The 121,896-nt window shown below is 54.3% G+C and overlaps 3 protein-coding genes and 1 long non-coding RNA gene across 7 annotated transcripts; 1 reads left to right on the forward strand and 3 right to left on the reverse strand.

Annotated features, from left to right (window-relative positions):
- Nucleotides 1-157: 157 nt before the first annotated feature.
- Nucleotides 158-8,873, reverse strand: LOC112929715 (arylacetamide deacetylase-like 3). The gene is made up of 4 exons (XM_026011893.2): nt 8,651-8,873; nt 5,946-6,165; nt 4,568-4,631; nt 158-3,159 (listed from the first exon to the last, which is right to left on the reverse strand). The coding sequence occupies exons 1-4, from the start codon at nt 8,813-8,815 to the stop codon at nt 2,385-2,387; spliced, it is 1,224 nt and encodes a 407-aa protein (XP_025867678.1). The 5' UTR covers nt 8,816-8,873; the 3' UTR covers nt 158-2,384.
- Nucleotides 8,874-28,863: 19,990 nt separating this feature from the next.
- Nucleotides 28,864-57,368, reverse strand: LOC112929697 (arylacetamide deacetylase-like 4). Its single transcript, XM_072745290.1, has 8 exons — nt 57,320-57,368; nt 56,236-56,370; nt 55,648-55,703; nt 54,925-55,056; nt 46,460-46,618; nt 41,373-41,589; nt 38,372-38,435; nt 28,864-30,557 (listed from the first exon to the last, which is right to left on the reverse strand). Exons 1-8 carry the CDS (start codon nt 57,366-57,368, stop codon nt 29,783-29,785), a joined length of 1,587 nt encoding a protein of 528 aa, XP_072601391.1. The 3' UTR covers nt 28,864-29,782.
- Nucleotides 57,369-81,378: 24,010 nt separating this feature from the next.
- Nucleotides 81,379-119,889, forward strand: DHRS3 (dehydrogenase/reductase 3). 4 transcript variants are annotated; one of them, XM_072751160.1, is made up of 6 exons: nt 81,379-81,458; nt 112,464-112,607; nt 113,247-113,366; nt 113,672-113,910; nt 117,113-117,238; nt 119,357-119,889. In XM_072751160.1, exons 2-6 carry the CDS (start codon nt 112,524-112,526, stop codon nt 119,439-119,441), a joined length of 654 nt encoding a protein of 217 aa, XP_072607261.1. In that variant the 5' UTR covers nt 81,379-81,458; nt 112,464-112,523; the 3' UTR covers nt 119,442-119,889. The 4 variants fall into 4 exon arrangements, with proteins under 4 accessions (XP_072607261.1, XP_072607260.1, XP_072607258.1 ...); XM_072751159.1 differs by lacking the exon at nt 81,379-81,458 and adding an exon at nt 82,378-82,470; XM_072751157.1 differs by lacking the exon at nt 81,379-81,458 and adding an exon at nt 84,249-84,443.
- On the reverse strand, nt 84,104-85,610 carry LOC140598015 (uncharacterized). The gene is made up of 2 exons (XR_012000181.1): nt 84,903-85,610; nt 84,104-84,353 (listed from the first exon to the last, which is right to left on the reverse strand). It is a non-coding gene; the product is annotated as an uncharacterized lncRNA (long non-coding RNA).
- Nucleotides 119,890-121,896: the final 2,007 nt, after the last annotated feature.

The raw sequence follows: 121,896 nt of genomic DNA on the forward strand, positions 1-121,896 counted from the left end.
AAAATATGCAGATCACGACCTGCTGAATGAGGAGAAATAAGCTACCGATGTGGGGTTGGCACGTAGCTCCCTCAGCATCCCAGCTCCCACCTTGGGGAAGTGGAAACCCGGGGTCGTTTTGATGGAAGGTGCAGTTTCAATACACTCACACGAACGTAATAGACTCATGAGTTTTATTGCTTACAGATCCCAGAAACAGAGTTGGGGGTGCGATGAGCCAAGGGAAGGGCAGTCCTCTATCTCAGGTCTCAAGCGAGCAGGAGAGAGAGCAGGGTAGAAAGCACCTGCTACTGAGTACGTGGCTGGGGCAGAGATCACTCACTTCTTGAGGGTGTGGCCCTAAGTGGCTATTTTAAAAGGTGCCCTGGGAAAAGTAAAGTGGGAACTTATGGCAGGAATTCTAAACTTGAGGTTTTTATCTACATGTCCAGACTGTGGAGCAGGGTTGTCGTGCCGTAGAATGCCTGGGCAGCAACTCGAAATAGCTGTTTTCTCATCACAGTGAAGTAGAAATTTAAATCCAGAGATACTTCCAGTCCTGAAAATGTAGCCGACTCATCTCCTCTAGGAACGCTCTTCGAGCGGCTCACACGCTCCTCAGCACCCCGCTGAGCTAGCCACCCAACTCCCCAGAAGGTCAGCCCGGTCCCTCCGCCTATGTCCAGAGATGGAATGAAGCAATGAAGACCACACTCCAGGAGAGGAGCCTACCCAGACTCAACCCACAGACCTCTTCTAGAAGGGACCATGCTCCTTAGATCTCAGTGCTGCTCAACAGCTGAGTGGCCACCAGATGAAGCGCCTTCAGCGAGTGGTTCCTATTTCTCCAACAAAGACACCTACTGGCCTGCCATGAATGGATCCAGAAGCCACCAAATGGGATTCCTCTTTGCCCCACGTTTCAGCACAAACATTCAACTGCAAGCAAGTTAAGGGCATGCATAGGGGCCTCTGTGCAGTAAACCTGGGCCTCGGCCTACGAAAACCTGTAGCCAACTAGGAGCAGGGCCTCCAGAAGACCAGGTAGGACCAGCCTGGGAACTTGCACCAGCCCTTTCCTGGGAATATTTATTCCTCAGGGACAAGTGGTCACCTTGCCTCGTACTCCTTGACATCTCCTGCCATTTCCAAGTACTCTGGCTCCGGGTTCACTTAGCTTCTGCGGCAGAGGAAGCTTTGATAACCACCCAGCGGAGTAAGCATTGATGTCTACCGTAGAAGAGCTAAGTGTTGATGTGAGGAAAGTCCTCCCTCCCTCCCTCCTGTTCTGCCCAAGCATGGGTGGAATTGACCCCACCCTCCACTCCAGCTCGGGGCTTAGCCCGGGTCAAACCATTCCATCCCCTCGGTTGTGGCGACTGGACACACCCCTCAGAGAGCCCACAGAGCCATCGAGTTACAATGTGGTTTCTGCTGGGATGACTGGGAATGAGGCAAGTCTATAATGACGGACTTGACTCTGGAGAATGTAAGTGTGCTCAGGGCCATCATAGGCAGAGGCGACGGGGAAGTAAATGCAAAGGAGCGCAGGATGGAGGAAAGAGGAAAAGGCAGCTGGTGGCACTGTTTGAGTTTCTGGATCAAACCCCACCTGATTTATCCCTGGAACTCACAGCTACCAATAGGTTCTTTCTCTGATTTAGGCCAGTTTGAGTTGGTTCCATGTCTTAAAACAGAAATCATTTTTGCTGACACATCTTCAGTCCCTCCGGCTCCTTGGACTCCGAGAGCCCCAGGGCACCCCCGTCAGGCGGCTCTGGGCTGTCTTCATCTGCCCCTAGGTGCCAACCATTATGGGAAACCTATCCTTTCTCTCCTAACTCTTCCTGCCCATTCAGTTAAGATTCCGAGCTCAGAGGCAGAGGAATAGCAGGGGAAATGTCACTGTGTACCCAGGGGAGGAGAGGGACACCTGTTTCTCCACCTCCACCGGCCATCGAGAACACCAGAGCCCCATCCTCGGAGCTGGACTGAAGAAAGCCCTTGGGACTGCACATGACGTCCCTGCTTCATTCCAAAGCCAGCTGTCGCCGTGTGACGCTCCTGCTCCTCGCAGCCTAGACCAACCTGAACGCTCCTGGGGAAGCCCTACTTGATGGTTCACTCTCAGGTGCCCGCTGCAGACCGTCAGCCCCAATTTTCCCAATGGTGATCGTGAACAGAGCGCCACCCTCCCCCCAAACCGGTCTCTCCTACTGCTCTCCCTTCAGGCATCAGAAAGCTGCATTCCACAGTTCTAGAACCTGAAGCAAGAAGGCCATGGCAACCTCGACCCCCTCCCTAGCCCCGCTCAGCATCACCTACGCCACAATAGAGAGCCCTGCCGGGGAACTAGAAGCTGGTGGAATGTGTACTCTCGTAGCTCCAGCAGGAAGGAAAGGTGATCACAACCTCTTTAGGAAATGGACTAGGGAATCCAGAATCCTCGTGGAGCAGGGGAATTGCAAACACCCCATGTCTAAGGTGCTAAGCACCCCATGGAAACCATCCTCCATGTGGTACCAAGTCACCGGGACCCCCAGGTCCTCCAACCGCTTCTTGTACAACAGCGAATCGTCCCGGAGAAGGTCGTACTCACAGCTCACAATGCAAGCCTCGGGGAGCTGAGATATGACCTCATCTTCCGCAATCAGGGGTGAGTTCAATAAATCCAGAGCGAGGCTTGTCTCCAGATAGGCAGCCTCATTGAGGGGCTCTGGGAGCACTGGCCGGTAGGGTCTCTTCTTAAACCTCTCTGGGATATTTTCAGTGCCCAACCATTTTCTATACTTTTCCCAGACTTCGGCAGGCAAGTGGGCGCCTTTCAGGACGGTGCTTTTCCAGGAGGGCTTGATATCCAGGTAATGGTGCCAGCAGTAGAAGGCAAAGTCTCGACTGGCCAGCGGGACGTTCTTGTTCTGCTGATAGGAGGGGAGCTGGAAATGCACAGCCTGGAGTTGGGCATAGATCAGGATCTGAGCACGGATCTTGGGGAGATCCGGGCAGCCCAAAAACTTTTGACAGACTACCGTTGCCACTGCCCCTCCCACGCTGTCACCGCAGACCACGACCCGATCTGGGTCCACCCCGTACACCTTCAGGGACTTCAGGAAGTGGGTGGTGGCGGCGAAGCAGTCTGTTAGCGCCACCGGGAACTTATGCTGGGGCAACTTGCGGTATCTAGAAGAGGAATCGAGAAACAACAGTTTACACCCAGCACCTAGCAGAGCCCAAAATACCCCTGGCTAGTGTCCTGTAGGCCAAATTTCTTCCATTAACTTCTCCTGCGGAAGCCCGAGCAGGTGATGTTAAGGTATGAGGTTCAAGTGAAGTGATAGACGTGAGGACCACAGCGCCTGGCACCTAGGCTCGGTGAGTGGTGGCTGCTGCTCCATCTGCCTCGATGCCCCTTTGGGGCGCAGACGGTGACCACAAGAGCCCTGTCGTTCACCTATTGGCCAACAACTTACCAATCATCAAACACGAACCCATCTTTCTGAACCTACCTGCTGGTGCGTCCTTGGCTCACACTCGTCGCCTCTTACGGTTCTTTTATGAGCAATTCCAGGTCTGCCTGGGTTTCCACTCTCAGTAGCCCTGCCCTGCCCTGCTCGCGGGTTTTATGGGAGGAGCTTGTAAGGTCTAAGCACCACTGGGTGCAGCAGTTGGCGCGTGGGTCTCCCCCAGGCCGGCGAGTCCCCTCCGGACCATTGCTGCCCGGCAGGTGCGCCAGGAGAGTGTGGGAGCTCCATGCTCAGGTTGCTGCCATGCAGGCCCACCACCTGGCACACTAGGCCCTCCCTATTTTTCAAGAGATTCCAGAAATCTGGGTGTCGTGAGAAATGCTACCATCTCAAAAAAAAATATATGTATATATATATATTCTATGGGCTCAACGAACTTTTTCCATTATGATGCCTCCTGTTTTAAGCTACCCTGAGTTCATGCTGGGGCAGCAAGGTTTCAACTCCAAGACCTTGTCTACTTCGGATTCATAAAATAATTTTCTTGCAGAAATTTGCTGGCCCACGACGTCGCGGTTCAGCCCCACCAGAGCTGTAAGGAGTATCGTGGCCACCACCTGGATCAAGACGTCCTCCCCCCTGGAGCAGAGAACTATAACGTGAGTGGTGTCCCCGGGTCCCGCTCCCTCATCCAGGACCAATTCCTGTACTTTTTCACTCTTATTCAGCCAGCTGTGCCACAAGGGAAATGTATTCCTGCCAAGACAATGGTACTTCTTTATGGCCTATGCAGTTAAAGGCAACTGCAGGGAAGATTAACGAGGAGGGACCACCTGTGCCCGTGGGACCGTGTGCCCGGGGCTGGGGGTGGGGAAGGAGCCACAGCACCCCAGGGACAGCCGGTCACGCGTATTCAGTGTGCCTGATGTGGAGGCTCAGGGAAGGGCCATCCCGGTGTCCCCTGCGCCGTGTCCACCAAGGCCTCTTGGAGGCTCCAGACTTCTCCTTGAGGCTGCTCACAGCCCCTCCCCTGCCCTGGAGTCCCCATGTCCCTCCGGGTCCCCACCTGCCCCGGTCCCGCCTCCCACCCAGCACCCAGCTCCAGCCCCCTTCCCCGTACTCACCCCACCGCTAGAACCACGGAGCCACTCTTCTTGCACAGATGAAGGCAGATGGCATAGTGGGTTTCTAGAAAACAGAAGGGCTCTGGCGTCCACCCGGAGGCAGTGGCTTCCCGCCCCGCCGCCACCTCGGGCTGCCCCTTCTCCCCGCCGCCCGTCTGCGGGGGACCCGGGCTCATCCTAATGAGCTTCGCAGACCACCTCCCCGCTTCCTAGGCTTTCTCCTCGGCCCTCCTGTCCCCACAACTGCCCCTTCGCGTCGCTCGCCCCCCAGCGACTGCAGTTCCTTTGGAAGATCCACGAGCTGTTGGGCCAGCGGCACGTGCGGCGCGTCCCCCCCGCCCGAGGCCTCCCTGGAAGGGACACAACGGTAAGAGCAGGGCCGTGCGGGGCTCGACACCACGCGGAAGGCGCAGCCGCGCTGCCTGCCGGGGGATCAGCGACTGTTAGCAAGATCACGTACGGCCCATCGACACGCAGGCCAAACCGAACCCTCGGCTGCGTTCAGTCCTTTACTTCTCCAAGGCTCCTGCAGTGGCCGATGGCATTCGTTTAGAAGGCAGGGCTGGAACCAAATGAAAGTGTCCCCGCCCCGAATTCATGGGGCACCCGTGTAGGGGAGGTGAAGACTGTAAAGTGGTCTCAGTTGTGAGTTTTTCCTCTCATTAGCTTTGCTCACATTTCTGGTTCTCCTGTCTGGACCAGAATATGTCCCGGGCAATACCAGGCATGAAACAAAAGGATGTACTTTTTTGTTTGTGTTTTACTTTAAAAAAAAATCATTTCCAAGTAAATAGAGGTGGTGGTTGTAGACCACTGTGCACGTACTAAATGCCACAGAACTGTACCGTTTAAAGTGGTCAATTTTAGGGGCAGCCCGGGTGGCTCAGTGGTTGAGCACCTGCCCTCGCCCAGGGTGTGACCCTGGGTTCCCGGGATCGAGTCCCACGTCAGGCTCCCTGCATGGAGCCTGCTTCTCCCTCTGCCTGTGTCTCTGCCTCTCTCTCTCTCTGTCTCTCATGAATAAATAAATAAAATCTTTAAAAAATAAATAAAGCGGTCAATTTTATGTCGTGTGAACTTCATGGATATACACAGATACACACGGGTTCACAGATACACAGACATGGGTTATGTGCGTATATATATAATATTCCATACACAGGCCTCCTTACTTCCAGAAAGGGAGCAAGACATTCCGTATCTTTGCCACCGGAATGATCCAGGACCCGCTAACCCTCTGGATGTGCCCTGTCCTAGCCCAGCTCATCGCCGCCGGGAGGGTGACGGGATTGTGGCCTCCTGCTGGAAGGTGGGTGCCCCCCAGCCCTGCTCCGAGGCTGCCCCACGACAGGTGGGCGTCTAAGGGAAGGATTCTTACTCAGGCTCCCCATGACTGCCCCGCCTCCGTGGTAGAAGACGATGCCAGGCCTGGGGGTGCAGGAGGACAACCCCTTGGGCTGGTACAGCTTCACGGGGACTGTCCCGAAGCGGAGATCGGTGACCACGACATCCGGATCCTCCTTGAGTGGCACCAGATCATGCACGAAACGGACAAATTGGGGCATGGAACAGATTCTCAGCTTCTCGAGAATCGTCCCCTGTTGGCGAGAGAAGAGGGAATGAGGCAGGAAGGGTCTCAGGGTGTGACACAGCAGGGGGGGGCTGGCTGGAGGGCAGACAGGACCACAGCCCTGCTCCGCCCCGTGGGCCGGAAGGCACCTGCAGTAGCCCCACCCCACCTCGGCCTACATTGCCCCTCATCCTCTCTCCCCCGGACACCTGACAGCCAGCGTCTCCAACCAGGCTTCTGGCCACCCCACCGGGGTCCCTCTAACCCGGAACGCCCCCCACCGTGACCTGGACATGACCTCGCTTTCCCAGGGACGCCCTCCCGGACTAGCCTGGCCAGCATGGCCATTCCAAGCACTAGTTGCTATTAGGGCCTGATAACTGCATTGTGGTTTTTTTTAAAAGGGGAGGGGTTCTTGTCTTTAAGAGATACCTACTGAAACCTTTTGGATAAAATATGAGACCCAAGATCTGCTTCCTAAGAAATGGGAAGGAGGGAGTGGGGGGGGCGGGGGTCACAGGTGAAACAAGCTTGGCCAGGAGGCGGCAGCCAGTGCCGGGGGTGGGAGCACAGGGCGTCTCTACAGTAGTCTTATCTTCTTTGCGGTAGGTCTGGAAGTCGCATAACAAAAAGTAAAAATAGACGAAGTGCTCCGCCCCGGGCACCCTCGCTCTGCGCCAAGGCCACTTGGGCTTTCAGTGATGCCCATGGACCTCACACACAATGTTTTCGACGCGTAGAACACGTGGGATTACAGAGGAAGGTGATGGTTCTTCAATCGTAGTCCTCGGAACAGGTAGGTAGGCGTGCGGGGGGATGGGGCCTGCGCCTCCTGGTCAGGACACCGAGTAGCAAGAGCTGGTGGCCGTCAGCACTATTACAAGCTCGGAGAAACGAGGCGCGCACAGCTGCTCGCAATATCTGCAGCAGACGCCGCACGCTCTGAAGGTGTCTGTGCTTCCCCTCGCTTAACAGAGCCTCGGCCGCTGCTGTCGCCACGCGGCCGGTGGCCCTCACTCCTCACGGAAGGGGACGCCACGCTTCCTGCAGAGCCGGTGAACGTGGAGAGACTTTTACCTCCCTCCAAGCCTTCGGGCGCCCTTGGGGATTCGGGGAACCTTGGCCTCAGAAGCCCTGCCGCACCCCCTGCCCATGCCCCGCACCTCCTCGCACCTGCCACCTGCAAATCAGCGTGTTCATAGCGGATTTGCTGCTTCTCACTGTCCCCCCACCGACACTGCCCTGACTTAGGCTCTGTCTGGGACTTCCTTTCTCTTGTCCATCCTTGACCCCACAGCGAGGACCGGCAGGCGACACATAGCGGTCACGCGACACATCTTTGTAGCAAAGAACCAAACCAGGGGCGCCGGGGGTAGCGGGGGTCCGCGATGGGCCTCTGCCTTCGGCCCAGAGCGTAACCCCAGAGTCCTGGGATCGAGTCCCACATCAGGCTCCTACACGGAGCCTGCTTCTCCCTCTGCCTGCGTCTCTGCCCCTCTCTCTGTGTCTCTCATGAATAAATAAATAAAATATTTAAATTTTAAAAAATCAACAAATAAATAGCAGTAAGGCTGATACTAATTGAGGGCTTGCTCTGCGCCGGGTATCCTAACCCGCACGTGGGATGGCTTCCCTCCCCAGAGCCACGCTGCCAGTTATTTCCCCCTCTTCTGTTATTTCCCCCTTTTCTGCAGATGGGGAAACCAAGTCACCACATTTGGGAACCCAGACTACGGACTATGAGGGCCAAGGCCAGGAAAACCACGACAGATCGAGTCTCCCGCTTTTCTAGACGCCGACCCCGCGGGTAGGAATCATCCACCTGCGGGTCCCTCTCCTCCTGAGCACTGGCAATCGCTCTTCCTCACCTAACCTTCTGGAGTCCCAGCGTCACCACCGGTCCCCGTGGGCAACGTTGATGTGGATCCCCCGGGATCCGTTTGTATCTGTTGTATTAAATGCACACCCCAGGAACCACGCGCAGCACCCGACCGTGTCCTATGAATGGTTGCCCGTCTCTCCAAGGTGACAAGACGTATAGAGACAGGTCATCTAAGCTCACATTCTGCAGTTTTGCTCATTTGTACTAATTTGCGAATTGGCCGCGTGTCTCTTTGCTGTCCCTGGTTCCAACAGGTAGGAGGTGATGGGGCTCGAACTTCAGAATAACTCACTCCTAACTCGACAGCACGTCGGGGTCTGTGCGCGCTGTGCGGACAGGAAGCAGGGCGAGCAGAGCAAGGGTGGGTTTTTTTCTTTTTTTCCTCTTAACTGAGGAAGTAAATCATCTTTTCCTTTGGTGGCTGTGAGCCCGGCGCAGCTTGAGCAACACCCCCGAGGGCTCGGGAACCTGTTGGCTAATGCGTTACCCAACATGGGCCATGCAGACCCGCGGACAACTCGGGCAATGCGCTGCCGCGAGCGCGGTGTCGGCGCAGCTGGACCCTCCCGGTTCGCGCGTTCCCACCCGGCCCTCAGCCCTCGGGAGGAGGAGGACAGAAGCCACGACTCACCCACGTTATCAACAGCTCCAGGAGGCAATGGAGGACCCGCAGCCTCACGGGGTGGCCGACGGCCGCGGGGACATCGGCGCGGAGGAGGTGGCTGCAGACTACCCAGAGCCCCACCCCCAGGGAGAAGGCGCAGGCCGCCTGCAGGACAAGCAAGAGCAGGGCCATCGCTGCGCCAGCGCCTGCGGCCCGACGGGAGGCCGAGCGAGAGCGGCCACGGCCACGGGCCAGCGCTGGAGCCAGCGACGCTCCCGCACTTATACACCACACCCTGCCCTCCCCACCTGCCCGTCCCCACAGCATTGGCCAGGCCAGGTGAGTCACAGACTCAGGTGAGGACGTAGTTCTAGGACAGGGCCCGTGCGGAGGACACAGAGGCTCATGCAGCTTGACTCAGCTAGAAAGGAGAGCTCCGGAGTCCCAGCGTGCGTCCCGGAGCGCCCTTCCCGGAAACGGCCCTGGGGAGGTCACCCTGCACATCACAAACACCATTCCCTCCCACTGCGCTCTGCGGGCACCCACCACCCCCCTCATTCCTCTCTGGCCACACTTGCTATTCCTTAGTCTGCCAAGGAGGCCCCAGGGCATTTGCACCTGCTATTCTCTGTGCAACATCGTTCCCCGGACGGCCAAGCAAAACCCCTCGCCTACAGGTCTCTGCTCAAATGCCACCTTCTGAGGGAGGCTGGGCCTGGCCACCTTATTTAAAGGTCTAACTCCCCTCCAGCATCCCTCTGCCTGATCCACCCCCCCACCCCGACGTCCTCACTTTGTCTTCCAGGCCTTTATTATCACCCCAAATACCACACGCTTCACTTATTCCTTTATTGCCCGTGGCACGTCGCCTCTGTGAGGACGGGAGTTGTGGGGCCGCCCCTTCCTCAGAGGCCGGGTCAGGGTCAGCTACTTGCTGGGTGCTCAGCAAATGTCTATTGAATGAAGGAACCAATAGACGAGCTTTGTCCTTTTTGCTGTAAAGCAGGAAACACTGAGCTCACCTGCCCTCCCAGGTTGGGTCGGAGATTGATGTCAGCGTCCAGCGCTTCCCTGATGGCCCTGCCTCAGGTGCATGGTCCTAGGTGCCTGCCCCCTGGCCCCCGTGCGCCTCCCCGCGGCACCTCATGGGTAGACGCCGCCGGGGATGTTGCTCAACATCCTGCAACGCGCACATGACCCCACAATGAGGACTCACCTGGCCCAGCAGGTGGGGAGGCCCCAGGAGGAAAGGCCTGCGTTCGTGAGACTTGGATTTGAATCTCGGCTCTGCTCAAGCCCGCAGTTTCGCCGTGAACGAGTTCCTTACCCTCCCTGAGCCTCGGCTCCCAAGACTCTAAGGTTGGGACAATAACCGTCCCTCCCAGTGCGCGTCTCTGTGAACCCAGTGAAATAGAACATTGTTGCATATCTTATTGGTTATTTGGGGTTTTTTTCCTTTATGGACTCATGCGAATTTATTTTGTGCGCTTGTACCCTCTACCTATTTCGCTATTTTTGTTGATCCTCTTGCGCTGATTTCAAAAATATTTGCGATCACAGTACTCGCGTGGTGGCAGATGGGGACTACGCGTATGGGGCGAGCACGGAGTAACGTGTGCGATTGCTGAGTCTCCGTATCGTACACCTGGAACCCATAGAACACCATATGGCAGTTAGAGTTCAGTAAAAAAATAATAATAATAATTAATATTTTTAAGGATATTTTTTTCTATTTGCCTTTCAACTCTGTGAATGCTGTTTTTCTGGGTAGATGTTTATCACTGTTATGCCGTGAAATCCCTCATCCGTTCTCACATTATGCTTAGAAGGATCTTACAGTTTGTGAAACCATATGGCACTGATTTTGAAAAGGAAGAATTTCTTTGTCAAAACATAAATATCTGAGGCGCCTGGGTGGCTCCGTCGGTTGAGCGTCTGCCTTGGGCTCAGGTCATGACCCCAGGGTCCTGGGATCGAGTCCTGCATCGGTTCCAGGCTTGGTGAGAGCCTGCTTGTCCCTCTGCCTCTGCTTGTCCCTCTGCCTCTGCTTGTCCCTCTGCCTCTGCCTGCTGCTCCCCCTACTTGTGCACGGTCTCTCCCTCTCTCTCCCTCTCTCTCTCTCCCTCTCATTCTCTGTCAAATAAATAAATACAATCTTAAAAATAGAACAAACAAAACATAAGTATCTGAACTTCACCCCAGAAATGGAAAACACAGGTGGCCTGATTCCGACGGGAGGGGCTGGAGATCGAGGAACACAACCTGGAAACCGTGCAAAAGCCGGGGCCGAATGAGAGGCTACAGACCTGTCAACCCTGAACCTTCCGTATCTCGGGCACATGTTAGGATAAGTAAGGCGGCTGCTCTAACAAATGGCCCCCGTAAGTCAGATTTTCAGGGGATTAAAGACCTATCTCCCCCTCCCAACAGAGACGTCTGCGGGTCTGGTGGGCAACCAAGCCGCTCGGTGATTACGGGACCCGGCTTCTTTCCACCTGAGGCTCGCGGCCCTAGCACCTGCCCTGACACCCCGAACCTTGCCGGGAGCCCGAGGAGCAGTCTGCTCGTGGAGGAACCCGGGCAGGAGAACTCGAGGGCCAGGCCTGGAAATGCATCCCCTTGGCCAGATGGCCTGACGTGGCCTCACCTGGACCCGTGGGATCCCGGGGAAGGCCAGGCTTTGCCTTCGGAGGACGAAAATGAAGCTGCTGAATTCACAGGCTCTTCCCGGCGGCAGCCTGTGGCCCCCCAGGCGGGAGGAGGCCCAACGCGGCGCCTTGAAACCGCCGGCCGCGTGGCAGGAGCAGGTGCCGAGGGCAGGGGGGGCTGTCAGGAACCCAGAACCTGCCTGTGTCCCAGGAAACCCCTGCCGTCTGGGCGCCGGGGAGCTCGGAAGCCCCAGAGGCACGGCCAGACGTGGAGGCCTCGGGTGGCCAGTGCTCCCCCGCCTGCCGCGTCTGCTCTGCTGCCTCCCGGCTCACGGGACCCCCTCTCCGGGCCACCGGGGCACCTGGGCCCCGCCCCAGGACACACTGCAGAACAGGGAGGAGGGTGCACGTGAAGTGAACACGAGGGTGATCGTGACCCAGAGCCTCAAAGCCCAACCATGGGGCCGAGGGCTCCCTGGGCCAAGGTCAGGCGGCGTGTGACGCATCCTTGCCCTGCCCACGCTCCCGAGTGCTCGGCACAGAACTGCTAGCAGTCTTTTCCTCTGCGTGTTTTGCTGCAATGTTGTTCGGCACAGATGGTACACCTGCTGTGGAAGCCACCTGTCCCCGACTGCCGGGGCTGCTCTAACAAAGGACCCCAGGCCGGGGAGAGGGGGCTTAGCCACCGAGGTTTAGGGCCCCCCGCTTCTGGAGGCTGGAGTCTAGGGCATCTGCAGAGCTGGCTTAGTGGGCTCTGCAAGAAAGAGCTGTTCCAGGGGCTGTTCCATCTACACGCACCCCCCCTCCCGGCCGCGGTAATTCTGCTACAGCTGCCTGCACCGACTCACGTTAGGACAACGTGCAAAGCCCGCACAGGCAAGCACAGCTGGTGACATCGGGGCTCTGTCCTTCTCCCCTCGGATCGGGGCTGCGTGGAGGGCTCCCTATCTGCTAAGCCACCCCATGGGGGCAGGGCCGACTCGTCCTCCTCCCTAGGCCCCCACACTGCTGTGTTCCCCCGTGCAGGCCCTGCAGGAAAGCGGAGGGCACAGGATCCTGCCGGCGGGGTCCCCGCGGGTCAGCTTCCCAGGAGGAAGTGGGGGGCCACCGGCAGGGCCGAGGTGGACGCCCAGCACAGGGGTATTTGCCCCTCCAGCCCCTTGGCTCCTAGTCTGTTGGTGCTGAGCTCGCAGAGGCGGGGGGATCACGTTCTCCTTTCCCACGGCTGCCGTCACAAATGTCGGGCTTTAAAATGACACCAGTCCGTCCTCGCAGAGCTCTGGAGGCAGGAGCAGTAAATTAAGGTGTCGGCAAGGCTGGGTTCCTGTTAGAGACCCACGCCTGCTCCTTGTCCTTTCCCGGCTTCTGGAGGCACCCGCGTTCCTGGGCTTGGGCGCTCCCCGCACACCTGCTGTCGGCCCACCTGCCCCCCGACGCCCACCTCTCCCGTCTCCCTCTTCAGGTGCCCATGACTACCTCACACCCACTTGCACGGTCCAGGGGAATCTCCCCACCTCAAAATCCTTAATGTCACCACGTGCGTAAAGTCCCTTTCGCCACATAAGGTAACGTAGTTGCGGGTTCCGGGGATCGGGATGTGAGCGGCTCTGGGGGGGCTGCTTCAGCCGCGAGGCCTTTGGCTTTGAGAGGTAAGCGCGGGAGGTTTGCCTTCCAGACGCCGCCGCCCACTCCAGGAGCTCTTGCTCTTCCGATTTGGGCCACCAGCGAGCCCCACCGAACTCCCCGCACCTTCCAAGGACGTCGGAGACTCCGCTCCTTCCTCAGGAAGTTCCCTGAGAATGACTTGTCTGATGCTTGCCAGGAGCGGGGAGTGCAGGCAGCAAAAATGGGTGAAGGGGGTCAAAAGGCACAGACTTCCAGTTATTTGTTTTTAAAGATTTTATTTATTCATTCATGAGAGGGGCGGGGCAGAGACACAGGCAGAGGGAGAAGCAGGCTCCCTGCAGGGAGCCCGACGTGGGACTCGATCCCGGGACCCCAGGACCAGGCCCTGGGCTGAAGGCGGCGCTAAACCGCTGAGCCACCCGGGCGCCCCCCAAACTTCCAGTTATAAGAGACATAAGCCTGAGGGCCGTGAGGACCCCATGAGCAGCGCTGCGGGCTGCAGACCGGCCGCCGAGGGAGGACCCTCCAGACCCTCATCACAGGACAGAGAAACGGAACTACGGGCGGCGACGGAGATTAACTAAACTCTTTCTGGTGATCATTTTGCAACGTGTCTGCATACACATTTGGAATCACTACGTCTACACCCAAAACGAATGCACTGCTGTCCGTCCGTCCATTGCATCTCAATAAAAAAAACGAATAATTACCTGCCTCGAGTGTGGCCTATTGTTGGCCCTTGTCGGGGGCGTGCTTGTCTCCTTTGCTTCCTTCCTTCCATCTTCCATGATGCACATGGTACCATGTGCACCTCTGTGCATGTTTGACTTCTTTGAACGTGAAAATCCTCTGTGAAAAGAACCATCAGTGACAAACCACGAGAGACCCCTAACTCCGGGGAACAAACAAAGGGTAGTGGAAGGGGAGGTGGGTAAGGAGATGGGGTGACCCGGTGACGGGCACTGAGGAGGGAACGTGCTGGGATGAGCACTGGGTGTGATACTACAGGTTGGGAAATTGAATTAAATTTTAAAAAATGTAAAATTAAAAAAAGAACCATCGGGAATCTTTAACTTTTTTCCCCAGCTTCCAAGTGAATAAAGGGGGAAGGTATGGAAAAAATGACTAGAACAATCCTCCTTAGTAGAGTTTCTGTCTTCAGAACTTGCTCCGTAAATGGATACCGAGACGTCCGTCTCCTTCCCCACCTTCACACCGCTGCGAAGGGCTCGTAGTCCCCTAGGAAAATCCAGCCGCGCTGGGGAAGGAGGTGAGGGAGAAGGGGCAGGGGAGCGGCGGGGCAGGTGTGCACGTTCTAGGGGGAAAATGAGCTGGAAGTGGTTTCCTGCAAACACATTCCCGGGCTTGAAGAAATAAAGGCAGAAACTCCCTGGAGCCAGACTGAGTCCCTGGCACCGGGTTTTGAAGGACGCTGCTTGGGGAGGAGGCCGACCGGGGGTCTGCAGGGGCAGGCGGGCTGTCTGCACACGGAGGCCGCAAAAGCTGTATCAGGCCACCTGACCCTTCGGGTCGCTTCCTCGATGCAGGCACATCTAAGGGGCGACACTCGGGCGTGATGGTTCAGGGAGCCACGAGGAAGGGCCCCGCCCCAGGAAGCAGATGGCACATGAATTTAAACTCGGGGGCAGCCCGGGTGGCTCAGCGGTTTAGCGCCGCCTTCAGCTCAGGGCGTGATCCTGGAGTCCCGGGATTGAGTCCCACGTCGGGCTCCCTGCATGGAGCCTGCTTCTCCCTCTGCCTGTGTCTCTGCCTCTCTCTCTCTCTCTCTAATGAATAAATAAGGAAAATCTTTAAACTTGGGCCAGACTCCAGCGGTGCCGGCTCATCCTCCACGTGGCACCAATATGGCACCAGATTTGGAAAAACATGTCTCTATGTGTAACTCTCCTTGTTGGCAGCATGGGACAGCGCATTCATTCATTCATTCATTCATTCATAAATGTCTGGGAGTGCGCACGCTCCCGGCAGCTGTCTGGGGAGAGCTTTCCTGAGGAAGCCCCTGGGAAAGGAAGGGACCCCCTTGGATTTCAGGAGCTCCTCCTACCTCAAGGACAGGTAAGCCAGCTTTGAGTTGCTAAAGGCTGAGTCAACTTTCCAAAATCTGAAGGAAGGAATCCTGGCAGCCTCTTCACAGCGGCTTTGTCAATAATCCATATCAAGGTCACGGTGGCTTTAAGGTTAGACGTGACGGCCGACAGGTGGAGCACCTGCGGACCCGCAGGAACCTTCGGGATATCCCACTCCGTCCCCATCACTCACTGCTGGGGGCTGATTGTCAGTAAAACAAGGATTCTTCATCTTTTTCACGCCGCACACCCCTTCTCAGAATAATGTTAGTACTTTGGTAAAAACAGTGTTTTTAAATAACTCTCAAACAGACACAGATTTTCAAAGAAAATTAATTACATTAAGATGATTTTCAATTTCTGATATAGAAATATAAGTGCCTTTTTAAAAAACCATTAAACAGCACGATCTAGTGGCAGATCTAGTAATGCCGCATTTCGAAATAACGACGAACATAAAAGATGTCTTGTAATATTTGCCACAGCTGAAATACATGAAGATATTTGTGATTTCTATCGGTGGTAAAATCTGGTCAAGCACTGTTACTGCGGCCCGTGGCCCTCCCTCATCTCTGCCAGGAAAAAAAGAAAAATTCTAAATTTCAGTGAGAGGTTCATGAAAATAACAGTATGATTTCTCTCCCCCGTCAAGCTCTTGACGCCTTGACTGCCGGCCGCTGAGCCCCTGTTTGAAGTTACGATGATTCCGTAGAAAAAACTTGAACTACAAAATAAACTTGGCGTTTCCCAAAGATGAGAGACCACGTTGGATTCATGTACTCAGAGGAAGGAAGTTTTCCCACGAGGGACGAGGCAGATACAATCCCCTCCCTTCTGTAGCCACAAGCTGCTTAGTGGCTTGACAGGTTTGGATCCTAATAATTGATCCTGGATTTGAAAGGCAATAAAGCAAAGCCATACTGGGAAACACAACTACTGGGGTGTCTGCGCTGTTTCACACTGTAGAGCAGCTGCATAAAGCCGGAGCTCTTCAATGGGCCACTTCTAATATTCTCAAGTCACCCGAAGATCAAGAAATGTGGGAAGCGGGGCCCCTGGGTGGCTCAGTGGGTTCGGTATCTGCCTTCGACTCAGGTCATGATGCCAGGGTCCTGGGACCGAGCCCCAGATCGGGATCCCTCCTTAGTGGGGAGTCTGCTTCTCCGTCTCCCCCTCCCTCCTGCTTGTGATCTTTCTCTTTCATGTCTCTCAAATACATAAATAAAATCTTTTTTAAAAAGAAGCAGAATTAGTATGGGAAGCAGTAGGGAGCATCCCAAGCTCTCATGCAGCACTGGTAACTTGGCACAACTGCTCTGGAAGACTGTTGGGAAGCGTCCACTAATGCTGAACACACGCGTGCTCTCTGATCCAGCACTTCTACTCCAAGGGATGGAGCCAAAAAGAAGTCGAGCGTGTGGGCTAAGAGACATGGACAGAAATGTTGATGGCGGCATTATTCGTGATAGCTAGAAACTGGAAACAATCCAGATGCCCATCAAGAGAGGAAGGGATGATCATTTGTTCCCACAATGGGAAAATGAAGCACAAAAAGGGTGAACAAGCTACAAGGACGTACGACGACGCGGATGAGTCTCACCAATGTTGAGCAACAGGGCCCAGACGTGAACGAGTACGGTCATGATTCCATTTTGTAGAGTTCGAAGGCGGGCTAAATGAACCCGGTCTATGACATGGTGACAGAAAGAGGGCAGGGGAGAGGCTTCTGGGACACCGAAATGCTGCTTTTCGGTCTGGGTAATGGTTACCTGGGTAATGGTAGTTGGTGTGAAAATGCATCGAGCTGTACACTTATAATTCATGCACTTTTCTCTAGATTTATCCTCCTTTGATAACAATGTTTAAAAAGACCAAGTTGAACAAAGCCAGGCAAACGAGGCCGTATATTGTGTGCTTCCATTCACATGAAATAACCACAACGAGCAAGTTCACAGGGACAGAAAGAAAATTAGCAGTTGCCAGGCTCTGGGTGGGGCCCAGGATGGAAATGATGGCTCAATGGACAGGGTCTCCTTTGGAGGTGATGAGAATGCTCTGGAACTCAACAGTAGGGATTGTTACCCAGTGTTGCGATGCCCTGAATGCCACTGAATTGCACGATTTGAAACGGTGACTTTTATGTGTGTTTTACCACGATAAAAAAGACTGATCTGAGAAAACCCTTATTTCCCCCTTTTAGAGATAAGAAAGCCAAAGCCAGTAGCAGATAAATCACTTGCTCAAAGTTGGCCAGTGCGCCGTCGGGTCGGAATTCATCCAGGCCCGTCTGACTTCATTGCCTTTCTCGTGCTCCTGGCTATGCTAGGGTGATGTGACTCAAACTGTCGTGAGCGCATGAATCACCTGGGAATCTGGTTAAAAATGCAGATTCTGATTCAGTAGGTCTGCAGAGGGGCCCCAGGTTGTGCAATCCCAGCAAGGTCCTGGGCGATGGTGGTGCTGCTGGCCCAGGGACCGCAGTTCGAGAAGCAGGGCTCCAACCAGCCGTTAACAGTAACAGCTTCTCCTTTATCTTCTGGACGGTTCTTCACAGAGGCTTCAAGGACGGGTTTCACCTTCCATCACAGGCAACTGGCCGTCTGTGCCCCTCCCCACCGGAGCAGGAGGAAAGCGTCGCCATCACAGACCGAGAGCTTCCATTCTGGGTTCGGTGAGGGTGAGCCCATGCACAGATTCGTTAGGAAACCAGCAGCAACATTCCTAATCTTCTCAGCTCCAGAAGGACGCCCACTAATGCCACAGTGTCGGCGGCTCCGGGAAAGCCACCTTCAATGTGGCACCAGGTCACTGGTACCCCCTTGGTCCTCCAGCCTCTTCTTGAACGTTCGGGGTGTCACCTCGGAGGACGTCACACTCAGAGCTCACAAGACAAGCTCTTGGGGAGCGGTGGATGATGTCACCCTCAGCAACAAGAGGCAAATGTTTTAGGGTAAGGATTTCTCTGCTCACCAGATGGGCTTCGTCCCTCGAGGTCGTGAGCACGCCGTGTCTGGACTGACAAGCCAAGTCAACCAAATCGGTCACCCATTGGTAAACCCAATATGGCCCCACGCTGGCTCTACATGTCCCCTCCCAGAGAATGCAGATAAACTCACAGCTGGCCAGCAAGCTAACGGGGGAGCTACTGCTGCGGCCAGGTTTAGGGGCTCCTGTGTCTCTCCCATGAACGATATATGTTGCTCCCAGTCCCCTGCAGCCGTTGGAGCCCCTCTGCTCTTTTTAAGCACACCAGAGGGAAAGGCAGATGTGACACAGAGAGAGCACGTAGGAATATTGCACAACCCAGGGTAGAGTTTCTACCTTCTGGCACCTTCTCTGTGCGCTAACTTGCCCCTTGCTTCTTGCCGTGTGGATTTAAACCTTGTGACGCGACCAACTTCATTCGGTCTGTGAGCCTTTCTGTTCAGTGACCTTTGGAATTCCTTGCTTGGTGGTATTGGGGGCTACACTGTGCCAAGCTAATTTCCCATAGAACACGTGGCCTACGTTGAACAAAACTGTGGGTTAGGAACTTGCCTATGACCTTTTCTTTCCCTGTTATGCCTGCACCCTGCCCCACAGCCACCTCGGTTCTCTCCAGTAAGATCTGCTCCTTACTCAGGTGACAAATTTTTTTTTCCCTCTACACATGGTCTTATTAACCAAAACTTTACTGTCTCGTGTATCACTCTGTCATCTTACTGCTGTTATTTCCAATCTGAGTTTGCAGAATCCACCTTCAAAGCATGCCCTCCGTAGGAAGTTAAACCTGGAATTGGGTGTACGTTACAAATTAAATAAACCTACAAACTTAGTATGGAGTACGCTGCCACCAAGTGGCACAGCCACACCTCTCCATTCGTGAAGGAGTGAGAAGAGGGAGATGAGAGGGCTCCTAAGGGTGGAGCGCAGAGGCCCTTAGGAAATAGGGTGGTTATGGAGAAAGCAGTTAATGAAAAGCCAAAAGCAAAAATCTAAGGCTTAAACGGAAAAGAAATTTGATCTTCCATAGACAGAAATGGAGATGAGCTCTGCTGACTGTGCCTTGTCTTGGTTACATTCTTGGCGACTATAAACCATACTTCGGGGGGCTCTGGAGCTCGTGTGGGCTCAAGGGAGAGGCTGGGTAGATAGACCTTCTGTCTAGACTTCAACCAGACAGCTCTGCCCTTCTGTGTTATACATCCGGGTGCCATAATCATTTTCATCTGATAAAAAGGTTCTATAATTTACACAAAGGGACTGTCCTATGTTTCAAACTCCCCTCAAAAGTTGTCATTCCATTTATGACATTATTATCATTCTTTTAAAGATTTTATTTTATTTATTCATGAGAGACACAGAGAGAGAGAGAGAGAGAGAGGCAGAGACACCGACAGAGGGAGACGCAGGCTCCATGCAGGGAGCCCGATGTGGGACTCGATCCTGGGTCCCCAGGATCAGGCCCTGGGCTGAAGGGAGCGCCAAGCCGCCAAGCCACCCGGGCTGCCCTATTATTATCATTTTTAAACTATAAATACTAGCTTATCCTACGGACCCAGCTCTATGGTGGGTAGTGTGCTGGGCAGGGAGGAGGGGAGGACAGCATTTGGAGATGGGGGGGGCCTTCTCGGTGAGGGAGGGGACATGGACGGCCCTTGCCAACAACAGGAAAGTGCTAGACTACGTGTTGTCAAGGAAGAAAAGTCCACTCCTGCGACAAAATTTATAAAAGATTGGTAGTTAGGGGACGCCTGGGTGGCTCAGTCAGTTAAGCATCTCCCTTCGGCTCAGGTCATGATCTCGGGGTCCTGGGAGCGAGCCCCACATCGGGCTCCCTGCTCATTGGGGGAGTCTGCTTCTCTCTCTTTCTCTCTCTCTCTCTCTCTCTCTGCTTTCACTTGCTCACTCTTTCTCAAATAAATAAATATCTTTCAAAAAAGAAAAAGGATTTGTAGTCAGGGTCCAATGCAGCCACCAATTGCAAACTGAAACCAACACCACATATTCCATGGCACACAAGTGTCTCTAGTCAAGGGGACACCTCCAGATACTCGGATGTCCAATCCCAAAACTGGAGAAATTACCCCTGACTTGTGATGGCTTCACTCGCAACCACTGTCCAGGACCTGCTAGCAGGGAGTTCTCTCTGCTTCATTCCTCACCATAGGACACTACCTGGCACATGCCAGGTGTTCAGTATACATTGTTGAACCAAGGTCATTGCCCAGGGCCACCGGCACTTTAGAGCAGAACCAGGACGTCAGTCTGCCTCGCACGGATAGTGTGGTCATGTGTTTTCCACGGCGTCATGTCTCATCAAGGATTAGTCCTCAAAGATGTGTGCATGGTATTTTAGGGGACATTATTGGTCCCTTTTCTTATAATCCTTGGAGAATGAGCCCGTCCACACCGTTGCCAGCCACCCCTTTCAGCAGACACAGGGTTATCCATATGCCTCTCTATCTGGCTTATCATCCATCGTCCTGAAAAACATGGACCCAGGGAACTGCCTCCGGCCTGTGAAAGCGCCTCCCATGGAGAAGAGACAAAGCACAGAAGGAAAATCCCTCTGAGTGGGTGTCAGGAGACATGGCTTCCAGTCTTGTCTTTGCCACCAATGGCTCTGAGGACAAAACCCTTGACTCATCCCATCCCAGAGGCCTTGCTGGAAAATGAGGGCCCCTGATTAATCCCTCCTCCTCCTCCTGACACAATCCGGTTCACAGGGCCCGGGCTCCTGCCCTAGTCTGGCTGTCCCGTCGGAGTCCTGTGCTGCTGGCTGACATCGCCTTCCTTCAGCCTCCTGGAGGGGAGATCCCACCTCCTTACTCTTCCTTTTCCTTTTCCTGAGGATTTGGCCTGCTGCATCTCCCCTGCTGCTCCAGGGTATATAGGAGGTCAGTTCAACTCGAGGAGACCTGAGCTCCTTCCTCCCTCCCCAACCCCATTGCCCACCAGCACTTTACCCAGTGCACGCTCTTCCTTACTTACCCAACAGACAGAAGTACAGAGCCTCGAGGTTAATAAGCTCACGAGAATTTTTTTTTTTCAGTTTATTTGAGAGAGAGAGTGTGTGTGCAAGCACGGGGGGAGGGGCAGAGGGAGAGGGAACCTTAGGAAGGCTTCACGCCCAGCATGGAGCCCTGCACAGGGCTCGACCTCACAACCCTGAGATCACGACCTGAGCTGAAATCAGGAGTCGGACGCTCAACCATCTAAGCCACCCAGGTGCCCCGAAGCTCATGAGAACTTAAAAGAAACAATGCTAATTGCTGGTGGAGACGAAGAAAGATCCAAAAGCCAAGATCACGAATGCGGATTCTGTTGAGCGAGTGCAGGTTTTTACGGCCGTCCACAAGTGACCTCTATTGCCGGATATTCCAGAGAGGCTGTGCCACGTTACATCTCTGCGAACAATGGATGAGGGAGCGTCCTTGCCAACATTTAGGACTATCGCTATTTTATATTTTAGCCAATCTGCTGGGAGTACAGTGATATCTTGTGATTTTCTGTGTGTGTCCGATCATTGCATAGTGAGAACAAGATGGCATAAAAGGCGCAGCCACTGGATAGTATATATCACCCTGGCAGGACACGGGAAAATAATTCCATCTTACATATGTCAATATTTCTGCGGTAAACCCGTGAACACTCACGTACGTGGAATGAGCAAGGGCAGTATGTATCCTCATCCCAATTTAAATCCAAATGTGCCAGCCAATGAGTTCAAGTCAGATGGGGCCACCAAACAAGTCATGAAAAAAATTCTCAAATTTCCTAGCTGTCTGGATATTGGAATTCCTGATAAAGAACTTGGGGCCTGTTGATAAATAATTCCGAATGGCCTAATTCCAGGAAGGCACTAGGGGGATTGACTCAGTGGATGGTGACAGGCGAGGCTGTCGTTCTTCACTCTCTCATCCGTCTGACAAACACTTGAGTAGCTCCTCGGCGCCGGCCAGTGAGGCCCTTGCTCTACGAAGCTGGGCGAGGAAGCCCCTTATCCAGGCTTCCAAGTACCCTGCTGCCTCCGGACTGGAAGATGATGCCTTGGTGGGGCTGGGGGACCCCCCTTGGGGCTGGAACAGCCTCAGGGGTGCGGTTTGAGAGTCTACTCTTTTTTTGTTTTCGTGCTGCCATGTACAAAACGGACGACTCTGGGCACTGAGCACATTCCCAACCCCGCCCAAGCAGGCCCCCATGTGAGAGGGCGAAGGAGAGGCCACTTGCCCGGTTTCGGGGTGAACCAATTCGCTTCACCCAGCTGGTCCTGTGCCGACTTGCTGCCTCGTTTCAGTGAGGTTCTTTCTCGGACGAAACTGCCCTTCCGGATGTCCTCTGAGCCGGTTCTCCCCCCTGGAGGACGGATGGACCAAAGCCGCTCATAAGGCTCTGGAAGGTAGGGAGGGTGTGAACGAGAAGGAAGAGGGAGCGACTCCCTCTCACTGGACCGAGCCCCACCCCTCCCCAGCCTGTCCTCCGTGCACGACACCCTCGGCCCAGTTAGTCGTCATCTGCGTGGGCTCTTGACCCACTTCTGAGCCCCCAGAGCCTCACTTGCAAAGCACTTGGGCGTCTTCACTTTTTCTTTCTCCGTTCACTCAACAAATGTTGGTGGAAGCCACTCTTCTCGAGGCCGGGGGGGGGACACGTGATGACTTTCACAGACCCCCCCCCGCCCCCCGTTCCTTCATTTCTACTCTATGGCAAAGCCAAATGGCTGACCCAGGATTTGCCCTTGACTTAGGCCCCTTGAGCACAGGCCTTGCAAGCTGAGACCTCAACTCCCACTTGTCCCTGACGCCGCGTGGTTTTACCTAAACCGACTGCACCTTCATCTCAGCCACTCCCTCAACAAAGGAAGCGATGAAATGTGCCTCAAAGAGTTTCTAGGCGAATTAAACAGATTTATTTGTGGAAATGGCCATAGAACACACTCTGCGAAGACTAGTTACCTTTCCTATGATGTCGTGAGCGTCTGCTTGTGGCTGGTGGGAACTCAGCAGGACACTCCTAAGTGTGACAGAGGTAAGGCTCAAGGGTACAGGGCCACAGCTAAGCCCATAGTAACTTTTGATTTTTGAAGGTGGAAAAGGTGTCCCTGGGTCCTGCTGGCCACTAACGTCCCACAGAAATGAGCCGATTTGCAGCCCCGGTGGCGCAGCGGTTTAGCGCCGCCTGTAGCCCAGGGCGTGATCCTGGAGACCCTGGATCGAGTCCCACATCGGGCTCTCTGTATGGTGCCTGCTCCTCCCTCTGCCTGTGTCTCTGCCTCTCTCTCTCTCTGTCTCTATGAATAAATAAATAAAATCTTTAAAAAAAAAAAAAAAAGAAACGAGCCTACATCATGGCACTTGGGACCCTACCACGCAGGACGTTACTCAACATGGATGCACATCACGCGCCCCCTCAAAGAACACGGAACTTACTTCGCCTCCAGTTTGGTATAAAAAGGCAGTTTAGCATAATGTTCTTCAGCAGGTGTTCCGCAGCTGGAATGCCTGGGTTCAAGTCCTGGCTCTACAGCCAACCAGCTGTTGACTTTGGACAAGTTGCTTAATCTGACCAAAAGGAATGACCCTATGACCAGACTCGGGAAATGAAGTGAGAATAAATGTGCAAAGACTACTGCAGGGGATCAGAAGATGCCACCCCCCAAACGGGCCACTTTGGCACAAGGGTTTCTGTGAGCTGAAGACAATTGAAAAACAGGGAACCCTGGGATCCCTGGGCGGCGCAGCGGTTTGGCGCCTGCCTTTGGCCCAGGGCGCGATCCTGGAGACCCGGGATCGAATCCCACGTCGGGCTCCCGGTGCATGGAGCCTGCTTCTCCCTCTGCCTGTGTCTCTGCCTCTCTCTCTCTCTCTCTCTCTCTGTGTGTGTGTGACTATCATAAATAAATAAAAATAAAAATAAAATTAAAAAAAAAAAAGAAAAACAGGGAACCCAAAATAACTCTCTGCTCTCCCTCATTTGCCTAAACGGAGGATATAAGTGTCCCTTTGTGCAGATCCCTCCCCTCCCCTCCCCTCTCTCACACCAGGAAGGACAGGAGGAGACAACACTAGGCCCTCATCAGCCCAGAGGTGCCACCAGCGGAATCTGCACAACCGATCTCGGATCAAGATAAACATACCCTTAATCCCCTCCACTTATTTCCCCCATCCCTCCGCCCAGCTCCCCTCTGGTAACCAGCAGTTTGTTCTTTATAAGTCACAAGTCTGCTTTTGGTTTGTCTCTCTTTTTTCCCCTTCATTCATTTGTTTTGTTTCTTAAATTCCACATATGAGTAGAATCATGCGGTATTTGTCTTTCTCTGACTTCACTTGGCACTATACTCTAGATCCATCCATGTTGTTGCAAATGGCAAGATTTCATTGCTTTTTATAGCTGAGTAATATCCCACTGGGGACATATACCGCCTCCTCTTTATCCATTTCATCTATCGATGGACACGTGGGCTACTTCCATAAATTGGCTGCTCTACATGATGCTGCTAGACATAGGGGTGCATAGATCCTTTTGAATTAGTGTTTTCATATTCTTTGGGTAAATACCCAGTAGTAGGTATGATTGCTGGATCATATGGTTGTTCTTTTTTTTTTTTTTTTTTTTTTTTTTGAGGAATCTCCATGCTGTTTTCCAGACTGGCTGCACCAGTTTGCACTCCCACCAACAGTGCAAAAGGGCTCCCCTTTCTTCCACATCCTCGCCAACACTTGCTGTTTCTCATGGTTTTTTATTTTAGCCATTCGGACAGGTGCCAGGTGATGTCACATTGTGTTTTTGATTGGCATTTCTCTGATGATGAGTGATGTTGAGCATCTTTTCATCTGAATGTCTTTGTTAGCGAAATGTCTTCTGCTCACTTTTCAGTTGGGTTGTTTGGGGGTTTTTTTGTTTTGTTTTGTTTTTGTTTTCTGTTTTTTGTGGGTTTTTGTTTTTTTTTTTGGTGTTGAATCGTAGAAGTTCTTTACATATTTTGGATATAACCCTTTATTGGATATGTCATTTGCAAAGATCTTCTCCCATCCAGTAGGTTGCCTTTCAGCTTTGTTGATTGTTTCTTTTGCTGTGCAGAAGCTTTTTATTTTGATAAAGTCCCAGTAGTTTTATTTTTTTCCTTTTATTTCCCTTGCCTCACAAGATACATCTAAAAAAATCTTGCTACGGCCAGTGTCAGAGAAATTACTACCTGTACTCTCTTCTCACATTTTCTTTAATTTTTGTGTATAATGAAAGAAAGCGGTCCAGTTTCATTCTTTTGCATGTAGCTGTCAGGTTTTCTGAACACCATTTGTTGAAGAAACTGTCTTTTTCCCATTGGATAGTCTTTCCTAGCTTTGTCAATGATTAATTGTGGGTTTATTTGTGGATTTTCTGTTCTGTTCTATTGATCAATGTATCTATTTTTGTGCCAGGACCATATTGTTTTGACTACTACAGCTTAGTAATGTAACTTAAAGTCCAGAATTGTGATGTCTCCAGCTTTGCTTTCCTTTTTCAAGATTGCTTTGGCTATTCAGGGTCTTTTGCGGTTCCACACAAGTTTCAGGATTGTCTGTTCTAGTTTTGTGAAAAATGCTATTCGTATTTTGTTAGGGATTCCACTGAGTACATAGATTGCTTTGAGAAATATGGACATTTTAACAATGTTTGTTCTTCCAATCCATGAGCATAGAATATCTTTCCATTTGTTCATGTCATCCTCAATTTTTTTCATCAGTATTTTATAGTTTTCAGAGTACAAGTCTTTCACCTTCTTAGTTAAGTTCATTCCTAGGTATTTTATTATTTTGTTACAATTATAGAGAATTTTCTTAGCTTCTCTTTCTGCTGCTTCATTATTAGGGTAAAGAAATGCAAAGGATCTCTGTACGTGGACTTCACATTCTGTGACCTTACTGAATTCATTTGTCAATTCTAGTAGTTTTTTGGTGGAGTCCATAGGGTTTTATATATATAGTAGTATTATTTCATTTGCAAATAGTGAAAGTTTTACTTCTTCCTTACTAGTTTGGATGCCTTTTATTCCTTTTTCTTGTCTGATTGCCATGGCTCAGACTTTCAGGACTATGTTGAACAAAAGTGGCGGGAGTGGACATCCCTGTCTTGTTCCTGATCTTAGGGAAAAACTCAGTTTTTCACCATTGAATATGATGTTTGCTGTGGGCTTTTCATCTATGGACTTTGTTACATTGAAGTACATTCCCTCTAGACCTACTTTGTTGAGGGCTTTTATAATGAATGCATGTTATACTTTGTCAAATGTATACATTTGCATATATTAAATAGTGATATTTATTTATTTATTCTCTTATTGATGTGATGTCTCATGTCAATTGTTTTGTAAATATTGCATCCCAGGAATAACTCTCACTTGATTGTGGTGAATGATTTTTTTTAATATATTGTTGGATTCAGTTTGCTATTATTTTTTTTGAGGATTTTTGCATCTATGTTCATCAGAGATCCTGGCTTGTAGTTTTCTTTTTTTCTTTTTTCTTTCTTTCTTTTTTTTTTTTTTTTTTGGTAGTGTCTTTATCTGGTTTTGGTCTCAGGGAAATGCTGGCTTCATAGAATGAATTTGAAAGTTTTCCTTCTTTTTTTATTTTTTGGAATAGTTTGAGAAGTACAGGTATTAACTCTTTAAATGTTTGGTAGAGGGATCCCTGGGTGGCGCAGCGGTTTGGCGCCTGCCTTTGGCCCGGGGCGCGATCCTGGAGACCCGGGATCGAATCCCACGTCGGGCTCCCGGTGCATGGAGCCTGCTTCTCCCTCTGCCTGTGTCTCTGCTTCTCTCTCTCACTGTGTGCCTATCATAAATAAATAAAATTTAAAAAAAAAAATAAATAAATGTTTGGTAGAAGTCACCTGTGAAGCTGTCTGATCCTGGACTTTTTTTTTGTTGGGAGTTTTTAAATTATGATTTTATTTCATTGCTGGTAACTGATTTGTTCAAATTTTCAATTTCTTCCTGAATCATGTTTCTAGGCATTTATTCATTTCTTCTATATTGTTCATATTGTTGGCATGTAATTTTTCATAGTATTCTCTTATAATCCTTTGTATTTCTGTGTTGTCAGTTGTCATTTCCCCTCTTGTATTTCTTATTTTGTTTGAGTTCTCTCTCTCTCTCTCTCTCTCTCTCTCTCTCTCTCGTTTGATGAGCCTGGGTAAAGGCTTATGAATTTTGTTGATTCAATAAAACTAGCTCCTAGTTGTATTGAGCTGTTCTATTGTTGGTTTGGGTTTTTTTTTTTTTGTCTCTATTTTATTTATCTCTGCTCTAATCTTTATTATTTCCTTCCTTCTACTGATTTTAGGCTTTATTTATTCTTTTTCTAGCTCCTTTAGGTATAAAGTTGTGGTGTGTGAGATTTTTCTTGCTTCTTGAGGTAGCCCTGTATCACTTTAAACTTCCCTCTCAGAACAGCTTTTGCTGTATCCTAAAGGTTTTGGACCATTGTGTTTTCATCTTCATTTGTCTCCATCATTCTTTTTTTAATTAATAAACTTCTGATGAGACCTTTGGTGGTGAACAGACTATGGTGGTCCCCATGATCTCTATCCCCTGGCATTCACACACTTGTGGGATCCCCTTATATGGGCAAGGCCTGAAATTTGCTACTAACAGAATATGGCAACAGTGATAACATATATGTGATTACAAGGACGCCTGTGTGGCTCAGTGGTTGAGCATTTGCCTTAGCTCAAGGTGTGATCCGAAGATCTGGGATCAAGTCCCACATCGGGCTCCCTGTGAGGAGCCTGCTTCTCCCTCTGCCTATGTCTCTGCCTCTCTCTCTCTCTCTCTGTGTCTTTCATGAACAAATAAATAAATCTTTTTAAAATTATGTGATTCCATATTTGTAAGTATTTTAGATTTTAGTGGACATCTTGCTGGAATCTGTCTCGCCCTTAGTCACTCGAAGGAAGCAAGCAAGCAGTCATTTGGGGTATCTTATATGGCAAGAAACTGTGAATGGCTTCTAGAGTCTAAGGGTGATAAATAATAGTGAAAGGGAATATAAAGGAAGGGAGAAGAAATGTTGGGAAATATCAGGAAGGGAGACAGAACATAAAGACTCCTAACTCGGGGAAACGAACTAGGGGTGGTGGAAGGGGGGAGGAGGGCGGGTGTTGGAGGGGAATGGGTGACGGGCACTGAGGTGGACACTTGACGGGATGAGCACTGGGTGTTTTTCTGTATGTTGGTAAATTGAACACCAATAAAAATTAATTTAAAAAAAATAATAAATAAAAAAAAAAAATAGAGTCTAAGGGTGGCCTCTGGCTAGCAAAGAACTGAAGCCCTCAGTCTACAACCTCAAGAAACTGATTTCTGCCGATGACCTGAGTTAGAAGTAGACTTTTTCCCAGTCAAGACTCAGATGAGACTACAGCCCACAGACCAGACTCCTGATCTACAGAAACTATGAGATAATAAATGTGTATTGTTTTAAGCCACTAAGTTCACTGTAATGTTGTTACCCAGTAACAGATAACTAGCATACTCTTCCATCAAAGTTACTCACATATAACACATGGATCATGATGCCTATAGGATGTCCTGAGAAACTCAATCCAAATTCCCTTTGTAGATATTTGCCTTCTTTCCAAGAATCCAAGACACCTGTAAGACCCCCTCCTCCACTGATCATAAAGGAGGTCCTTGGTACCAAGAGAGGCTATGGTTGACAGGAAGGGAAAGCCTCCAGTTCCAGCACTTAGGTGGATCTAGACAGCAGTGAGGCTCTGTGATATAACAGATGTATCTAGCAAACATCGGCCCAATGTAAAAATTAATGTGGAGTGCACAGCACCAAGATTCTCTTCCCTCTCCCTGCAAACGGAGAAAGTGATATGGGCTAAGCAAGGACACGGTTCCTTTTTTTTTAAGATTTTATTTATTTTTAAATAATCTCTATACCCAACGTGGGGCTCAAACCACAATCCTGAGATCAAGAGTCACACGCTCTACTAACCAAGCCGGCCAGGTGCCCCCAGGACAAGGTTCTTTGTAAAAAGTAGGAACCATACATAAGCTCACCAAAGAAAGAGTGTGTAAGAAGATGTCTGCCTTTGAGGATGCAGTTTGTGTATTCCAGAAGGCATCCAGAGGTTCCCAAGACAGCTTTGGCCCTGAGAGCCTGCCTCTTGGTAGCCAGGGACCTGATTTTGGAATTCAGATTAGAGACTTGAGCCCAGACAACATTCACAGCCCCCCAGAGCCCATTCTTTCCCGCACAGCCTCTCCTTTCCCTCTTCCCCCTCTCCTTTTCCAGGCACGTCCCCTGAAACTTGCTTTTAGTCCAGTCGACAGGTTGCTAACTTGAGAGAAGAGTTCTACTGCAACAGCATTTCTCCGGCTGCATTCTGATCTGGAACCAGTCTGTAATTTGGCTGGTGACCTCTGACCCCAAGAACAATTAGGTGCCCCCTCCTCCAACAGGCAGCATGGTCCACCAAGCCATGCTTTCGCATCATGAGTAGATTCACCAGGGACGGTATGACTAGTTGTTGGCATTCATTCTGCACAGACGTTGTGTGCTAGGGCTTTGAGAAATTCTTAAAGACATTTGTTCCTTCCTCTGATATTTATTTCACCTGAATGAGAATGTTAGCGAGTGCTACTAGATTCAGGATTAACCATTGCTGGTGCCAGAAAGAAAGAGCAACATCTTGGATTTTCTTAGATACTAAGCAGGACTGTTCTAAGCTTCCTTATCCTTCCCTTGTGGGCCGAGCATTGATTTAGCATCTCCTTGATCAGCAAAATAGAATCCACCAAAGGACACAATGCCCCAGGGTTACTATATGCTCTTTATATAACTGATGACAGCGTTTACAATTTTCAAGGCGCATGGGAAAAAGAAAAACTTCTGATCAAAAAATATCAGGGACCCATGGAAGCCATCCTCCACGTGATACCACATCACAGAGACCCCTTGGTCCTCCAAGCGCTTCATATAGAGCAAGGTGTCATCACGGAGGACATCGTTCTCACAGCTCACCAGGAAGGCCTCGGGAAGCTGAGCGATGACCTCATCATCCCCTAGCAGAGGAGCATTTGTTATATCAAAAAGATGTTTGTTTTCCAGGTAGGCAGCCTCATTAAAAGGGCCGGGAAATTCAGGCTGGTAACCTGGCTTCCTGAAACTCTCGGGTATGTTGTCAGAGCTGAGCCACTTGCTGTATTTCCTCCAGATGTCCGGGGGGATGAAAGCACCGCTCAGGATGGTGTCCCACCAGTGAGAGTTGACAACCAAGTATTTAAGCATACATATCATCATGATCTTCTGGGAGAGGAAAGGGACGTTCCGGTTCTGCTGGTGGGACGGCAGCTGCAAATTGATGATCTGAGTAATTGGATAAATCAGCACCTGGGCCCTGACCCGGGGAAGATCTGATCTGCCCACCAGGTGCTGGATGACACAGGCCACATTCCCTCCCCCAAGGCTGTCTCCGCAGATCACAACCCGGGAGGGGTCCACCCCGTAGGTTTTGAGGCCCTTCAGGAAGAGAATGGAGGTGTTCAGGCAGTCTTGGAAAATGCAGGGGTAGTGGTGATCCGGAAGCTTGCGGTACCTGAGGAGCAAGCAGGGAACACAAGCACAGCAATGTGGGCAGCTGTCGCTGGGAGCCGTTTTGACTGTGTCCTCGACCCCCCCTTGCAACACTGTCTCTGACTAAATCCTCAGAATGGCCCTGTGAGGTAAGGATTTTTATCCACCCCCCCCCCCTTCTGCAGATGAGGATGTGAAGAGCCTCTCCTTGGTCTTGCAGGCAGGGACTCTCGACCTCTTGACTCACACACTAGGCTCTGCCTGCTGCTGGGAGATGCAGACACTCCACACAAGGACACGCAAGTTGAAGTGGAAACAGAACAACCAATAATGGCAGGAAAGGCAAAGGAGGCTGCTGTTCCTCCTGCTGGCTCTCTGGAGAGAAAGGGCTTGAAGGAACTAAAGCTCAGATGGAAGGGAAGTTTCTTTCAGGAAGAATTTTTTTTTTTTTTAATCAAAAATCTAATGACCAAGGTTTGTTCTTTTCCAAGGACTCAAAGAGCCGCCTTCTCTTTGAGGTTTGGGGGAGGAGGGAGCGGGTTGGGAGGCACCCCGAGGGTGAAAGTGTAGGAAGGCTACGCGGCAGCGAACACACACTGCTCGGGCTCTGAGAGCATCCCGAGGGCTGCCCTAGGCAAGACCCCAAAGTGTGTCTCTTCGTGGGAATTCAAGGGTAAAGAGAATGGACTTCAAAATGAAGGTCTAACATGTAAACTACAGAGAAATATTATTCAGCCACAAGAAGGAAGGAAATCCTGCCATGTGGGGCAACATGGATGGACCTTGGGGACACTACAAGTATTGCAAGGGGGAGTCAAGGACACAGCTAAAACTCACACTAAGTGCAGGAAGTCAAGCAGAGAAAGGCAAATACCGTGTGATCTCACTTATACGGGGAATCTCAAAAGCCAAAACTCAGAATGGTGGCTACCAAGGGTCTGGGGCAGATGGGGGTAGGATAGTCAAGAGTACGCACTTCCAGTTCTAAGTGACCAGGTGTGGGGCTCTAAGGCACAACATGGTGATTACAGTATCAAACTGAGGCAGAGGGCACCTTAAAGTACCTAATCTTATACGTCAATTATATTTCAACAAAGCTGGGGGGATGCACTTACATAAATACAAAAACACAAGCTACAGAGTGCAGGAATCAAGATTGGGATAAGAGAAGGGAATGAATTTAAAAAAAAATAATAAACAGTCTGCCTAGCATTGTACCTTCTAGTTCCGTCCGCATCATTGCAAATGGCAAGATTTCATCTTTCTGACGCTGAGTAACATTCCCTTGTGTATACAGACCACATCGTCTTTATCCATTCACCTGTTGATGGGCATCCGGGCTCTTTCCATAGTTTGGCTCTTGCGGACATTACTGCTGTAAGCATTGGGGTGCAGGTGCCCCTTCGGATCACTACACTTGTATGCTTTGGGTAAATGCTTAGTGGGTCATAGGGTAGCTCTATTTTTAACTTTTGGAGGAAATTTCATAGGCAAGTACCATGATTTCACTCATATGTGGGATTTAAGAATTAAAACAGATGAACATAGGGGAAGGGAAGGAAAAATAAAATAAGAGGAAAACTTAGAGGGAAGCAAACCTAAGAGACTCTTAAGTGTCGGAAACAAACAGGGTCGCCGGAGAGGGGATGGGGTAACCGAGGGACCGGCATGAAGGAGGGCGCTGGATGTCGCGGGCACTGGGTGTACATGCAACTGATGAATCAGCAAATTCTACATGTGAAACTATGAGAGAGAAATAGTTTGGCTAAGCTGCTTGGATTAGACATTTTATGTAAAACATGGTTGTTATTCCAAATTTTTGTTTGAAATTGTCGCTAATTGTCTTTTCTCTTCTTACAACCTATCATTTGAAAGGATCAAACAAGTGTATTCTAACTCTAAGATTAAATTTAGAAGACACTCAAGAGGGAAAAATGAGGGCAGCTGGGAGGTGGGGGGGGTGCTCAGCAGTTTAGCGCTGCCTTCAGCCCAGGGAGTGATCCCGGGTTCTGGGATCGAGTCCCGTGTCCGGCTCCCCGCAGGGAGCCTGCTTCTCCCTCAGCCTGTGTTTCTGCCTGTCTCTCTGTGTCGCTCATGGATAAATAAATAAAATCTTTAAAAAAAAAAGAGGGAAAAATGACACCTTAGACTAGTGGCTTTTAAACTTTGTTAGAAGGCGGCTGGGGGCTCAGTCAGTTAAGCATCTGATGGGCTCAGGTCCGTATCTCAGTGGGGAGTCTGCTTCTCTCCCTCCGCCCCTCCCCACACTTGCACCATTTCTCTGAAATAAATAAATCTTTCTTTTTTAAAAAAACAAACTTTGTTAGAACAGCAATATTATTGTTCTTATTAAAATGATACGAGTAGCCCCACTATAGAAGGTAAGTAGGTAGCAGTGGTTCTGGCTTTGCCCAAGGCTAAGGGACCTGAGGCCTCCCACTCACTCTTCCTCCTCCTTGACCTCCTTGGCCACCTCTAAGACAGTGAAGGGAACCCTAGTGCCCCGAGGAGCCCAGTTTGAAAGCCACTTCCTCCTGTTTGACCTTGATTTTCGTTTCCATTAGAAGTTGCTCCAGGCATCATCTTTAAGGACAGGGTTTGATCAACTGCAATTTTGCAACATTTCTTCAGCGAGCAACATATTGATAAATAAATCGATGTTATCAACGTGGGTTTTCATTTAAACTCAGCAGAACAGGGATCCCTGGGTGGCTCAGCAGTTTAGCGCCACCTTCAGCCCAGGACGTGACCCCGGGGTCCTGGGATCGAGTCCCACGTCGGGCTCCCTGAATGGGGCTTGCTTCTCCCTCTGCCTGTGTCTCTGCCTCTGTGTGTGTGTGTGTGTGTGTGTGTCTCATGAATAAATAAATAAAATCTTTAAAAAAATAAAAAATAAATAACTCAGCAGAACATATACTACTGGGTAGGGTCCTCGCAGTGAAAGGGCCCCAGCCCCCAGCAGCAGCAAGCACAAATTCAGGCTCCATTTTCCCCTTTCTAGAAGTGAATCCACCTCACTGAATGTTGACTGTGCAAATCTGACATAATGAAAGAAATAACAAACCCTACGTGCTTTCCATTAGCAGAATCCTGATTTGCTGGAAAGAGACGGTAACGCCCCGTGCCCTCCTGTATTCTCTCTTGACCACCGAGGGCAGGGGTAAAGGCTTTGCAGGACCAAAAGGGAAAGAGACTGATCCTCTCCAGGAGCTTAGGTAGGGAGTCCCATTATGCGGTGATGAGGAATTACGAGTATTTCAGATCCTGCACATCTTTTCCTGTGTCTCTAAGTCTTTACTCCTGGACATGGTCCACCTGCAGTCCCCCTGGCAGCCTGAAGAACCTTCCCCGCCTTTCTACCTTCACCAGCCACTCTATCAAAATCAGTCTCGCCCACGCCCTAAGTCTTCTTTTTACTCCTTCTTCTTCTCCTTCTTTTTTTTAATTTTAATTTTTTTTTTTTTTTTTGAGAGACAGAGAGAGCATGAGAGATGAGGCAGGGTGCAGGCAGAGGGAGAGGGAGAGAGAATCTTAAGTAGACTCCACTCTGAGTGCTGAGCCCATCTCAGGGCTGAGATCATGACCTGAGCTGAAATCAAGAGTCAGATGCTTAACCAATTGAGCTCCCACCCCCAGGTGCCCCTTGGGTCTTTTCCAGAAAGACAATATCCTAAGCAATTTCCTACAAAGTATTCATGCAGGTGTTTGTTAACACTTTCATGTGTTTGAGTATTTTCATCAGCACAAGGGCCTTCTTGGGTGTAGAGCCTGATGGAAACAATGGGTCCCTGCAGTTAGTTAGTTAGTTGTTTTAATGACACAATAAGCAGAATCATCACCCCAAACAACAGCCAGAACCTTGACCATAACCATCAACCAACCCTGTAATATCCTCACCAGCATCTCATCTCACTGCCTTCCTCATCTGAGGGAACAGTTCCCCTGAATCTGGCACCCATCATCCCTTTTGTTTCCTTTTTACATATGCAGATTCCTTACAAACACTCTTTTGATTTTGTTTTTAACTTGATAAAGTCTCAAAAAGAAAAAAGAAAGAAAAAGAGAAGTCTCAGGCTTTATGTAATTTTTTTGAAAAAATTTTTCACTGAATTTTATATGGCTAAGATGCATTCACGTTCTTTTGTGCCCTCCCAGTTCGTTTATTTAAATAGCTATGTTTTTTGAAAGGCTATGTAATTTTAATAAAAGAGAGGTAAAGAACCATATGATCTTGTCCATAGATGCAGAAAAAGCATTTGACAAAATACAGCATCTTTCTTGATAAAAGCCTTCAAGAAAGTAGGGATAGAGGGAACACACCTCAGCATTCTAAAGGCCATAAACGAAAGACCCACAGCTAATATCATCCTCAATGGGGGAAAAACCGAGAGCCTCTCCACTACAGTCGGGAACAAGACAGGGACGTCCACTGTCACCATTACTATTTAATAGCACTGTAAGTCCTCGCCTCAGCAATCAGACAACAAAAAGAAATAAAAGGCAACCAAATTGGCAAGGAAAACGTCAAACTTTCACTGTTTGCAAACGACATGATACTCTATTTAGAAAACCCGAAAGACTCCACCAAAAAATTGCTAGATCTAACACATGAATTCAGCATAGTTTCAGGATATGAAATCAATGTGCAGAAAGCTGTTGCATTTTAATACATCAATAACAAAGCAGCAGAAAAAGAAATCAAGGAATCGATCCCATTTGCAATTGCACCCGAAACAATACGATACCTAGGAATAAACTTAACTAAAGAGGTGAAAGATCTGTACTCTGAAAACTATAGAAAACTTGTGGAAGAAATGGAAAAGCATTCCGGGCTCACAGATTGGAAGAACAAACATTGTTAAAATGTCTGTACCACCCAAAGCAATTTACATAGTTAATGTAATCCCAATCAAAACGCCAACAGCAGTTTTCACAGAGCTAGAACAAACTATCCTAAAAGTTGTGTGGAACCACAAAAGACCCCGAATAGCCAAAGCAATCTTGAAAAAGAGAAAGGAAAGCCGGGGGCATCACAATTCCAGACTTCGAGCTCTATTACAAAGCTGCAGTCAGCAAGGCAGTAAGGTGCTGGCACAGGGACAGACACACAGATCAATGGGACAGAATAGAGAACCCAGAGATGGACCCACTATATGGCCAACTCATCTTCAACAAAGCAGGAAATAATATCCAGTGGAAAAAAGACGGTCTCTTCAGCAAACGGTGTTGGGGAAACTGAACAGCCGCATGCAGAAGAATGAACCCGGACCCCTTGCTTACAGCACACACAAACATAAATTCAGAAAGACCTGAACGTGAGACAGGAAACCATCAAAATCCTAGAGCAGAACCCAGGCAGCCCCCTCTGCCACCTCGGCCATAGCGACTTCACTAGACACGTCCCCGGAGGCAAGGGAAACAAAAGCAAGAACGAAGTGTTGGGCCTTCATCAAGGCAGAAGCTTCTGCACAGCGGAGGAAACCGTCAACAACACTAAAAGGCAGCAGGAATGGCAGCAGGCATTTGCGGAGGACACATCTGATGAAGGGCTAGTACCCCAAATCTATAAAGAACGTATCAAACTCAATACCCAGAAAACAAACAATCTGGTCCAGAAGTGGGCAGGAGGCAGGGAGCCTGGGGGGCTCCGTCGGGTAAAGCATCTGCCTTCAGCTCAGGTCATGATCCTGGGGTCCTGGATCGAGCCCCACATTAGGCTCCTCGCTCAGCGGGGAGTGTGCTTCTCCCTCCCTCCTCCCCCTACTCGTGCTCTCTGCCTCTTTCTCTCTTTCTGATAAATCAATAAGTCAAAAAAGAAAGAAAAAGAAAGAAAGAAAGAAAGAAAGAAAGAAAGAAAGAAAGAAAGAAGAAAGAAAGAAAAAGAAGAAAGAAAGAAAGAAAGAAAGAAAGAGAAAGAAAGAAAGAAAGAAAGAAAGAAATGAGCAAAAGGCACGAACATACACTTTTCCAAAGAAGACACTCAGAATCCTTATATTCAGCATCACCCATCATCAGGGAAATACAAGTCAACACCACAATGAGCTATCACCTCACACCTGTGAGAATGGCTAAAATTAGCAACACAAGAAACAACAGGTGTTGGTGAGGAGGCGGAGAACAGGGAACCCCTTGCCCTGTTGGTGGGAACACAAACTGAGACCACTTTGAAGGGTCCTCAAGAAATTACGACTAGAACTCCTCGACGACCCAGCAGCTGCACTATTGAGTATTTACCCAAAGGGTGCAGAAATACAGACTCCAAGGGGGCACCTGCACCCCAATGGTTATAGCAGCATTATCAACGATAGCCAAACTACGGAAGAAACCCCAAAAGTCCGTCCACCGATGAATGGCCAAGGAGGATGCGGTGTGCCTATCCAATGGGACGTTACTCAGCCTTAAAGGGGGATGAAATCTTGTCATTTGTGAGGACGTGGGTCGAGCCAGAGAGTGTTAGGCTACGTGGAGTAAACCAGTCAGAGAAAGACAAATACCAGAGGATTTCGCTCGAATGTGGAATTTCAGAAACAAATGAGCAAAGGGGGACAAAATAGAAATAAACCAAGAAACAGACTCTTCACTATAGAGAACAAACTGGTGGTGACCAGAGAGGAGGTGGGGGGGGGGGGTGAAATAGGGGACGGGGATTAAGGAGAGCACTTGTCCCCATGAGCACGGGCTGATGTATGGAAGTGCTGACTCATGTCCTGTACACCGGAAACTCCTATTACACTGTACCTTAACTAACTGGAATTTAAATAAAAACATAAAAAAGGGGATCCCTGGGTGGCTCAGCGGTTTAGCGCTTGCCTTTGGCCCAGGGCGCGATCCTGGAGTCCCGGGATCAAGTCCCGCGTCGGGTTCCCTGCCTGGAGCCTGCTTCTCCCTCCTCCTGTGTCTCTGCCTCTCTCTCTCTATTACAAATAAATAAATAAATAAATAAATAAATAAATAAATAAATAAATAAATAAAATCTTAAAAAAGAGTCTGGTTTTTTCTCTTTGTCTCTCTTTTTTCCCTTTGTTCATTTTTTTGCTTCTTAAATTGCACATATGATTGAAATCCTGGGATTTATGCCCCTCTGACTGGCTTATCTCTCTCAGCACTGCTCTCTAGGTCCATCCGTGTTGTTGCAAATGGCAAGATTTCACTCCTTTTAGAGAGAGGAAGGCAAAGCAGAAGAGACCCTGAACAGTAAAGAACAAACCGAGGGTTGGCGGGAGGCAGGTGCATGGGGAGGCGCTGGGGGGGGGGGGGGGCGGCGCTGGGCATCAAGGAAGGCACGTGCTGCGATGAGCACTGAGTGTGTTGTGTGAGTTATGAATCACTAAAAAAAATAAAACTTAAAAATAAAACTTCATCCCTTTTACGGCTGAGTAATACTCCATTATAGAGACACCAGGTGGTCTTTATCCACTCGTTAATTAAGGGACCCTTGGGCGGCTTTCGCACTTGGAATTGTAAATAATGTTGCCAAAACCCCGAGGGCGCACACATCCTGTCAAATTAGTGTTTTCGTATTCCCTGGGTAAACACCCCGGAGTGCGATTACCGGATCACGGGGTAGCCGTATTTTTAACTTTTTGAGGCCCCTCCGCCTCGTCTTCCGCAGCGTGGGTTCCAGCCACGGTGCAGGAGGTTCTTTTGCCTCCGCCTCCCCGCCAGCGCGTCGCGTCTCCCGCGGTGTACTCCACACCCCGTGGGGGGGGCATGTGGATCGTTTCTGGGTTTTCGCCCTTTTGCACATGCTGTGCCGGGGTCTCCCACGGCCGATGCGCGCTCATTCCTGCCTTGCCCCACGCAGGTGACACCCACCCACTGTCCCCAGCGACTCACCCAATCAACAGCAGCACCGAGTCAGTCTCCACGGCCAGCTGACTGCACAGGTTGTGGTAGGAGTCTGCAAGACAGGCCCGGTCACGGCAGCGGCCACCCCCGTGTCCCCTGCAGTCCCCCACCCCCCGCCCCGGCCCCCAGGGAGAGAGCCCACCAGCCGCATCGTCTGTGGGTGTGACATTGTCCTTCTGTTCCTGCTCTTGCCTCCTCTGCAGCGACACTGGCTGGCTCTGCCTCGGCACAACCAAAGAGCCAGCTCACGTCAGGCGCCTGACACCTGCTCCGGTCCCTGATGTGGGGGCTCCGATGTGCCTCGGGGCTCACCGGCGGCAACGTTTTCTTTTACAGTGGGGCATGGGGAGGGGGTGCGGGGGGACACTGAGGGCCCGGAAGGCTTGGTGATCTGACACCTAGAAACCAAGCCCAGAGGAGGCGGGCGGGCCTGACCGAGCGTATTAATGACGCTACGACGGAGAAATAGGCGATGGTTGGAGGGCGCAGGCCTACGAGCCGAGCGCGCCCCTGAGCTTTTCCGAGGACAAGGCCACTGTCCACAGCACGTTGGCCATCCCAGCACGGGCCACACACAGAACCTGCACAGAATAAGCCCCTAGTTCAGTGGTTGTCAACCGTGGCTGGACACAGAAGTTCCAGGGAGTTTTTACAAGTCCTGACGCCCGGCCTGAGCCCCAAGTCGCTGAACCTGTATCTCTGGGGGCAGCGCGAGTTCCCAAATGACGCCAGGCAACGCCGGCCCCGGGGGAGGTTGTGAACGCGAGCTCCGGCGGAGACGTGACGGGGGTGCGTGCTTCGTGGACACCGCTCGAGGGAGATGAGGGGGACCGAGGGGCCAAAACCCAGTGGGCGTGAGCAGCTGCTCAGGAGGCCTCAGCTCTGCCTGCAGAGTAGCGTCTGCTGGGAGCTTTTTAAAAATGCTGCTGCCTGGACGGACGGTAGCCCGGGCAGCACCTGGGTGTGGGGACCGTGACTCTACAGCCCCCGGGTTTCAAAGCGCCGCCCGGCTGGAGCCCGCAGCTGGCCCTGCCTCCCTGCTGGGTCGCCCTGGGGCATCCTCTCCTTCCCTCCGCCGGGCTTTGGCGCCTGCACCTGCGTCCCCTCCGCCAAGACCTAACAGGGCAGCACCGGGGCGAGGCAGGGTCTTGCCATGGGCGCAAAACCCAGGGCGTCAAGACGCTCAGCCACCAGGATAAATGCAACTTCAAGGAACCCGAGCAAACGCCACCGGCTCCGCGGCGAACCTTACATAGACAAGAGCCTACTTGGCCTTTGTGCAGTTCACCGGCCCTGTTTTGTTCATCGTAGAATTTTCAAAAACAGCGCATAAAACTATTATTCATCCTGAAGACTGCGCTTCGAGACGGTGGCCCGGGTGACCCCCTTGCCTCCCTTGCTCCTGCAGGCCTCGAACGCTGTGTCCAGGGCTCTTCAGAGCTGGCTCCTCCTCACCGGAGGGCAGGGCCTGGGCTCAAATTTTACCTTTTTTTGGAGAGGCTTTCTCTGGAAAAACTGAAGATGCTCCCAAGTCATCCTCCCATCCAAGCACTAACCAGGCCCAACCTGCTTAGCTTCCTAGCTCAGGCGAGATGGGGCACCTTCGGGGCGGTACCGGCATAGACGCCCCCGATTCATTCTCTGCTCCGTCCCCTTGTGCCAGCACTCTGCGGAATCACCCTACTTATTTGTTCTCTTTCATTGCCCAGCGTCCTCAGGGGGAGTAGGCTCCATGAGGCCTTTCGTGTTCTCCACTTGGTCCGCTGCCCCTGGCAGAGGGTCTGACACAAGGCAGATACTCCGGGAATATCGCTGAATGAGCTCTGGCTTTACTTCTAGAAATAACAACGAGCCCCAGCAAGGAAGGCTAACGGTCCTAGCCGACTGATGGGGTGCTCCTGGGGTCTCTGAAAGGGAAGAATGGTCTTGGGGCCAGTAGGGGGGAGATACCCATTGTTTACTTCTGAAAAGGGAGAGCAGCGCAGCAGCCAATGAGGATGTTGCTACGCCCTCCACCAGGCAGCAGTGCGCCCCAGTTTCAGGGACTTTTGGGGCACCTTTGCTCCCCAGCATCCCACCGGGCGCCCATCCCTTCGTGTGTTGGCTCTTGGGCACATCCTTCCACCCATCCACACTCACGCGCTCGGAGAGCCATTCAAAACTTTAAAACCACAGACAAGGCACAGGGGACAAGGCAGAAAGGGGTGCACGAGTCTCCCCGGCACTCTTGGGGCCTCTGGGTTTAGTTGGGGAAGAGATACCGTAGATAAGGAAGCACACAAAGGCCGAGACCAATTCAGAGGGTGACAAGTGCCATGGAGAACATTGAGAAGGATGATGGCAGGGGCGGGACAGGGCAGAGAAGTGTCAGGGACGCTTCCTTAGGCAAGCCGTCACGGGGGGCCACTTGGACAGGGGGACACTTGAGGAGGAACAAGGGCAGGCCCACCGAGAGCCGGGGGGGTGCGGGTGCCGGGAGGAGCTGAAAGGCAGCCAGGCGGGCAGCGGGGAGCACAGGACGGCCAGGAACGGGGATGGAGGGCAGGTGCCCGGCGCCATCGGGGCTCTAGGGCCTGGCTCCGGCCGCACCCCGCCAAGCATCAAGGGGGCCTTGGCACCAAGCAGCCAGCCCGGGCTTGTGCTCCCTAAACGCCTCTGCCAGGTGGGGGGTGGCCTGAGCGGTGGCAGGGGCGGAGGGCTGCTGGGGCTGCCAGGGTCGAGGGCGTGGGCCAGAGGAGCCGGGCCTAGGGTGCGGGGGTGCAGAGCCCGAGAGCAGGGGGGGCCTGGTGGGGCACGGGTACAGGGGGGAGTGGATGCCTGGGAAAGCCCTCCTGACATGCGCGGCCTGCGCCCCCTCTGCGGACGTGACCCCAAAGCCCTTAGTCTGGGCTCCCCCTAGAAACCTGCGACCGCTGACGCCCCTGAGTTACTCCGGAAAGGTTCTCATGGGAAGGGCGGGCAGAGGTGCGGACGGAGCTGACATCCTTACCCAGGCTCCCCAGGAACCCGCCTCCTCCGGGGAAGAAGATGATGCCTCGCCGGGGGCCGGAGGACACGGCCTTGGGCTGGAACAGCCTCACCGGTGTGGTCCCCAAATACAAGTCAGTTACCACAAGTCTAGCATCCCTCTTTACTCTCACACCGCTTTGCAATAACTGGAGAAATCTGAGCTTGGAGCATATTCCCAGCTTCTCCAATATTTCCGCCTGTTGGAGGTAAGAGAAAGAAAGGGAAACATTAGGAGAGGTCAGGACCCATCTGGACCATCGATGACGCCCATCACCTGCAATTGCCAGGATGCGTTTGCAGTCCCTCATGTGCCTCACCCGCGTGGACCCTGGGCTCACCAGGGAGGACAGGCTCTGAGTTGTGTCCCGAGTGAGGGCTTGGTTTCCAGAACTTCCTCCTGAAAGACCTTGATCGAATAACTGGAGGAATTTGCCAAAGAGATCAACCACATTGGGCTGAGCGGTGGGGCACTGAATTGAACAAAGCCAATGGTCCAAGGCAACTGGCTGGCAGCCCTCCTCTTTGTCTCTCCAGCCTCAGATGGCAAAAAAAGGTCATCACCGAGTCAACAGCTGCCATCGCCCACCCGGAGCCTGGGCTGTGACGGATTCTTAGGCCATGTTTGTGTTCAACAGAAGGAAGTAATGGGATCCATTAGGGATGTCTGCTGTTGACTCAGGAGGAGGGAGCAATACACGAGGGCCATTTATTTGCCAGATGTGTGTCGAACAAACTGAGGGTCATTGAGGGAAGAGGGGTGAGGGGATGAGGTAACTGGGTGATGGACATGAAGGAGGGCACGTGATGTAAGGAGCACTGGGTGTCATACAAGACTGATGAATCACTGATGACTCTTCCTCTGAAACCAATAATACATTATATGTTAACTAATTGAATTTAAATAAAAAAATTTTTAAAAGAATTCCATTGTTTTTAAACTGCCATGGTCATTCTGGCTGTAAACAAACAGATGTCTGAACATATCACGAAATATGGTCCCAAGTTATACTGCAAGTACGGAGTGCATTTCAGGCATCTTGGACGGGCTCTTCCACGGATCTCATACTAAGTCTGCATCTTTGCCACAAGGAAAACAACATGAGATAATGAGAGATGAGAAGGACACCCGACAGGGTGAGTCACCTACAGCATCCCATATTGGTCCAAGTGGGTACGAAATGGATTCAGCTTCTCAGCGATCGCTTTTTTTAATAAAAAATTTTAAAAAAAGATTTTAGGGGATCCCTGGGTGGCGCAGCGGTTTGGCGCCTGCCTTTGGCCCAGGGCACGATCCTGGAGAGCCGGGATCGAATCCCACATCAGGCTCCCGGTGCATGGAGCCTGCTTCTCCCTCTGCCTGTGTCTCTGCCTCTCTCTCTCTCTCTGTGACTATCATAAATAAATAAAAAATTAAAAAAAAATTAAAAAAAAAAGATTTTATTTATTTATTCATGAGAGACAGAGGCAGAGGGAGAAGCAGGCTCCATGCAGGGACCCCAATGTGGGACTCGATCCCGGGACTCCAGGATCACACCCTGAGCCAAAGGCAGAAGCTCAACCACGGAGCCACCCAGGCTCCCTCTCAACAACCCTTCTAAGTCATGCAGTTACCAGCTCCATTTTACGGAAGAGGGAAAGTGAGGAACACCAAGGTCAGGTGCCTTGCCCGCCAACCAGTAGGATGCAGAACATGTGTTCTCAACCACTAAACTAGAAAGAGCTTGGATTCTAGAGTCCAGCAGATCTGAACTCAAGTTTTAGTGTCTCGCCAACTAACAGAATGGCGTTGGGCATTACCTTCTCCGAGCTTCGCTTTCCCTCGTTTATAAAATAGAATGGTGTCCCTGGCCCGAGGATGAGGCTTGGGAATTAGATGTGACCACCATGTAGAGCATCTCCCTGGTGAGTCCTGACAAGCGTGAGCCCCACCCCTTCTCTTGCTCACACCCACTAGGTCTTGTCCCAGGTCCCCTTGGGATGCCTCAGTGCGTTCCCTCCATGGGGAGACCCAAGGCTTCGATTTCTTGAAGGACAACTCCAAACAAAACCATTATCTCCCTGCTTGAGCTGGAGAGAGAGCGATGTGGGCCACGAGTTGGAGAGGACCTGCTTGGCCCCCATCTCAGGGCACCAGACCTCTGGACCGAGACTACTCAGACCTTCCCTGGCCAGCTCTGCTCGGGCGCCCAGACTCAAGTGGCCTCCAGCACTCACTGGCCCCACTGTAGTTTCCCCACACTCCCTGAACTCACCCCCGGCTCACGTTGTTTCCTGGAGCCCTTCTTCCTGCCCACCAGGTAGATGGGCGCCAAACTGACTTCCAGCTCCAAGCTCAAGACCACGTTCTCGGGATCCCTGGGTGGCGCAGCGGTTTAGCGCCTGCCTTTGGCCCAGGGCGTGATCCTGGAGACCCGGGATCAAGTCCCACGTCAGGCTCCCTGCGTGGAGCCTGCTTCTCCCTCTGCCTGTGTCTCTGCCTCTCTCTCTCTTTGTGTGTGTGACTATCATAAATAAATAAAAATTTAAAAAAAAAAGACCACGTTCTCGTTGACCAACGCCATCCCTCTCACTCCCTCTGAAGGCTGCTGCCCCCCTACCCCCTGTGAAAGCTCTAAGTTTTCCAAGCCCTCCGTTTCCTTCAGAGTCCCTCAAGGCTTTATCACATGGATATGGTCACCCATGTGTCTCCCTCCACCAAACCGAATGCTTCTTGTCATCACATCTCATTCATCTCCATGCCTCCAGCATCTAGAAGGATAAATGTTTGAGGGGTTCTGAACAAGGCAGCGTGATGACAAGCCTCTCTTAGTATGACCTTCTGAAAGGTCACTAGATATAGCCAGGAAGTCAGATCTGGTTCGGGGTGGCTTTTCCAACAGTGAGTCCATAGTTTCCAGAGCTAGTAATTTAGGACAGCGGGAAGGGAAGAAACATCAATACTTATTATTACTTATAATATTATAACTATATTATTTACATGTAACTATAATTAATATATTTCTTATAAATTGTAAAGTTATAATATATTATTATATTATATAAATATATATATAAAATATATATATAATATATGATATAATATATTATTATATTATAAAATTTGTAATAATGTATCAGTAGTCATATAAATGGGAACATCAGTAAGCTAGGAATACCTGTGGTCCAGACCTTTAGATACAGACTGAAAACTCTTTCACAAAATATTCTAACGGCATTTCCCCCTTTAAAATAAAATCAGTAGTGTCTGTTATATTGTTCTTTAAAGCTTTTAGTAAAGCTGAAATCATTCGTAACAACTCTAAAACTATTACAGAATAATTCCAGGAAATGCTGTGTTTGCCCTCGGGGACTTGACATGCATTCTCCCAATAATCTACTTTCATTGAACCCTTTCTAAGCGCCCAGCCCTGTGCCACACACCTCATATGCATTCCCCTTCAATCCCTTCACCACTCCTATAAAAAGCACCTCTTTGCTATCCTCATTTTTCAGGCGGAAAAAATTGAGGTTTGAAGACATTGGGCCACAAAGCTAACAAGTGGGAAATGTGGTGCTCAAACCAATGGTCATTTGACACCAAAAGCAGGCACCTGACTCTTGATCTTGGGGTCCTGAGTTCAAGTCCCACGTTGGAGGTAGAGATTACTAAAAAATTGAATAAACTTAAAAAAAGTAAAGTGATTTTAAAAAGAAATTAAATAAAAATCTCCCAGGGCGGCTGGGTGGCTCAGTCAGTTCAGCATCTACCTTTGGCTCAGGTCATGGTCTCAGGATCCTGGGATCCAGCCCCACATCAGGCTCCCTGCTCAGTGGGGAGTCTGCTTCTCCCTCTCCCTCTGCCCCTCCACCCTGCTCATGCGCGTGCTCTCTCTCTCTCACTCTCGAATACAAAAAGAAAATCTATTTAAAAAAAGAATTTCCTGGGAACCCTGGGTGGCACAGCGGTTTGGCGCCTGCCTTTGGCCCAGGGCGTGATCCCGGAGACCCGGGATCGAATCCCACGTCGGGCTCCCGGTGCATGGAGCCTGCTTCTCCCTCAGCCTGTGTCTCTGCCTCTCTCTCTCTCTCTCTCTCTCTCTCTCTCTCTCTCTGTGTGTGTGTGACTGTCATAAATAAATAAAAATTAAAAAAAAAAAAGAATTTCCTTCTAAAAAATGAAAATCTCTCATCCTCCCTTAACTTCTGAAAACTTAAAACTGTAACTAAATGCAAATAGAGTCAAGAGGTACAACCTTCCAATTATAAAATAAGTAAGTAATGCTCATGGGGAGCAGAAACAAGAATATCCTATTAACTTTGGGTGGCAACAGGTGCTAACTAGAGTTATCATTCCGATCTCCTAAGGCCTGTAAATGGCGAATCACTATGTTGTACGCCTGAAACTATTATCATCTTGCATGTCAATTAAACTTCAACACAAATAAATAAATAAAAGGAAAATAAAACCAAAACCAAAAAAAAAAAAAAAAAAAGCAGGCACCTCATTTCTGGGCCATAAACATCTTTTTTAGGTATTTCCTCCTCCTCTTTAAATTCCTTATCCCAGGTGGCCCAGGGGGTGAGCGCCGCCTTCAGCCCAGGCCATGACCCCGGGTTCCCGGGATCAAGTCCCACGTCAGGCTCCCTGCATGGAGCCTGCTTCTCCCTCTGCCTGTCTCTCTGCCTCTCTCGCTCTCTGTATCTCTCATGAATAAATAAAATCTTTTAAAAAATGAACAAATTCCTTTCCCTCTCGTATCTGTCTGTCTTCCAGCACCCAGTGAACCCGAACCACCTGGACAGCATTCTCCCAGGCCGGGCAGCAGGGCCCGGGGCGCCGTCCCAAGCTCCTGGAGCTCCTCGAGGGCACCCAGGGCACCCCCGGCAGGTGGAGCAGGCGGCAGCAGGGGCCTGGGCGCTGCAAACCAGCGGGAGGGCCCAGTGGGCGAGCCACCGCTTCGCTCCTCCTCCCCTTACCGAGCCCTGAGCTCAGCCTGGAAGAGGACCCACAGCTCAGGCAGCGGGGACCCTCCCCACCCGCGGCTTCCCCGTGGGACCTGCATGCGGAGCAGCCTCCCGCGCCCTCACTTCTTGCAGCTTCAGCCTCCGGACTCGTCTACGCTTTGCCACGACTTGCGAGCCCCCTCGCGAGCCCTCCGCTCCTCCTGGGTGGCCCCCCTCGCGGCCCAGGACCTGCCGGGTTACTGCGCGGCCCGTCTCCGAGCCCTGGGCGCCGGCGGCTGTGGGCTGCTCTTGAGAAGACGCCCAAGGCTAGGAAGGTCCGGGCCTTTCTGGGTCTCAGGCCAGCCTGTGATCCCACGCGAAAGCAGCCGCTGGCTTGAGACAGGCTGAGCTCTGGCGAAGCGCGTGGCTGGGTAAGTACGATGGACGAGAGTTTTGCTCCCATGGCCTGTCTCTTTGAACCAGCAGCATTTCTGCAATTATAAACTACGCTCGTTCACATGGCTGGGGGCCATCGTATCCACAGTGGGACATCCCAGCAGCACAGAAACACGTTTTACTCCTTTACCAGACCTACTAAGCCCTGATCACCAGGAGGGCCCAGTGGGTGAGCCACCTGCTTCGCTCCTCCGGTGGAGCACACCGATTAGATTCTAATTCTAAAGAATCAGATCACAGCATCTAATTCCTTCACCAACGTGATGTGATGGACACCATGGTTTCCCTTTCACACATGAGGAAACAGAGAGGTTCAGGATCACACAGCCAGAGCTGGGGTGCACACACTGGCGGGCTGGCTGCAGCCTGGGCTCCCTACCCTTCCACACCCACCCCTGGCCTCCCACCAGGTAAGCAGCATGAACTGTTGGGCCCCTATCACCCAAGGTTAGGACATTGGAGTTAAATCCAGTTGCCTGCCTCCTACCAGGTGCCAAACCTTTGCTTCCAAATCTTCTGCGGCTCCAGGAACATACTGGCCTGCCCACACCCCTAGTCCCTGCTCAGAGCCCGGGCAGCGTGGCTGCTCTGACATGCTGGGTGAAGGAAGAAACGGAGGAAGGGGTAGGAGATGAAGGGAAGGGAGGTGGGAGGAGGACAGAACCACAGCACAAAAGTGTAGCAACGGCTGTCTTGGGGGAGTCTGAAGATGAAAGGAGGGGCCAGGTGCAGGGGAAGAGGAAGGGAGCCCAACCCATTACAGAGCCTGAGAGCAAACTCACCAAAATGACCATGTACAGGAACATGCAATGCAGAAATCTGAGCTTGATGGGATGTTGCAAGGTAGAGGGGATGTCTGCGGTGAGGAAGTGCTGACAGACAGCCCAGAGGAAGAGTCCTACCAAGAAGCTGGACAGTAACAGCAGGCACAGGAGGAGCATGTTCCCAGGGCTTGGAGGAGCTGCTGCTCTGAGGAACTTGTGTTAGGAGAACCTGGACTGGTTATGCAAGCTCTCTCCCAGATCCCCACTGTTTTGGGGCCGAGCCCTGATGCAGGGCTCTGACCTGGCTTCTCACACAGAAACCTAAATAGGCTAATGGGAACTGGAAGGACTACTCCGAGCAGCAATGCAGGCACCGGGAAAACCAATCCTGCCCAGCAGGGGGCGTCTCGGGAGTGGGTTTCCCAAAGACTTGGCACAGGTGGGCCTCAAACAGCACCTGGCATGGGGCATCCAAGGGAGAGGCCTCGCGTGCTTGTGCAGGCCTCTGCGGCCTGACCTTTCAATTGTAGAGTAGGACACGTGCGGCCAGCCTTCGTCGCCAGAGTCCAGTTAGGGTGGGCAAAGCATATCTCGTTGCAGTTAGCTACCCCGACCCGCCTTGGTCGCTCCAGTCCAGGCCATGAGGGGAGGCAGCCTAGCCAAGGGTCAAGAGGACTTACCAGATGCCAGCCTGCCTGGGTTTGGATCCTGCCCTTTCAGCTTACTGCTCTGTGGCCTTAGAGAACTTCTATCTGTTCTCTACATCTCATTTTCCTCTTCTAAAAGAAGGAGGTAATTAGCTGAGGGATTGTGAATAGGGCTGGAAGGAGCCCAGGCGCACAGATAGCCTCTCTTTCTCAATCAAATCTTATTTAGCTATAATAAATGTATGCACGCACCTGCATGTGTAAGACCACACAAATTATTAGGCATACAGCTTGGGGAACGTTCACAAAGTGAACGCATCCACATACCAGCGCCCAACCCGGGATATAGGACATCTCTAGCACCTAGACGGTCCCTCCTCCCCATCTCCACCGCTGCCTCCCCATTACTACACGCACCTTAGGTAACCACTGTTGTTCCTCCAACAGCCCAACTCAGTTGGCTGATTTCTGACTTTCATGTCAATGGAATCATCCAGGGAGTATTCCTTGACGTCCGGCTCCTTTCACTCAACACTGTGCCGAGTGTTCCACGTGGTCTGTATAGATCGGTTCATTCATTCTCATTCGTGTATAGCATCCCCTGGTATAAATACACCACAACTTTTTATTTCTTCTGCTGCAGATGGGCGTTTGCGCTTTTGCCAGTTATCAAGTCATGGCCTTTCTGCTCCAAATGCAATTTTTGTCTGCTTTGTAAAAATGGAGCTGGAACTTTCAGTATTTCTCCTCTGCCCATTGGCAATGAGGCGTTGTCGGGGAAAGGTACTGAAGAGACATCTGAGGACAGAAGGCTCTGCTGTCTGCTTCCAGGTGGTCACACGCAGGCTCCTGGAGCACACGTGGCTTTGCCAGTGCCCAGCGTGTGTGAAGAAAACTAACATAAGGGACTATTAACTATAATAGGGTATAGAAGTCACAAGGGATTAGCTAACAAGAAGTAAAGAGAGCTCAAAAGTATATAGGAATTATAGATACAAGAAACAACTATTCCCTCTAGGGCTAAAAGAGCACACTTCCCACACCATAGAGCCAAGGTCTAGAGCTTACTGGAGAGGCTGACATGACTCACCGACTTGGCAAAGAAGTTGCTCTGCTGTTCCAGTGGGACTTGCAGCAGCTATCCCGCCGCCCCCACCTCAAAAATTTGATGACAATCTTCCCCCGTGGGCAGTAGGGAAAGCCGTTCATTCATAGAGTGGTGTCTTGCTGGAGGCACTCTCTGAAATGAGACTAAGTGGTAGCTCTACCAAGCTCTTCCAGGAAAAGGGAGAGCTAATGCAGGAGCTTGGAGCTACAAAAGCCACACATACAGCAGGACTGGAGGACTGGAGAAGCCACTCACGCTACTGGAGCTGAACCTGCAGAAAGCAAGAACAATGGTGTGCCCCGGGGTGTTCTTGAAAGCAACAGTCACTAGCCTGCAATTAGTGGAGGTTAAGACCTGGGTGACAGCAACAGAGGCAGACAGCTCAACAGACAGATCAGAGAAACCCAAAGAGAGCCCTAATGAAAACCACACCATCCCGGGCTGGTTATACACTGCCTAAGTCTACACCCCCTAAGGAGTAATGTCAGGGGCTGTACACCAAGGGAAATAGACTTTCCTGGAATGGTCCATCCAAGTCACTAAACAAACAAGCAGACGCTATGGGCAAAAAGCTCAGGGAGGAGCGGCGGAGGAATCCCTACCCAGCATTGCTGCAATATAACATCTAAACTTTCAACAACAAAAAATGAGACATGCTAAGAAACAGGAAAGCCACAGAAACTACCTTTGAGAGCACTCAGATGTCAGACTTAACAAAGACTGCAAAGCAGCTATTATGGATGTGTTCAAAGAGCTAAAGAATATCATGCTTAACTCTACCTCTGAAACTACTAATACAGTATATGACCATTGAATTTAAATTTAAAAATTTTTGAAAAAGAGTATCATGCTTAAAGAAGTAAAAGAAGGTTATGATGGCAATATTTTACAGAGAGAATACCAACAAAGAGATAGAAATTATATTTCTTGAAGGACCAAACTAAAATTACGGAATTGGAAAGAATAGTAACCAAAATTAAATATTCACCAGAGGAGCTCAACAGTAGACCTGAGCTGGGAGAGGAAGTAATCAGCAAACTTGAAGGTACATTGATAGAGATTAGGTAATCAGAAGAACAGAGAGACAGTGAATAAAAAAAAAAAAAAAATGAACAGAGTCTTTGAGGAAAATGGGGCATACATAACATGGGGGCACCAAAGGAGAGAAGAGAGGAAAAGGAACAGGAAAACAGTCAAAGAAATAATGGCTAAAAACCTTCTAAAGTTGATGGGAAACATCACACACATCCCAGAAGCTCAATAAACTCCAAGTGTGATCACCAGAAAGAGATGATTTCACTGGGAAATTCTATCGAACCCTTACAGAATTAATTCCCATTCTTGATAAACTCCTCTTAAATAGAAGAGGAGAGAACATTTCCCTAATCATTCTGAGTCCAGTATCATCCTGATATCAAAGACAAAGAAAGAAAAGAAAACCACAGGCCAATATGAACCACAGACCATATGAACATGCATACAAAAATCCTCAACAAAATGCTAGCACATCGAATCCAGCAACATATAAAAAGGATGAATTACCAAGTGAGATTTATTTCAGTAAGCAAAGTTGGTTTAACACGTGCAACTTAATATAATATACCATATCAATAGAACACAGGACAAAAACCACATGATTATCTCAATAGGTGCCCAAAAAACACTTAACAAAATCCAAAACCATTTCAAGACAAAACACTCAAAAAAAAAAACCCTCAAGATAGAAAAGAAATTTAAAAATTTAAATTTTTAATGATGACCTGATTAAGAACATCATTGAAAAAGAACATGCCCCCCCCCAAAAAAAAGAAAAAGAAAAAGAACATGCCTAACATTGTACTTAATGGTGTGTATTAGTTTCCATTGCTGCTGTAATAAATTATCATAAATTTAGTGGCTTTTTTTTTTTTTTGAGAGAGAGAGAAAGAGAGAGAGAGAGCATGCAAGAGGAGGAGGGAGAAGGAGAAGGAGAGGGGGTGAGAAAGTACCAAGGAGGCTCCATGCTCAGTGTAGAGCCTGACACAGGGTTTGATCTCATGACTGTAAGATCATGACCTGAGCCCAAATCAAGAGTTGGACGCTTAATGGACTGAGCCACCCAGACGCCCCACAGGTTAAGTGGCTTAACCAATACAAGTGTATTATCATACAGTTCTGGAAGTCAGAAACCCAACATGAATCTCACTGGGCTAATATCAACATGTCAGGAAGGCTGTGTTCCTTCTGGAGGTTCTAGAGCAGCATCTGTTTCCTTGCCTATTCTACCTTCTAGAGACCACCCACATTCCTTGGCCCACAATCCTTTCTTCCATCTTTGAGGCAAAAAAAAAAAAAAAAAAAAACCACTGGGCCAAGTCCATCTCACACCGCCTTCTCTCTGGTTCTCCCTCCTCTGCTCCCCCTTCTACTTTCAAGGACTCCCGTGATTACATTTGGTTTACCCAGATAATCTAGGACGATCTCCCTATTCCACATTGATTAGCAATCTGCAACCTTAATTCCCCTTTGCAGTTGCTAGAATTAGGATATGAATATCTTTGGGGGGCTGCCACGTGATAAAGGCAGACTGCTTTCTCCTTAAGACGAGACACTGGGGGATCCCTGGGTGGCGCGGTGGTTTGGCGCCTGCCTTTGGCCCAGGGCGCGATCCTGGAGACCTGGGATCGAATCCCACATCAGGCTCCCCGTGCATGGAGCCTGCTTCTTCCTCTGCCTGTGTCTCTGCCTCTCTCTCTCTCTCTGTGACTATCATAAAAAAAAAAAAAAAAAAAAAATTTAAAAAAAAAAAAAAAAAGACGAGACACTGGACAAGGAAGTCCACTCTCATAGTGAGTCACTCTCATTTCTATTTAATATTGTACTAGAGGTTCTAGCCAGGGCAATCAGGCAAAAACAAACAGACAAATAATTAGAGAGATGGAGACCGAAACAGAGATAGAGAGATGGACATAGATAGAGGGTTAGATTGATAGATAAGCAGCATCCACACTGATAAAGAAGAAGCAAAATCATTCCTATTAGCAGATGACATTAACTTGTATATATATAAAAAAAAAATCCCAGCATCCACTTTTTCGCATCCACTTAAAGAAACTATGAGAGCTAATAAACGAATTCAGCAAGGTGCCATGGTACAAGATCAATGTATAAAAATAAAATGTATTTCTAGACTCTAGCAATGAACAAACTGAAAATGAAATTAAGAAAAAAATTCCATTCACTATAGCATCAAAGAGAATGAAATATTCAGGAATAAGTTTAACAAAAGATTGTGAAATGTGTCGTCTGAAAACTCCAAGACACTTGAAAGAAATTAGAGAAGACTTAGGTGAATTCAACCCCTGATTTATGACAGGAAGACAATATTGTTGAGACGGCAAACCTGTCAACTTGATCTACAGATTCAACACATTCTCCATCAAAATCCCAAATGTGGTTTTTGGTTGTTGTCATTGTTGTTTTAGAGACAGAGAGACAGAGAGAGCGTGGGGTGGAGGAGAGAGTGAGGAGAGAGAAAATCCCAGGCTGGGCATGGAGCCCAAAGTGGGGCTTGATCTTGTGACCCCAAGATCATGACCTGAGCTGAAATCAAGAGTCAGACACTCAACCAACTGAGCTACCTAGGCGCCCCCCACCAACTGTCTTTTTTTTCCTGCAGAAATTGACAAGCTGATCCTAAACTTCCTATAGGGAAGGGATCCCCACAAGGGGATCCAGGATACCCAAAAAAATCTTGAAAAAAGAAGAACACAGTTTGAAAAAAGGACTCACATTTCCCTATTTCATTTTTTTAAAGAATTATTTTGAAGATCTTAGTCTCTTTATTTTTTTATTTTTTAAAGGTTTTATTTATTCATTCATGAGAGACAGAGAAAGAGAGGCAGAGACACAGGCAGAGGGAGAAGCAGCTCCCTGCGGGGAGCCTGATGTGGGACTCGATCCCCGATCCCAGGATCACGCCCTGAGCAGAAGGCAGATGCTCAACCGCTAAGCCACTCAGGCGTCCCTCCCAATTTTAAAACTTAGTGAAAAGCTATAGTAATCAAGACTGTGCAGTCCTGGCATAATAAGGATAAATATATGGACCAATGGGATAGAATTGAGAGTCCAAAACTAAACCGTCCCATTTATGGTCAATTGATTTTTGGCAAGAATATCAAGATAATTCAATAGGAGAAAAAATAACCATTTTCCCAGAAATGGTGCCAGGTCAACTGGATATCCTCATGCAGAAGAGTGAATTGATATCCTTTCCTTACATCACACACAAATCTACAGTGAGAACTTGAAAATACTAGTGAGGAATGCAAGGAAGACTACCCAATATGTCCTTGGATGGAAGGACTCAATATCATAAAGCTGCCGGTTTCCCCTGGTATAACTGTAACGTGCAATGACATCCCAACAAAAGTGCTGACAGATTTTCTTCCTGACCCCCGAAACTCGCAAAGCTACTTCAGAATCTCAAATGGACAATAAAGAAGCAAACTTATCCAGGAAACTCAGGACGAACAATCGAAGGCCAAGTATTAAAACATATTCCAAAGCCTTAATAATTTGAGTAAATGCCATACGAATGATATGGGACCATTTGGGTAGCCAGATGAAAAAATAAATAAATAAATAAAACTGAGCCCATGTTGTAGGCTGTGCCCCATGATAAACTCCAAATGAAGTAAATACAAACTTTTTAAAATGAAAATTATAAAAGCACCAGAAGAAGACACAGAAGGACTCTTACAACTTTGGAGAGGAAAAGAATTTTCTAACCATTCTTAAAAATACAGAAATCACAAAGGAAAAGATTGATGATCTCACCTACCTAATAGCATTTGTTATATGGAAATAAAAACTCGTATCTTCTGGGTGACTCTCTGGATGGAGGGAGTTGTTTGGCCCATCAGTGTTTCCAATCTTTCCATAATGATGATGTGTTATCTGTGTAATTTAAGAGACAAAATTCTTCAAAAGGTTGAAGCAGAAGCAATGGCAGCTTGGTCTTTAAAACCCATACTGTTCTGTTCCCTATAAATCGACTGTTGAGCCAGAGAGTAGACTGAAAGGCCCCCTCAGCCCCTTCCTCTGGGGGACCCATTCTCTCACTGGCCCACTTATTCAACAAGCACTCACTAAACACCTACTACGCCCCCAAACACTACGTTTTGTAGGAACGAGGTTGGAATTCACGAGAGACAATATGGTGTGTGACGAAGGCCAGCTCCAGCCTTTATCAGACATGTGGCCTAACTTAACTCAGCTCTCTGAGCCTCAGGTCTCTTATCTGTGAAATGGGGACACTGATAATGCTTGGAACTAAATGAATGCTCCGTGTGAAAACCCTTCAAACAGATTTAAGCACTTTGGATCTGACAGAGAGCATCCATATGATCAACAGAAGACATGTAAAAAAAAAAAAAAATGTTCCTCAAGGCATTACTTGTGATAAACCAAAACTGGAAATAAGACCCTAGAGGTTCATCCCGAGTGAAATGGAAGACAGACGGTACATCCACAAAACAGCAGTGAAAATGAACAAAATAGGACGAGAGGTTAACCTCATAAACACCATGTTTGCCCAAAAGATCATGAACAGGGAGGTCCCACGTAGGTAAGGTTCAAGGAGGGAGGACTCGCCTGTGGGCGCCAAGTCAGGACAAAGCCCTGAGGGTGTGTTTTGCGCTGGGCCCCGACCAAGCTCTCCTTCTCCAGCGGGTGCGGGTCCCCCAGGAGTGTCTCGCGGCCGGACACGGTGCGCTCCCCCGGGTCCTGCAGGTGAGGAAGGGCACCGTGCCGATGAGCGAGGCAGGCTGGGTACCAGGCAAGGCCGGTGTGCACGTTGGTACGCTCTGCCCACAAGGTACTCACCAGTTTTGCCCAGGACTTGCTTGCTCTTGTTTCTTCTAGAAATAGGCAACTTTGTCAGTCCTGTGCTTTGATCCTTCCATTTTTGATAGAGACGTGAGTACAGAGTAATATTTCTTTACTTTAAGAAAAACAATAGTAGGGGCACCCAGGTGGCTCGGTTGGGCAAGCGTCTGCCTTTGGCTCAGGTCGTGACCCCGGGGTCCTGGGATCGAGCCCCACGTCGGGCTCCCTGCTCAGCGGGGCGTCTCCCTTCTCCCTCTGTGCAGAGGAGAGGGCAGGGGTTGAGCCTACGGAGAGTAAGGTTTGCTGAGCACCTACTAAGCGCCGGGCACCGTGCCGGGAGCTTCAGGCCTGTCGTCTCGTCGACCCTTCAGTGGAAGCCCGTAGGGTGGTACGTATCCTCTTATCCCCATATGACAGGTGAGCAAGCTGAGCCCGGGCGAGGAGAAGCCTGGACGGGGAAGCACTGAAGCGGGGGTCTCAGGTGAGCACCTCGATCCCGAGCCCACCGTCCTCAGCAATCTCCTCCTCCCTCCCAAGGAGGGTTCCTGGAGGGCGGACAGGACAAGGAGGGCTCAGAGCTTTGGGGTTTTTAACTCCCAGACTCTTCTCTTCCTGTGACCTGAGCCCCGCGTGGCTCCACTGAGACTACGGATTCAGCGTGCCTGGGGGACCCCGGACATCAGGGAGCGGGGAGGACAGTGGGGCGGTGACGCAGCGTCACTTTGAAATTTCCAAAGCCAGGATCCCTGGTGGCTCAGTGGTGGGGCGCCTGCCTTTGGCCCAGGGCATGATTCCGGGGTCCCGGGATCGAGTCCCACATCGGGCTCCCTGCATGGAGCCTGCTTCTCCCTCTGCCTGTGTCTCTGCCTCTCTCTCTCTCTCTCTCTCTTTCTCATGAATGAATAAGTAAAATCTTAAAAATAAATAAATAAATGAAATTTCCAGAGCCAGGGGAAGGAAGGAGACACCGGCCGCTTAGGTGGAGCGTCAGGTGGGGCTGCTGATGGCTGGAGTCCAGGTCTCGAGGCAGCCACGCAGCTAACGAGCAGCTGGCGCTTCCCGCGGGCGGCCACGCACCCGTCCTGCCGAGAGCCGCGGGGTGGACGCCCTGGCCTGGGACAGGCTCCAAGGCCACAGCCAAAGGTGAAGAACTTCCACCGCGGGCAGGAGGCTGAGGGTTCACTTTACGCAGGTTCCCACAGGAACACAATCCTAACATGGGAGGGGGGGTCAGCGTGGGAATCCTGGTTTCAGCTCAGGGCATGATCCCCCAGTCGTGGCACCGGGCCCGAGTCGGGCTCCACGCTCAGCGCGGTCGCTGCCCATCCCCTCCCTGGGCTCCTCCCCGGCTCTCTGCCTCTTTCTCAAACAAAGAAATAAAATCTTTTAAAAAGTGAATAATAGTAACATCCACAACGACAATAATGAACGAGGTCCAACCGTAGTTTCGTGCCCACAGGGAGCGGGCCCGGCGGTCTGAATCTGCTTCGTGCGGGCGAGCACCCCGGGAGCTAGGTCCTCGCGTCGCCCCCTCTGCACAGACGGCAACACCGAGTGGCTGATTGGTCCCTAATCAGCTCGCCCACACTTCGCACACCAGGACGCAAGAGGGCTCAGCCTACCGATGGGTGGACGGACAGATGGACAGATGAATGGACGATCATGTGGGCAGAAGGCACCTTACCCCGGGGACTCCCCGCCCCACAGAAAGACCCTCTCGGAAGCTAGCCCGCTGCCCCTGAGCCCATGGGTAGGCGCCTCTCTGGAAGGGGGCACGTGGGACGTCACGGAACACCGCCGGGTTTTGAACTGAGATCCCAAAACAGACGCTGGCGGCAAAAGCCATACAGGGCGCTCTGGGGGGCAGATCAGAGCTTCCCTGGACGTGGCCACCGAGGTCCCCACGGGGCCGTGAGGACAGGGCATCCTGTTGGGCTGGGGCCTCACCCCGTCTTCCCCAGACACCCGGAGAGTCTCCTGGGGGTGCCCCGGGGCTGCGGGGTGACATTAGGGACGCCATCCTAAGGACGAGAACATGGTACAGTGGGCAGCGGTGTGGGCCGCTGTCTCCTGGAGGGGCCCGGTGTCCCTCCGTCCCCAGGCCCCACGTCCCTCCGTCCCCAGGCCCCGCGTCCCTCCATCCCCAGGCCCCCTCCCGCACTTGGTGCCTCATCGGCTGGGCTGCGTTGGCTGGGCTGTACCCCCTGCATGGTTGCTCTGGGGCCTCAGCCCTGCTGGGAAGCCCTGGCCCCATGGGAATCCTTGTCCCGGATTCCCTCCCCACTCCACCCTACTCCCCCCACCCCCCTGCCCACTCCATCCCACTCCCAGGACTGCAGCCTGAGCCCCCTGGTGTACCAGAGGACCCAGCCCCAACCCAGCCCTGGGAGGCCAACCCCTTGCTGACACTCCCAGAGCCAAGAATTCTAAGAATTCAGGGGGTGGGGCCCTTGAGAAAATGGGGTGTGTGACTTGATATTTGGGCCGAGGCAGCACTTCGGTCCCTGGCCTGGGAGGGCTCACAGCCTGAGGCTGAGGGAGGCTCCCAGCGGCAGAGACCCAGGCACGCTGGCAAGGGCCAGAGCGCTCCCCGACATCTCCCAGCCTTCGGGGTGTGGACTGGGGAAAACCCAAGCAGTGTGCGGCCCAGAACCCTCTGGGGAACAAGCTTCCCCTTGGACGCTGGGAGGGGGCGAGTGGGAATCTGGTTAGACTTCAGATGCAGAGGAGCACCCTCTTCCTTGGGCTGGAGAGGTCTCTAACAACAACAGCCTCTAACGCCGACCTAAGCATTTCCAAACACCCGGGCCAGCAGCAGCCGAATGAATACGGTGCCCATCTTACGGGTCAGAAAACCGAGGAACTTGGCCAGGATCCCACAGCAGGTGAAGTGGCTGAGCAGGGAGCCTGACCCAGAGCCCGTGTTCTGACCGCGTGTGAGATCCCGCCACCCCTCTAATGGGCGTCAAAGATGACACCTTTGGGGTCGTCCCCACTAATTCCCACACTCTGGCCATTGTGAGAGCCCGCCACTCGCAGGGTACAGATGGCATCACAAGGGCTCATTGGCACCGTACAACGCAGCCTCAGTCGCCCCGATGAGCCAGGGTCCTGACTTAGGTGTGACAAATCACACGGGGAGGCGGGCGAGGGGGTCTCTAAAGTCCTTTCGTGTCCCTGCAGGAGGCAGGACTGGTTGGGACCAGAACTGTTTGGTAATAGAGCTTCCAGGGCTCGCTCCCAAGTGAGAGGCCCACGGGGTGCTGGGCCTTCGTCGGGGAGCTTCCCCCCATACCCCTACGTGGCCCTGAACCCAGAAGCTTCCCCGTTTCACAGATGCGGACGCCCAGGCTCGGGAGCTGCAGCCTGCCCTCCGCTAGGGTGGCCTTGGGGGCGAGGGGGGGGAGGAGGCAGGTGTACCAACCTCCTGCGGCTGCTGCCACAAATCACCACCAACTTGCCTTAAAACAGCAGAAATTCCTTCTCTCGCGATTGCAGAGGCCGCCACGGAGGTGTGAGCGGCCCCACGCCGCCTCCGAGGTCTCCCGAGGAGCTTCCCTCTGGCCTCCTCCCGCCTCTGGTGAGCCCGGGTGTCCCCTGGCTTGTGGCTGCCCCTCTGCAGCCCCGACCTCCTCCCCGGGCACCGCTCTTCTCCCCCAAGGACGCTTGTCATGGAATTCGGAGCCCATCTGGGTGATCAAGAATGATCTAGAATCTTAGTTTCATCACATCTGCAAACACCTTTTTTTCCCCAAATTATGACACTCTGGAGATTCCCGTGTGGACATATCTTGCCGGGGGCCACCTTTCATGTCACTACCGTAGGATTTGAACCGGTCTGGCTGTCAGCTGGGGACGTAGAAAACATAAGGAACCCCCGCAGGGCCCCGATGCCAGCCCCCAGGTAGGGGGAGCGCAAGACACACGCAGCCCACTCCCTCCAGGTGACTGGTCCCGTGGGGACAGTGTCGCCTGAGGGCATGGGGGACAGGGACCCCGGGTGGTCTTCTCCCATCCAGTATAGTTTCCCCAGCCCCGCTTACCTGCGTGCTGTACCCCACCTTCTCCTATAGGACATCCCTGCAAGTGCGAAGTTGCTTGTGACCCGTGGGTTCGGTGTCCCCACCACGTGCGAGGTTGGAGGACAGGGTGCAGACCTACTGCAAATCCAGTGTGGAGCCCCTGCGGAGGCTGTGACCCCAGCACCTAGAGCAGGGCCCAGCCCATAGTAGGTGTTCAATAAATATTTATTGGGTGAGTCATTTCCCACCATACAAGTGAGGGATCTGAAACTTGGCAGGGGTCTGGGCACCAGGCCAACGTGGCCGGTGAAGGACTCTTGGTCTTTTATTAACCCATCGGGGGCCTCAAACATGGAGTTCCCATGTGTCCTAGTGATTCTGCTCCCAGGCACACACCCAAGAGAAGTGAAGACATATGTCCACACAAAATCGCATCTGCGAGTGTTCCTAGCATTACGCACCATAACCAAAAAGTGGCCATCAGCTTAAGAAGGGAAAAGAAAATGTGGTCCACCCATATGCTGGAATATTGTTTAGCCATAAAAAGAAATCTCAACAAAGCTGTTCTTAAAAACCCCACATCTAAAAAATAAATAATTTAAATTTTTTTAAATAAAGTTAAATTTTAAAAACCCACGTCTGAAAAATAAATAATTTAATTTTTTTAAATAAGATTAAATTTAAAAACAGCACATCTGTGTGTCGGAAGCCAGGAAGCAGATGGGCTTTTTGAAGCTGGGCTGCCTCGGGGAGGAGGTGTGCTCACAGCTTAGGCGACTGGGAGCTTAGGTAACTCCCTGGCCTGTCCACAACAGAAGCCTTTGTTCCCTTCTCGGAGGCAGGCCTCCCTTTCCAGATCACAGCCCTCTCCCTTTGCCCCAGTCTGAATCTGGGGGCAGGTGAGACCTAAATGTGGCAGGTGGCTGCTCCTGGCAGGCCAGGCTTGGCGGGGGAACCCCCATCTTGGAAGGCGGCCCTTCTTTGTCCTGGTTGAATCAATAGTTGATTCATTGCTCAATTTGTTCAACAAACATTTCCTGCTCATTTCCACCGTGCCAGGCTCTGTGGACAGGAGAGGATTCCCACCCCCTCCTAATCCCCAGGCTGGGGAGGGCCACCAAAGCAAATAAATACGCGTTTCTGGCGCTCCAATGGCCGTCCTCCTTGGGTGCAGAGCAGAAATAAGTGCGAAGTCATAGGAGCCAGACACAGGACTGGCTGCTGCCCTGTGAAATGAAAATACATCCCCCTTGTACTAGAAAAATGATTAAGGATTTCAAAATGGCTATAGTGGAGCATCAAACCAAGTGTGGGGGGCCTTCTAAGTGTGGGGTCCCGTGTGAGAGCATGGGTCACATGCCCACAAAGCCACTCAGCCCCACCCTCGAGAGGCTCCCAATCTCATGTAAGATTTGGACAGGTTATTTCCCCCCTGCCTTCTTTATCTGTCAATCTGTCTGTACCTGCCTCTTATATTGGGTTGTTAGAAACATTAAATGAACTTTTATTTTTTTAAGATTTTTTATTTATTTATGCATGAGACACACACAGAGAGAGAGAGAGAGAGGCAGAGGGAGAAGCAGGCTCCATGCAGGGAGCCCGATGCAGGACTCGATCCCGGGTCTCCAGGGTCATGCCCTGGGCTGAAGTCGGCGCTGAACTGCTGAGCCACCCGGGCTGCCCCTAAATGAACTTTTTTTTTTAAAGGAGCCTCCATACCCAGCGTGGAGCCCAACCCAAGGCTGGAACGCACACCCCTGAGATGAAGACGTGAGCTGAGATCAAGAGTCGGATGCTCAACCGACGGAGCCGCCCAGGCACCCTGAGCATCGGATGAATTATATTCCTAAATCTCCTAGAACAGAAACGAGTGCACAGGAGATCGGCGATCGACAGTAGCCATCGTCCCCCCAGCAGGCTCCCAGAAGGAGAGAAGGGCCCACGTGGGGGGAGCAGTTCTGAGAGCGGCTTCCCTGGAAGTAGCGTTGAGTCCGCTGTCGCCCCGAAGTACAAATGCAGATGCGCGTCCCCCACCAGCATTGGCCCCAGATGTAGGGGACCGTAGTGGTGGGAGGGTCACCTCGGTGGCTGTGCTTCAGGAACTCGCTCCAATTAGTGTCCCTTTCCCCCACCCGCAGGCTCGGTGGCCCAACCGACGGCGCCTGCCCCTGCGTGACCTCAGCGCCTCCGTGCTCCGTTTTCTTCATCTGTAAAAAGAGCTTAATAACAGGATACACACCTCAGTGGGCTGATTCCGAGAATCGTGCGGGCCAAGCCCTTAGCGCCGGCTGGCACGTGGGAAGAGTTTTCTGTTTTAGTTGGAGGAAGCGCCCAGGGTGTCTGGGGTGGCAAGAAGAGACCGTGAAGAATGACCTAGGACCAAGCCGAGAGACTTGGTTTACAAAGTAAGTGACCCGGGGCCCCTGGGTGGCTCAGTCTCACAGCGAGCCCCGCATCGGGCTCCCTGCTCAGTGGGGCTTCTGCTTCTCCCTCTGCCTCTGCCCCTCCTCCCTGCTCGAGCTCTCTCTCTCCTCTCTCTCTCTCTCAAATTAATTGTTTTGTTTAAATCTTAAAGAATAAAAAAAATAAAAAATCCCAACAAAGTACCTAACCTGGGTCTTACCCTGCGCTGGCGCCGTAACAAAATCTCAGAGGCAGGGGCGCTGAAACAACTGAGATTAACTTTCTCACAGTCCTGGTCAAGGTTTGGTTTCTCCCGAAGCCCCTCTCCTTGGCTTACGGGTGGCCGCCCGAGGCCCCAGGCCGGCCACCCCAAGTGTACCACAGCGGCAGTGGCGGACGGATTATCTTGAACTGAAGCTCCTTGGAAAACGATGGGTGGCACAAGGAGCTCAGACCCTCCTCCGTCCCCCCGAGAGCAGGACACCAATCTCCCACGTGAAAAACACCCTCCTTGCACTAAGAGGCAAAAAGACATCCTCCTCACCAGAGTTAGGGACTTTTTTTTTTTTAATTTTTTTTTTTTAAGATTTTATTTATTCATTCATGAGAGACACACACACAGAGAGAGAGGCAGAGACACAGGCAGAGGGAGAAGCAGGCTCCCTGCAGGGAGCCCGACGCGGGACTTGATCCCAGGACCCCGGGGTCATGCCCTGGGCTGAAGGCAGGCGCCAAACTGCTGAGCCACCCAGGGATCCCCCAAGTTAGGGACTTTGAAGACAAGAAAACTGTAGAAACGCTCCGTGCTGGTTTTTTTCCTAGTCTAGGGCCTCAGCCTAAATTTGCTCAGAATTCTGTGCTAACTAAAGCTCCCAAGCACCAGCTTCCTTTTATCCTGTCACTTCCTCACCCAGTTATCGTCCCTTTGTCTAAGAGGTATAAACACGGCCTGCCCCGTCTGGTCTTTGGGTCTCAATTTCATTATCGGGCCTCTGCACGTGTAAGAAAGCTTTGGTTTTCTCTCCTCTTACTGTATCTCCTATCAATTTAATTTTTAAATCAGCTAGTACAACCCAGGGGGGAAGGAGTAAGATCTCGCCCTCCCCTATAACTGGTGCAGTTGGCAGGATCCTTTAACCCGCTGGACACGCTTGCCCTGAACACTGCCTCGGCCCCAGAGATCCTGGGACATGTGACATCCAGCCGACAAAAGGTGAGATTTCCGACCATCTGTCTGTGGGGTCCAGTGGATGGAGAATGGTGAGACTCTTGTTTTCCTCTCCCTGAATTTAGATTAGCAGGATAACATCTAGCAGAACTAGTTGGGGCTTAGCCACTCTTGGTAAAAAAAAAATTGGGTACAGTACTCCTCGGTTACAGCTCCTCGCAGAGACGGCCTCCGTTTTCCTTTGTCTTTGGTGTCGTTTGTCATTAAAAGGAATGGCCGTAGGACAGAAGGCAGGCACAGACCCTGTAAGGCTGCTGCTCGGGCCCACCTCCCCGCCTGGTGAGTGCATGGGGCTCATCAGACCTGCGTCGATTTAGACAAACTTTGCTGTGGGTCCGCTCCGTAAAAACCTGATGACGAGAGATCCCTGGGTGGCGCAGCGGTTTGGCGCCTGCCTTTGGCCCAGGGCGCGATCCTGGAGACCCGGGATCAAGTCCCACGTCGGGCTCCCGGTGCATGGAGCCTGCTTCTCCCTCTGCCTGTGTCTCTGCCTCTCTCTCTCTCTCTGTGACTATCATAAATAAATAAAAATTAAAAAAAAAAAAACCTGATGACGAGGGGCGCCTGGGTGGCTCAGTGGGTTAAACATCCAACTCTTAGTTTTGGCTCAGATCATGCTCTCAGGGTCATGAGCTCGAGCCCCACATCAGGCTCCGTGCTGGATGTGGAACCTGCTTAAGGTTCTCCCTCCCTTTCCCTCTGCCCCTCCCCACCCATCTGTCTGTCTGTCTGTCTCTCTCTCTCCTCCCCTCCCTCTCAAAAAAAAAAAAAAAAAAAAAAAGCAGATGAGGTTTCTCCTTTGGTCTTGTTCTGTGTCCTAAGAGCTTGGCTTTGCGACCAGCGAGAACATCCTCTCTGGTCTCTGCCATCCAGAGGGTACACTTACCCAAGGGCACCTCGGTGGCCAGTCACATAGACCAGGGAGCTGAGACAGACAGTTACGAGCATCAGGGGCATTTTGTCATGAGAGGTCTCAGCCCATCAGGGCCTTTGTCGTCTCACCTTTCGTTGCGTGTTAATGCTAGGAAGTCGCTATCCAGTAGCCCCCGTCTGGTGTCACAGATTAACGCCTCATGTCTTCCTGGGAGATGGGAGACACCTCTAAAATTTTTTTAGACAGCTCTCATGCCAAGCAGTTGCCTTCTTGGTATTCATGGGAAGATCAAATTGAAAGGAAAATACCCAAAAAACTATAACGGGAATCCCTTCATAAAATGAAAGAACAGAAGTCAGAAGAAAAAGCAAAACCCAAATCTGACATAAACCCTCTTCTTACACCTCCCTTTATCCCCAACTTCCCGTGCCTGACCCTCCAAAAGGTCTTTAGGCTTTTGGGTCTCTGGGCCCCTGGTCTCGACCTCCCCTTTTCAAACCCAACTTCAGCTTCTCAACCAGTTTCCTTAAATCCTAAAACCCCCACGTCCCCAGAAGAACCCTCAAAGAACCAGCTGCCAATATGAAGTTCCCTTGCCTTCCCGGCTTTGCAGAGAGCACTTGGGCCGGATCTCCAGGCTCTGGGAATACAGGTTTCTTGTGCACATGCTGAATGTCAGGAAGTCAATCTCGTAAGAGCCCCAAGGAAGGGCAATAAAGCTCGTTTTGCGGTGCCTCGTAATTCCTCATATTTTTCAGGGCTTTGTGATCAAGCTCTGCCAGTTTCAGACATTCCTATGCAATGTCCTTTACAGACCCTCACCGCTAAGAGTTCATGTCCCCTGGACAGCAGAGACCTGTTAGCTCCTCTCTCAGAGTATCTACCAAATTTGGAGAGGAACCAGAACGACCAATGCACAGCCCCACTCACAGAGAGCTTGACCGGCTTCCGGGGGAGTCCTTCCAGCCCATGACTGCAGGATGGTCCCTGGAGAAACACCCCGCGCTGGGGACACATGGCCAGAGCCCTCCTCGCCCTCCCACGACTCCCCGGGAGCCGGCTCTCCCCAAGGCTGATATTTCCGGGTTAATAGGGCCACTCAAGGAGGGCTTTCCTCTCAAAGTTAATTGGTCTCAGGCTGAAATATACCCTCAGAAAAAAGGGGAAACACCCGAAAGCCTCTGTTGAACAGTTTGCACAAACTTTTCAAAAGCACGTTGCATTAAATCTGGAAGCCCCAGAACATAGAGATCTTCTCATTTCTGCTTTATTTTTTTTTTTTTTTCATTTCTGCTTTAATGGGAAATTTCCTCCCTGATATTCAAGACAAATCCACAATCACGTCATGGGTTATACTGGACGACCACTAAGGGTAATGGGGGCAGCTACCCAGTCCTTTGAAAAGAGCTTACTAAAAGCAACAATTCACACTTTGCATCTTGACTCGGAATAACTTGAAGTCCCCTCACAGACCTCCCTGTTTGCCTCCAGACAATTGCAGACATTGCAAAACAAAACAAAATGAAAACAAAAACAAAAAACTGAGGACATTGGAAGAGAAATTGTCCCACACTTAAGAAAAGAGAAAGTCTAAAAAGCAATTCTCCTAAACCCCAGACCCACCCCCAAAAATGAGAGGGCCAGCCAATCTTAAGTCACACAGAGCCCATCATAAAACTTAAATAGAGGAACGGGAACTGGATTTCATAGCTGATATGGGTGTGACTTTCTCTAGCATTGATTCAGAGGATTTGTCTCCACCGGCCACCTCTGATCGATCGTTCCAGGCTCTCATTCTCAGGGCGACCTATCCCACGGCCCAGACCTCAGCCCGGCCCAGTATCCATCTGTTAGCCTCCTCTCCCTCACCTGGCCTTTCTAGCACGCCACTGCTCACCTGCAAACCTTCTTGGTGGAGATCTGTTATGTAAATTTAATGCATCTATAAATCACAGTGAGGAGGGTGTTCTTGTTTCTTATCAGACCAAGTCCCCATTTTCCTACTTTCTTCCTACTTCTGTTCCAAATTCCTCTAAAGAAGGGAAGACTTTAAAAAAAAAAAAAAGAAGGGAAGACTTTTCAAGATGTCCCAATCAGGGCCACCTGGCTAGTTCAATCAGTAGAGCATGGACTCTTGACCTCATGGTTGTCAGTTGAGTGTAGAACTTATTTAAATTAAAAGGTGGGGGGGGACGCCTGGGTGGCTCAGCGGTTAAGCTTCTGCCTTTGGCCCAGGGCGTGATCCTGGGGTCCTGGGATCGAGTCCCACATCGGGCTCTCTTCATGGAGCCTGCTTCTCCCTCTGCCTGTGTCTCTGCCTCTCTGTGTGTGTGTCTTTCATGAATAAATAAATAAAATATTTTTAGAAAAAATTTAAAATTTAAAAGCACCTGGGCGGCTCAGTCAGTTTAGCATCTGCCTTCAGCTCAGGGCATGATCTCAGGGTCCTGGGATCGAGTCCTATATTGGGCTCCCTGCTCAGCGAGGAACCTGCTTCTCCCTCTCCCTCTGCCTCTCCCCTCCACTTGTGTTCTCTCTCTTTCAAATAAATAAATAAAATCTTAAAAAAAAAAAAGAAAAAAGCTCAAAGATGTCCCAATCAGTCTTTGGGTTACACATGCAAGTGAAGCTGGATTGTTATGAAGTGGGGAGTGTATGAACATTTCTTGGAAAAGAAAACATTTTGATTAGTGGCTCTGCACCCTCTTTCCAAAAATACAGGTGCAAGGAATTGAGCCTATAATAGACTCTCCTGCAACAGGGCAGCGTTGTCTCTACTCTCCCGCCCTGGAACACCCCAACCTTGCCAGTGAAGAAAGCAGGCAAATTTGACTTGGAGGGAGACCAAGTTTATGGATTCATGCAGGACCTGGGGGCAATAAGGTCTTTTGTGACACCTTAGTAGCTGCAGTCCCCAACACAGCTGATACATCATTCCTGATGAAGCAGCCTGGTTTACAGAAATAGACCTCTCCAGCTTTTTTTTCAATCCCACTGAACCCTGATTCACAATTTTTCTTTTCTGCGTTTATGTTTAGAGGGAGACAGTTAACCCAGATTCACATACCGCAACATACTGTGAATCTCCCTCAATGCTTTCCCAAGTCCTTAAAGCCGATCTAGACTCTATAACCCTTACTCAAGGTTCCACGCTGGTGCAATATGTTGATGACCTTTTACTCTGTACTCGAACTAAGCAGGGAGCTCTTCTGGATTCCCCCGTCCTCCTGCCGGCACCAGCTGGACGAGGCCATGAAGCCCGTAGATCTAAACTCCAATGAGTGCCAACAACTGTTCTCTGCTTAGGATGTGAAAAGCTCACCCCAAAATGCCTTCAGTCAGTCCTGTCCACCCCTCTCCCCAAAACGAGAAAACAGTTCCAGAAATTTTTAGGGGTCACCAGCTACTGCCACCAGTGGATTCCTAATTTTGCAGTTTTTACCAAACCTTTGCTTGCTGTTCTCTCTGATGTCACCTTAGAGTCTATTTCCTGGATTCCAGAGGCATGAGTCTCCTTTGAAGCCTTCAAATTAGCTCCGTCCACACCCCGTGGCTCTTGGCGTAACTTAATTTTGACAAGCCCTTTCACTTACATTGCCATGACAATAATGGCATTGCTGTGGGCATTCTAGAACAAACTGCAGCCTCTCTGACATGGCCTATTAGCGTATTTCTCATGCCAACTAGACCCTGTGGTATCACATATGTTCCTATGCTATGTGCAGTGGCTGAAGCTGCCACCTTGATTGACAAAGCCAAGGACCCCCCACCACCTGTGTGTTCCCCGTGCGGGCCTTGCTCTCTTGCAAGTTCGTAGGACACAGCGCCTCTCTACACGGCCTCAGACCACTTACGAACAGCCTCATTTCACTAACCCTTCCATCAGCTTCCATCAGGGTAACCTTTACATCCGGCTGCCTTACTCCGTCTCCTGACGCTGGAGAGCCCCACTCTATTCCCCACGACTGCCTCACAACCACAGACACGGTCTCAACGCCACTAGCGGACCTCTCAGACATCCCTCCGGACAATCCAGACGTACTTCTGTTCTGTGATAAACAAAATCTCCAAGGAAGCATAATAATTGGTTGTGCTATAATTTCCCCGCATGAATCACTGGAGGCTCATTCCTTACTCACCTACAGCCCAAGTGGCTGAGCCCCCAGCTCTTACTAGAGCCTGCACGTTGGCAGAAAGGAAAACGGCTATTTACAGACTCCAAGTTGGCTTTGCTGTTGGCGAAATTTGGAAATCCCGGGGATTCACTTCTGCGGGCCCTCCCACTGCTCGCGGGCATCTCGTGGCTGACCTACCACAAGCTATTCGCCCCCTTCTGAAACTGCCATGGTGCCCGCTCAGCCCTACCAGGAAAACGCGCAGAGCTGCTAAGTATGCAGCCCCGAATGGACCTCCTCATCCTTTCTCCACCCAATTTCTGACTCTGCCTTCATCTGTGAGTGATATTATTCATTATGAGGCAAATGCCCCACAATCTGAGAAAGACACTCGGGCCCCAAAGGGCGCCAAACAATTATCTGAGGGATTCCACCCCGGGCCAGAGGACTCCCTGGCCCCTTTCCTTGTAACCCTTTGCCTTGTACTTATCTCCCGCCCAAAAGGACATACATGCAAACAGGGGGTAGTTAAGAAACTAAAAGACAATCGGTTTTGCCCTGGCATCCACAAAATTTCTGGCCAAATTATTTCCCAGTATGCCACTTGCAAATGTCACCAGATTTCTGGAAGAAATCAGTTTACCCTTTTTGACCTACACTGTCCTTTTTGACATATCAAATGGATTTTATAGATTTGCCCTCTGCACTGGGCTGTTCTCATTGTTTGATTGTTGTCTGCAGGTGTAGCGGATAAATGGAATGCTATCCAACTGGATGTCCTGATGCCACCACAATGGTCAAGAATTTAATACCTGGGCAGCCCCGGTGGCTTAACGGTTTAGCGCCGCCTTCAGCTCAGGGCGTGATCCTGGAGACCCAGGATCGAGTCCCACGTCGGGCTCCCTACATGGAGCCTGCTTCTCCCTCTGCCTGTGTTTCTGCCTCTCTCTCTCTCTCTGTCTCTAATAAATAAATAAAATGTTTTTAAAAAAAGAATTTAATACCTGAGATCTTTCCTCGTTTTAGCATTCCTTTTTGGACTGAGTCAGACGAAGGAATATACTTTAGCAGAGATAAATCACTTAATTACAAAAATTGGGGGGTACTCATTAAAATTCCATACCCTAAAAAAAATAAATAAAATAAAATAAAATAAAATAAAATAAAATAAAATAAAATAAAATAAAATAAAATAAAATTCCATACCCTATGCCAGCCTCAGTTATCAGGTCAAATGAAACTTAAAAATCTAGACATCAAAAGGAATTTAGGAAATATCTGTCAAGAAACCAGTCTTAAATGGCCAGAACCATTGTCCTTGGCCCTTATTAAGATCTGGGAATCTTCAAATAGGAGATATGACTTGACTTCTTTTGAAACAATGTTTGATGGTCCAATGCCCATGGGCATCTCTAAACTTTTCATTTGGGGATTAAGTGAACAATCAGATTCTGTAGGTAATCATGTACAAGACTAGCTGGTACGCTTGCAGCATACCAGTAAGAGGCAAAAGAGGCCTGGCTTCCACGACCTGATGAGGCTCGTCACCCCTTCCCCTAGGGACCGGGTGCACATGAAGATCTTTAGAAGAAAACAGACTTTCACCTCCCTAGGAAGGACCCTCTGAGGCACTACTGACCGCTTACACTACCATCAGAATAAAAGAAAAATCCTCCTGGATTCGTGCGAGCTGCACTAACATAGACCTAGATTATTCCCCTCAAGGCAACTGGGAGACAACTCTTACAGGGGACCTGAAAATAAGGATTTCCAGGGCCGAGTCCCAGGCCCCAGAGGCAGATCACATCACCATGGAGACAGTTTTTCCTAAGAGCACGGATCAAGAAACTTCTCCTTCATCTACCCTTCTCATCTTACAGACTCCATGATATTAAAAACAAAAAAAGAAACTTCCTTTTGAATACTTTTTCACATTTTAAGTCACTTAACAGAAGGCTGACTGGGGAGTACTGGTCTCCATCCATCTACCTTCCTCTGTCAGCCTATGAGATCTTTTCCAGCCTGCGTCTTGATCTTACTGACCTTCTCTTTTTCAGCAGGCCAGGCACAAACCAAATACTCCTTTATGCCAGTTTACCAAAGCTGGCCACGTTAACTACGCAGTCCGATTGTCGGCTATGTCAACATTCAGATAATGCAAAGAACCGGACCCGATCTTCGTTGCTGCCCGTGTGAATACCTGGGGTATGGAGCATGGAAGACAGATGGGCCACAGGTATGGAATCCACGACCAGGAGAATGTCACATAGCCTTCTCCCTGAAGAGTTATTTGGGCACCAGAAAACCTCTACAAAAGCTCAAGGTCTAGCCCTTGTCAGAGTAAAAACAATAGCTGAAAATGATTCCCTTTGCTCTGAAGACAGACATGCCACCGGACTTCTCCTGGGAGACAAGCCAGGACTGTACTGCAACCAGACCCCGTGGCTTGATGCTGACAATGGCATCTTCAAACTTAGCAAGGAGATTAAAAATAACTAGCACAGACATTTGCCAAATCGCCAAATGTTTCTGCAGATCAGCCTTGTATGACGTGGGATATCACAACTGCCCCCCTCATTAGATTGCCCAATACCACAGACTATATTTGGGGGGATCAAAAGTCGGGACTTACTTGGCAGGGTGACAACACTAAGCCTTCTTGCTGCCAGAACCAACCATAGGCCTCCTATATCAGCTATTTCTCAACCTGTTCAGTTCTCAGAGACTGACAGGACCACATGACAAATAGAGATAGATTGGTTGTTAACATTATCAGTGGCAAAGGTCATGGAACCTTCCAGACTTTGAAAGCTACAGGTCCTAATCTAACCTTGCCTATAAACCACGCTGGTCTTTTTTAAATTTCATGTGGCAAAGTACATAAAGTATTCCCACCTAAATGGTCAGGATGATGTGGACCTGGATGCCTGGCTCCTTCTCTCACTAAGCACTCCACCCTAAATGCCAGCTGAATTGCAAACTTGGGCTCCTTTGCTCAGAAAATTATGCCACATAAATATGCCCATCAAGGAATCAAGAAAACCCGCTGGGATGTCACGATTTCAAGTTCTATTCTGCATTAAAGGTCTTATTCCCAAATTTTAGAGATTACAGATTAGAAAAGGCAATCCTAAACCTCTCTTTGGCTGATGGAACAAGAGTTCAATACCACCGTGCAAACTTTGACGATACTCTAGTCAGGGGTTAATAGCTTAGCCTCCTATGGTTCTCCAAAATCATCATGCCCTAGATTCACTGGCTGCACAGCAAGGAGAAGCCTGTGCAATAATCAGTGAAAAATGTTGCATCTGTGTAAACCAAACAAGCCAAGTAATAAGTGACTTAAATCTGTTACAAGGAAGAGTGAATATTTTTCACCAGGTAAAGGAAGCGTAGACATTATATTGGGCTGATCTGTTTCCAGAGTGGGGGACTGGTCTAGTGGGAGGCGCAGAAATGTGCTCTGGTTGGTTCTTTCCTGCTGGTTCGTCCTCATTCTGATCTATGTTATTTTCTCTCTTTGTAGATCTCTTTAACACCCATTTAGTAACTCAATTTCTCCCTCCCAGTCACCAGCTCAGCTTTTGGTATGTGAGCTTCCAGGGCAGTTTCAGAGTTGGGAACCGTAAGGCCCCAGGCAGGCCACCCCAAAATGCACCACAACAGCATATTGATTATCTTGAATTGAAGCTCTTTGGAAAACGATCAGTGGCACAAAGACACTCACTCTCTGTCCCCTAGAGAGCAGGACATCAATCTCCCACATGAAAAACACCCTTTCTGTACTAAGAGGCAAAAAGACAATCCTTCTCACTAGAATTAGGGACTTTAAAGCCGAGAAAGCTATAGGAACAAACCATGCTGGGTTGTTCTTTTTTTTTTTTTTTTTTTTTTTCCTAATTTAGGGCCTTGGCCTAAATTTGCTTAGAATTCCTTGCTAATTAAAGCTCCCAAACACCTGTTTTCTTTATCCTGCCAATTCCTCACCAAGTTACCGTCTCTTTGTCTAAAATGTATAAAAACAGCCTGCCTTGGTCATTGGGTCTCAATTTCATTATGGGCCTCTATGCACGTGTAACAAAATTTGATTTTCTCTCCTGTTAATCTGTCTCATATCAGTTTAATTCCTAAAGCAGCTAGAAGAACCCAAGGGTAATAAGGAGATTCCTTCCTCCCCTGCACCACCTTCTCCCTGCAGCCTCACATGGTCTCTCCCCAGGATGCTTATATCCCTGGGGTCTCCTTGTGTGTCCAAATTTTCTCGTTTTATAACACAAGTCAGACTGGATTAGGACCATCTTCACTGCCTCATTTTAAAGGTCCCATCTCCAAATATAATTGTGTTGCATGGTACTGGAATTAGGGCTCCAATATATGAGTTTAGGGGAAACACAGTTCAGCCCATAGCAAACTGTGCTTTTCCAAAATGTCAAGGTCATGAAAGTCAAAGAAAGGTAGAAGAGCAGAGTGTAGGAGCAAAAGAGGCATGACAACTAAGTTCCACGTGTTCCCTTGGTGGGGTTCCCAGGCTAGAAAAAAAATATTTTTTTCTTTTGTTATAAAGGGTTTTAGTGACACAGTTGGCAAAATCTGAATAAGGCCTGTAGATTATTACATGACAGTCTTGTCATGTAATTATGTCTTGTATCAATATCAATTTCTTGATTTTGAAAAAAAAAAAAAGCACCATAGGGGCATGTAGGTGACTCAGTTGGTTAAGCCTCGGCCTTTGGCTCAGGTCATGATCTCAAAGTCCTGGGGGTCAGCCCCGCACTGCTTCTCCCTTTCCCTCTTGCCCCTCCTCCCCACTCATGCTCTCTCTCTCTCTCTCTCTCTCTCTCAAATAAATAAATAAAATATTTCTTAAAAATACTGTAGTTATGTGGTAGAAGTTCTTATTTTTAAAAACTGTACACGAAGTGTTTGGGACTATCAAGTAATTGGGCCTGTGACATAATTTCAGGAAAAAAAAGTACCAAGAGATGGTGGATGGATGGATGGATGGATGGATGGATGGATGGAAGCAACTATAAAACATTAACACATGAGTGAAGAGTACACAGGAATTCTTAGTCCTGTTTTTAACAACTTTAAAGTAAGTCTTTTCAGACCTACAGTTCACAAACTTTCAAACCCTGAGCTGTGAAAACCTAAACAGTGGGTTCCCACGCAGGGGCAGTATGTTGGGGGAAGGACAGGAGAGGAAGGACACCTCTCCAGCATCAGGGGGCCCAGCCGGGTAAATAATACGACCCTCATTTTCAACCTGAGGACGTGGAGGCACAGAGGGCTTAACAACCCAGCCTGGAGTCACTCGAGCTCTGTGAGGGCAGCGCCCACTGCCAGGAGCCGCTCCGGGCAGCGCAGCCTCCCTCACCTGCAGCAGCAGCCTTGGAGAAGGGCCAGTCCCCACAGGGAGGCAGTGGGGACGGGCGGGGGGCGGGGGTCACAGCTGGATTTCCAAACCTGTGGTTTTCCCTGTGTCCCAAACCTCAGGATTAGCCTCAGCCCCTTCCGGTCCTGCAGACGTTCGGCGCACAAGTAGGACGAAATAAAGAGCCAACGTGATCCGAACAAAGTGTTTTCATAAACTCATGGAAAAAGCCCTTATCAGAAAAGGTTTAGGCGGGAGGCGGGCGTGGGGGTTGTGACAGATGCCTGGTCACTTCTGCAGGCTCCTGGCAAGCAGTGATCATTAGCAGATTTTGTTCTGGGAAGGCTCAGTGTCAGCTGCACATTATGGGATTTTATGGGATTTACACACAGAACTTTCCTACAAAGCAAGGTATTATAGGACGGATTAGGCAGTTCCAAGAGGCAAAGGCTCTGGCTCCCCCGTCTTATTTGTTAGCAGATTTTTTTGAAGAGGCCCATGGTCAGGGGCTCTGTGGCCTCACACCAGAACTCCCGTACCCTGCTGGCTCTAAAACGATATACTTGTACAAAAAGATCATCGAGTGGATTTTTCTTAACAGAAGCCCATTATAGACCGTTAGGAATATGTAGAAAGACCTAAAAAGGAGATGAAAACCACACGCGCCTACTATCATCCAGGGACAGCCACTGTTGATGTCTTGATGTGCTCCTATCTTATTTCTGTGTGTGTGTGCACATGTGTGTGTGCGCGTGTGTGTGCACGCCGAGAGAGACAGGGAAAGACACAGGTCCAGAGCCAGGAGAGAGGGAAACAGAATATAAAACCGAGTTAAGGGATCCCTGGGTGGCGCAGCGGTTCGGCACCTGCCTTTGGCCCAGGGTGCGATCCCAGAGACCCGGGATCGAGTCCCACATAGGCCTCCCGGTGCATGGAGCCTGCTTCTCCCTCTGCCTGTGTCTCTGCCTCTCTCTCTCTCTCTCTCTGTGACTATCATAAATAAATAAAAAATTTAAAAAATTAAAAATAAATAAATAAATAAAACCGAGTTAAATTTGAATTCCATACCTGCCACTCATTGGCTCCATGACTTGACCAAGCTGCTTGACCTTCCTTTCCATAGACTTCAACGAGGAATATGGATCCTTCTCCAAAGGAGCCATTTTGATGAAAAGGGATTAAATTCAATGAAAGCGAGGCGTTTAGAATACTGCCCGCCCGGCACACGGTAAATCCCGACCAAATGGTGACTAAATAAATACGAATATGTACTTTCAGCTTTTTCTTTCCAAACATGGGATCATGCTGGTGAGATAAATGTGTATCCTAACACTTTGAGGGTTTTACTCCCCTAACTGCGGGAAAACAGACTTCTCTCCCCAGGGAGATTAAAAATAAAAAAGTATAAAATTCCCAATTATGCCCTGCTCCTTAGGCGAACTGTAACAGGAGTGTGTTGTCAATATTGAGCGTCTGATTTGCGGGGGAGGGTGTCGTTCTTTTCCTTCAAAACTGACCTCCCAGCATAAGCTCAACAAGCACCTGACTGAGGCTTCAGAGTCACAAAGTCCAGGAGATCAGATTTTTCCATGTGTTTTAGCGACACCACCCAAAACTGCACAACTTGGACTAGTTGCTCCCCGTATGTGGGCCTCGGCTTCTTCATTTGTTGAATGGGGACAGAGCCCCAGCAGCCGGTGGCCGTGATGGTTCAGGAAGATAATCCACACGAAGCACAGGACCTGGCGTCTAATAGGTGCTCAGGAAAATGTAAAATAATAATGATTATTATTAATAAGTTTCCTATATTTAAGACACATAATCTTCATATCATGAATATACATGCTTCAATTTGTCTATTTCTCTACTCGTATTTTATTTTATTTTACTTTATTTTTTTCTAAGATTTTATTTGTTTATTCATGAGAGACACAGAGAGAGAGAGGTGGAGACACAGGCAGAGGGAGAAGCAGGCTCTGTGTGGGGAGCCCGATGCGGGACTCGATCCCAGGACCCCGGGGTCACGCCCTGAGCTGAAGGCAGACATTCCACCACTGAGCCACCCAGGCGTCCCCCATCTACTCGTATTTTATAAGTTGGTTAGGGCAACATGCAAAAAGACACTGAAGTAATTGCCCAAACAGGGGCTTTTCGAGGAATAGAACCAGAGCTGGTAGGAGGGAGCCCGGCGTCCCCGCTCACCGAGCGACAGCAGACCGGGGGCCACAAAGGAAACGGGAGTCTGGAATACCTGGGATGCACATGCAGAGCCAAGGGGACCGGGAGACTGGGCTCTCTTGGTCATCATAATAAACAACACTCTCATAATAGATGGCAGCGATGCCACAAATCTTAGGGGAGGCCCATTGTTGAGCGGCAACAAAGGGGAGGCACTGGGATGGCAAGTCAGGCCCCAAGAGGCCTACCTCCTGCTTGAGAACTTACAAGTGGCAATATTTGGGGGTCTCAGGGTCCCCATCTGTTAGAACTAAATGAGATATTGCATTTGAGCATCTACAGATAGCACCCGGGGGGCGGTGAGCATTCAATAAACGTTCACTAGTTGTGGGGCCTTAAATCCACCCTAGACTCTCGCGTCTTACTGCTTTTTTCTTATTTTTTTAACTTCTCAATACATTCAGTGTCCCTGCCGCCTGCCTCCGGGTGGGTCCCACAATCCTAAATCAGGGCGCGGAGTACTGGTGGGAGGGTGGCCCTGGGGTTGGCATGATCCTGGTCATGCCACCTCTTAGAGTGGACGTCAATGTGGGCCAGGCCCTGCGATCCATTTCCAGAGAAAGGGCAAGAAGACAGAGCCTGCTCTTCGGAGGTTCGCACTTCGTGTATTTCTTAGGTCTTGATGGTGGTCGTGGTCATCTAGGGCAGAAACGGGCAAACGACGGTCCACAAGGCAAGCCCGGCCCAAGCCTCTTTGTGTACGGTCTGCAGGTCGAAGGATGGTTCTTAGGTTTCTTGAGTGTTTGGAAAGTAATCAAGGCAAGAATGATATTTCGCGATCTGTGAATTCTATGAAATTCACATTTCCGTGTCCATAAATAAAGTTTGGTTGGCGCACATGCACGGTCATTCGAGAAGGCTCATCTTTAGGGCTTTACGTGTCGTCTGTTCACATACCGTCTGTCGCTACCACAGCAGAGTCCAGTTGTTGCAGCAGAGGCCGTCTCTACTGGAAAGGGCTGCGGCCTCCTGGCCCAGGGTAAGGGTGGGGCACCCCTGTGGCCCCAGCTCCAGGCCCGTCCTAGTGCCAGGGAAGGCTTCTTACACCCTGCCGCTCAGATACACCCCTTACCCCCCCATGGTGACCCTGTCACCCAGGCTCTCCCTCTGCCCACCCCACCCCCGACAGTGAGGTCCTTAAGGACGAGTTGCCAGGACAAAGGAAAAGAACACCCACTGAGCATCTTCTCTCTGCCGGGTACCAAGCCCCCAAAGACGTCCTCTCTGTAGGTGGTCACAGTTCCGTGTTGGGGACGGGAACACAGAGGCTCAGAAAGGCAAACGGCCCGCCCCGCTCACACAGTGACTAAGCAGGCAGGGCTCGGATCCGAGGTCAGGATCATGCCAACCCCAGGGCCACCCTCCCACCAGTACTCCGCGCCCTGATTTAGGATTGTGGGACCCACCCGGAGGCAGGCGGCAGGTGACAGCCACTGGGTGCCCTCCTGGCCTCCACCCAGGATTTCTCGGGTTCACCCCCACCCCAGCCGCCCTGCCAGCCCATCTGTGTTCCTGCCACATCCCCGGCCTCAGCGGTGGCCCGTGTTCCCACCCAGCCCCGGCAGCCAGAGGAAACCCAGTGGCCCCAGCACCCACGTCCACTCACACGGAGCCCAAGGAACCCCCCGGGGAAACCTGCCAGCACCAGCAGACCCCGGCCAGAGAGGAAGGACGGGCAGGTGTCGTTCCGTGGGAACACTCCCCTGGCCAAGGGGGCTGTTTTCCATGCACAAGAGAAGCCCTTCTATCTGCTTTGGGTTTGGGGTTTTGGTTTTATGTACGCACCCAGTCCTCACCAAGGGGAAGGGGCCCACCTGGTAGATGCTCTATGGGGGCGGTGGTTACTGGGTTTCTGAAGTCTCCAGCCTTGGCCGACCAAGTGTCTCCTCCCCACGGGGGGTTTTCCATTGTCCCAAGCCCGTTTCCCCCTCTGTCCCTTTCCGCTGCCCACCCCCCTGCCCACCCCATCTTCTGCGGCTCCTCGGGCGCCAGCCCTGCAGGGTACCGGCCCTCCAGGCCGCCCACCCTGAGCTCCAGGAACCGGCCTCCACTGCACCTCGAGGTTCTCCAAATCCAGCCCCTCCCTCCCCACCGACAGCTTGTCCCGCTCAGGGCAAAGTCGCCCCTGGTCACACGAGGCTGTGCATGTGCCTGTGCGTGTCAGCCCCCAAGTGATCACCGTTAAAATCCTGCTCAACCGCAGGGCCCCTCGGAGGAGGGAAGGCACCTCCCGGGAGGTCCCCGAGCTGGTGTCGCTGCCCAGCCGCCTCTGGCCTGACGCCTGCAGCCTCCCCACGCGGCCTCCCCCCGGCTCTGGTCCCCGCAGCCACCGCCGGTCCCTGCAGGTCCTCAGGACCACGCCCCAGGGGCATCTCACCTCTGCTCCTGTCACACTGGACATGAAACCCCCAGTTTTCCTCGTGGCCCCCAGAACCCAACCTCACGCCTCTCGAGCTTCGATGTGCATGTAAAGCACCTGGGGGTCACATTCTAGAAACTTCAAGAGGCCAGGGCAGGGCTTGGGTGATGCCGACACCACTGGTCCAAGGCCACACTGAGCCGCAGACCCCAGGGGAGCTAGCCCCACCCCTTCCCCCCCTCCTCCCCACCCGCCCCTTCTGGCTCCTCCTGCACACCCAGCACCATCCTGCCTGGGGACTCCCAGTTCCTCCCCTGTGCTCCCTCACCCGGATTTCTGTGGTCTCGCTTCCCCCTCCATTCAGGTCTCTGCCCCACGGTCGCCTCAGAGGGGCCTTCCCGGGCCACCCCCTCAGGCAGCTGTTCAACCACCGCCATCACTCAGCCCCTGCCCGCCCTCATCCCTCGGTCCCCCTCCCTGCCCGTCCCCTTCCTGGTGCTCTTCGCCTCCCGACCAGGCGGTGATGCCCGCCCCGTGACGGCAGGGACCTTGCTGTCCTCGCTGCTGTCTCTCCAACATCTAGAACGGGGCTTGGCACATAGTAACCGCTCAATAAACAGCTGGTGGATGGATGAATGAATGAATGAATGAATGAATGAATGAATATCATTTGCAATCTTCCCCCTCTGCTCCTAAGGCTTGGCATTAGTGACTCAGTTTGGGATGGGGGAGAGCGGGCCCCACGTCATGGCAAAGCGCGCACCTTCACAAGGATGGATTCCGACACGGTGACAGCAGAGCATCCAGCCCCTGGGGGCCCAGGGCCACCGCGGGGGTCGCCCTGAGAAGCTCCCTGACACTGTGACTGTCAGATGTGGGACGGGTCACAGCACAGTGTGAGTGTGCTGGGAGCGAGGACACTGGGGGCAAGCGAGGGGACCCCGGGCCAGCACTGGGGGAGGCGAGGACACCGGGGACCCAGGGAACAGCCAGGAGGAGTTTCCTGGGGGGAAAACAAAACAAAACAAAAAAACAAAAAAGAACAGGAGCTAAAGGAAAGATCACAAGACAATAGGAGTTTCCTTGGCCCGCGGGGAAGGGTCCCAGGGCACGTGCGGCGGGGGGTGCGGATGGGCAGCCGGGGAAGTGTCCCGCCTGGAGAGCTGCTCCAGAAGTCCTGCTCCAGGGAGAGCGGGATCCCCGCAAACCCTGAGCCCCGTAGCCTGCGGGGGGGCCCCCCTGACTCCTTAGCAGGGACGGAGGGGCCTGATAGGCAGGGGCCACCCGGCCACAGACACGAGAGTGCTCGCTGCGCCCCTGGCCCCAGATCTTGTAGTGTCGCATCCTGATCCACTCTTTGCAGGCCTCGGGTCAGGGGCAGCCAGGTGGGGGACCCCCCGTGGCAGGGGATCGGGAGAGCAAACCAGAGTGAACACCCCCGAGGGAGGCCGGAGCCTGTCCTCCCCAAGTGCAGGGAGCGGGAGGGCTTGCCCAGGGGCGGCCAGCAAGGGAACCTTCCAGCAGGCGCCACAGACAGGCAGCCCGGGCGGTTCTCAGACGCTGGGTGCCCAGCAACCCCCTGCCCGGCCTCTATGCACCCCCGTCCTGTATGCAGCCCAGAATCTGTATTTTCACAAGCGCCCCAGGTGATCCTACGCGTTCTCCGCGGGGCGGCCCCGGATAAAGGAGACAGACCAGGGCTCGGGTCCCATCTCCATCTCAGCCGGGTGGTCTTGGGTGACTTTCTTAACTTCATAAATAAAAGGCAAGGTTTGATGCCCGTTTATCTTTCCAGTCTCAGCCACATGCCATGAACGTTCGTGGGCTTGGCACTGGGGCCGAAATAGTAGGTAAAGAATAGGGGACCCAGAGGGGGACGGAGACAGTTACAGGCCGGTGGCCTATCCAAGGCCTGCTAGTCTCAGGGGAGGCTCTCCTGGGGGCCCCCCTAACCCTGGTGCCCCCCCACCTCCCTCCGGCTCCGGGCTGGAAGGCAGCTCCAGAACTGCCCTGCTGGGTCCTCGCACCTCCCAGGCCCGCCCCGCGCCAGGAGAGCTGAGTCATGGAAAAAGTTAGTTCTCCAGGCTACAGCTCACCCCCACTCCATCAAACCCACAAAGGCTCCTTTCACGGTTTTTTTTTTTTTGGTTGGGGGAAGGGGGTGCGGCTGGCTGTGGGGCCCTCTCCCTGCACTGGGATGTGAAATTTCAAACTTGGGCCTGGAGTTAAGTCCCCCACCCCTTGCCCCCAAGGAAGCTTAGGGCGGAGAGGTAGGGAGAGCAAAAGACTAGACGGGAGGCAGGAGGGGCATCCTGTCCCATGAGGTTCCCACTAAAGCCAAGCCACTGGGACCCTCTGGACACCCTGCAGCGCAGCGCCCCCTCAACCTCGTCTTTTTGGGACTTGTCTGTGGGGGGTCCGCCCAGGAGGCGGCAAACAGCACCCCTCTGGGCAGCTGATGAAGCAGCCTGAAGCCCACAGGGATGGCAGGCCCACAAAACCCACATCCTGAAGGTAAACCGAGTAGGAAAAAGGTGTCTGCTTCCCAGCCAGAGCCATCCCCACCCCTTTCAGGGCTGCCTGACTTATTCCTTTTTATTCTGCTTTCCCCCCAAAGCTGCTGGCTGGGAGAGGGAGGGGCCCTCCCTTGTGGCCTCCCGTGAGTCACCTGGATATGCTGTGCCTCTGTTTCCTTCTGCGTTAAATGGGTGTGATGGCACCCACCTCTGCAGGCAGTGTCATTTCCTTTATTTATTCTTAAAAGATTTTAATTTATTCATTAGACAGAGAAAGGGAGAGAGAGAGCGCACAAGCAGGATGAGTGACAGGGGGAGGGAGAGGAACGGGGAGTCCGACGTGGGTCAAAACCCCAGAACCCGGATCAGGACCTGAGCTGAAGGCAGACGCGCAACCACCCACCAGGCCTGCCAGGTGCCCCTCTTTTATTTTTATTTTTTTAAGATTTTATTTATTTATTTGAGAGAGAGAGAGAACATAAGCACGAGGGAAGGGATAGAGGCAGAGGGAGAGGCAGCCTCCCCCCCCAGCAGGGAGCCCGACTGGGGACTCGATCCCAGAACCCCGAGATCATAACCTGAGCCAAAGGCAGACACTTACCCGACTGAGCCCCCCAGGCGCCCCCTAGGCGCCCCCCAGGCACCCCTAGCCGTCTCATTTCTTAAATCAGAATAATGTGTAACGCTACCCTGAAGGTTGAAGAGTGCACGCCCTCCCGCCTGCCCGCTGCCTGCCCTGCAACCCAAAGACACACGCAGGGGACACGTAAGCAGGACCCACGGGTCCCCCAGCGGCTCTGGCGTCGGCACGGGGCGGGTAGCAGGTTGGGCACCAGGGGACACAGGCAGACGTGCCACTGTGCTTACGAGGGGCTTCATGCAAGTGCCGAGGTGGGGCTAGATGACCTTCTCGGCCTGGGAGGCTTGGGGTGTTGCCCCCACACGGGAGAAAGGTCTGGAAGGGAAAGGAGAGCTGGTGAGCGAGCAGGACAGGCAAGGCAGCGGGGGCAGCCTGGAGGCGCAGTGTCCCGGGCAGGCCACTAGGCGGCTCCGAGGATAACAGATGACAGATGACAACAGGCTGCGGGCGTTCCCGCTCCAGGCTCCCCGGCTCCGGAGCAGGCCCGCGGACACCAGGCGCGGCTGGGACCCAGGGGCCGGGCCCTCTCAGGTTGGGGCTCTTCTCCATTTTTAGAGGCCTCCAAGGTGGGAGGGGACAGGCACCTTGACGGAGTCCTGCCTTTAGCCAGGGCCTGGGGGTGAGGATGGCATCGGCCTGCCCTCTGGTCCGCGTCTGGGGGGCTGAATGGAGACAGGAGGGAGCCCCCGTCCCACCTCTCTCCTGCGAGCAAGCGGGGTGCGGTGGGAGGGGAAATCGGGTCCGTCTTTGAATCCCTCCTTCCTGTCGCTTCTGGCTGGGGCGCCAGGGAAATGGAGACAGGAATGCCCCACTGCAAGGTCAGTGGGAGGCTTGGTCAGAACCTAAGCCCTCCACGAAGGAGGCCCGTCCTCCAACCCCACCCTGCCGGTGGCTCTCCAGATGCTGCGCCTCCCAACTCACCCGGAAGGGAGCCTCACCTGCAGAGCTCCTCCCCAGAGCTAGAGGCTTCGTGGCCGAGGTAATCCCCAGCCCCCTCTCACCCCCAAGTCAGCTTCTCTGAAAGCCACGCTCTCCCCGATCCTCAGCAGAACTACCAGGTGGGGCCCCGAAGTGCCTGGTCCCCGCGCCCCAGGCCCACCCAGCCCTGCTGAATCAGACCGCCTGGGGGTGAGGCCCGAGCAAGCCTGGCGTGGGGGGGCGGGGGTGGGGGGACCTGCTGCCCCAGATCACAGAGGAGTTCCCTGCCCACCCTCCTCCTCCCTCCTCCTCCAGGCCTGGGACGGTCGGGGGCAGTGGGAGGCAAGTCCCATCAGCACTTTAAACCGAGGCTGCTTTTTTGTGACTCACCTCCCAGACTTCCTGCAACAGGCATCTCTAAATAGCAGGGTCCCACCCTCTGGCACAGCAGACGTTCTCCCCGGGGGGGCGGGGAGGGCGGGAGGTGGCAAGGTGGGTGCCAGGCTAGGGCAGCCCAAGGGGGACCCAAGGACAGAAGACGCGTGGCCTGTGCAGCTCAGGGGGCGCCCCGGTAGGACATCCTGTTTACAGGCTTTTGTTATTAAAGGAATTGCTGTCAATCAAGGTAATTCTAACCCTAGATGAGCAATAAATATGCTCCCAGCTAATCTTATGGGGATTTTATTGGCACCTTGGGGGCAGAGGTTCCTTTACCCTGCTCACCCCCGCCTCTCCATGCAAAACCCTGCTCCCCAGCTGATCCCCCACCTCCCCCTCCGGCCCTCCCCAGCCAGGAGACTAAGAAGTGAAGACAGAAGGCGGCCGGGCACAGGGCGAGGGCGGCTTCCCGGGGCTACCCGGAGGCAGGGGGTGACCAGAGAGCCTGACATAACCCCGGGTCGACCTGGCGGGATCAAGGCGGGCCTGCCCCCTGCCCCCCGGCCCCCGGCCCCCCGGCCCCCGAGGAACGGCTCCGGGAGTCGGTCCCAGCGTGCTCCAGGGGCCCGGCCGGCAAGTCCCGGCGCGCGGAGACAGGGCAGCGGCCCCGGCCGAGCGCCAGCCGCGGCGCCCCGAGTGCGCGCCCGGGAGCGCGCGTCGCGCACTGCGCAGGGGGAGGGGAGGCCGCGGCCGCCGCTCGCGGGCGCGGTAGTGAAGCCTCCCAACAACTTTAACTGTCAATCAGACTTAATGGGGTATTAAAAACTGGGGGGGGCGGGCGGGGGGTGGAAAGGGCAGCCCTCCCGCTCCGCGCCGCTGCGGCCCGGGGCGCGAATGGATAAGGCGGCGCTGCCGAGGGCGCCCGAGCCACACGCGCGGCGCACCCGGGCCCTCTCCAAGTTGGAAAGGACAAAAAGAAGGAGATAAATGTAACGAGGCCGGGAAAGGGCGCCGGAGCGAGCGGCCGGCCCCGGGGCTCCGCCGGGAGCGCGAGGCCGAGAGCCGGAGGCGCCGCGAGCGCGCGCGGGGGCGAGGCGCGCGCGGAGGGAAACTGACACCCGGACCCCCCGCTCCTCGCGCGCTGCGGGCCCGGGTCGCGGTCGGGCAATTTGCAGAATAGCGATGGGTCGGGAGACCTCCGCGGGCTGAACCCGGGGGCTCCGCGCACGCCCCCCGCCCCCCAGCACCAGCACCTCCAGCACCTCCAGCACCTCCAGCACCTCCAGCACCTCCACCACTTTTTCTCTATTTTTTTTTTTTTTTTTTTTCTGGAGAAGGGGTGGGGGGGGGGCGCGCTACAATTTGGAACCTTTTTTTTTCTTTTCTTTTTTTTTTTCCAATCTTGCACTTTGAAACCTCGGGACTGTAGCAGGGTGCGCGCGTGCGGTTGGTGCCTCCCCCCCCCCGCCCCCCACCCCCACCCCACCCCACCCCCACCCCCACCCCCGCCGCTGCCTAAACTCCTCTGCGAGCCTGTAAACATTTACCTGCGAATTCCCCAGCCCCGGCGGCTGCTGGGGCAAGAGGCTTCTTGTTAGAACTTTCCACCTCCGGCTTCCCCTCCAGCCCTCTCTGGCTGTCCCGACCTCCGCAGACGCTGTTGCTCCTCCCGAGCAGAATTTATCTCTTTTTTTTTTCTGTTTTGTTTTGTTTTGTTTTTCTTCTTCTTTTTTTTTTTTTCTTTTCTTTTTTTCTTTTTTTAACCCTCACCCTGTGTTTTGCATTTGGGGAGGGGAGGAAGAGGTGGTTTCCAAGAGTGGCCAAGGTGGGACGCCTCTCCGACCCTTGATTTGGGTTATTTATTATTATTGTTTGCGGTGTTTTCTTTTTTTTTTTTCTTTTTCTTTTTTTTTTTTTTTTTTTGATTGCTGTGTGGCTCGGTCCGGGGAGTTCCGCCGCGCCCCCCCCGTGCGCCCCCACCCCCACCCCTCCCCGCCCCCCCGGCCCGGCTCCGCGGCGCGGAGGATGGTGTGGAAATGGCTGGGCGCGTTGGTGGGGTTCCCTCTGCAGATCATCTACCTGGTGGCCAAAGCCGCCGTGGGGCTGGTGCTGCCCGCCAAGCTGCGGGACCTGTCACGGGAGAACGTGCTCATCACCGGCGGCGGGAGAGGCATCGGGCGCCAGCTCGCCCGCGAGTTCGCAGAACGCGGCGCCAGGAAGGTACGGGCCCCGCGCGGCGTGGGGAGGGCGCGCAGGCCGGGGGCGCGCAGGCCGGGGACGCCCCCCTGCAGCCGCGCCGGGACCCGCGCCCCCGAGCTGGGCACTGTCACCTTGCAGAGGTCCCGGGCTCCCAACTGTCTTCCTAGGGCAGGTCCGGAGCTGCCCCGCTCCTGCGCCTCGGCGCCCCTCCGCCCACCCCCATGCACACCCCGAAACCGAGGGCGCCCTCCCATTACCCCGCACTCCGCCCTGCCTCCCTCCCTCCCCAAGGAAGGTGCTGCGCGTTCCCCGGCGCCCTCCCCTCGGTGCCACCACCCCGGGGAGTGCAGGGTGTGTGCGCTCCTGGGTAGAGCCGGGAGCCGCCTGCTTGCTGGCTCCGGATTTTCCTTGGCAACCCGCTTCCCAGCCCCAACCCGGGCGGCTGCAGCTCCGCAGGCAGCGAGCCGGGGGGATACTTGCTTCGGGTCTGGAAGGGGGGAGAGGTCTCGCTCGCCTGTGCCTGTGCCTGTGCAGCCGGGCCTGACAAGCACTCCCACGCCCAGGTGTTTGGAAAATCTAGAAAGAGGGGGACAGTAGCTGACACAGAGTCCTTGTTCTCACCTTCAACCCTGCCCCCTCCCCTCCCCCAGATGCAGCCCCAGAGGGGTTCCCTCCCCATTAAGTGGGGAGGTGGCACAGCGCGGGGAGGGCCCCTCGCCCAAGGGCTGCCCTTCGCTTTGGGGCGGGTGCAGCATCTCTTCCTCTGGTTTTCCCAGACCTGGTGCCTGCGAGTGGGGAGGGTGAGCCGGCTGTCACCCAACTCTGACCCAAGCCAGGCTGACTCACCCAGTGACTAGAGCAAAGGAGAGAGAGGGAGAGAGAGAGAGAGGGGTTGGAGGCTGGCAGGCGGGACTGTCTCCAGCCGGCCCTGCGAGGAGGAAGAGCGAAAACAGGGAATTAGTTTGAAACTTCAACTGTGGAAGAACGAGGGGGTTGGGGGGGTGAAGGGGCCAGCAGAGCCAGCTGATCTGACACGGAGCCACATACCTAGGGGATTAAGTAAATATGTACTGTAGAAAACCAAACCTGCATGTAATTCCAGGTTGCTTTTGTTTTGTTAAATACTGCCCCGAGATTTACAATTCCTCCGGGGTGGCTCAGGCTGGGACTGAACTTTGGAGTCCGAACTATCAGCCGGAGCCGATGGCTCATTAACTCTTCCCCTGCCGGGGGCGTGGGGGAGGGGCGGCTGCGGCCGGGCAGGCGGCCGTTGGCTGTCCCCGGCTCCCGCTTCTCCTTGGGTGGTTTGGACAGCTGCTTGACCTTGCAGTTGGAAGGGTAGTTCGGAAGTGTTTTTAACCCTTGGACACACCGAAAAAGGAGAAGTGAGAGTTGTTTCATTTTCCTGGGGTGAGGCCCGCCGGAGGGTTCCCCAGAGCCCCGGGTTGGGGGGAGCCGGATGGCACGCGGAGGTGTCCTTGGGGGGGTATGTGGGGTGTGGGACGCTCAGTGTGATTGTCATTCCTTAGCTGTCTGCATCCCGCAGAAACTTTCTTCGGACTCTTCCAGCTGGCCCAAGTCCTGGTCTCTTTTACTGCTTTTGTAACTGGCTGCAGTAGGCTTACGAAGAACTCTTTTAGTCAATCTGGAAAAACTTGACTGACTATAAACAATCCTAAATTAAAGAAGTATATGGCATTGGCGGCGGCGGCGGCGGCGGGGGCGGTGGGGGGGGGGTGTTGGTGACTCGTAAAACAGTGCAGAGTGGCACCCTGCAAGTTCCTGCACCGGGGGACCGACCGTGTCCCACCTTACTAGGAATGGGCATCCTCTTCCAGGGAATAAACTCAGGGCCGGTTAGCAGTATGTCTTAGATTGGTATCCGGCCACCGGGAGCGGGATCCATAGGGGCCTGTGAAACTTGCAGTGCCATTCATGCTGGGGTTAGTCATCAGCCCTCAGGATGAACCCGAGTGCTCCCTCTAACTCGTAACTGTCTGACCAATTACTAAAGCTACTTTTTAATGAGCCCTCCACTTGCTGCCATGGTGGGGAATTTGGAATTTGTCTGAGTCCATCTGGGGCCAGTGAGAAGGCCCCGGGACCATCCCGAGCCAGGAGTGTTTGGGGGCCCACTGGGCTTGGGACAGAGGGCCAGGTGCTGTGGAGTGGGGACTTTCCAGGAGCCCACTGAGTGGGTTGTGGGTTTCGGGGTGGTCCTGGAGCCACTGCAGAGAGCCAGGGAGGGTGGCACCAGCCACAGCCTGATTCACAGATGACTGTCCTTCCTTCACCTCGGCAGAAGGAGAGGCGGCAATGACAGCCCTTCCAACCTGGATTTGGATGGGATTGGATCTGGAGGGGGAAGGTCCCCAAAAGGGAAAGAAAGAAGGAAGACCATAGCCTCTGCCAACAGGTGGCATATCCCAGAGGGAAATTCGTTTACCTTTGGGAAAGAGTGACAACCCGGTTTCCCATAATGATCTTTGGCAATAGGTGCTGGTGGCCGCGGTGGCGATAGTGTGCTTTAGGCTGCAAAGGTGACCCAAAGGAGGGTTTTTCTTAAAGGGACACAAAGGCTCCGGGAGCTAGAAAGCTCCCCACCTGGAGACATCTGTCCCTACCCACAGCTCACGGAGGTTAACAGAGGTAGGGCTGGCCATGGTTAGGGGCTCCAGGCGGAAGGGTCCTGCTCCATTATTCCCACTAGACTCCTTTTTCTTATTTTCTGTGCTCCCTGGAATTCCTCCCATGAAAGCAATCACTGAGCTTGGGCCCATCCCTCTTCCCCTCAAGGCTCCTGGCTAGCTAGTCAGCCTGCACAGCCTCCAAAGTCTTTGACCTTGACAGGGTTATTGGCAGGGGCCCCTGGGAGGAGGAGAAGTGGACTATTTGTTTGGAAGTATTTGCAGTGGCTGTTCCAGCTTTGGCACCAACATGAGGCAAATGGCTAGATTAAAGTCCTGGGCTGTGACTGCAGGCCCGTGGAGGCAGGCAGGGGCAACAGATGGGGGCCCAGTCCAGACATTTTAAGGAAGGGTCCAGCTGGGACTCGGGGGGCCATTCATTTCAGGGGGATAATATGAGAGCTGGCTCAGAGTTGCCTCTGCTTTGCTGTTACTGAGTTTGCATTATGTGGGTCGATAGCCTTGTTCCTAAAGCAGCTGGCGAGGGACTCGCCCTTTCTATAGATCTGTGAATCCTAGTCTCCTGCCCTATCCGTTCAGCAAGTCCCACCTCCTTCCCATTCCTGGCGCTGGGGCAGGCCCAGGCCCGTCTATGCCACGATGACCGTCTGGTTCACCGAACCTGCTTGCGGTGTCCGTCAGGTGTCTGGCACAGCTCCAGGCCTGGAGGGGGGTGGGGGTGCAACAGAGATAAATAAAGACCCAGAAACACGGCTAGGTGCTCAGAGGCAAGGCACCAGTTACAGTGCGTATTCCTCTCCTGGCCGCCCTAGCAAAGTACCACTACCTTGATGACTTACAGCAAAAATGTTCCCTCGGTTACGGAGGCCGCGGGTCTGAAATCCAGCTGTGAGCAGGGCCCCACTCTTTTAAGGACTCTAAGCGAGACTCCTTCCTTGCTTCTAACAGCTCCGTGGCTCCTGGCGTTCCTTGGCTTGTGGTGGCACCTCTCCTGTCTCTGCCTCCCCACGGGGCCTTAACCTCTCTGTCCAGCTCTGTGTCCCCTCCTCTCCTTGTAAGGATACCAGTCAGTGGGTAATGACGCCTCAACTAGTAATGAGCCTTAACTAATTACAATCTCCAAAAACCCTATTTCCAAATGAGGTCACATTCAGGGCTTCTAAAAGGGCAGGAATTGCCGGAGGTAGGGGAACGCCACCCCGGGGCGGGGGAGGGGGGGGGGTGCCCAGGAGAGCTGTTAATCTGTAACAAAGGCTCGCAGAAAGCTTCCTGAAGGAGGCCGCATTTGGGTTCCAAGCAAAAGGGATGTGGAAAGGTCACTCCAGGCGCAAGAAACCACCGGGTCGGAGACTATGTACCCCACTGGAACTGGGAAAGGGAGGCAGGAGGCAAAGAAGGACGATATTATAGAGTGGGCTCGGGAGCTGGGGAGGTGAGCAAGCGGTCGGTGTCTCCGACCCTGAGTCAGGCCAGTACAGAGGAGAACAGGAAAAAGGAGGAAGAGAGGGGATGGGTGCAGGCAGGGATTCTTGTGGGACCCAGAGCCACCTGGATGAAATAGCTTCTTAAACACTGATGTGGGAAAGTCACCAAAAAGGGGGTGCTGCGGAAGACAGCAGTGGCCCATCTCCCCCGCCCTCACCCTGAATGCAGACTTTGCTGGAAATTTCTGAGAAAAGGATCTGGCGCCTGTTTGATGCGGCTTAGAGCAAGAAGGTAGGCCACCTGTCGGACCTGTGACATCCAGAGAAAGCCTTTCAGCTGGTGGCATCAGGTCCCTGGGTTTCCAACAAGGGGCCTTGCACTTTGGACTATTACAAATGGGCAAACACCTCCCTCCTACTGACCCACCCACCTTCCTCGGGGAACAAGATGACGCAACTGGGGCCCAGTCTTGAACCCGTGGCCTGGCTTACCTGGGCTGGGAGGCAGAGACTGGGTTCAAGGCCCAGCTCTGCTACAACCCCAGGAAAGTACCTGCCTTGTCTGGGCGGCAGCTAAGAAGCACACCTGTAAAATGAGAGAGGACACAACGGCCCCCAAGACCCTGGCCTTAGAGTTCTCATCTCGTGGATCCGCCATCCGGGAAAGCAACAGACTGCCGAGCTCCCCGCGTGGGGAGGAAGAGACCTCTTCAGAGCACATTTGTCCTGTTCGCTGCTGATCTCAGCCTTTCTTGCTCCTCATCAGACCCACCGACTGAACAAGCAGCCGCACGGTGCTGGGAAATGTGCCTGCGCTGGGTAGAGGCCCCGGCCGCCGCTCAGCTGTCTCAGCACCTCCAGCTCGCGTCCGCCTTGGGTTTATTTCAACTCTTACAGGAGATGCTAATGTTTTTTGTTTTTTTTTTTTGACCTTTAGCTTTCAGGGGATTGAAATGTGGCCCAAATGCCCCAACTAGTGTATCAAGGAGAACTGCCAGCCTTTATCCTAAAGCCACCAAATTGTGCCTCAGGGCTTTAGAGGACGCCTGCTAGCTCTAGTGATACTGCGCTGAGCCAACGAGCTCGCGTTCAGTGCACCCAGCCCGTGCACCAGTGCTCACGTCGACTCCAGGCTCTCCTGAGCTTCGAGCTCCGCGGAGCCTGTGGCCCTGACCCCTGCACGGAGCCCTCTGCTCGCTCGCTCGCTCCTTATGGTTACTTTCCCTGCTCCGTTTCCATCTTGTTATTCGTCGAGGGCATCACTGAGAAATGACCTCAGCTGTGTTTCCCAGAAGGCAGCCCTCGGCCGTCGTCGTCGTTCCCTACCTAGGAAAGCTATCTGGTTGTCACAGTCACCGCAACTTGTCCCGGAAGGACCTTGTCCCGACCTGCCGCCACCTTCAAAACCCAACAGGGTTCTGGGCATCGGGGCAGGAATGATTCCAGACCCAACCTACTCCCCTTTATCCTCGTGCAAGAGCATGACGGCACCTAGAATGTTAGAAGTGGCTTCCTTGTCGTTGACTTCAGAAGGCACCATCTAAAACTACATCCAGTATATAAGATATTTGCAAGGAAACATTTGAAACACATGATTCAGATGAACCGTGAAGGTCAGGAAAAGTCAAAGCCAAATGAAAAGGAGAACAGGGAGTCTGTTTAGACGCTGGCGTTCTCCGATGCACACGCGTCTACTGTGGGACCCGTGCGGGAGCGATTAGAGCCCCAGAAAAACCAGTCCTCTGGATTCGCAGAAAGAGGGCACCAGATAGCTGACCGGGTTAGCGAGTGAACGGAGGGTGGGAGCTCATTCATTCATTCATGCATGCATGCATGCATTCGCTTGTTCATTCATTCCGCGAATCTCTGCACCTCCCGGGTGCCCTGTACACACCCCTGGAGATGCAGTAATGGGCGAAGCAGACAAAAATCCCCAGCCGCCCAAACAGCTGACAGTTTTGCGGAGGGGACCGACCGATAGTAAACAAGACACATAACACAGAGCACATGAGGTCGTATGAGGTGCTGAGGGGAAACCCAAAGAGGCAAAGCAGACCCAGAGGAGGGAGTAGCCTTCCAGGCAGGGGTGGGTGCCGGGCAGGGGGTGGGGAGCAGGGCCAGGCAGGTGGGGATCAACAATCTCCGTAACTGTCTGTGGCCCGGAGGCTGAGTGAGGCTGGGAGCAGTTGGAGGGTTTTGAGCAGAGAAGTGAAGAGCTCAGGAAGTCTTCGCAGGATCCTGGGGCTGCCAGAAGCCAGGACGAGGGGCGCGCGGTCAGGCGGCGGGAGCTAGCTCTCAGGAGGCCAGGGCTCCCCTCCGCAGCCTCCCCGGCAGACTTGCTCTGCCCTCCTCCGAGCGCGTTCCCAGCCTGGCTGTGCTCTCAGCTTCGCGCGTGGGATTTCGGAGATGCTGGCCGTGTCCCCGACATCTCTGCGCCCGCGTGGAAGTGAAGGGGCCGGCGGCGCATCTAGGCTGGAGCAGCCCCGGTGGAGTGGGCGGGAGTCCTCCGGGACCCAGGCCTCAGATCAGAGTCTGCTGGGGACCTGCTCTCTGCTAGGTCCTGATCTGTCCTCACTGATGCCACCGAGCTCGAGGGTGACAAGGCCCCGGGGTCATTGTGACTGCGTCCGATTGGCTCATCGATTCAGCCAGCGAGGCTTTGGAGTGGCCCCGGAGAAGCACATAAAAGAGGCTCTCTCCTGGTGGCACTTGGGGTCTGGTGTGACGACTGTCTCCAGATTGACAGCGCCCGTGATGTTTTGGAACCATGAGCCAGCTCCAGCAAGGTGACGTTAATGGCAATAAAGATTAATGCCCCCCCCCGCCCCCTCCCAAAATAAAATAAAAGCAAATGTGTTGGTGCCCAGAGTGAAGGAGACACTTTTCTGTTCCACTTTGTCAAAGGACCTTCCGGAGCTTTGTGGTCAGTATTGGTCAACACTTCGAGAGGGTCCTTGAGCAGCTGGAGGGTGTCCAGGAAGCGGGCTCCAGATGACCAGGGCTAGAAGCCATGGCCTAGGTTGGATGGCAGGTCCGCGGTGTTCGGTTGAGGACCTCAGGGGCTGGGGATGGAGTCGGCTGCCTCAAGACGCACGGAGGCAAGGGACCTGGTCCGGGTGGGATGGCGGGCCGCGCGGGGCCGTGGGGAGGCCTCGGGGATGCAGACCCAGGTCCGCCCCAGGAGCGCCCGCCTGCCCTCCGGAGCTTTCTGTAGCCCAGCGGGCTGCTCTCTAAGTGCAAGTGCCATGGGGAGGTTAGGTTCTGGGCGGCCACCTGGGTCCCTTCCACCCCTTAGGGTCTGGGCACCATCGTTGCCAGAGTGACATCAGTGAGGACAGTGACCCGGGCAGGGGGCAGAAGGAGGGGTGGACACCAGCATCCATCAAGCAAGGTCTCAGCACAACCTCCCCAGGGGCCTCCGGGGTTATGTCATTGCTCTGCCAGGGTTTTGCAGGGTGCTGGAGAGAGGAGGGCGCAGGGTGCAGGGCCAGCCCCGTTCCCGTCCTTCATGCCGACCCCCAGTCACACCTCCTCGGGCTCCTAGGGGTCCCCGTGACCGCGTGCCATCTGCCGCCCTGGTGCTGTAGTGACCATAGTGCTGCGATGACAGCCCCCCCCCCGCGTGACTGTGGCACCGTCCCCGGCTCCGTCCGGTGGTCTTGGTGACTGTTGGGTGCTGCTTCACCTCCACGGTCTTGCCCCTGCCCGGAGGCGGGTGGGATCGGCAGCCCGTTTGTAAGCTGGGGGTGATGTGAGAGGCCTGGGAGGTTCGGCCTCAGGCAGACCTGGAACTCAGGACTCGTCGCTAGAAAACTAGGCCCGTGGCGGTTGGGACAGATTGTCTGGGCCTGGCCCTGCGCGTCCCGGCCGGGGTTACGGGGGTCGAGAGACAAGCGGCCAAGTACACAGAGGGCTCCGGGCAGAGGCCGGAGAAGCTGTACCAGGGCCCACAGGATGGAGTAATAGGATGGGCCGGGAGGGGGTTCAGGTCCCCTTGACAAAAACAGTCTTTCAAGCACCCAGTGACCGTGGTTGCATACAGTGAACGGTGAACGGGGGGGGGGGGGGGACACGCTCGCCAGGGGTCAGGGTATCGGGGCTTCGGAGGGTTTGCTGTAAACAACCAACTGCTAAGCAGGAAAACAACACAGTTGTGCTTCACTCATTTGACAACCAGGGTAGCACCTCCAACCAGGCGTGCGGGAACAGGGAGTGCCGGCTGCCTCCAGCTCCCACCCGGCCGGGCCGTCCCGCGCGACCGAGGGCTTCGGTGGTACAGAGAAGGGAGCAATCACTGTTCATTAGGCGAAACCTTAGAAGACTTCTTGAAGGAAGTGGCAGCCGAGGGAGTTGTAGTCAGTCTTAACCTTTTGCTGGTTGCAGGACCCTCTGAGGACCTGAGGAAGGTATAAACCCTGCCCTGAGAAGAATACACGATGCACGTTTTTATACGTGCTGTCCACCCATCTGTGCTGTCCACCTGGGCTCTTACGGGGTCCTTGGGTGTCCCCGATGCCACCAGGTTAAGAAGTTTTGCGCTGGATCTAATAAAAATCCACCCAAGTCCCTCAGGCTTGGCTTCTGGTTCAAGACTAGAGCTCATAGCACAGCAGGGGACCCTCCGGGGTCCTGTGACCCAGAAGCCAGAGCCAAGCCCGGGTGGACAGCACAGATGGGCGGCCGGGTGGCTGGTAGGTAATGCCGACGACAGCCGCCGGGCACGGGCCACTGGGCCCCAGCCTTCCTGGCTCGGCTGGCCATCCCCTGCTTTGGGGAGCTCAACCTCGAATTCCCCTTTCGGAGGCCTCTCGGGGAAGCGGCTGGAAAAGCATTTCGATCGTGAACGATATGATCATTTCGTCCACATTTGAAACCTGCTCCCGGGAGGTGTTTGTGGATAACCGTCTCCCCCGTGCGTGCCGCACTTCTCCACACCTTTGGCCTCTCCGGGCCCCCAGAGACCCCAATGTACCACTTGAGTTTCTAGGATCCGGTTTTCCAGACTAGGTTCCAGAGTACCCGAGGGATTCCAAGAAGGTGGAGCCACTTGGGAGGTGGAGAAAATGGGGTTCGGAGGGGCCTCGCCTCCACTTCCCGAGACCAGCTTCACGTCTGTCTGTCTGCTGTGCTTGAATTCCGTGCAAAATTTTTGGGTGCATTTCGAAAGAATGTCATTACTCTAAAGAAAAAAATACATAAACATAGCTGTTCTAGGAACCACTCCGGCCACAGCCGCCTCCCCAGGCCACCCTCGCTGGCTCTGCCACGGTCATCTCACCGGGTCCCCAATCTTGGCTCTTTACCCCAAGGTGAGGAGGCTCCACACTGCCGGGTCGTCCTCTGAGCCGGTTCCTTTGCCTACGGGAGAGGGTCCCCACCACTCCTACCCCAGGCGCGTGGACCCCCTTCCGCCGCCACCACGGGGGAGTCCGTGAGCTAGAGACCCCAGCGTCTCAGGCAGGATGGGGGCGGCCGCCCGAATTCCGCGTCCAGCCCTGAAGGCACGCGATGCGGCCCCCCAGCCCCAGAGCCACGGCTTCGAGAGGCAGAGGCCGGCCCACCGACCCCAGCCCTCACGCATGAATTTAATCCCAAAAATCCCAGCTCCCAGCAAGCTGCCCTGTGACCTTAGACCAGTAACTTTCTGTCTCTGGGCTCCAGTTCCCCTGTCTGAAAAACGAAGGTGTGAAGATTCAGGGAGATAACATCGTTTGTAGGAAAGGATGGCTCCCTCCAGGCCGGGGTGGGGAGTCAGGGGCCGGGGCAGCTGCGGGGGGACAGTGGACACCCCCTAACCGCCGCTTTCTACCTTTTGCTTATTGAAGCAGGTACGAGGTACGTGCAGGTACGAGGGGTGTGCGGTGGGGGTGGGGGTGCAGAAGGCGAAGGACACGCGGCGGGATTTGTCCTGCTCCCGAGATTCCCCAGGAAGGTGGTGGTCCTACGCGTGCCCCAGAAGCCCGCAGCAGGCTTAGCTCTTGACCCCTTCTAGAAGCAGCGGGAGGGACTCTCACCCCACAGGGAGGGCTCAAAGCCCGGTGCTGGTTCCCCCCCAGGCTGAGGCCTCCACCCCTGTTGAGATGGCTGGTTACGACCCCCCACCCCTCGTGGGCAGGGGCTGGCCCGGCGCAGGCCCTCCCGTGGCTGCCGGGTAGAGGCTCCGGCCCCAGCTGCCCGCTTCCCTCCGTGCGTGTAGCCGGCGTTTTCGTCTCTGCATCCAAGTGGCTCAGTGGGTCGGGGTTGGCGGTGGTGAGGCCGAAGTCACAGGTTACCATGGCAACTCAGCACGCTTTGCGGCCCCTCATTGCCAGGTGTCTCTTCCCAGAGACTGCAGCCCCCCTAGGAGCAGGGGACAAGGCTTCCTACTCGCCAGGTGTCCCGGGCACGGTACCAGGCGCAGGGTGGGCACTTCATAAATGTTTGTTGCCTGAGCAAATGCATGACCCCCCCACCCCCCATCCTAGCTGGTTAGAGCCTGTGTTCACTGAGCACCTGCTGGCCCAGGTGGAGGGAGCACTGTACCTGGAGTCAAGGTGTTCACCGGGCTCCAGCCCAGTGGGCTCCAGCGCTGGTACCGTTACCATCCCCTGCCCACTGGTCAAGGCCCTCAAGGGCTGGTCACACAGCTAGTGGGCGGCCAAGCAGGATTTGAGCCCAGGGGGTCCTCGAACCAGCGAGGTGCGGTGCCTCTGCAGAGCAGAACAGGTCCTGCGGACCACACAGCAGACGGTGCCGCCGCCGCCGGGGGCTCCACATGAGTCAGCGTGGGCAGAGGTAGCCCTCGGATTGCTTCGTTGACTCTCGTGACCGGAAGGCCCGTGGGCAGGTCTGCTGCCGGGCCTGGCTTCGGGCTCCGGGGACTCGGGACTTGGTCTGTCTTGGGCCGGGCCCCCTCCCCGGCCGCCCGGCTGCTCGTGTCTGCCCCCAGCTGCCTCCAGTGCCCCCCAGCTCCCAGCCCGCAGGATAGACCCGGGTCTTCTCAGCAGTTCTCGAAGGGAACTCCAGTGCCCCCGGCTGTGACAGGGTTGAGCCTGAAGCCGTCACTACTGCAGGGTCACAGGCCTGTGTGAGTCGAGGGTGGACCAGCCCCAGCCCCAGCCAGTCACAGTGTTGGAGAGTGGCGAGGTGGCCTCCTGTTACAGGAGCGAGCGTGTCGGGAGCAGGTGTCAGCACTCCGGGTGAAGGTGTGCAGTCATCTCCAGTGGAAACTTCCAGGAGAACCTGTTAGCCAGTCCTCCCGAGTCTAGTCCTGCAGACCTTGTCAGGTCACTTCCAGACACTCCGGGGCTCAAAGGGGGAGCTGAAACCTCCTTGCCCTCAGGGAGTCTGCAGTTCAAAGAGGCAAAATGAGCAGCCAGTCAAGGTAGACTTCCTTTGTGCCCTTTTCTAGAAGATTGAAGGCCACCGTGATAGGAGAGTAAAGGAAGGCCCTTTGCTGGGTCCCTGTTCATAGTGGTGTTTCCCGGGTGTGAGAAGCCAGTTCTCCCTCTTTTCCGGCTACAGGCAGGTGAGCAGGAGGGAGCCCATACTGGGTCCTTCCAGGACCCCAATTCTCTGGGGTCCTTGAGGCGAGGACCCCCAGGACCAGGGACCCTGCAGAGCCCCGCCAGCCAGTGCAGGTGCTGGGAGCCTGGCGGGCAGGTCGTCCCGGGGAGCTGGGGCCAGGTGACCACGAAGGGCAGCGCGAGCTTCCTGCAAACAGGCACCAGACACACCCAGGCCATGACAGGCCACCTTTGGCTCCCGTCCCCGGATGGGGGTCCCGCCTCACCTCGCCGGGCTACTGCCCCGTGAACACGCAGCCGAGTGCAGCCCCGTGGGCGGGGAGGTGCGTCGTCCTGTGCTGGGGGCCACCGCGTGAGCCTTTGTGTTGGGAGGGGTGTGTGGGTGTGAGTGTGGGTGGGGTGTGCCTACACGCGCGCACGTGGGCTCACGCGTATTGAGCCTGCACACCCGCCTTCATTTGTTTTTCTTGCTCAGATTCAGCCAACTAGAGAATCGTAGTTCAGATTTTAAGCTCGAAAACCAACAAACCAAAGTCCATACGTTGGCTCTTCCGCTTACTTTGCTGAGTGACCCTGGGCAAGCTTCTAGACCCGTCCGAGCCTCAGTTTCCTCATCTGTAAAATGAAGACTCAGTGAGATAATGTAAAGAAAGTCCTGAGCACAGGGGCAGTGGCCTGGGGGGCTCAGGGGTTGAGCGTCTGCCTTGGGTTCAGGGCGTGACCCCGGGGTCCCGGGATCGAGCCCCCCGTCGGGCTCCCCAGAGGGAGCCTGCTTCTCCCTCTGCCTGTGTCTCTGCCTCTCTGTGTGTCTCTCATAAATAATTAAATACAATCTTTAAAAAAAGTAAGTCCTGAGCCCGAGGTGAGTACTCCGTACACGCTGGTCACGGTGGTAAGGCCAAGTCATGTTTGACTCTCCACTCCCACCTGTCCTGTACTCTCTTTACAAAAGCATCTCTTTATGGTTTTTAATTTTTTTTAAAGATGTATATATTTGAGGGAGAGAGCACGTGCACGAGCGGGCGAAGGGACAGAGGGAGATGAGAGCCCGGTGCGGTGCTCCATCTCACAGTCTCGTGACCCTGAGATCGGGACCTGAGCCGAAATCAAGAGCCGGACACTTAACCGACTGAACCCCGCAGGCGCCCCTGTGTCGGGTTCGTTTTAGGCAAAGCTGGTAGGTTCGCTGGGGAGGGGCTGCCGTGCCCCCGGGAGCCCACAGACCTTGGGGCAGACATGGAGTGTGATCCCGACTCCTCTGTCCGGCGGCCGCGGCCCAGGCCCTCAGCCTCTCCGTCGGGGGCGTGAAGCAGCGCGCACTGTGCTCTTGGGGTTCTGGAGGTCAGAAGGCCGGCACGGGCCTCCCTGGGCTCAGGCCAGAGGGTCAGGGGCCCTCCTTTGGAGGCTCTCCGGGAGGATCTGTATCCTTGCCCTCTCAGCTCCTAGAGGCACCTGTGTCCCTTGGCTCGTGGCCCCTTCCTGGGTCTTCGAGGCCAGCAGCTCCCACGCTCACATCTTCCTCTTCCTCCAGCTCCTGTAAACCTTGTCTGGTTTTAAGGCCCCTTTTGGGATTATACTGGGCCCATCTGGATCATCCAGGATAGCCTGTCCTTTTTAAAGTGAGTTGATTAGCAAATTTAATTCCATCTGCAACCCTAATCCTCCTTTCCCTCATAAAGTAACACATTCACAAATTCTGGGGATTAGGACCGGGTGTCACCGGGAAGCTTTGTCATCCGCAAAGTGACAGTGCTAATCCCAACCTCCCAGGGCCATTGGGAGGATTCCAGGAGTGGTCCAACCTGCTGAGCAGGGGCTCAGAAAATGCTGGTTGGTCCTGCCCTGAGCACCTGCTGAATCCAGAACTCTGTTCCAGGCACCACCCAGAGTCACCAGGGGTGGAAGATGTCGCAGTTTCCGCACGGCGCAGCTGGCACTGTGACCAGGGCAGTAGGACATCATCAGGGGAGGTGCCCTTGGAGAGCGAACCAGAAACAGGGGACTTTAATGGACCCTGTGCTGGGTGGGCAGCGGCTTCACGTAAGAGACTACTCTGGGTCAACCCGGAAGGCCCTCTAATGGGGGTAGATTTGACAGGAGGGACGGGCAATCCAGGGGACGACCTTGGGTCGTGGGGACCAGGTGCACATCACAAGGAAAAAACACAGGCGCCTGGGTGGCTCCATCTGTTAAGCGTCTGCCTTCGATTCAGGTCATGATCCCAGGGTCCTGGGATCGAGTCCCACATCGGGCTCCGTGCTCAGTGGGGAGTCTGCTTCTCCCCCTGCACCTCCCCGCACCCCTGGCTACTGGCACTCGCTCCCTCTCTCTGTCTCTCTCTCTCTTATACACACTCACGTGGGCACACTCTCTCTCAAATAAATAAATAAAATCTTAAAAAAAAAATAATAAGGTTCTGGGTCCCAGCCTCAGTCTAGCCGGGGAAATGGACCAGTGGCCCCCAGTGACGTGTACCACGTGATGACTGTTCTGACGGGCAAACCGTGGTGGGACCCCAGTGGGCACGGGGTCCGGCTTTCCAGCCAGTCTCTGCAGTGCTTCCTCGACATTTAGTGATTTTCAGGGACAATCCGGTTTGCTCCCCAGAGCAACCCTGCGAGGCAGGATATTCCTGTCCCCATTGTTAAAATGAGAAAGCTCGGGCTCAGAGAGGCCGAGTCCTCGCCTAACGTCACACAGCGCACAGGGTCATGGGACTGGCAGGCAGGCGCTCTGACTTCTGGAGAAGGCCGGCTGGCCATGTCAGCTCGGGGGCCTCAGGTGAGGCGGCATCAAGGAGGGTGAGGCCGAGACACCCCGGGGCAAAGGGGAAGAGCCAGTCTGGAAAATAGGAGACGAGCTTTCCTGGGTAGAACAGGGGTGCGAGGAGGCTGGCCTCGGTGGCCACGTGTGCGGGTGGGACTTGATGGCAGAGCACTGGGAGCCAAGAAGCCTTTCTACGCGGCGCGGGGCGGACTGGGCTCCCGGGAGGTCGGGGGAGGCTGCTTTTCCAACAGAATCCTCCCCTTCCTGGGGGCTGGTGCTCAGGGGAAAGCCCTCCTGGCCCAGCTTCCTGGGCTGGGGCTGAGGCCCACGCGGGCATCCTCTCGCCTGCGCAGGAGGCCTGGCCAGGCCGGTCCCCGCTGCAGGGTCCCACTGCTCCCCGAATGCCCCAGCCGTCGCGGCCCAGATCCCCAGCCCCAGAGCATGACGCCAGCCAGAAGGGTCGGCTCCGTGGCGTTTGACCTTCGTCCAGCAGAGATTAAACCAATTCCTAATTAATCGCCTGTGGGATAGATGGTTACCTTGGCACAGCTTGCAAGTCACTTAAAGCTTGTCCTCAGGAGGCCCGTCCATAAATCATGGTCCGTGAGCCGAAGGTCTTCCTGGGACACGCCAGCTGTGTGTCAGTGGGCGCAGGAGCTCGGGGGCCCCCGAATGTCTGCTTGGGACGGGGTGGGGGATGCCGAAGGAGCTACCCCGGTGAAAAATCTGTCTTTTCTTTCCCAAAATCTGTATTCTCACCTCCACCAGCAGCCCCAGGAGTCCTGCCAGGCTTGGTTTCCCAGCTCAGCCACTCCTGGCTGCACCCTTGACCTCTCCGGGACCTCAGTGCCCCATCTGTAAGGCGGGCCAGCTCCGGCCCAGCCCCTTGCAGACTTGCTTGAACGTACGGGTGGATTTAAGAGGGGCACACAGAAAGGAGCCGAGGACCTTGGAGATTTGGGGTTCGAGAGGTTGCAGAGCTTGAGACCAGCCCCTGAGCTGTAACGCTGGCGACCACTGTATGTGACTGTTTCCCTGTTAAATCTATTCTGCTTCTGTACCGACCACTTTTGTCTCACACGTGCAAAGTGGGGAACTGGGGGTCAGCCGCCCGTTGGGATGTGCCGTCCACTCCGCATCCTGGGATGCATCCATCGGAGCCGTGCTCCCTGCTGTCAGGGAAGGGGGAGGCATGTGCCTTGGCACTGGGTGCCCCTCCGCTCACAGCCCTGCCCGGCTTCCGGGGCGTGGCACCTGGGGGGCACTCTGGGCCCCACGCTCAGGAGGTTCCCGCATTTCTGAACGTCCCGCCGTTGCGGTCTTGAAATGCTCAATGATTCTTTAACCTGGGGCCCCGCGAGGGAGGTGGCCGGTGCTCACGGTAGCCGCACCCCGTGCACGGTCCGGCTCACCCCTCCCGAGGTCCCCTTCGGGACACCGTATCACCCGTTCCGCGGGGGACGCAACATGACAACATGATTCCATTCGTTCATTCACAAGCTCCTCGGGCACCTGATGGCCATGCCCGGTGCTGGGAATTCATCCCGGGAACCTGCGTTCTAGTAGGTGTGTGTCGGGGGAGCAAAGAAATGACGGTTAACGTTTCAGACCGTGACAAAGTGCCGTAGAGACAATAAAACGGGGTGATGTGAGGGAGACAGATTTAAGTGTGAGCTTCAGTGCCAGGGAGGCTGGGCCGGGCGCTGGCATGAAGCTGTGCTTTGCTGCGTCCCTGGGCCCCTTTATAAAGATCCGGGGTTATTTCCAGTCCCTCCCCCAGTCCTCATAGGACTTCAGTTAGTAGGACCCGTGCGGGAGGGCTCCTTAGCCCACGGGGCTGATTCCCCGTAGGTCCCCACGGCCCCAGGCACCCACAGTACACTCAGGAGGCAGGTGTGGTGGGTGGGTGGGTGAGCGGACGCCCTGCCTCGGTGTCTCCGGGCGTCTCCGGGCGCCTTGGAGGCCCGGAGGCCGGGGGCGGGGGGCGGGGGGGCTGCTTGCACTTTTGACCTTTCCACCAGCACGGGGAGGCCGGTTTCGATTCTCCCCGCTTCCCCCAGAGGGAGATGGTGAAGCCCAGAGATGCCAAGTGACTCATCCAAAAGTCACACAGCAAATCAGCTCCAGAGCCCCGCGCTTCCCGCCCCCGAGGGCGGTTCAGACACCTGGCGCTGCCAAGGGCCGCAGCCCGGGGCGGATCTGGGAGCTCCGGGGACAGGGGGTCCCTGCGGCCGAGGGGCGGCCGGTGGGCAGGCCACGCTGGCACTGCTGACCCCCGAGGGCTGGGCCCCCAGCGCCTCTGCTTCCGCGAAGAGGCCCGAGCTTCCCAGAAAGCCGAGCACAAAAGGCAGGCACTTCCCCAATCTGTTGGGCAGGGCGCCCGCAGCTGACCCCCGGCCCCCGGGGAGGCCGCCCTGGGGTCCCCAGCCGAGAGGCCGACCCCAGATGGAGCGGGGAGGAGGGAGGCGGGAGGGAGGCGGGAGGGAGGCGGCGCTCCAGCTGGGCCGCTGCCGGCGGGGGGCGGCGAGGGTTCACGCGGCGGCCAGCAGACTGGCTGCGTGTTGCAATGTCTGGTGGCGTTTGCAGCATCCTGTCCGCGGCAGCTGGGGTAACCTCGGGCCGCCGAGCGTGTGTGGCGCAGGCCCGGCCTCCAGGCCGCTGGCACCTTGCATCTCATCTGCAGCTCCGGGGTCAGCCGCGGGCCAGCGGAGCCCTGACGTCACGCGGCGTTTGTTTACCGGGAGGGAGGAAGCTGGGCGGCGGCTGGGGGGCGCCCCGACTGCCCCCCCACTGCCCCCACCTGCCCCCCACCCAATCCCCGCACCCCAGCCCCACTAGGCCCTCCTCTGCCCCATGTGCACCCCGCCCCATCCCCAACGCAGCCCCCCCACCTCCCCTGCCCCCCGCCGGCCCCCACCTGGCCCCTCTGCACCCCAGCCCCAGCCCCACTGGGCCCTCCTCCACCCCATGTGCACCCCACCCCATCCCCAAAGCGGGGGCCGCCCCACCTTCCCTTCCCTCCCCCGGCCCCCACCTGGCCCCTCTGCACCCCGGCCCCAGCCCCACTGGACCCTCCTCTGCCCCGTGTGCACCCCACCCAGCCCCAACCTCCCCCCACCCCACCCCCTCGGCCCCCTCATCCCCATCCCCATCCCGGCCCCCCCACCCCTCCGCGCTGCTGCGGACACCTCCCAGACGCCCCCCCCACCTCCCCCCTCCACATCTACCGCCCACTGCTCCCCTACCCTCTCCTTTCCTTTTCTATCCGCCAAATGGGCTCCCTGCCCAGTCCCCACCCAGGACTCCAGCCCAGCCCCACCCCGCCCCCTCCCGGGACCCCCGCGGGCCCCCACCCTGCGCCCGCCCCTGGGCCCACTTTCAGAAAGACTTCCTGGAGCCTCCTGCCAGACCCGTTGAGGTTTCGCCCGGGCTCCTCCTGCCACCCCCTCAGCCCGTCATGTGAGCGCGGACCCGCCTCCCTGCGGACGGTGGAGGCTCGGCGGCTGGTGGGGGGGGCGCTTTGTTATTGGAAACTGGCGTGTTTCCCCGCGGCTAGGTGGGTTCTAGGTGGGTTCGGGGCGCTGGACTGGCATCGGGGCACCTCTTCCTGCGAGGCTGTCCTCGCCACCTGGGACCCCACCCTCCCGCGGTCCCTCACTTGCCACCCCCGCCCCCCATGCTTGAGCCAAGTGTTCTGGAAGTAGAAGCACCTGGGGGTGGGAGTCAGGATCTTGCTCTTCTCCATACCTGGACCTGCCAGAGCACACCTTCCCTGGAGGGGGAGGCCCCGGGGCTCGGTGCCTGACATCGTTTCCCCATCTTCTCAGGCCAAACCCTCTTCCTGTGGCAGCCAGTCCTGAACCCCTCCTCTCCCCCCAGCTCCACCCAACTGCCCCAGCCCCCCCCCACCTTCCATCCCTCTCACCTGTCCCCTGCCTGTAGGGCATCTCCTTACTCCGCCCCCCCCACTGCTCTGGTTCCCACCCTCATTCCAACCCCCCCCCCCCATCCAGCAGTCAGGACTTATTCCAAAATCCAAGTCAGAGGCTGTTATTTCACGGGTCACAAGGCTCTGAAGGGCTTCCATTCTCGCTGGGAGTAGAATTCAAAGCCCCCCATCACCCCCCCCAGCTACATTCCCTAATTTCATGTCTCCCACTCAGCTCTGCCCCTTGACCTCCCCCAATACCCTGAGCTCATTCCCCCACCCCCACCCCTGGGCCTTTGCACTGGCTGTTCCCTCTGCCTGGAAGGTTCTTCCCCTGATGTCTGCATCCTTCCCTCTTTCACTTCCCTCAGTCTGCCCAAATGTTACCCCGCCGGAGGGGCTTTCCCTGCCCCCACTTGCATTTAATACCACTCCTACCCCGTGACCGTCCACCTAGCCGGTCCTGCCCCGCCCATGCACCTTTGGCCACCTGCATGTATTACATAGTCGACTTGGTCCTATGTTCGTTGTCCTCGTCCTCCCCATTCCCATGAAAGCGAATGCGGGGAGAGTGGGATGAACTTGTGCCCTGCCGTGTTCCAGGGCTTGCGACCCTGCCCCGCGCGTAGCCGCCACGCAGTAATCTCCCTCGAATGTGTGAGTGAGTGAGGACAGGGAGCGGTGGAGGAGCTTGGCTTTGGGGTTCAGGTTGAAGCATTGCTTCGAGACTTGTGGCAGCGTAGCCCGCGTGGGTGACTCGGCCTGTCTGAGCTTCAGCCCTGCACTGCAGTAGTGGCCGCGTTTCTCAGGATGGTGCTACCGACGGTGTGCACCGTGCTACAGGGTGGCCTGCGACCGCTGGCTCTGCTCTCCCCCTCTCGCCACCTCGAGGTCAGGTGGTGTTCTCTACCAGGAGGTCCAGACGGGGGAACTGAGGCAGAGGTCATGGGGCTTCAGCTAAGCAACTCTGGCCCGGGTTTTCCCACCCCCGCACCCCCCGGCTTTTGCCACATGTGGTCAAAGGGTAGACAGAAGGAGGTGCAGCCCTGGGGGCCAGGCCCATAGGCTCTTAATGTTTGTGAAAAGAAACATCAGCCCTTGAGTTTCTGGCTGGAAGTGGGAAGTTGTTCTGCTCTTCTGCAGAGTCAGCCTTTGAGGTAGTTTCCCCGGGAGGGTTTTCCCAGTGGCTCCCGAACCAAAAGGATTCACAAGAGTCACACCCTGGGATGAGACGGGACGTAGCCCAGTGGTCACACTTGGATTCTGAACAGTTGCGGAGACATGGCTCTTGGCAGATGGAAGTATGAGGTGGAGGGGGGCGGGTGGGGGGTGCCCTCTATCCTCAGGGACGTAGGACCTCCTTCACGGAGGGAGATGTGCGGCCCAGGGACCGGGAGAGATCTGGACAGTAAAAGAGCAGGGGCGTGCACAGGGATGTTTATGGCGTCTTCATGCCTAACTGCCGAGACTTGCACCTCCTGGCCCTCCCGTAGGTGAACGGATAAATCAGCCGAATCCTTCAAACAATGGGCTATTAATTCGGCACCAAGAAGAAACGAGCTGTGAAGCCACGAAAAGACATGGAGGCACCCTGTGTGTTACCCAGTGAAAGGAGCCAGCCTGAAGAGGCTGTGTACGGTGATTCCAACTCCATGACATTCTAGAAAAGGCCGAACCACGGAGTTCTTTAAAGGGTCATTCATTGCGGGGGGGTTGGGAGGAGGGGAGGATGAACAGGTGCAGCACAGGAGACTTTTCGGGCAGTGAAGCTCTGTGTGGTAGTGCAGTGGTGGGTACATGTCGTCATACGTTTGTCCAGACCCACAGAATTTACACCGGGAGTGAGCTCGGGTGTCAGCTGTGGCCTCCGGGTGGTAGGGACGCGTCGGCGCGGCGTCCTCAGCGGTGGCAAGGGCACCTGCCACCCTGCCGGGGGATGTTGGGATGTTGGCAGTGGGAGGCCGTGCAGGAGTGGGTGCGGGGGGGAGCGTGGGAAGTCTCTGTACCTTCTGCTCAATTTTGCTGTGAACCTAGAACTGCTCTAAAAAAACTAAATCTTAAAAAAAAAAAGCTTCCAGGGGTCCCATAGTGCCTATGGATCAAACACGTTCTTGGTCCCAGTGGTCAAGGGCGGTGGTGATTGGACTCTACCTCGACCCGTCCGTGCTGCCGCCCTCTCCCGGGGCCTCCACGCCACCAGCTCCGCGGGACCCCACGCATGCGGCTGCCCCCCTGGAAGAAGTCTCCTCTTTTCTCTGTGTGTCCCTCTTCTGCCCCTTATAAGGACACCTGTCTTTGGATTTTAGGGTCCACCCTAATCCAGGGTGATCTCTTCTCAAGATCCGTAAATTAATCGCATCTGCAAAGACCCTTTTACCAAACAAGATCACATTCGCGGCGATCAGGGGTTGGGACTGGACGTACCTTCTTGGGGGACACAAGTCAAGCTGTTCACCCCCGCAGGGCCGCCGTGAGGACTACACCTAAAGCGCCTAGAGCAGGGCCTGGCACACAGTGAGCGCCCCAGGAGCATTAGCCGGGGCCGCGGTCCGCCCCTCCTCCTCGTCCACGGGAGGACCACGGATGCTCCCGGCACACCCTCTCCCCCCGCCACCTGCCCTGCGCGCCGCGCTGGCCTGTGCTCGGGACAGTGGCTCCTGTCCTCACCTGCCCTCTCACCTCAGCCTCTAAAGGCCCCTGGTCTCCTCTCAGGGGCCTGATGGTCGTCACTGTCACCCACACAGTAAATACTTGGTCGGTGGGACCATGTGCTGCCCTGTGGGAGGTAGACGCTGGCCATCCAGTCCTTGTCGCTGCTGTGTGCTCAGTGACAGCTGTGCGATGAAGACATACGTATGTCCCTTTATGGGGTCACTTTGCTCCCGCAGGGGAAGTGCGGTGGCCAAGGGCACAGGACCGGGCCTCACGGCCAGCAGGCTGGAGTCCCCGCTGAGTACCTTCGGGTGTGTCCGTGCCTCGGTTTTCTCACTTACAGAATGGGCTCAGCCTCCCTCCTAGCGCTGTCAGGGGACTAGGGGAGAGACTGCAGCGGGGGTCCCACAGCAAGCCCGCGGTAGCCAGAACCTTCTCGGCGGCCCCGGCAGGGAATGCAGCCCTGGCGAGCCTGTCCTGCCTGTCACGCGGGCAGCTCGGCGGGGCAGGAGCGGGAAGGGGGAGCCGCCTCCAGCCCAGCTCCCATGCAGGGAGGCCCAGTGCCTTTGCCGGGGCCGGTGGAAAGCTTACAAAGTCCAAAAGGTCTCGGGGCGGCGTCCCATCGCTGTCCTGGGTGTGGGGGCGTTGCCTTTGGGCGAAGCGCCGGTAGGCTGGCTGCGTGCGCGGGACGACAGGCTGGCGCTCCCCGTGGGCGAGAGTAGAGGCAGCCGGTTGGGGTCCATCCCCAGGAAAAAAAGCTTCTGTCCTGGAGAAGAAGGGCTAAGGATCCAGAGCCATAGCATGAAACTTTATTTTTAGCAACAGAATCTTTGTACAAATGGCCCTTCTAGAAGACTAATAAAAGTGGCACCTGGGTGGCTCAGTTGGTTAAGTGCCCAACTCTTGGTTTCCGCTCAGGCCCTGATCTCAGGGTCCGGGGATCCAGCCCCGTGTTGGGCTCCACACTCAGCAGGGAGTCTGCTTCTCTCTCCCCCTCCCCTCTCCGCTGCTAAAATAAATAAATGAATATATATATATATATATATATATTTTTTTTTTTTTTTAATGTGGGTCTGGAGCCCGATGCAAACCTGGAGCCTGATGTGGGGCTTGATCCCAGGACCCTGGGACCACCTCCCAACCTAAGGCAGATGCCTGACCAGCTAAGCCACTCAGATGCCCCAATCTTTTTTTTTTTTTTTTAATGTCACCGCTCCAGGTGGCCAGGACCCTGGCTACCAAGCCTCCCACCCCCAGGGTCCCCAGAGCTCAGCATGAAACCCTCTCCTGGGAAATCTTCCTACAGGGCGCCCTGCACCCCACCCTGAGGTTGGACAGAGTCCCCACCTCCGTGGGCCGGGGGTGTGGACAAAGGAGGGTCTTTCTAGACCGGAGAGGTCCCTAAGATCCTGTGGTTCTGCCCCAGTTAAGGCTGTGTCTGGCAGCAAGGCAGCGAAGGCCAGTTGGGGTCCTCCAGGCGTCTGTCACCCCAGTGACTCCAGTTTTATGGGGGGATAGTGGGATCTTCTGGGAGCAAGGGGGGGACCTATTTCTGTTCTTGGATTAATAGGAATAATAATAGCTCGTCTTTACCTATCCTTCTGCACCTTCCCAGCCACCCTTTGAGATTAATAACGTGAATTGACAGGGAGGCCCCGTGGGTTTTCTCAGTCTGTGTAACGCCTGAGCGGCGCATCGGAGGATGGAGCCCGTCCGGCTGCTGAGCCTGTGTTCTAGGCAACTCTACTCAGAAGGACGGGGATCTCTTTTTGGAAATGGACGGGGCTATGAAGGAGGGGAAAAGTCAAAATTTAACTTGTACCGGAGGGCGCGTGTCTGCACCCCTGCAGGGCACTCGCCCACCCCTTCCTGGCCACACTGAGTTTTTTGTTGCTTGCCCGTTCTCGTCTGGCCACAGGGATGGATCCGTATTGATGTCTTCCCGCTGGAGGTGCTAAGAGCGGAGGAAAGCTCTGCAGCTCTAAATCGCGACCCTCCCAGCCCCTACCCTGCCATGGTTTGGGGTCTCTGGTGGGTATTTTCTTCCTTCTGAGAAGCCAACCCAACCCCACTTCACTCCAAGACGTGGAGCCCATGAGACATGAACTGTTCTGCTAAAGACGTTCCCAGGGACCCGGATCTTTCCGGGGCTGCCAATTACAAACAGATGCTCCTCCCGGGACCCACCCAGAGACCACCCAGCTCACGTCACTGGGGGGGGGACCGTGCTCCGCAGCGGAGCTCCAGCAACGAATGCCAAGTCCAGGCGTTCGTGCAAAGCCCTTCTGGGCAGAGAAAGCAAGACTGGGTGGAGAAGAGTCACTCACTGTTCTCTGGTCAGCAGATTTTTCTAGAGACCTCCCGGAGCCAGTGGCATGTGACAGTGTTAGCTGGCTTTTACTCCGCGCCTGGTGCTAAGGTTGTAGGATGGACAGAGGGGATGGGATTCCCCGGAGGGCCTTGCCAGCTTGTGGGGAGGCGGCGGTCAGCATGGGCGGTGGGCACTGCGCGTCCTCAGTCCCCCTGCACCGCAGCTTGTAAGCGGACGGACCTTGGGCGAGTCCTCTGACCTGCCGGGGCCTCACGGGAGAACGGACAGAGTAACCTTAACCACTTAGGAACTGTGAGGGTGAACGGAAAAGACCCGGAGGTACCGAGCCCGTGGGAGTGCTCACTGGCTGCTGGCTGTCGTGGGCATGGGAGGGAGGGTGGAAGGAGCCACCGGGAGCTGCAGAACGGAGGGGCCCTTCAGGCGGGGTTCTGTAGGACGAGCAGGAGCCCAAGTAGCCTTGGCATCGACAGCAGAGAAAACCGGCCCGTGCCGGGCACCAGGTAGGGTCACAGGGGACTCGGAATGGGGGAGATGGATTCCCTGCCCCCGAGAGGCAGGATGCAGACGGCAGCTGGTGAGGACAGCGTGCGTGATGCAAGCGTGTAAACCCTGACTGTGCGGCCTGGGAGCCTCCGCACTCACTCACACAACCACTGGGAGAGAGATCCAAACGGGCAGCCCCGTTGCGGTGGAGGGGAGCTCCCAGGAGGCAGCGGGGGGGCGCCGGGGGGCGGGAGCCAACCTGGGCCAAAGGCTGACGCTCAACCACGGAGCCCCCAGCGGCCCCTGACGTCCAGCTCTTGATTTCGGCTCAGGTTATGATCCCGGGGTCCTGGGATCAAGTCCTGCATCTGCTCCCTGCTCAGCGGGGCGTCTGCTCCCCCCACCCCACTCTCTCTCACAAACAAATAAATAAATAAAAAACACCTGTTCGGTTTTTAGGGTTGACCTCGTCCTATGTGGACAAGGCTGCAGTCTTCCCACGACGTTAGATCCCTCAGTACTTTCCGGGTGGTGAACGCGCATCATTCTAACAGCTGCAGCTGAGGGGTGTCCAGAGGCCATGCCCGCTGTCCCAGGCCTTCGCCTCAGCAGGGGATGGGTGCTGACCGCGGGGGGGGACCCGCTTCTGGAGCCTCACCCCCCGCAGCACCCCGTGACAGAGGCGGCGGCTTCTCTTCTGCTGGGAAACCTCGGCCCGCATCCCAGCTCAGTTGGCTGCGTGACCGCAGAGAAGTAGCTTAGGCTCCCTGGGCCGCAGTTTCGCCATCTGTACCGTGGGCACAACAGGGCTTCCTCATCAATCCCCAAATTTACTTATTTATTTTTTAAAGATTTTATGTATTTATTCACGAGAGACACAGAGAGAGGGAGAAGCAGGTTCCCTGAAGGGAGTCCGATGTGGGACTCGATCCCGGGTCTCCAGGATCACGCCCTGGGCCAAAGGCGGTGCTAAACCGCTGGGTCACCCGGGCTGGCCCAAACCCCAAATTTAAATGAAGTCCCCGCACTCACCCTCGATCCCACTCGCCATAATGTGTGTCTGACGGTTTTCTCGCCCGTCACTGTCCCCTCGCTGGAACACGGGCTCCCCGGGGCAGGCACCACGTCCGTTTGGTTCTGTGTTGGGTCTCAGCGCCGGGCAGGGTGCCTGGCCCACAGCAGGTGCTCCAGGCAGTCCTGTGGGCAGACAGACAGACGGCTGCGACAGACGGGGAGCGACAGCACGGTGGCTGGGCACCCACGCCGGGAGGACGCGGGGGCCGTCGGGGCAGGTTCTCGTGCAGGACCCCAGCCCACTGCGCCTGGGGGTCGGGGGCTCTCTCTCTCCCTCCTGTCCCCAGAGGACCAGCCCCAGGCCACCCAGTAAGACTCACACGCCTAGGCCTGGGCCTCGTTTTCGTCTGAGACTGACCCCTTGCCCCTTTCCAGGGTCCGAGCTCTGACCTGACTCTTCACCTCACAACTCCGCCCCAGGATGGTTTTGAGGCTCTGGGGAAATCTGGATCTCACCGAATCTTGGTCCAAGCAGACTCTGCATTGCAGGTCCTGGGACCCTAAAGGGCTCAAAGGAGATGGGATGGTCTCAGCCTTAAACCCCCTCCCAGCCCAGCCTACCTGTGGCCTTGAACATTTGTTCACTCAGCAAATGGCACATGCGCTCCTGGGCCCTGGAATATGGAAACAACAAGCCAGACTTGAGGACCCCAGGGGGCTCCCAGCCGGTGGGGTTGGCGTGAAGTGGGCAGAAAGCAAACCTGTCCTAGGGCCCAGGGAGAGGTGGGGGCATGAGTAGAAGGAAGAAAGGAGATGTGGAAGGAAGGAAGGAAGGAAGGAAGGAAGGAAGGAAGGAAGGAAGGAAGGAAAGATTGGGTGGGTGGGTGGATGGAAGAAAGGATGGATGGACAGATGGAAGGAAGGATTGGATGGGTGAGTAGAAGAAAGGAAGGATGGATGGATGGATGAGTGACAGAAGGAAGGATTAGGTGGATGGAAGGGAGGGAAGGAGGGTCGGGTGGGTAGATGGAAGAAAGGATGGATGGATGGATGGATGGATGGATGGATGGATGGATGGACAGAGGGAAGGAAGGATTGGATGGGTGAATGAAAGGATTGGGTAGGTGAATGGAAGGAAGAAAAGGAAGGAATAAAAGGATGGATGGATGGATGGACGGACAGATGGGGTAACAAGGGAGGATGGGAGACACCTGGTGACAATGACCACAAGGCAAGGCTGGGGCTTGGTGGAGCGGAGGGTGCTCACCTCGAGTTGCCTGCCTACGACAGATGTTTGTTTTCTTCTTCCTGAGTGAGTCTCCCTGGCCCTCCGGGAGGAACACGTTCTAAGTCTGTCTTGAGTTCAGCAGACGGGAAGGCGTCCCCCGGGGCCCGTCGAGTCGAGTCTGTCTGCACGTGGTGCGCTTCTGTGGTCACGGAGAGCCACTGGTGGAATCCTTCCTTGTAAAACCCATCCTGCACTTTCAGATTCAGTTGCAGGAAATAAAGTAGTTGGACTTCGGTGGGGTCTCCAAACCCGGGCTTTCCCAGGGATGTTTCAGAGGTCGAGAAAAACACTTTTATTTTCTTTTTAAAAATACTTCAAAAGTTTAAAAAAAGGGATCCCTGGATGGCGCAGCGGTTTGGCGCCTGCCTTTAGCCCAGGGCGCGATCCTGGAGACCCGGGATCGAATCCCACGTCGGGCTCCCGGTGCATGGAGCCTGCTTCTCCCTCTGCCTGTGTCTCTGCCTCTCTCTCTCTCTCTGTGACTATCATAAATAAAAATTAAAAAAAATAAATCTTAAAAAAAAAAAGTTTAAAAAAAAAAAGTAAAGCCATGGGAGACCTGACCAGCTCCTTAGTGGTGGAGACCGCCAGCTACACCCTTTGTGGGCCCTTTCCACTTAAGTAAAAGTCCTGAGATTTTAGGTGCACAGTTGATAAACTGTTCCCACCCCCAACCACTTGCGTGTGTGACTTTTCCCTCTGCCGTGTCACAAAGCAGACTGGAGAGATCCACGGGGCTCTGGGTGCTGGGTTGAGCCACCTCCGTCACCCCCACTTGAAAATGTTGGCCTGCCCAGCACAGCCTTCCCCTTCTCGTTACCAGAGGAAGAACGTATGCAGTTGGACGTGCAGTTTCTTCCTTTCCCTTGTTTCACACCCCGAGACCCATATTGGGTTTTATTTTTCAAGGAGGAATTTCGTCGATAATTTTAGAAAGAAAGAAGAAACAAAAATAGAAACCCACCGGACTAATCCCCAGGAAAACCTCAACTCTTCCTTTTATCTTTTTTTTTTTTTTTAAGATTTTTTTTTCTATTTATTTCTGAGAGAGAGAGAGACAGAGACGGAGACGGAGAGGAGGGGCACAGGGGGAAGGGGAGGGACGAGCCGACTCTGTACTGAGACGGCCGACCCGGATTCGATCTCGCCACCTAAGCCAAAATCAAGAGTTGGATGCTTGGTGGGCTGAGCCACCCAGGCGCGCTCTTCCCTTTATTTTGCCTCCCTCTGTGCTGACGAAGCTGAGGGTCAGCCAGGTTTCTTAGCTGCCCCGTCTTCCTTCGCCCTTTTACCGACGATGGGGCCTCAGTGGCCCATGCCCTGTCGTGTCGGGGGAGGTGGGTGTTCTCGCTTAGGCCAAGGTGAGAATTAGCCAGGCTTGTCCTCGGAGCCGTCTGTGGCCAGCCCTTCATAAATGTGTCCCACCCCGTTAGGAATCCATCTATCCCACCAGGGGCACCTCCTCGTGGGCTGGGTCCCACGTTCGTTCCCTGTGGGGGCAGCGGCGTCTGCTGGCGCCCCTGCTCACGCCCCCTCCCCAGTGCAGCCACAGCTCGGAGGAGCGCTCCACTTCGCCTCGGTGGGCCTCACGGCCGGACCTTCCAGTCCATTCTGGCAGCGGCTGCTCGTAAACCCGGCTCTGGATCTAACGGGAGAGAGGCCAGCTTGTTCTGAGAACGTTCCGGAGAACCGTGCGGAGGGGGTCCTGCTGCGCCTGGCTGGGAGGGCAACTGGAACTGGGCTGGCAGGGGGCGTCCCGTGGAGACGAGTGTGTCGGGAGGACTTGCAGGAAGCACAACCACCGGTCGGTCGTAAATGGGCTCGGGAACCGCTCGTTCACTTCAGAAGCCACATGTCTAGAAAAGCATCTTGTTGAGGTGCTTTGCATACTCTTTGGGTCGAACCAGATTGGGCAAGTTGCTGAATTTCTGATGCCAGTCCCTGCATCACGATGGCTTAACTAATGACCGCCTGTTGGGCGCTGTCCTCCTCTCCTTCCAGATTGTTCTCTGGGGCCGGACTGAGAAATGCCTGAAGGAGACGACGGAGGAGATTCGGCAGATGGGCACCGAGTGCCACTACTTCATCTGTGACGTGGGCAACCGGGAGGAGGTGTACCAGACGGCCAAAGCCGTCCGGGAGAAGGTGAGGGCCCGCCCTGAGCTCCGCTGGGCACAGAATGCCAGCCTCCGGGACCGTTCGCACCGGCCTGGGACAGAGCGTGGCCACCGGCAGAACGGCTGTTTCCGGGGCGTCCCTGGGACTCTCCGCAAGTGGCCCAGGCTGTGTGTGCGTGAGGGGGCGCGGGCACGAGTGTGTTACCTGCGGCAGGGATTGGGGCTGGATTGCACAGCAGGAGGGATCACCTGTCGGCCCCTTGGGAAGCTGAGACCTTGTGTGTCCTAGAGCCTGGGGGCAGATGGCCCATTGCCTTGTCCCGACTCCAATCCTTGTCAGTGACTCCGGCCGCCTGTTTGCACTGCGTGCACCAGTGAGCCGCCAGAGAGCAAAACCCACCCCGTTTTGGTATCTGGCCCATGTGAACGTCAACTGCTTTCGTGTAACGATAAGCTCGTTTGTCATAACCGTGCTCTACGCCGTAAAGTCCTCTGGGCCTCAGATCAGTCCTCTGGGCCGGAGGGCGGGCACCCCCTTTCCCACAAGTCCGGGTTGACGCTCCAGGAGATGATGTGGTTGCCCGGGGGTGCACAGCCAGCGTTGCGGGGGCAGGTCCTCCCACCGGGGCCGGCTGCCCTCACGGCCCCACGGCGCCCTTGCCCACAGGTGGGCGACATCACCATCCTGGTGAACAACGCGGCTGTGGTCCACGGGAAGAGCCTGATGGACAGTGACGACGATGCCCTCCTCAAGTCCCAGCACATCAACACGCTGGGCCAGTTCTGGGTAAGGGCCTGTCCCGGGCCCCGGGAAGCCCCAGGATGACAGTGACCTGTTCCTTCCCTCCTGGGTGCCGTGGGGGCGGGGGGAGAGGCTCAGGGGGATGTCCGAGGACAAGGCGGCCAGCCAGCCCCAGGAGACATCCAGACGTACAGAAATGTGGAGGTCAGCGCCCTCGGCGTCCCCCTCCCGTCCTAGGAGTGCCCGTCACCGGAGGGGTGCATGTGCCCGGGGCAGCCTGTTCGCCCCAGAAGCTTAGAGGGGCTGCCGGAGGCCGCGGTGCCCCACACTGACCTCCCGCCCGCCCCCAGACCACCAAGGCCTTCCTGCCCCGCATGCTGGAGCTGCAGAACGGCCACATCGTGTGTCTCAACTCCGTGCTGGCGCTCTCTGCCATCCCCGGTGCCATCGACTACTGCACGTCCAAAGCCTCGGCCTTCGCCTTCATGGAGAGCCTGACCCTGGGGCTGCTGGACTGCCCAGGAGTCAGCGCCACCACCGTGCTGCCCTTCCACACCAGCACCGAGATGTTCCAGGGCATGAGGGTCAGGTCAGTGAGCCGGGACTCACCGCCCCGCAGCCCAGGCCCACGGCAGATTGGGGCAGGGGCGCCGAGGGTGCACCGGGGGCGCTGAAATGTTCAATATCTCAGAAGCCCTTGATCTCTGGCTTTGTGGTCTCGCGCCCGATCCTCTGTCTGCAGGGCAGGGGGGTACGGAGGGGCTGTAGGGTCCTGCTCCTCGGGTCAGGGGACTTTACAAGCCAGCAGTGCTCCATGCGCGCAGCGGGATAGTCCCCAGCCATCTAAAGAGAATGGAGTGCTAACACCTAAACAGCACGGACGAGTCTCGAAGTATTGCTGAGCCAAAGAAGCCAGACGCAGCAGGGTGCATTCTTCACGGGTGCACCGCCCGCCCGAAGCTCTAGGGCAGGCAGATCCAGGCCACGGTGGGAGGAACCAGAACACTGACCGTCCCTGGAGGGATGGGGACGGAGCTTGGGAGGAGGCACCAGGGAACTTTCTAGGCTTTTCAAAATGTTCTCTCTTCCCGATCTGAGTGGCAGTTACATAGGTAAAAACTGCACTAACGATGGATGCCCTTATGTTGCATCAAATTCGAGCTCAATTTAAAGAGATGCTGAAGCCCAACCACCTCTCCTCAAGGCCAATTAAGTCAAAGGGAATGGGAACCATTGGAGTACAGCTCATGCTTTGGAGCCAGCCACCCGGGGAGCCACCTCACCTGTACCTGTAATGCGCCCTGTGACCCTGGGTCCAGGGGCTCCCACTGTGGCCTCCCTTGCTCATCTGTAAAATGGGATGATGAGCGGGACGCCTGGGTGGCTCATTCGGTTAAGCCTCTCTTGATTTCGGCTCAAGTCATGATGTCATGATGTCAGGGTTGTGAGATGGAGCGTTGGGCTTCACGCTGGGCAGGGAAGAAGGGATGGTGGGAAGGGAGGGAGGAAGGAAGGATGGATGGATGGAAGGAAAGAAGGAAAAAAATGGGTTGATGTGGGTGTCCACACCTAGGGTTCTGGGATAAGGATAAAATGGGACCCGGCATGGAACTCCGTATGTGCATACAGTAAGTGCCCAATAGTTGGTGCTGTGATGATGCGGGGTTGTGAAGGGGCATGAGGTCATAGGTGGAAGGACATGCCGGGCCACCCAACAGCTACTTTCCTTGCTTTCTGCAAGCAGCTGTGATGATAGATTTGCCTTCCAAATTAGACGCACCGGCTTCCTCCAAAAACGAGGACCACGTGGAAGGTCCTGGTGGGAACTGAGTGAGCCAGCTGGTGGAGGGCCCTCCGCAGAGCGTGAGCCACGTGGGGATCACTCGGTCCCCTCAACGGTTATCACCGAGAGTGGGTTGGTGACACCACGGTGTCTCTACACTTGCAAAACCTCGAGCCAGTTCCGCCGCCTCTCTGAGCCGTACTTTGCTCATCGCTAAGAATGGAAATGGTATTTCCCTCGGGGGCTCCCGGGGAGGGTGTCCGGTGCAAGGCCTGCACACAGGTGCTCAGAACCGCCTCCCCGGCCGCCCTCACCCTCGGCGAGCATCTCCGCGGACACACATGTGATCCGTCTTCCTCGCAGATCACACCTTCCGTGCGCCCCGGAAATCCGTATTTCCACCTGACTCACCTGCAAATCCTCATAGATCCTGTATTTAGGGGGGGGTTGGATTAATGACAGCTACTGCCCCCCCCATCACGTCTTTTCATCTGGGCATACAGGAGGTGCCCAGTAAATGCACATTGGATGGAAGATCAGCAGGGGCACTCGGGGCTTCAGCTGGGCTGCAGCACACAGACCCTCCAGGCGTGCCCGTGTCACCTCCTGGCACTCTCCTCTCATCACGTTAAGGGAATGCAAGGCTCCCCCAAGCCGTTTCTCCGCAGGGGTGTGGAGTAGGGCCCAGACAGCCCAGGCCCAAGTCCCAGCTCTGTGCGACCTTGCACAAGGTACTTAGCTTTTCTGTGCCTTGTTTCATCTCTAGGAAGGGATCAGTACCGTACCCCCTGCCCCGCAGGTTAGGTGATCTCCGAGGTGGGAATCAACCAGCCTGCCTGGCAGGTCGGAAGCACTGGGTGACGGTTGGTTACCTGTGGATGAGCCGTGTCTAACCAACTGCCATTTCTTAGGGGGAAAGAGAAGAAGAAAAAAAGCATCAGCTTCCTCGCCTGGGGCTCAGGCTGACCTGGCTTGAGCATCCCCACGTCCCCAAAGCCTCAGCTTCCTTCTCTGTGAATCAGAGCAAATGACTCCTGCTGCATTTAGCAGAGGCCTGGCCCTTAGGGAGCCTCATCCCTGCGTGGGGCTCAGGCCAGGCTCCTCCCAGCAGGCATGAGCGCGCTCCCTGTCGCTTGCCAATCCGATCGTTCGTTTCCCACCCCCATGGAGAGCAGAGAGTGCGCCGCAATGGGTGAAGGGCTCAGGCAGCGAGGCGGGGGGGCTGCGGCGGCTGGGCACAGAAGGGCATGGCCGCAGACCCCTGCCTCCAGACAGGACGAGCAGGACACACTGGGGAGCAGCAGGGTGTTCGGCGTCCATGTGTTCAGCAAGCGTGTAGTGAGCACCCACTGTGTGCCAGACCCTGCACCCAGGGGATAAGACAGGGAGCAAGACTGACTGGACTGTGCCCTTGTAGAACTCACAGTCTGATGGGGGACACAGGCCACCAAGAGGGACCAAGCAGGCCAGCAAGGCCATTCTAGATGTGGTCAGTGGAGTCGAGGGAACTAGGGGACCAGAGGCCACCCCGAGTGGACGGGCCGGGAACCCTCCCTGGGGGGGACAGCTGGTAAGAGGCCCTGAGCCGGCAAAGAGCTCAAGTGGCAAGAACAGAAAGGTTGGCCAGGATTGCAGGAGCAGAGGGACCAGGCCAGGGGGGACAAGGGGTAGGCAGGGCCGGCGAGAGGGCTGGGAGCCCGGGGAGGGTGCGTCTGAGCCCGGCCGCAGCAGGACCTGAGCGACGCTTCAGAGGATCCGTGGGAAGCATCTTGGAGACTGGGTCCCAGGGGGAGGACCACGAGACCTCCGTTCTCAAGGGGAGACTCCCTGGGAAGGAAAGTGCCAGCACTTCTGGGGCAGAGGTGGGGGCGGGCAGACCGTCCCAAAGGGGCCTCCAGCCTCCCAAACGGCAGAAGCCAGAGGGATGCCCGGGTACCTTGGCCACGGAGGGGTCAGCACAAGCGCTTGCTTCTCCGGAAGAAACCCATCTTGCCTCTCCCTGGGTCAGGTTCCCCAACCTCTTCCCGCCGCTGAAGCCGGAGACGGTGGCGCGGAGGACGGTGGAAGCGGTGCAGCTCAATCAAGCCCTGCTCCTCCTCCCGTGGACCATGCACGCCCTCATTATCTTGAAAAGGTACGGGCAGGGGGAGGAAGCTGGGGCCAGGCCTTGTGCTGGGGACGCCAGGTGGGGAGGAGGTGGCGGCGGGAGAAAGGACACGCGTGATCGATTAGTCATGTCTGCCACGGGCGTGAGAACCAGCAGAGGTGCCCCGTGTGCCAGGGGTTTCCTACACCGCGGATGGAGCCGCAGTTCCGAAACCTGTAGGTCTCAGGAGTCCTTTACAATCTTAAAAATTACAGGAACCCAATGCCCCCCCCCCTTTTTTTTTTATGTGAGTTGTATCTATTATTAGCTACCCTTTGAGAAATTAAAAGGGAAACATTTTTACAAGATTTATATATTTGTTCCTACTTAAAACATTTATTCATTTATAAACAGCAGTAACAAATCCATTTCCTTTCCTTGTTAACATAAATATATTTTTATAAAAGGCATTTTCCCCCCCCCCAAAAAAGAAAAAGTAGTAGGAAGAATGGCCTTGTTTTGCATTTTTGCAACGTTCTTTATTGGCTGACTGAACTACAGACAACTGGATGCTTATATCTGCTTGGGATTTTAATCGGTTGTGATGTCACGCGGCCTCCAGAAAACTCAGCTGCGTGGGGTGCGAGAGGAGTGCAGAGGCAGATAGGTCGTAGTGTTATTACGAAGACGGTCTGACCTCTGAAGGGACTGCAGGATCCCCCAGGGGTTCCTGGGCCACACTTTGAGAACCACCGTTCCAGAGACTAGTGCTTGGCCCCGATGACGGTCGGGAAGTTCAGTCTAATGCGGGGGGATAACCGGGATCTCAATGTTTGGGACTCACAGAAACACCCCGGGGGCTGGGCTGGTCGGGTGGGACGTACAGATGGGATGAGGACAGGTGACCCCCGGAGGTGAGCTTCAGAGGAGATCCTCCTCCTTCAGAGTCAGCCCAGCATCACATTTCCTAGGACCTCCTAGGCTTTGAGCAGCACATCCTGCCCATCCCAGTCTCACCCTGAAGGGGCCGTTCCAGGTGCCCACCCAGACCTGGTGCTCAGGGCCCGTGGACTCCGGGCTCCACTGGGCCTCCGGACCTCTCTTGCCCCCACCCCCCACCCCCCGCTCCCTACACCCCTCTGACCTGAAAGGCCTTTTCGGGAAGTGCGGGACCCAAGTGCGGGTTCAGACCCCGAAGCCCAGGAAACCGGCTGCCGCCCCAGCTGTGTGTCTACGGCTGAGGAGCTGCTCCAAGTGCAGGCACCACAAGAGCCTCCCACCATCAGTCCAAACCCAAAGCTCTTTCAGACACACAGAGCGGGGGGGGGGGGGGGGGGGCAGGGGCGGGGCCCCGGGGGCAGTGGGGTCACATCTTTGCCTCCCTTGTGCGTCCCGATTGTTGCTCTGAGACCCTCCGTGGAGAGTGGAGACTGCCATCCTCTGCTCCCCCTCGGGTTGGGCGGCTTCTCAGAAGGGTTTCTGCACATTCTAGAAAAAAGCTGGTCTGTCCAGAACACCTCAGTGCCCTCCGCAGTCAGCCCCCAGCCCCCGTCTCCTCCTCTGTCCCCCACTCTGGTAACACAGGAAGCCGAGGCCACCCCTCCCCCAGCCCCTGCACGGCACCCCCTTCCCGTCCTGCCCCCAGAGCCCGCCAGGGCCCTTCACCTCGATTTAACAAGTGGACTGAGGTCCTCTCTCTGCCAAGCCCTGCGCTAGGGACCGGGGTCGGAGATGATGCGTCGCCCACTGAGGCACGCGTGGGCCTGACAGGGACACAGCCAGGACACCAGCAGGGCCTTTGGGGGAGCTCAGGGGGTGTGGGGGCCGAGGGAGAGCCTTGGGGGTGAGTCCGGAAAGTCTCCCTGGAGGAGGCGGCAGCAGCACCCGACGCCCCAGGCCCACACAGTAAATACCTGTTGAATAAGTGGCACGTGGCTACGTATGGGTCCCCAGTGCTAAGAAGGTGGCGCTGGAAGTTTGTCCCCATCACCCACCTCTACCTCTACCCCTACCCCGGAGGCACCGGTTATCCACTTGTTTGCGGGTCCTTCCTCCACGGAGGGGGGTGGGTGTGGCCCGACGGGTGGGGGCAGCCCACGGAGCCGCGGCTCTGCTGCGTGGCCCGCGTGGCCACAGGGACCGCTGACCCCGTGCCCCGCCCCCCAGCATCCTCCCACAGGCCGCGCTGGAGGAGATCTACAGATTCTCAGGAACCTACACCTGCATGAACACTTTCAAAGGGCGGACATAGAGGCGGGACGCGGACACGCGCTCGAGAGCCCGGGAGCCGAGGGGCCGAGGTCCTGGGCACGTACCCGCCGCGTGTCCCTTGCACAGCCCTGCGGGGGGGACAGGACTGCTGCTGGCCCCAGGAAGAATCCGGGCCCCCCGGGCCGGCCCCAGGACCTCCGCACGGCACTGACGGGCGTGACTCCGGCCCCCACGGGAGGCGGGACACCAGCCAGCAGCCACCTTGACACTTTCACTTGTTTCTAATTCTGTAGCGTTTATTGTTGAGTCGCTTCTCGAGTCTAACCGGCCTTCGCGGCCTTCGCGGCGCGCACAGGCTGCTCCAGGAGGCTCCGCGCCCGCCCAGACGCCCTTTTCCCTCCAAATCCGCCGGCCTCGGCTTGGCGCAAACTGGTTGAAAGGCAGGAGTGAGAAATAAAGAGACGGTTTTGCGAGCGCCTTTGTTGACAGCCCTGACCCCTTGTCCTTGGCAACGGGGAGGGGACTGATCCCCGCCGGTGTGCCGGGGTGGCCGGCGGCGAGAAGAGGGCAGAGACGGCGAGACAAGTGGGGGCCCGGGGGCCCCCCCGCCGGCCGTGGGTCGGGGCCCTGGGCCTCGCCACCCACGATCTTGCTGAGCTCGCCCCTGCCCTGCCGCAGCCTCCAAGCCACCAGCTCGGGCTCGCGGGCCCTGTCCTCCGTGAGCACCCACCGAGTGGCCGGCCGGTGTCGCCGAGGAGCCCGAACTCAGAAGACGCCACCGCGAGGCTGCCACGGGCCCCTGGGCTGCGGGGCCGGGTCGGGGAAGGGGGACCGCTCCCAGCAGCCACCGGGCGTGTCGGCCAGGACGTGACGCCGGGGCTCAGTGACGTCCAACAGAAGGGCCTTAGCATTGCCACCTGTCCTTCAAGGCTGGCGGCAGCTCTGCCCTGTGCCCTTCGCTCTGGGAGCCTGGCCGAGGCGGGGCCTCCACGGGGGACGCACTCCCTGTGGCCATGGAGACGCACCTGGTCCCGCAGCCCGGGCTCTGGAAGCTTCCACCCGGATACCATGCGTGTCACTTCGGCTCGCATCCCACTGGCCGGAGCCGGTCACGCGTCAGGCCTGCTGCGGCTGCCGCCGAGGGGTGGTCAGGAATCGGGGCCACGTGGGGACACGGTCCGCACCAACGTGAGGACAAGTCGAGGTGTGGGCAGAGGACGGAGGGAAGCGGACGGATGGCGCCCGGGCTGTGGTGGCCTCTCGGTGACACGCACCAGGTCCTGAGCAGAGCCCCAGAGCAGCCCTGTCCTCTGGGGAGGGGGTGTTAGGAAGGTGAGAAAACGGGCTCCGAGCAAGGAGACCGTCCCCCCGGTTCGTGGGCTGCCCTGCAGGCCCCTCACCGCAAGTGCCTTGGCACCTTCATTTTGGTGCTGGAGGACGTGTGTCACCAAAGGGTAGCGGGGGGGTGGGGGGTGGCCCGCTGCTAAGTGTGTCCTCCAGGCACCGTGGCCAGCCCGGCGAGGTCGGGCCCGTGCCCACGCATGTCACCGTGCTGTCCGTGGGCTGGCCTGCCCCTCGGCTTCCAGGTGCCTGTCACTGGCTCGCACAGGAGTGGGGTGCAGGCCGGGCACACCCGGGCGGGGGCGGGGGCGGGGGCGGCACAAGTGGTGGTGACACTGGCCGTCCCCGAGCGCAGGCCGACTGCTGTGGTCCCAGCTGGCCGCCGGCCGCCTCGGGGGCTCGGGTTCCTCAGGCTTCCACGGAATCCAGCGTCGGCCTGCAGGGCGGGAGCACGGCGAGGAGCTGGGAGGGACAGGGCCAGCCAGCGGTCCCCAGGCCCACTGAGAACCGAGGCCCTTGGCCGCAGTGGGACGCGCCCGGCTCCCCGAGCCCCAGGGGCAGGGCCTGGTCCTCCCCCAACCCCCGCCCTCCGCTGGGCCACTCGGTCTCTCAGGATCTCTTCCCAGAGGAACCAGAGAAAAGGCCTGGGGCAGATTCCCAGGAGGCCCTTCCGGGTCCCGGCCGTCCCCGGGATGGTCTGGGTGCTTGCAAAGTCCTGGGAGTCAGGGACGGGAGCTGATCCCGCGCCTGACCCCGCCGGGAGTGACACAGTGTGACTGCCGTGGGGCAGGACCAGGACCGCGCTGGAGGCCTGGGCCCCGGGAATGACCCGGAGGCTGCGCCGCGGGCTCCTCCCTGCCTCCAAGGAGAACCAGAGTGGAGGTGGGGGCCCAGGCCGGGAGGCCAGACCCTGCCCACGTGGGGGCTCCGGGGACTGGGTTCTCTGGCCTGGCGAGTGGCCAGGGTTGACTCCTGGGGCCACCCCGGCCCCCCGGGGCCCAATCGCTCTGAGAAGCGGAGTCTCTCCTCGGGCCAAACCGACGGCCTTGAGGGACCAGGGTAACACCCCATTCCCCAGCCAGAGCCCTTGGGGGGCCGACAGCCCAGCCCCCCCGGGTGTCCCAGTCCGATGGGGAACAAAAAAGGAGCCGGGT

This window comes from Vulpes vulpes, chromosome 2 (genome assembly GCF_048418805.1).
Source record: "Vulpes vulpes isolate BD-2025 chromosome 2, VulVul3, whole genome shotgun sequence".
Taxonomy (NCBI): Eukaryota; Metazoa; Chordata; class Mammalia; order Carnivora; family Canidae; genus Vulpes; species Vulpes vulpes.

Excerpts from the sequence above, each read along its gene's own strand:
- LOC112929697 (XM_072745290.1), bottom strand. The coding sequence starts at position 57,368 with ATGCAGGGGGTACAGCCCAGCCAACGCAGCCCAGCCGATGAGGCACCA. Across the intron at positions 56,371-57,319 it reads CCCAGCCGATGAGGCACCAA|GATTGTGTTCCTGTGGGAAC; the intron begins GTGCGGGAGGGG and ends CTCCCATGTTAG. Across the intron at positions 38,436-41,372 it reads CGGGTTCCTGGGGAGCCTGG|ACTCCTACCACAACCTGTGC; the intron begins GTAAGGATGTCA and ends CCTGTCTTGCAG.
- DHRS3 (XM_072751157.1), top strand. The coding sequence starts at position 84,249 with ATGGTGTGGAAATGGCTGGGCGCGTTGGTGGGGTTCCCTCTGCAGATC. Across the intron at positions 113,367-113,671 it reads ACACGCTGGGCCAGTTCTGG|ACCACCAAGGCCTTCCTGCC; the intron begins GTAAGGGCCTGT and ends GCCCGCCCCCAG. Across the intron at positions 117,239-119,356 it reads GCCCTCATTATCTTGAAAAG|CATCCTCCCACAGGCCGCGC; the intron begins GTACGGGCAGGG and ends CCCGCCCCCCAG.
- LOC112929715 (XM_026011893.2), bottom strand. The coding sequence starts at position 8,815 with ATGGCCCTGCTCTTGCTTGTCCTGCAGGCGGCCTGCGCCTTCTCCCTG. Across the intron at positions 6,166-8,650 it reads TGGAGCTGTTGATAACGTGG|GGGACGATTCTCGAGAAGCT; the intron begins GTGAGTCGTGGC and ends TCTCGCCAACAG. Across the intron at positions 4,632-5,945 it reads GGCAGTCATGGGGAGCCTGA|AAACCCACTATGCCATCTGC; the intron begins GTAAGAATCCTT and ends TCTGTTTTCTAG.